This window comes from Bradysia coprophila, unplaced genomic scaffold, assembly GCF_014529535.1.
Source record: "Bradysia coprophila strain Holo2 unplaced genomic scaffold, BU_Bcop_v1 contig_94, whole genome shotgun sequence".
NCBI lineage: Eukaryota > Metazoa > Arthropoda > Insecta > Diptera > Sciaridae > Bradysia > Bradysia coprophila.
The window spans coordinates 4,314,136-4,423,920 of NW_023504022.1; the positions used below are offsets into that span (position 1 = coordinate 4,314,136).

General features: G+C 35.1%; 3 protein-coding genes and 1 long non-coding RNA gene across 8 annotated transcripts; 3 read left to right on the forward strand and 1 right to left on the reverse strand.

Moving 5' to 3' along the window:
* The first annotated feature begins 1,030 nt into the window (after nt 1–1,030).
* Nucleotides 1,031–3,624, forward strand: LOC119085033 (DNA ligase 1-like). 4 transcript variants are annotated; one of them, XM_037195227.1, is made up of 4 exons: nt 1,031–1,395; nt 2,047–2,157; nt 2,231–3,387; nt 3,448–3,624. In XM_037195227.1, exons 1-4 carry the CDS (start codon nt 1,261–1,263, stop codon nt 3,524–3,526), a joined length of 1,482 nt encoding a protein of 493 aa, XP_037051122.1. In that variant the 5' UTR covers nt 1,031–1,260; the 3' UTR covers nt 3,527–3,624. The 4 variants fall into 4 exon arrangements, with proteins under 4 accessions (XP_037051122.1, XP_037051121.1, XP_037051123.1 ...); XM_037195226.1 differs by having other exon boundaries at nt 2,231–2,996; nt 3,033–3,624; XM_037195228.1 differs by having other exon boundaries at nt 2,231–2,983; nt 3,065–3,624.
* Nucleotides 3,625–10,962: 7,338 nt separating this feature from the next.
* LOC119085034 lies at nt 10,963–36,302 on the forward strand. Its single transcript, XR_005089207.1, has 3 exons — nt 10,963–10,973; nt 16,243–16,247; nt 36,187–36,302. It is a non-coding gene; the product is annotated as an uncharacterized LOC119085034 (long non-coding RNA).
* Nucleotides 36,303–45,438: 9,136 nt separating this feature from the next.
* On the forward strand, nt 45,439–109,122 carry LOC119085037 (ephrin-B2). 2 transcript variants are annotated; one of them, XM_037195232.1, is made up of 5 exons: nt 45,439–46,743; nt 47,086–47,266; nt 100,164–100,474; nt 100,568–101,026; nt 105,034–109,122. In XM_037195232.1, exons 2-5 carry the CDS (start codon nt 47,106–47,108, stop codon nt 105,204–105,206), a joined length of 1,104 nt encoding a protein of 367 aa, XP_037051127.1. In that variant the 5' UTR covers nt 45,439–46,743; nt 47,086–47,105; the 3' UTR covers nt 105,207–109,122. The 2 variants fall into 2 exon arrangements, with proteins under 2 accessions (XP_037051127.1, XP_037051126.1); XM_037195231.1 differs by lacking the exon at nt 45,439–46,743 and having other exon boundaries at nt 46,811–47,266.
* Nucleotides 75,867–78,982, reverse strand: LOC119085036 (transient receptor potential cation channel protein painless-like). Its single transcript, XM_037195230.1, has 3 exons — nt 78,713–78,982; nt 76,846–78,644; nt 75,867–76,776 (listed from the first exon to the last, which is right to left on the reverse strand). The coding sequence occupies exons 1-3, from the start codon at nt 78,887–78,889 to the stop codon at nt 76,302–76,304; spliced, it is 2,451 nt and encodes an 816-aa protein (XP_037051125.1). The 5' UTR covers nt 78,890–78,982; the 3' UTR covers nt 75,867–76,301.
* Nucleotides 109,123–109,785: the final 663 nt, after the last annotated feature.

Consider the following 109,785-nt stretch of genomic DNA (forward strand, 5'->3'; position numbering starts at 1 on the left):
GCAAAAGAACAACAACTTGCAGGAAATTGTAATCGTTCGTACCGCTGTCCCGGGCACTTTTTCATCGAAATAAAAATTGGATGTGTGTCAGCGAAAAAATGTGGAGGAAATTACGAACGAAAAATGTAAACAAAAGAGAAATAAACCAAAAGCAAAAAAGATAAATAAATGTTCGACACCCAGATTTCTTTTACATGTTGCCAAGTAAAATGGTTGTTGATGATTCGTGTGTCAAAACAAAATCGGAGAAAATGACAGATTTTTTGCCGTTGTTGTACTAGAACTTTCAACCGCCGTTATGCAACATTATGATTATACGGTTGTTGAATTTGAACAACGAATTCAAGCGATGCTATCGATGAAAAGGATTTTCGTTTTATAGTGTCTTTGTTTCAAATTTCAATTTAATTATGGTTTCCACTCAACAAAAAGTACTCGGTAAGCATTCCGTGAGAGAGCAAACAAATAAACAATGCAAAAATTGAAAAAATTCAATTTTGTCTCTCACACGGAGTACTTCTCTGGTAAGTGGAAATCTAGGCTTAGAGAATTAATTATTCACAAAATTATTGTGAAGACGATAGAATGACTACACTTTCACTAGGTGTGGTGCCATAAGTTATAAGGGGTTCGTTCAAAATAAGGGGTGACGATAAATGAAAAATGAGTGTGCGCTAAAATTGGATAAAACGGCACTGACTAATCGTAGTCGTATAGTTATTTATGACATCCAGTGCAAAGTACTTTATTAGACTCTAGATGTGTAATTGTAAACAATACACATCGTGAGCCTAATAAAGTACTTTGCACCGTGATTCATACAACTTTTTATGCCACAGAGGCATCTAAAGTTTGCCAATTTTGCATATTATGATGTCGAGTGGCATAAATCCTATTTTCAATGCGTTTAAAGTTTAAGCGCTCTAAGTACGTTGAAAGGTGAGCCGCCGTATTTTTTGTACTGGAATCTTGGGATGTGTACTACGAAAATAACACTCTTGCCTTTCGTAAATTTCGACATATTCGAAATTTACCGTGACATGGGATGAGTACAGAGTGTTATCGATGTTATAATGCTGTTTCCACAAAGAACAAAATCGCGATTGTGACTTTAATTTAACATTTAATTTAATCGGTTTTCAAGTTTAAAATACTCGTTCGATAACAGTCAACGCTAAATTGTCAACGGTTCAATCATTATCTTCGCTATTATCACATTGTACTTGCGGCAAAAATTAATTATTTTTTTTTGTTATTGCGATGGACGCACATTCAAAAGTTGAAATAGTTTTGAATGAAGACGAAGAAAACGAAGAGGAAAAACGTTTCAACGAAATTATCTGTTACGATAGTGGTGACAGTGATGGAGAGTTGAATGAATTTGAGTCGAGCGATGTAAGGAATACTTTTAATGGATTTTTTTTAAAGCGTACTAGCGTATTAGAGTTGTGATTGATCGGTCTTTTTTTACCGTTTTTCGTGCTTACTTTCGTTATATCGAAAATGTATATTGTTAGGTTATGTGTTACATGCCAAGGGATGGGAGGTGAAAATAGCTATTTGCCTTCGCTCAATGCACTGCAAGCATGAGCTATTGCAGTGATAGCTGCCAAATAGAGTACTATTTTGTATGAAAAATGTGATTTTTTTACAGTGCAAAAATTTGTTTGATACACTGTCCAGTCTCAGTACTCCATTTAAATTTACCACTCATGCTTGAAGTGCGTTGTTTCGCCAGTTACTTGGCAAGCGAAATAATTTGTTTTAATGAAAAATGCTGACGACATTGAACTTTTGTATTTCGACTACTACAGTAGACACTGTCTCGTAGACACTCTCAGTATTTTCAGTGTAACTGATGGAAGATTCTATGGATGTAATGCGTAACTAGAGTTCATGGCTCACGAGCGTGAAGTCACACATCAGAGCTTGTCACCAGTTTTTGACCGTTACAATTACCCCTTACATCCATGTTATCTCCCTGTGAGCACATATTTCACGAGTCGCTCAATGACGAAGTAACGAATTGAAATTACATTTTTTCAGACAACTGCAACCAATAGTGAGATTTTCTCAGAAAATCATGTGAGAAATGAACATATTGTGATCGATGCGCCCGATCCCGATAATGGAACTGAAACGGAGAGATCGATAAAGGTAACAAAATGTGCGAAAAGCGCGTTCGACGTCAATGTTTTCAGTCTGTAAATTTAAACAAAATTAATTTCAGAGGTCAAATGCCGCCCAAATGAGAAAATACCGAGCCAAACAGCGACGTGATCCGGTACGATATCGACAATATTTGGAACGTGAACGAATGCGAAACTATAAGCGAAAATATGAGAGGCGAGTCCAAGTAGCACAAGAGAAGGCGCAGGCACTAGGTATTCCCTACGTTGTAGTAGAAGCGCCAAATGCTCGTAGAGGAAGGAAGCCAAAGTGCAGTGGTGTCTCATTGGTTTTGCCATCGAATTATGATGCTTTTGACATTGAGGACAAATCACTGTGGATCGATTCGGATGATAAGTCACCCGACGTTGAATTGAAGCAATCAGACGACCGTAGCCAGGAACAGAATCCTCAAATATCCGTCGTGAACATCAACAAATTGATGGCGCATCCACGGTCGGCTCTTCAAACACTATTACCGCAAGAAGTCAACGACAGAGAGCGACTTAGTAATTCTATTAAATTGGAACATGATTATGTCATGCATGAACAATTTTCGGTGCATGGCCGTAAACCTGTGAAACAATACGGTAATAGTAAACACAAACGCGACAGAGACGAGTTGCTGAAGCTACAGCAGCAATGCAGAAATTTCGTTTTGAAATCAATTGAAGGTCTTTCAAACGAACGGAGTCAGCGAAACGAACGGAGTCAGCGAAACGAACGGAGTCAGCGAAACGAACGGAGTCAACGAATCGAAGGGAATCAGCGAAATGAACGGAAAGAGCGATACAAACGGAGTCAGCGAAACGAACGGAGTCAACGAATCGAAGGGAATCAGCGAAATGAACAGAGAGACCGATATAAACGGAGTCAGCGAAACGACCGGAGTCAGCGAAATCATCGAAACGAACGAAGTCTCAAAGAGCGTGTTGAACACGAAGATCTGGATGATTTGTTCAAAGAACTTGCTGAAGTAGCAACTATGAAACCTCCAAAGAAGAGACAAGCATCGTCACATCATAAGACTTCGCCAGGCCAACGCTCAACTCCTAAAAAATCGTTTTTGAAAGAGTTAGAGCCTCAAAGCACTTGTCAATTTTCGTTGACCGTTCCTATGCCTGTAAAACCGATTGCTGCGTCACCGCAAAGAAGTGTTGAAATTAAGGAAGAGCCCAAAAGTCCAGTGAGTCCATGGAACTATGAAAAGCGTGATAAATGTAAAGGCATCAGCATACCAAACGATAATATTTGGCTTGAAAAAAGTGGCCATGGAAAGGATGAGGCCTACATGGATATTAGAAATTCGATCGAAATCAAACAGGAACCAATGTATTCTGATAACGATTTCTTTTGAGCAGTAACTATTCGGGCGTGGTCTCTCATTGTTATTCAAGTCTTCGTTGGTTGATGTAAATATTATGCAGTGTGTGAAATATACGGAAATATTTTAAAGATTTTTCTTTGCTCTCTTTGCTTTCTCTTTGTCTGAACTGAGCGGCTTGAAATAGGTAGAGATATGCTGCGAACTGCGACGGATAAAACACACGATCAGAGTATGAGTGGTCACAAATCGCGGATCCCTACTTTCAGGTGAATATAGTTGTGGTGAAATCAATTTGTATCCATACAAAGTTAAGCAGGTGCCCCAACATTAGTCACAAGATGATGATGACAGCATTACAAAAATGAATTCACCTGAAAGTTAGGATCCGTAATTTCTATGATCCGCTGAGGTCTTGCACTACCTTCAGTGTTTATATACTTTGAACGAGAGTTCGGAACCGAGTGATTCTGTCTGAAATGAAAAACGCATAATTCTAGCATTGCTGTTGATAAGGAAAAGAAATAATATTTTCGGCTCTGATAATTGGAAGCAACGCACTTCAAGCAAAAGTGATCATAGTGGTCAGCTGCAGAAAGTACTCTATTTTACATGAAAATGTTTTTACAGTTGTGTGACAGTTTCAGTTTCAGTAGTGCTTGAAGTGCATTTAATTGCTGGAAGCCGTTTCAACGACCTAAAATGAGCATTGATGTATCAATATTCTGTGTTTCCTTAAATTGGAAGCTAGATGTTCCGGCATTTTTCCATATTTCTGGCCCAATGATATCGCAAAATCAATAGTGGATACTGGTCTTACGTAAATGTAAGTTGGATCCATTTTTAGACCCGTACGAAGTACTGGGGTCTTATAGGGTTACGCATACGTTTGTAACACGTCGAATTGGACTCCCTGAGTAAGGGGAAACCTATTGTGGTTGTCTGGAGATGCCAAATCAGTGAAAAAAAAATGTCCGTCTGTCCGTCTGTCTGCACGATAACTTGAGTAAAACGCATCCGATTTTGAAAATTCTTTTTTTTCCCGTTTGATAATGTCAAAAGACATGCTAAGTTCGAAGATGAGTGATTTTGGATCGACCCCTCCCGAGCTGGGGCTCAATAAGTGCTTTACGGTTTTTCGAAGATATCTCCGGACATTTAAACGTTACACTTGTAAGTGATACGTCAAATAAAAGGTATTTACAATACCGATCGACAAAAAAAAAGTTTATGGAAATAGGATGACCGACTCGTGAGTTAGACCCCTTGGTGTGAAACAGGTACAGGGCGGCAAGCAGTTTTGCTTGTAGGTCAGCCAAATTTAAACATATTTCGTCTGTTTTAGCTTTATTTATTTATTTATATTAGATAGGTATTGACCGTACCAATCAGGGAAAAAAAAAGTTTTTGAAATTATGTTCTCCGGAGCGTGAGCTAGGTCTCTTGGAGTGAGCTCTTATCTGGCTACTCGGCCGTACAGTGAACGTGGAGTATTTTGTCAATATCTCGAGTAAACTTTGACCGAATTTCATGAATTTTTTTTGTTTGAAAGGTATTAACGAATGTAAAGCGTCGGTACTATTTCCGGTCTCCTAACAAAATGGCTGCCGGTGGCCATATTGGATTTTAATAAAAGTGATATATCTTGGGAAAATGGTACTTAGAGAGTTTCTGTTAACATGGAAATAATTTGTCATGTGTGTGGGGTGTTTCAGACATTCCATATACGGACATCTATATATACCTATATACAGCTATATTGAGCTATATACAGGCATATAGAGCTATATAATAGCATATTCCTCTGTGAAATGTTTATTTACAGTGAAATATAGGTAAATATAGCGGTATATAGCTGTTTAAATAGGAATTTATGAAAGTTGACTTCGTACGGGGCTGTCTATATTGCCTCCGGCAATTTATTTGTATATGATAACAAGGCAAAGAGTGGATAATGTAAATGATTTTAAAGGGAGAATAGTTTTTCAGCAGAGAAGAGTATGAAGTAAGAGAAATAAAGAGTTTCACATTAAAGGCTTTTGATACGAATTAGGTGTTTCGTACGGGTCGGCGTTAGCTATGTTTATATTGTTGTCGTTGTTACTGAATGACTTTTACAAGCGAGGCTTACAAACTCTATAATACAGAGTAATAAATCCGAGACGCAAACCATATGAACCGATTCAATCAAATGTTGTTATTGTAGACAACAATCTGATGAATAGAATCACATCGGTTGAATTTCGAACTCACAACTGGCAATTCAAAAACTCACAGTAAAGTATCGACTTACACGCACGCTATCGGTTTTTGAGAGACTTTGTTAGAATCAGCGCTAATTATATGTTACTGATAGCAGAGACTAATCATCCAAGATTAGTAAAAAGCATATCAGCTTGATAGCCCTGGTGATCAAACCATGGACCGATAGGCAATGAGTCAATCACTCGGCCGATTAAGCTACCCGGATACTTGCATTGCAACTTTGAAGTTCTCACAAGAAACCACATTAACTCATTAAATCCCCTGCTGCACTCAGACTCTATGTCTACACACTCGTCTGCACAATTCAAATAATTCCTTTCGGTTTTTATCTAATCTTGGATGCCGCAGATTCTTAAGGCCAGGTGAAGGTGTTTACTATCGCAAAAATTGTAAACAACTTCACCTGACCTTAAATCAAAATTTTCGTGTACAAATATATTCGAATTTTAACTTACGAAGGATGGATGAATGGATAGCGTCATCAGTAGATTTTTTGAATCAATGAGGATCGATGACAACTTAAGACTAGGTCTTAGTTGAATGCGTCAACAGACAGTGTTGACTGGCAAAAGATTGCGAAAATATTTTATTTTGTATTTATGTGGTGTATTGAAGGGCATAATACATAAGGCTACCCTTGTTGTCCTGATGAATAAATAAATGAAATGAAGACCCTTATGCAGACAATTTCAAAATGAGCGAAGTTTCTTCTGTTAACTGAGAGACGTTCTCTGTAAACATTTTATAGTTTTTTCAAACATTTTTTTTAGTACTTTAAAATTTCCTTCTTAGAAATTGATCACTGAACAATATTCAGATTTCTAAAAATAAAATCAGAAAGGCATTGGGCAACCCTTGTTTTATGTAAGTCGCCTATTGAAGTTAGGAAGAAGTTTGGTTTCCGCTTCGATTCGTTATAGCTTAATTTTCAATAATTGAGTTCCAAACAAAACATTTTTATATTTTATTTCGATTTCGAACGTTATTTGAAGTATTTCTGCATTATATCATGCATCGAAATTTTGCATAATTAATTTTTAATTCAGAAAAGTATCGTGAAAAATTAAGAAAATAAGCAAAGTCAGAAACCTTCTTCAACGTGCATGCAGGGCGCCATCTTTTTATTCAGTCGAAATTGCGAAAATTTACATGTAAAAGAATCGGGATATTTAGCAAAGATGTAAACGAAATGTCCTTCTTCATTTGGCAAATGACCCTTCTCCATCGGGTTGTACATGTTATGAACACAAAATCAGCTTTGAGTTCCAAACCACGATTTTATTTTGATTTATAGCATTATTATGAGCACTAAATTATTCTAGAGCATAACAAAAATGTATTTAGTTTTTTTTATAAAGCTGATTTTGTGTTCATAACATGCAGGGATTCCACGCACTCACTTTTCTCACTTTTTCCAACTATTTTCAAGATCTGAAAAAGTGAGGAACTATTTGCTCTATTTCTCACTTTTTTCAACTATTTTCAGACCCTTTCTCACTTTTTTTTTAATCAATTAAAATAGATTAAAAAATGTTAGAATTGTAAAGTTTCGCCTGCGGCGCTAGAATATATCCTTTTTTTTCTTCTATAAAAATTCAATTACCTTGCAAAAGGCATTATATCAGAGTAACCTCTAGAGCACACAAAAACGTCGTGTCGTCGCTCCGCATCTACTTCTTATGTTTTTGTACTTTTCTGAGATGAATCTACGTATCTCCGCTGCGTATTTGCATTTATCTATCAATAGCTATATTTTTTAACAACGGTATTGACCTTTGCACAAAAAAAGATTTTATAAAAATCCTAAGTTCTAAAAATTGTTAATATATTGCAATTCCTTTTGGAATCCTTATCAATAAGGATGGAAATAGTCAATTGAAAGAGTTAACTGATAGTGCACCTTCTTTTTGATTTTTTTTAGAAGGATTGCGCAAAAGATTGAATTGACGAAGGTATACGTTATGACCAAGACGCTTTCAAGTTATAAGTCTGATAAGTAAATTTTCAAAACATTCACAAACTTAGGGACTATATTGTAGTCAGTGTTTTGTGGATGGATGTTAAATTGACATAAAAATTACAGGAACAAAACTTTACCCTAGAAGTATGATCCAAAAAAAAGTAAGTTCCTAACATTCTTCCTGCATTAAATTTCCTTAGCACGATGCTACAGTGACCTAACCTCTCCTGTTGTACATAATTCTTCTACCAATTTCAGATTGAAATTTTTACCTTCTCCGTATTTTTGAGCCAGTTGCTGTTAGGACTGTCACAAAACTGCAAGGAGAATCAGGCATTACCTATCTACTGATTTATCTTTAATGTTTTGCCACTTTCTGCAAGCAAATCTAAAGTCTTGAAGTAATAAACGAAGTAACGCTTCAGGTTTTTGTAAATGCTGATTCGTCGGCATTCGATTCGGACGTATTCCTGTCTCCCATAGAAATGATAAGTTGGTACGCCTGTGGCAAGATAGAATGCGCATGAGGATGACAGCTAGGCGCTATGGGAGAGGCAGGCCCCAAAATTGTATGAAATTCTCTCACATTCTCTCCCATACAATTGAGCTGTCATCCTCATGCGTATTCCATCTCGCCACAGGCGTACCAACTTATCATTTCTCTGTTGTCTTCCTGTCTATGAAATTCATTGGTTACAGTATATTCTTCATTTTTTTTTGTTATATCGCTAAGAACCCTCCGGTTTGGTGAAATTAAAGTTATCTACGATACTGATGACCTGTAGCTTCATGCAGGGGAAACATAGGCGTGGTATCTTGACTTCACGTAGAATAGGGTACAAAAGTTCCTAAAAACTCACTATTTTACCAACTTTTTCATCAGAAAATCAACTATTTCTAGCAACTATTTTCGTTATTTTTACTCACTTTTCGACTTTTTTACTTTAAATTTTCCGTGGAATCCCTGAACATGTACAACTCGATGGAGAAGGGTCATTTGCCAAATGAAGAAGGACATTTCGTTTACATCTTTGCTATATATCCCGATTCTTTTACATGTAAATTTTCGCAATTTCGACTGAATAAAAAGATGGCGCCCTGCATGCACGTTGAAGAAGGTTTCTGACTTTGCTTATTTTCTTAATTTTTCACGTTACTTTTCTGAATTAAAAATTAATTATGCAAAATTTCGATGCATGATATAATGCAGAAATACTTCAAATAACGTTCGAAATCGAAATAAAATATAAAAATGTTTTGTTTGGAACTTAATTACGCTCATTTTTTGTGAGATGTTGATCAGCTGCTATAATGGTCGCGCGTATTGATTGAATTATACGAACATTAATTTTGGATTCACCATACGCTTATCATATTGTAACTATGGTTCGTAGATAGCTGTACCTCGATATAATTATATCGAATTGGATTTAGAGTTTACAACATTTAATTTAACCGACACTCATCGTCTCAAATAAAATATAAAATTCTGCAAAGTTCACATAACTTTACTGCAATGAATTATTTTTTTAATGTTGCATATAGATATAGAATCATGTATACGATTACGATACACTGTACCTTTACAGCACATCGCTTTAAAGACGTTTTTTTTATTTATATATATAAATTATGAATGTTCCACACACACATACCGCATATTGCAAATTGCATATTTTCCTTTTTTAATGATTCAAAAATAACAAGAGGGACGAGGTGCCAAGACTTATTATTAAATTGCAAAAAGATTCATTTTTAGTATATTTTTTTTCATCTTCGTTGTTGACTTCTTTACAATATCTTTTTGCATATATGAACCAAGCAGTGCATAAAATTCATATATCAAAACGAACACCCATTTTCACGTATTAAAAATTATTTTTTTTCTTTCGGAAATTCGAAACCTGACTCGAATTTCGTGTTCGCACTTAGTAAAAATTTTCTAATGAAGAGAAGATATGGATTTCACGGTTCATTTTGAGATGCGTTTTTTAAATACAATGCTCGAGAAATTACAGCAAATATGTATGCAATTGCGGAGAGCTATTCATCCGTTATTGAACAGCGACAGCAAAAATAAGCTATTAACACCGGTCAGTCTGGTCGGTCTGGTCCTATTAAATAGTCAAATGTACGCTGAAAGATTTGAAGTAAAAAATTTTACTTCTTACCACATGCGAAAGTTGACCATTACATAGCAATTTGCCCTATGCGAAAAGCATCCATTACGTGTTAATACAATTGGATGCTGCTACGCACTTCATCACTTCGGAAACAACTTTGTGATACTCGTAAACTCACATTGTGATTTTGTGCAACTTCGGTTACTGTTTTTCGACAAGTCTAGAGTTTCTAGAGTTGTGTCAATAGATTAAGGATGTGCTTAATACGTAGATAGAAGTGAGGGTTTTGAGGGGTATTCTGAATGTGTGCAACGCAGAGCCTAATATTTGGGAATCGTTTTTGAGAATTTTTGGGAATTTTTGGGAATTTAGGGAATTTTTGGGAATTTAGGGAATTTTTGGGAATTTTGGGAATTAATTCCCAAAAATTCCCTAAAATTCCCAAAAAATTTCTTTTCTTTGCATTTTTATAATTAAATGCTCGTAAAAGATCAGGAAAAGTTCAAAAACCTTTAAAAACTATGAACAAGCAAAGAAAAAAATGGGATTTTTTTTGGAATTTTAGTGAACTTTTGAAAATTGGTTCCCAAATATTATGCTCTGAAGGATATAATTCTCGTCGATGTACTCGCACCAGCCAGGGCGTATACTCTACTTGTAGGTCTCTCCAAAGCCGACATTAGTACAACACCACAATAATTTAAGAGCAATCTACACTCCGACCCCCTATGAAATACATTTTTGATGATAACTTTTTATTCGAATTATTTTTGAAAAAAGTGGCCTCATCGTTTGGTGCCAGAGAACATATAAGGTGTCGATAGCCACTCAAAACTCAAAACTCCTAAAATTTGTGTTTTTATGATATTTTTTGGACTTTTGAGTTTTCTCGACGTAGACTGCATCAATCTTGACAATAAACCGCGAGCCTTTGTCCATATTATTTTTATTTCAATGAACGCATCAAAAACACACTGAAAATGTATATTGATATTGGAAAAGTGGAATTTGAAATTTTTAATTTCAGTTTAAAAAGCCGCTCCAATTTACAAAAAATATCTCGCTTGAAAAAAAAACAATTTCGTGACTTAACAAATTGGGTTGTTTTATTTGTTGACAGTTTGTTTTAGTTGTGATCACCGAGATAACCAAAAAAAAACAAAATATTCCTATCAGCTGACAGATACCTAATATCCCATTTCGATTCTTTAGAGTTTCCGTACGTGAGTTCATCATGGCAGTGATTTTAAAATAATTATTTTTGAGTTATAGCCGAAAAAGGGTTTTCGGTACCCTCTGACATGCTTTCACCTTTGAACACTTTAACCGAAAATTTAAAAAAATGTTCGACAAAAAATGAAAGATACGATTCTCTAGAATTGAAGACGAATCTATTACTCATTAAAATCGGAGACCACTTGTTCCCCTATCACCATCACCTCCAGTTTTGGCGATATGCCGCTTAAGCTCAATTTACTGAATATATTATATTCAATATGTTCTGAAATATTTTTTGTTTTTTTTTTGGAATTTTAGGGAATTTAGGGAATTTTTGGGAATTTTTGGGAATTTAGGGAATTTTTGGGAATTTTTGGGAATTTTGGGAGTTTAGAGAATTAATTCCCAAATATTAGGCTCTGGTGCAACGTGTAAAAAAAAAGGAGAAGACCAACTGCCGACCGGTGGGACGCGAGTGTCGACTGAATGAAGTGACAACAAACTATTTATTTAATCTGTAAAAAAAAACTTTTCAAAGACTAGATGACCGAAAATTTACACTTTTTCTTCGTAAGAACGTGCGTCTTTTTTCAGTCATGGTAGTGAACAATTAACTATAACAAGGTTGCCAGTTTCACATACAATTATAGGTCGCCGTAAGAGTTGTGACTTATTCCCTTGACTGAAAGTCAGGGTCTTACGCCAGAAAATACCGAAAAATGTCTGTAACCATACATGTACACTTTGATTGAAAATGTATGAAATGTTATGAAAAACGTTAATGTCTGTAACCGTTTTTTTCTTGTGGGCAGGATAACTCGAGTAATTCTTAACCAATTTCAACAATTTTTTTTTTAATCGATGTGGAATTAAATTCTCGAGGCTAAGTTCGAAGATGAGCCATGTGGGATTAAGAATCTGGAAGTTATTCCAGAAAAACCTGATTTTACACTGTTGATAACTTCTCTATTAAATACGATACGATTACTTTGATGAAATTTGATTTTTTTTGGATGTGTGTGTAAATCATGTGAATTTGTTTTCGCCAACGATTGATATTAGAATTTATGGTAGACTATCAACTTGATAGTTGACTATCAACTTGTGAAATGTTATGAAAAACGTTAAATGTCTGTAACCGTTTTTTCTTGTGGGCAGGATAACTCGAGTAATTCTTAACCAATTTCAACAAATTTTTTTTTTATCGATGTGGAATAAAATTGTCGAGGCTAAGTTCGAAGATGAGCCATGTGGGATTAAGAATCTGGAAGTTATTCCAGGAAAACCTGATTTTACACTGTTGATAATTTCTCTATTAAATACGATACGATTGCTTTGGTGAAATTTGATTTTTTTAGGGTGTGTGTAAATCATTTGAATTTGTTTTCGCCAACGAATTATATTAGAATTGATGGTATACAATCAACTTGATAATTGACTATCAAATTTGACAGTTGACTATCAACTTGCTTGATAGTTGACTATCAAATTCGACAGTTGACTATCAAATTTGATAGTTGGCTATTTGAATATCAATTATGAATTTATGTATAAAAAGAACGCATTAGCTATGTCTTTTGTCACTCCAGAATCATCTTATAAAGAGTACACATCGATCTAATGATCTATGATCTAATACCATAAAATGTGTGTCGCCTAACAATGTACAATTATCAAAAATTAAAAAGTATCACATTTTTGTTTTATGTGTGTTTTACCTATTGAAAACGAAAATGTGATACTTTTTAATTTTTGATAATTGTATGAAATGTGAAGAAAAACGTAATTGTTTGTAACCTATTTTTTTTTGTCACCACGATAACTTGAGTAATTCATAACCGATTTTGATGATTTTTTTTTAATCGACGAGGAATGGGATTCCTGAGGCTAAGTTCGACGATAAGCTATGTGTGATCAACGCTTCGGAAGTTATGCCAAAAAATAGAAATGTAATAAATGAACAATATAGTTGATTTTCGATAATTGGTATTTGATAATTGCTATTTTATATTTTATTAATTAACAAGCAGCATATACCTAAAATTACATATACACTACAATGAGTATATAGTATTACAAAAGTCAAGCAATTCTAACATTAGACAACTTCGACGAGTTACGGTATCGTAATGCAATATTAGACAGCTCGGACGAGCGATAAGTTTGATATTAGATCAAACCTAATATTGGACAACTCTGACGAGTGTGAAGTTTGCGGCCCGAGCGAAGCGAGGGTCGTAATTCACACGAGTTGCAGTATCGTATTGCAATATTAGACAGCTCGGACGAACGTTAAGTTTGCGGCCAAAGCAAACCAAACATTAGACAACTACGACGACTGAAGTTTGCGGAGCGAAGCCTGGGTTGTAATTCACACGAGTTGCGGTATCGTATTGCAATATTAGACAGCTCGGACGAGCGAGAAGTTTGCGATTAGACTAAAACTTATTATTAGACAACTCTGACGAGTGTGAAGTTTGCGGCCCGAGCGAAGCGAGTGTCGTAATTCACAAGAGTTGCAGTGTCGTATTGCAATATTAGACAGCTCGGACGAGCGATAAGTTTGCGGCCAAAGCAAACCAAACATTAGACAACTACGACGACTAAAGTTTGTGGAGCGAAGCGAGGGTTGTAATTCACACGAGCTGCGGTTATTCCCTTGACTGAAAGTCAGGGTCTTACACCAGAAAATACCGAAATATGTGGGTAACAAAAAAGTTTACTGTGCTTGAAAATGTATGAAATGGCATGAAAAACGTTTAATCTGGGTAACAAAAAATCGTTCAAGGCACGATTTTTTTTAAATATGTGGAAGTAAAATACCAACGCTAAGTTCGAAGATGGGCTATGTGGGACGAAGGATCTGGAAGCTATGCCATAAAAACAGGATTTTACACTGTTGATTATAGCCTCAATCGAAAAAGATTACTTTGATGAAATTTGAATTTGTTGCGTAGTGTGTGTAAATCGTATAAGTATGTTTTCGATGATGTGCATGAAACAAATAGGAAGAAAAATTTCGTCAGTACATGCCCAGCCTCTAACCGGTAAACATCTCTTGTTAGTGAACTGCTAACAACTTGATAGTTGACTAACAAATTTGATAGTTGACTAACAAATCTGATAGTTGACTAACAAATCTGATAGTTGACTAACAAATCTGATAGTTGACTAACAAAAATCCGTCTACTAAATACCAAAGAAAGATGTTTTTACTGTCTTACGGCAGAAAAATGCCTGCTTTCAAATGAAATGTGGTACATGTCGCGAGAAGGCGTTTTGTTCGTTCCTAGGGAATTCATCCTTCTACGAAATGTAATGAGAAGGCGTTTTGTTCGTTCCCAGGGAATTCATCCTTCTACGAAATGGGTTTTTTTTAAATTTTTTACCAAAGTGAAAAGGCCTCTCATCGTTCCATATTCGTTAAACTTCGCATCTACTCTGATTCAATTCGACAAAATGGCAATCAAACAGAATAATACATAGCTCATACGAGTTTGATTGGTTGATTGAAAATCTTGCTGCAAATTTATAAGAAACATAAGAACTCAAAGATCATTCGGTCTTACGTTCAAAGATTTTTTGAAGAATTTTGTTGTAATGTATAGAGTAATCGATATATTAATGTTCTAAATTTGACAATTTTTTTAGGAATACAGCATATGTAAAAATAAATTAGGATCAAATGTAGGCATTTGTATCAGTGATGCTTCGGAAGTTCAACAATGAAAATGATCAAAAAGATATTGAAAAAAATTATCAGTCAAGGGACCTGACCCGCCCAAAAGGTGGGACCTAGTAAGAAGGTTATTTACATGTTTCGACACGAGTGATCCGTTCACCATTGTCCTTTAGGGATGACCTTTAATTCTACTGATGAGAATTGTTAAAAATATGGCTTCGTAACAGAGCCCACTGGCTACCAAAAGGCCCTTTAGAAAAATCGAGCAAAGTCCCATAACATTCGAAGGACGCCTTTTTTCATATAAAAACGCAAAAGGCTCTTCGGAGATCGCCTCTTCCGGAAGCTAAAACAAAGGAAAAGACTACCAGTTTTGGGTGAAAATATCTGTGAATAATCGTGAAAACGCATTTTAATAATTGACGACTTCTACGGCTCATAAGAACAACAATTCTTCTGTTCCTCAAAGCTTCCCTTCCTCAAAAATGAAACTTCAAGCCGTAATTTCAATACACAGAGCATGATCGAAAAGTGGCTGTATCTGATGGCAACCCGAAATTTACATACAAACTAATTAACAACTGTAATCAATAGTACAAGCACTTTATGACTGAAATAGCATTAGTGATGCCACTTGAATCAGTCGCACACACAAATGCAACCGTACGTATAAGTAACAATTTACTCATGCAACGAGCACACTGGAAGATGTTCCTTCCGAAGTAGAAAATTGAAAATTTCTAGCCCAAGTTGGATGCTCACCCAGGATGTGCCATCATTAACAAATATGTAAGTACAAACGAAAACAACGTTTGCCTACCGGTGAAGTAGATATATGTGTGTGCAGTGTATGCATATTATTGACATACATTTTCTAGTGCACCTCATGGAACAAAGTGCGTATTATGTACAATATGCGTTGATGCATTTCTTTTCCCTCATCGTATGCCTACTTTCATTACGTATCGTTGTCGCAATGGGATGGGAAGCAGGCATTCTTATTTTTTTCCCTTCCTTTATGATGCGAATAAGCGTTGTATGAATGCAGTGGAGTACAATCTAATTCTCTTTCGAATCATATAACGAACAACATCGATTAATTGCTGTACAAGGTATTATGGAGCTTTATACACGACACATTTAGAAGAAGTAAAAAAAAAATTAACGTTGCAAGCAAATGAGTGGTAAGTAAACTATGTGTAACACAGCAAAAATGTAATCGAACCACACCTCTCATATAAAAAGGTAGCAACGTTAACTGCGTATACACCTTATCTTACACACCACTCTATGCAAAACCTCATCTTTTTTAACGATACCATAACCGGGTGGATGTGTCGTACTGGCTTAACATATTTATTTTTTTATGACGTTTAATTCACGTTTGATTTAACACAAAGAACAATGTTGGGCATACATAGAAGTACATGGCGGAAAAAAATGGTTCTTATGAAAATGCTTATACAATGAACTCACTTAGAAAGTTTAATTTCTGCTCGAGTTCATGTCCATGTTTGGTTAAACAATCTTCAGTTATATGTCAAGCGTGTCAAGATTATTTTTTTTTGCTCCAGCCAGCGCACAAATAAAGGACTAAAAATATTGAATTTTTAAGTGCACATTACGGTTGATATGGTTGTTATTACAATATTTTTTAGCTTAAATTTCACACTTTCCGGTGATTGTTTAATCAGTAATTTATTGAAAATTAAAAGATATTGCTAAGTACGATATTTATTACACGCACAATGTTTCGTCGAAAAAAAAATGCTTTGTATAGTTAGTTGTAACGGAATAAATTCACACCATAATAAACACCCAATGCAACGAACGTCGAGATACGTTTTTTTCTGCTATTCAGGGCCGAAATATAAGCTCTCATCATACTTTCACCTACGGTTTACGATATCTTCGTTTTCAATTTTAGTTTTAGTCCTGATTGATTGATTTTTCTTCAATATTATCATGTCCGGAGCGATAGCGGAGGACTTGACGCAGTCTAACTTCCAAAAAAAGAACGAAGAAATTTTTTTGAGACGCGGCAACTATATATAGGCGAGAATTTAAGTTTCTTTCCTTTGGCCCGTATCACCACAAATCCTATTCTATCTTATTCGCGCTTCAAATACGAGCAAAACGAGCTATCACTCGACTATGTATCTTTAAAATTGCCGGAGATACATCGTTTTGAAGTTGGTCATTTTGATAGAAAATGCACCAAATTAACGTTTTCCAAACAATCAAAATCTTTCAACTTACTCTGTATGTTTCTATCTATCTGTCTATCTATCTATCGACGGTCGATCTCGGAAACTAGTCAGCCAATCTCCATGAAATTTTGCAGGAACCTCAGGGTGGGCATAAAAATGAAAATGTGATACGCCATTACCCCAGGAAAAACCAGAATTTTATTTTATTGGCCTCGAAGTGGTTTCTGAGTGTGGTTTTCGAGGGTCGGGAACGCGTGTTCGGCTGTAGCTTAGCTGTATTGAAACCTACAGAGGCGTGCGACCCATCAAATGAAAGGTATTCGTAACGCGATTCGAACAAAAAAAAATCGGGGCAGATTCGTTTGAGCTAGAGTGATTAGAGTGACCAAATTTTGAGCTACTCGAGCGTAGGATGAAAGGACTAATATTTTTTTGGGTTATGAGAGATATAGAATTACTTTCTTCGACAAAGTCTCAGAGTTTTACGAGTAGAACAGTGGGGTATATTTGAAAAATGTCGAAAGTTGGAAATGGGTGAGTCAATTATGTTTTTAGAGGTATTTCTTGAATGGTGGCAGATAGAGAGTTTTACGAGTAGAAAAGAAGGGCATTTGTGAAAAATGTCGAAAGTTGGAAATGTGTGAGTCAATTGGTGTTTTAGAGATATTTCTTGAATGGTGGCAGATAGAGAATTACTTTCTTCGTCAAATTTTCGATTTTCGTCAAATTTTCGATTTTCGTCAAATTTTCGATTTTCGTCAAATTTTCGAATTTCGTCAAATTTTCAAATTTCGCCAAACTTCCGAATTTCTGTTATAAACTGTTATAAAAAGCAGTGTTCTAAAACTTCTAAAACGACTGATATCCCAACAAAAATCTCTTCGAGAAAAGTGTGACGCAGTCTTTGAAATACAATTTCTAAAATGAATGATATCGCTAGAGTTGACGCTTTCAGCTTCGTTACGCAAAAATTAAATTTTACACCCAATTTTAGTTCAAACAAGCTGGCTTAGTTTTTCTCATCATCTGCCAAATAATTTTTACCAAAAAAAATTTGACTGAAAACAACCAAAATTTTACCAAAAAAATCTGCGTCGCAAAGTGGCAAATGTTCAGGAACAGACCAGCAAGAAAATTTATCTGCCACATGCGACGCAGATTTTTTTGGTAAAATTTTGGTTGTTTCCAGTCAAATTTTTTTTGGTAAAAATTATTTGGCAGATGATGAGAAAAACTAAGCCAGCTTGTTTGAACTAAAATTGGGTGTAAAATTTAATTTTTGCGTAACGAAGCTGAAAGCGTCAACTCTAGCGATATCATTCATTTTAGAAATTGTACTTCAAAGACTGCGTCACACTTTTCTCGAAGAGATTTTTGTTGGGATAAGCCTTTGATCTTGACTTCAAAATTGAGATAAAATCCAAAATTATCTTCTTCTTCGTCCCAAAACATTTAACAAATGTAGGCATCCCACATCCCCTTGACTGCAGATCAACTGTCGAAATAGTAATACTGAGGGAATTCTGACGGAATCTTCTACTTTTATCTCGGCTTTAAGCTCCTTTTGTTTTAATTACACATTTAATGGACTTGCTAAGCTTGAGCCAACGCACTTCAAGCAAAAGTGTTTTTAATGGCAACTGTCATAGATATTATTTTGTATGAAAGAAGTTTCCAAATGTACAGTGCCAAAGTTTGTTCGATGCAATGCCCAGTTTCAGTACTCTATTTAGAGTATTACTCATGCTTGAAGTGCGTTGCTTGAGCTCATTTAACTGATATGATATTATCCCTTATTGTCCCTTAAGAGGCACCGGCACTTTGCTGAAAAGCATACATTTGGGCGATTTTTAAATACTGGATTTTAGTTTAATTTTGATGATCTTTTCCACCAGAATCCTTTTTCAAAAATGTACGATAGCAGTTCCGACCACGAGCTTTCAACAGAAATTAGTTTTGGTTGTATCAGTTTGACCAGCTCTGAGAACAATGAGCAGTTCATTAAAATTTTGATTTATAGCTAACACATTCGTGGTCGGAATTGAGTTCGTACATTTTTCAAAAAGGATTCTGATTAAAATATATAATTAAAAATGAAATATGAAGCACACAAATGTAGGCTACAATTTTAGCTAAGTATCGGTGCCTCTTAAGTGTTTGATGTAGGGATCAAGGTAATCTACATTTGCAGCCTACATCTAGGCAGAAAAATATTCATTTTTTTGATGATTTCTATGAACCAAATTTTTTTTGAAAAAGTAAAATCATTAAAGCACTGGTTTGTGAGTCATAACCCACTTGGAGATTGCTGTGCACATTACACAAATTTAATTTACACAATCTGCAAAGGTTTCTCCAAGTGTGATAAGTTATCACTCACTATCCACAAACCAATTTTTCCTTTAAAAGTAACACATTTTTGCGTGCTTTAATGGTTTTACTTTTTCAACAAAAAAAAATTGATTCAGAGAAATCATCAAAAAAAGAATATTTTTCTGTCTATATGTAGGCTACAAATTTATAAAGAGTCCATAGCTCTTAAGAGAAATCTTTACTTGTCAAATTTGTAGCCTACATTTGGGCTCGAAAATATTACATTTTTAATGATAATCTTGCAATCGCATCCTTTTTGGAAAAAGTACTAACATCGTTAGGTGTTAGGTTTAAATGAAATATAGAAATGTTTTTGGTGAAGTATCCTAAGTCAGAGATACAACACCAAACGATGTTTTTACTGTTTCCAAAAAGGATGCGAGGGCAAAATTACCGTCAAAAATGTAACACGTCCTTTTCAAAGGCTTTTTTGTCCACTAAAAAGCACGGAAAGGATGGGATACTTTTTCAAATTGTAAGAAAACTCCTGTGGATTACGGCCCTTGCTTTGCTCTGAGCACTTGTTAATGCTTAATGAAGTTGTCGAGAAAAGAGAAAGAGCCGGCTTATATATGCACTTAAGTGCTACCAGATGTAGAACTTAGATTTGAACTGTTTGAGGCAAGGACACTGTTTCGGCTTCGGAATGTGAAAGAGACCTCAGAACAGTAATTAACTGCTTATCGTCAGTCCTTACTATCATTATCTCTTTACGAGACAGCATCAACTAGGAAAATGCTCTCATAACAAAGTTAAATTTGTCCTCTGGAAACCGGAAAATTTACACAGCAACGAAAATCACCGTGATTACGTTGTATCATATGTTTATTAGTGAGCGGGTTGACTTTGTAATTGTTTTTAATGTGTAGGCATCCTGTACGTTGTATTTACATTGTCTGCGATGAGAATGTAAATGAAACTTACATGTTAGACTTTTCGATGATTTACATGCTATGCGCGATCATTTACATGCGCTGGTCGGTCATTTTTCGATGATTTTGTTTATGTTTTCACTTCACACAAACCACGATATAAATTGGAATCTACACAGGCAGAACTATTTTTTGGTACACCTGCCATCGATAACATTAAGAAAACACTAAAATCACACTGAATTTATAGTTTAAAACAACAAAATCAAAAATTTTGCACTGAAACTGAGAATGACAACAACAAAGAAGTCAATTAAATACAGCCGAAATGGCGTGCACAACCGATGCCTACTAAATCAAAATGAAATTTTAGTTCAAAATGGATAGAAGTGGAAAGGTTCCGAAATGCTGCTTTATGCAAAATTGTTTCGTATTTTTCATCTTAGACAATGTAAATACAACGCACAGGATGCCTACACATTAAAGAACAGTACAGAAGAGCCTATGTGAATGAGTAATACATGTGTGCGAAATTAGGCGGTTCGCCTTCGGCTCACACGCCGCAAACATCGCACACATGTATTACTCATTTACATAGGCTCTACTGTAATCTACTATTATCTTCCTTGGTGAAATAATAGCAGTCAAAAAGGTGCTATTATTTCGCCGTCGGTAGATAAAATAGCGTATTCACCTCGGTCCAAAAGTTTATTTAGACACTTGGAGTTATACCATTCGCCTTCGGCTCATGCAATAACTCCCCAAGTGTCTAAATAAACATGTGGACAGAGGTGAATAATCTACTAAATTAACGTGTGTACCACTGTACCACTAGGTACGTTGAATTTACATCACTGATTCATTGCTATGCAAATAATCAAGTGGTTGAGTGTTTTTTTTTCGGTTTTTCGGGTTGTTTTCTGTTTTATTTTTAATTTTATTTTGGTTCTGTTTAACTTGATTTCGATTGACTCCGTTCTGCTGCTTGTTCTGCTGCGTCTAAGGGATGTTTTTCGAAACAACCTTCCGATAATTTTTCCGTATTTCCATCGTAAGGTGGCACGAACAAACTTTGAGACACTAATTCAAGCGTAAAGTTTGCGGCTGTATCGTGTATAACGGACCAGTCCCCGGGTAAAAAAAAAGTGGTTGTGAGACGTCTCTTCGAGACAGCTATTTTGTATGGAGGCGAGACGTCTCTTTTTTGACCTTTGAGACTGGATTAGTTCTCATAATTCATCCAAAATTCATCCGAATTCATCTGAAACTGTTGAGAAGTCTTGTTTTAAATGTCTTTCGGAGATGTTTGAGACTGGATGAGTAGTCTCTTTTCAAACTTTTACGAGACTTTATGAGAATGTCAGAGTGGTCTCATTTTGTATATTCTTCGAGAATGTTTGAGACTGAACGAGAATACTTTTTGTTGGACTTCAAGAGACTGGTGAGAAGTCTCATTTCGACCTGATTATACATTGTGAGACTGAAGGAGTGGTCTCATTTCGGCTTTTCGAGACGCTGTGAGACTGAAGGAGTGGTCTCATTTCGGCTTTTCGAGACGCTGTGAGACTGAAGGAGTGGTCTCATTTTGACTTTTTGAGACGATGTGAGACTGAAGGAGTGGTCTCATTAAGGATTTGTTAGACGTTATGAGAATGGATGAGTGGTCTCATTATGGATTTGTTAGACGTTATGAGAATGGATGAGTGGTCTCATTTTGATAAGAAGAAATAGGATAAAAAAGACTGTTTGAGTTTTTCCGATACCCTGTGAGACTTCTCATTTTTGAGTTTTTCCGAGACCCTTTGAGACTTCTCATTTTTGAGTTTTTCCGAGACCCTATGAGACTTCTCATTTTTGAGTTTTTCCGAGACCCTTTGAGACTTCTAATCTTTGAGTTTTTCCGAGACCCTTTGAGACTTTTTATTCTTGAGTTTTTCCGAGACCCTTTGAGACTTCTCATTTTTGAGTTTTTCCGAGACCCTTTGAGACTCCTCATTTTTGAGTTTTTCCGATACCGTTTGAGACTACTCATATTTCATTGCTTTGGCCATGCTGTTAGACTATTTTCTTCTTTCGATATTATTTATCGGACGATTTGTTTATGTGAATATCTGTACTTCTATGTTGAGTTCATAGATGGCCACTGCCCTTTACTTTTCTTATAATTCGCTAGATCAAATTGACTGAAATTATGTAGAATCGTTAGTAATATTTTTTTTTACCTTTTTGTAATGTTTTTTCCGGTCACCCATCCAAGTACTAACCGCGACGAATGATGCTTAACTTTCAATCTGGACGGCCATCGACGTTACTCATGTTGCTAAATCAGATATATGTATTTGTGGATCTAATTTTGAACCGTTGTTACAATTTCCGAGACCAGATGAGTAGTCTCATTTCTAAAGTTTTTTCTACTTTTGAGACCCGTTGAATGGTCTCATTTGAAGAAAATATTTCCTTTGATTTGTGAGACCCGTTGAGTGGTCTCATTTGAAGAAAATATTTTCTTCGCTTTGTGAGACCCGTTGAGTGGTCTCATTTGAAGAAAATATTTTATTCCATTTTTGAGAACGGAAAAGTGGTCTCATTTCGAAAAAAAAAATTTTCTTCCAATTTTGAGAACGGAAAAGTGGTCTCATTTCGAGAAAATATTTTCTTCCAATTTTGAGAACGGAAAAGTGGTCTCATTTCGAGAAAATATTTTATTCCATTTTTGAGAACGGAAAAGTGGTCTCATTTCGAGAAAATATTTTCTTCCAATTTTGAGAACGGAAAAGTGTTCTCATTTCGAGAAAATATTTTATTCCATTTTTGAGAACGGAAAAGTGGTCTCATTTCGAGAAAATATTTTCTTCCAATTTTGAGAACGGAAAAGTGTTCTCATTTCGAGAAAATATTTTATTCCATTTTTGAGAACGGAAAAGTGGTCTCATTTCGAGAAAATATTTTCTTCCAATTTTGAGAACGGAAAAGTGGTCTCATTTCGAGAAAATATTTTATTCCATTTTTGAGAACAGAAAAGTGGTCTCATTTCGAAAAAAAAAAATTCTTCCAATTTTGAGAACGGAAAAGTGTTCTCATTTCGAGAAAATATTTTATTCCATTTTTGAGAACGGAAAAGTGGTCTCATTTCGAGAAAATATTTTCTTCCAATTTTGAGAACGGAAAAGTGGTCTCATTTCGAGAAAATATTTTATTCCATTTTTGAGAACGGAAAAGTGGTCTCATTTCGAGAAAATATTTTCTTCCAATTTTGAGAACGGAAAAGTGGTCTCATTTCGAGAAAATATTTTATTCCATTTTTGAGAACGGAAAAGTGGTCTCATTTCGAGAAAATATTTTACTCCAATTTTGAGAACGGAAAAGAGTTCTCATTTCGAGAAAATATTTTATTGGGATTTTGAGAACGGAAAAGTGTTCTCATTTCGAGAAAATATTTTCTTCCAATTTTGAGAACGGAAAAGTGGTCTCATTTCGAGAAAATATTTTATTCGAATTTTGAGAACAGAAAAGTGTTCTCATTTTGAGAAAATATTTTATTCGAATTTTGAGAACAGAAAAGTGGTCTCATTTCGAGAAAATATTTTATTCGAATTTTGAGAACGGAAAAGTGTTCTCATTCGAGAAAATATTTTCTTTTAATTTTGAGAACGGAAAAGTGGTCTCATTTCGAGAAAATATTTTCTTCCAATTTTGAGAACGGAAAAGTGGTCTCATTTCGAGAAAATATTTTATTCCAATTTTGAGAACGGAAAAGTGGTCTCATTTCTAGAATAAAATATTTTCTCGAAATGAGACCACTTTTCTGTTCTCAAAATTCGAAAAAAATATTTTCTCGAAATGAGACCACTTTTCCGTTCTCAAAATTCGAATAAAATATTTTCTCGAAATGAGACCACTTTTCCGTTCTCAAAATTGGAAGAAAATATTTTCTCGAAATGAGACCACTTTTCCGTTCTCAAAATTCGAATAAAATATTTTCTCGAAATGAGACCACTTTTCCGTTCTCAAAATTCGAATAAAATATTTTCTCGAAATGAGACCACTTTTCCGTTCTCAAAATTCGAATAAAATATTTTCTCGAAATGAGACCACTTTTCCGTTCTCAAAATTCGAATAAAATATTTTCTCGAAATGAGACCACTTTTCCGTTCTCAAAATTCGAATAAAATATTTTCTCGAAATGAGAACACTTTTCCGTTCTCAAAATTCAAATAAAATATTTTCTCAAAATGAGAACACTTTTCTGTTCTCAAAATTCGAATAAAATATTTTCTCGAAATGAGACCACTTTTCTGTTCTCAAAATTGGAAGAAAATATTTTCTCGAAATGAGACCACTTTTCCGTTCTCAAAATTCGAATAAAATATTTTCTCGAAATGAGACCACTTTTCCGTTCTCAAAATTCAAATAAAATATTTTCTCAAAATGAGAACACTTTTCTGTTCTCAAAATTCGAAAAAAATATTTTCTCGAAATGAGACCACTTTTCCGTTCTCAAAATTCGAATAAAATATTTTCTCGAAATGAGACCACTTTTCCGTTCTCAAAATTGGAAGAAAATATTTTCTCGAAATGAGACCACTTTTCCGTTCTCAAAATTCGAATAAAATATTTTCTCAAAATGAGAACACTTTTCTGTTCTCAAAATTCGAATAAAATATTTTCTCGAAATGAGACCACTTTTCTGTTCTCAAAATTGGAAGAAAATATTTTCTCGAAATGAGACCACTTTTCCGTTCTCAAAATTCGAATAAAATATTTTCTCGAAATGAGACCACTTTTCCGTTCTCAAAATTCAAATAAAATATTTTCTCGAAATGAGACCACTTTTCTGTTCTCAAAATTCGAAAAAAATATTTTCTCGAAATGAGACCACTTTTCCGTTCTCAAAATTCGAATAAAATATTTTCTCGAAATGAGACCACTTTTCCGTTCTCAAAATTGGAAGAAAATATTTTCTCGAAATGAGACCACTTTTCCGTTCTCAAAATTCGAATAAAATATTTTCTCGAAATGAGACCACTTTTCCGTTCTCAAAATTGGAAGAAAATATTTTCTCGAAATGAGACCACTTTTCCGTTCTCAAAATTCGAATAAAATATTTTCTCGAAATGAGAACACTTTTCCGTTCTCAAAATTCAAATAAAATATTTTCTCAAAATGAGAACACTTTTCTGTTCTCAAAATTCGAATAAAATATTTTCTCGAAATGAGACCACTTTTCTGTTCTCAAAATTGGAAGAAAATATTTTCTCGAAATGAGACCACTTTTCCGTTCTCAAAATTCGAATAAAATATTTTCTCGAAATGAGACCACTTTTCCGTTCTCAAAATTCAAATAAAATATTTTCTCGAAATGAGAACACTTTTCCGTTCTCAAAATTCAAATAAAATATTTTCTCAAAATGAGAACACTTTTCTGTTCTCAAAATTCGAATAAAATATTTTCTCGAAATGAGACCACTTTTCTGTTCTCAAAATTGGAAGAAAATATTTTCTCGAAATGAGACCACTTTTCCGTTCTCAAAATTCGAATAAAATATTTTCTCGAAATGAGACCACTTTTCCGTTCTCAAAATTCGAATAAAATATTTTCTCGAAATGAGAACACTTTTCCGTTCTCAAAATTCAAATAAAATATTTTCTCAAAATGAGAACACTTTTCTGTTCTCAAAATTCGAATAAAATATTTTCTCGAAATGAGACCACTTTTCTGTTCTCAAAATTGGAAGAAAATATTTTCTCGAAATGAGACCACTTTTCCGTTCTCAAAATTCGAATAAAATATTTTCTCGAAATGAGACCACTTTTCCGTTCTCAAAATTCAAATAAAATATTTTCTCGAAATGAGACCACTTTTCTGTTCTCAAAATTCGAAAAAAATATTTTCTCGAAATGAGACCACTTTTCCGTTCTCAAAATTCGAATAAAATATTTTCTCGAAATGAGACCACTTTTCCGTTCTCAAAATTGGAAGAAAATATTTTCTCGAAATGAGACCACTTTTCCGTTCTCAAAATTCGAATAAAATATTTTCTCGAAATGAGACCACTTTTCCGTTCTCAAAATTCGAATAAAATATTTTCTCGAAATGAGACCACTTTTCCGTTCTCAAAATTCGAATAAAATATTTTCTCGAAATGAGACCACTTTTCCGTTCTCAAAATTCGAATAAAATATTTTCTCGAAATGAGACCACTTTTCCGTTCTCAAAATTCGAATAAAATATTTTCTCGAAATGAGAACACTTTTCCGTTCTCAAAATTCAAATAAAATATTTTCTCAAAATGAGAACACTTTTCTGTTCTCAAAATTCGAATAAAATATTTTCTCGAAATGAGACCACTTTTCTGTTCTCAAAATTGGAAGAAAATATTTTCTCGAAATGAGACCACTTTTCCGTTCTCAAAATTCGAATAAAATATTTTCTCGAAATGAGACCACTTTTCCGTTCTCAAAATTCAAATAAAATATTTTCTCAAAATGAGAACACTTTTCTGTTCTCAAAATTCGAATAAAATATTTTCTCGAAATGTGACCACTTTTCTGTTCTCAAAATTCGAATAAAATATTTTCTCGAAATGAGACCACTTTTCCGTTCTCAAAATTCAAATAAAATATTTTCTCAAAATGAGAACACTTTTCTGTTCTCAAAATTCGAATAAAATATTTTCTCGAAATGAGACCACTTTTCTGTTCTCAAAATTGGAAGAAAATATTTTCTCGAAATGAGACCACTTTTCCGTTCTCAAAATTCGAATAAAATATTTTCTCGAAATGAGACCACTTTTCCGTTCTCAAAATTCGAATAAAATATTTTCTCGAAATGAGACCACTTTTCCGTTCTCAAAATTCGAATAAAATATTTTCTCGAAATGAGACCACTTTTCCGTTCTCAAAATTCAAATAAAATATTTTCTCAAAATGAGAACACTTTTCTGTTCTCAAAATTCGAATAAAATATTTTCTCGAAATGAGACCACTTTTCTGTTCTCAAAATTCGAATAAAATATTTTCTCGAAATGAGACCACTTTTCCGTTCTCAAAATTCAAATAAAATATTTTCTCAAAATGAGAACACTTTTCTGTTCTCAAAATTCGAATAAAATATTTTCTCGAAATGAGACCACTTTTCTGTTCTCAAAATTGGAAGAAAATATTTTCTCGAAATGAGACCACTTTTCCGTTCTCAAAATTCGAATAAAATATTTTCTCGAAATGAGACCACTTTTCCGTTCTCAAAATTGGAAGAAAACATTTTCTCGAAATGAGACCACTTTTCCGTTCTCAAAATTCGAATAAAATATTTTCTCGAAATGAGACTACTTTTCCGTTCTCAAAATTTGAATAATTTTTTTTTTAAATGAGACTACTCGTTCAGTCTCGGAAAGTATTAAATCCGAGACCACTCGGACAGTCTCATCGCGTCTAACAAATGAAAGTCTAAAAAGACTACTCATTCATCCTAAAACATTCTCGAGAAGTAGTCGAAACGAGACCACTCGGTCAGTCTCGGAAAGTGTAAGGAAAAATTATTCGAAAAGAGACCACTTGTCCAGTCTCGGAAAGTATTAAATCCGAGACCACTCGGACAGTCTCATCACGCCTAACAAATAAAAGTCAAAAAAGACTACTCATTCATCCTCAAACATTCTCGAAAAGTAGTCGAAACGAGACCACTCAGCTTCTCTCGTTCATTCTTGTTCATTTACATAAAATAAATTAAAATTGAGACTTCTCGTAAACTGAAAAAGTCAATGAGACCGAAATGAGACCCTTGAGACTACGTATTTTTAGGTCTCACTGAGACTGAAATTTTTACCCGGGTCGAAGCGACTGAAGATGGTTAGACCACGCTAACCTCTGACCGCCACTGGATCCGGTGGTTGAAACGGCAATTTGTCTCCACATTCGCTTCACGCGTACCATGGGAAAGGGAAGAGTGATTCTGCTCTGTTTGTTTAGCTGTGTTCGATTGAACTTTACTTGTTCTGAGCTCAGGCTCTTTTTGTGAGTAAAAATTTTTTGTTGTATGTTAGATAACGCCATCCCTGGAATTAGTGGACTAATTACTGGCTTCCCTGCGCTCCGCCCGCAAACTTTTGCGCTTAATGTAATCGGCCATTTACATGGTCTATGATGTAATCTACTATGAATATCTTAGATTGTCAAAATTAAGTAACCCTCACTCTTACAACCCACAAAAGATTTCGTGCGGAAATTAACTCGGAAACAAATGGTACAAAACTACAAACTACAAAAAATGTAAAATGGTTTGCAGATCTCGTCGCAATTATTTGGTTAATATTATATACAAGTTTCTCATTCCATCGCGCCATGTTCGAGGAAGCCTTATTATATTTCATTTATAAATAGAACTGTGGCCCTCGCATTGATCCTTTTACTCGCACGTATTATTCGTATTGCTTGCCTTACCACATCGAACATTTTAAATTTATAAAAACTTTAGAATTCCCAGTTTGTTCAACAAAAAGCCTTGACATTTAAAAAGGGATCGTGACTATTGTTAGCTTACAGTCCTTTTTGAAGAAGTTCAGCCCAGTTGGTCTACAAACACACGCGTAGTTGTTTTACTGGAAGCAAGCCAAAGAAAGGCTACATACAGTGTCCTTGCAATGTCGACATCACGACACCATCTATGATCGTTCATACATGCTTTTGTGCATCAGAGAGACTGATTGTGTTTCGAATGTTTACTATCAGGTTAGATGTAACCATAGAGGGACTTATCAGTCATTTTCCTAAGGAACATCAGGATTTATGCTAACGAGTTTGTTGCACAGGAAAAGGTCCTTCGATTAGACGTGGGTCGCGTTGAAGCGCATCTTTTACGCTAAAAAACACATGGACGCTTATTGAAGATTCAATTTAACCAAAGGAAGCTCCAACCAAAGCGGTTTTACTCCGTGCATTGAATGCGAAAACGAACAGTGAACTCGATGTTCATTAGGGTCGGTCGATTTTTGAAAAATTTCAAATCGTGCTTCTGGACCCAGCTGATCCCACTCAGCTTAACCCACAGAAGATTTTAAGACCAAAAAAACCTTTTTTTTTAAATGTCGGTTACTTAATGTCGGAACTTAATGTGAAAACAATTATGTAGACAGTGCATGGTGTTTTGATGTGGTAGTGGTAGTCATCTTTTACTTATTGTTTTAGACAAATATTTTTTTCATTAACAATGTTTCACAACAGTGAAAAACTTTTGTGTTCTAGAATCACTATTTATTTCCCTTGATAATGAGCCAATTTATCAAAAATCCGTCTAAATTTACTCCTGATTTAATAGTAACAAAGTTGAAAAAATCTGAAAAAAAACCGACTTCCATGAACTTCGTTTACTTCGGAAAACTTGGTTTTGATCGAATTTTTGTATTTTTTTGTTTTGTTGTATTTCTTTAACCTTACGTTGAATATTTAAAGGAAAAAAGAAAAAATTTACTCAATCTTTTGATTAGGAGTAACAACAAAGTACCAACACTTTCTGATACTCAAAAATTTTCTAAAAAATCGTCTTGGGCAAAGCATAGAACATTAAAAAAAAATGTTTTTTTGGTCTTAAAATCTTCTGTGGGTTAAGCTGAGTGGGATCAGCTGGGTCCAGAAGCACGATTTGAAATTTTTCAAAAATCGACCGACCCTAATGTTCATGCAATTAATTTCCGGATGAATCATTTTGTGATCCCATGTTCTATTGCCATTGTTTACAGTGAAAGACAATTTTTGCAAATTATTAAAATCAATTACAGCCCCCTCTAACAAAGAATGCTTTAATTAATTGAACATATATTATAAGCTAAATGACTCCGACCTTATTACCATACAATGAAATTACATACAATTATGTGAAATTTACGCGAAATTTACCAGCGCTTTACTATAAAATTAATTAAATTGATATGCAATTTTAGGTATGTAATGTGCCGGATAAAGGTACAGGCAGAGCGTTCGAATTGTTCCGTAATGAATTAATTTAAATCGGTTACAATAACACCGATTTCTGTTGATATCATCCCTTAACACGGTACGCCAGTGAACAACATTCAAACTAATCGAATCAAACGAAAATACGCTTGTTGAACGTCTCTCTTCTTTAACACGTCGAATCGCTATTTTTACCAATTTATGATTTCCCGACGACATATTATATTATGTGCACAGATAGAGACACACCGTAACTGAAAAATAAATTACATTTATGGAGCGCGCACTCGTCAATTATGGTTGAAATTAACTTTTTTTTTTGTCACTTACACCTCCTTCAATTTCAGTGTCACCTAATACCCAATTCTGAAATTCTTATTCCTATCGGTGGAGTGACAACAATTTCATTAATAAACAATTTATCTAAAATGTGAGCGCAATTAAATTTTTGATTTTCTAGCGTAGTACATGCCGGTAAAAAGTAAGTGTCGTGATTTTCACAGGTGCGGTACAAAATTTCAGAAGTTACGCCCACTGATAATTGGTTTCCATTGGATGAATGTGCAATGTGTACCTATAACCATATAAATATACGTGCAACATCTGGGAAATGAGGAAAAATAAAAATATAATTTCTCTGTCGATATAAAACGACCGGACCTTTAGAACCATTAAATAGAAAAAGTATAGTTGCGAGCACATGCAAATTTTAAGTGCGGGCAACACATATTAACTTAGGATAGAGAGTGGACTGGTAAAAAGCCCCATATTAACGGCAAATCATTGCATTAGAAAATAAAATTGCACAGACAGGTCATTGTCCTGAAAGGGGGCAGAAGGATGCAAATCTCAAAACTCTTGTCGTCACCAAACTCTCTGTATCAAAAAGAAAGAAAGAAAAAAAAATTGTGTGTGTACGGGTACAAAACAACAAATAATTAAAACTGCATGCGTTAAGAGGTGTAATATACAATGAGGAATGAACTGAACACTCTTAGCGCACATAATGAACGACTGAATTTTTATATTTTCTATATGTGAGTTTCAATATATGATGATGGGATGGTTTATATATATCCATATCCATACATATATTAATAATTATGGTGTTAAAAAGGGGTTTGAAAGACAAAGAAATGCGAAAATACCATACAGCGATTCTCACACATTGGGACACTACAAAAATAAAATGCAAATAAAAATAATATGAAAAAGTGCAAGGAATATTGTATAATGGTAAGTGCGAAATATGAAATTGATTGTTACACGCATTTGTATAGACGATTTTCTATTTGTTTATTGCTGTCATTTTGAATTTAATGTTTAAAATGCATTCTGGAGGGTAGGTAGTGGTTCTCTGATTTTTTGTGTCTGCTTTTAAAAATACGGATTTTTTGCGCTCGTTTCTTTTACATCCATCGCCGACACTTTTCCATAGATTTGGTGACAACAAAATTAGCTCTAGATTTCCGTTTTCAAACGTTCATAATATTACCCCGGTTGCATGGCAAAATCGCGCTACTAGCGAAATATCGAAAAAAAAATTGGTTATAGCCATTGCGTTAGCTTGTTTCAAATAGCGTTATATTCAAATATCAGTGATTTAGCAATATCGACGCTAACGGTGGCGGGACATTTCCACACCGTCAATATCGTCAATAACGATATTATCGTTTTTTGGACGATAGTATCGTCTAAAAAACGATATTATCGTTTTTTAGACGATACTATCGTCCAAAAAAACGATATTATCGTCCAAAAATTTTTCATCCAGGACGATAATATCGTCTAAATTGGAAAATTCTAAAATATTGTCTGGACGATAGTATCGTTTTCTGGACGATATTATCGTTCTAGAAAATCTAATGGATATTTTCGTTTTCTGTACGATAATATCGTCCAAAACGATAATATCGTCCTGGGCGACATTATCGTTTTCTTAAATGATAATATCGTCCAGCACGATACTATCGTTTAAAAAAACGATAATATCGCCCAGGACGATATTATCGTTTAGTTTTGGGTATTATAATTGTCCAGGACTCAATTTTACTCAGAGGTGCAGCAAGAACCGAATTCTCTTCCAAAATATCGAAAAACAATTGTCAGAGGAAATCACCTACCAAAAAATGAAAGAAGGGCAATTTACTCACACAAAGTCGGTAACTTCCTCCATTAAAAATCATATTTTTTATTGCAGCTATTTATCAAGTCAACGTCTTTCCTCAATGTGGAATATCTTAGCTCAACTCAAGACAATCTTGAGATTAAGTTGAGTTGAGATCTCAACTCAACTCAAGATTTTCTTAAGATCTTAATCTCAACTCAAGATTACCACAATCTCAAGTTGAATTGAGATTAAGATCTCAAGATTACCTCAAAATTAGCAGAACCTTCAGGGAAAGCATAATTTCGATACATTAAGTGAAAGGAAGTGTTTACAAAGTATTTATTGATAGAAAGTAAATAATCGTAAAATCGGTTGTGCTCACTACATACATTGGTCCATACACATCAGTATTTAAAAACTGCAGTGTTACATGTTACAGTCGCACGAGTCGAACTCTTTGATCCCAGGGAATTCATCCTTTTACAAAATGTAACGTAAAGACATTTCGTTCGTTCCTTCTTAGGAAATTCACACTTTTACGAAATGAAACGTAAAGGCGTTTAGTTCGTCCCTAAATAATTCATCTTTTTACGAAATGAATACCAACTTAGATTGTACGTAAAAAGCGTTTTAACACGCCGAGCGATCCGGCCCATTGCCCCGGAGCGAAGCGGAGGGCCGCAATGCGAGCCGGGCGCCGGAACGGTGTCGGAACTTAGGAGTTAATTATTTTTTTTTCGCATCGTCTCATAATTAGTCTGTGTAATTTTTCTATATAAAATTTAAATTTACAGAACCAAATGAACCAATTTTTAATATATATTTGCCGTCTATAATTTGGTTCTGTAAATTTAAATTTTATATAAAAAAACTTCACAGACTAATTATGAGACGATGCGATAAAAAAATTAACTCCTAAGTTACCGAGACTGTTCCGGCGCCCGGCTCGCATTGCGGCCCTCCGCTCCTTTCTGGGGCAATGGGCCGGATCGCTCGGCGTTTTAATGTACAATCAAATTTCGTAAAAGGATTACTTCCCTATGGTTGGTATACTCAAAATTACCATAATCACAAGTTGAGTTGAGATTGAATTCTCAACTCAACTCAATCTCAAGAAAATTCTTGAGTTGAGCTAAGATATTCCACATTTTCCCCACACATTTTTGTTCAATTTTGTGTTTCGTCTTCAAAAACCATCCAGAACGATAATATCGCCCAGGACGATATTATCGTCTAGAATTTTTATATAAAAAAAATTAAAAACGATATTATCGTCTCAAATTTAAAAAAAAATTAATTAAAAACGATATTATCGTCCCAAAAATTATCGCCCAGGACGATAATATCGTCAACAATAACGATAAAATTGTTCAGAAATAGAAAATAACGATAATATCGTCCAGCGGATATTTTCATCCAGGACGATATTATCGTCAAAAAAACGATATTATCGTTTTTTGAACGATAATATCGTTTTTTAGACGATACTATCATCTAAAAAAACGATAGTATCGTCCAAAAAAACGATATTATCGTTTAAAAACAATAGTATCGTTTTTTTAAACGATAATATCGTCCAGAAAACGATAATATCGTCCAGAAAACGATAATATCGTCCTGAAAATATTTTAGAATTTATAATTTTAGACGATATTATTGTCCTGGATGAAAATTTTTGGGACGATAATATCGTTTTTTTGGACGATAGTATCGTCTAAAAAACGATATTCTCGTTTTTTAGACGATACTATCGTCTAGAAAACGATAATATCGTTCCTGACGATATTGACCGTGTAGTTATGTCGCCTCTCCGACGCTTCTTATTGTACCTTTGGTTTACTTGTAACTTGTAATGTTTAGTCGATGCTAATTTGGTCTTTACTACTTACACAACGCTATGCTCATAGAAATTCAGTTGATATCGTACTATAGCGGTGAGGGTTCGTTATTATTTCCCCAACTGTTCGTCGCTATTTCCAATCGCAAAATAAATTGCGCCCGCCATAGTACGAATGGAAAATCAGTTTTTTCGCAACCAGTGCGCATTCGTGATCTCTGTATGTCAGGTAGCAATAGCCTCTATTGCGGGCTGGGTGGTCGGGCACGTCCAGCAAATTGCACTGAAAAAAAAACGACGACACGAGAAACCACGACTTTCTGATATCCAATAAAAGTAAATTGAACAATTAAGTTGCCTGTTTGTTCTGATTTAATCAGACTGATTATGATCGTTGCGGCACAAATAACTCTTGATCAAAGCAGAATTTTTCAGGACACGTCGTACGACTAGTCCTGAAAGACTTTTCATTCTGGTTTACTTTACTCTGCCGTTTTTGTAAAAGTTTAAATTATTATAGTGAGACCGACGCAAGAAGGTAGCAAAGTTGCCTTAAATAACTCGTCTTAGCTTTTATTCAAGTTTAGATATTTCGTAAAAGGAAATTCCCTGGAATTGTTACATTAGCCTTTTCGTTCTATTTTGTAAAAGGGAAACTAGCGTCTGCTACGATGAACATTGTGTCAATGAACAATGTTAAATATAGCTATTTTCATAATAAGGTAGTAAATGGGATTGTTTTGCGCACTAGATGTGAGATTGCCGATACGAGCGAAGCGAGTTCGGCAACACATCGTGTGCGCAAAACCCCCATTTGCTACCGTGTTAGGAACAAGGTTTTATCTCCTGTAATGTCATAATCACCATAAAAAACAAATTTCAAAAATCAAACTGAAACATAAACACGCCATGACTCCGCGAAGCGCCGTCACTCATTCATATTCCCCACAAATAAAACACACATCTAGTATACTGTCAAGAATTTGTCAATTTTCAGTGAATAAATGAGAAATTATCGAAGTTTTCCGTGAATAAATGTGAAATTATCGAAGTTAGCCGTGCGCAAATGAGAAATTATCGAAATTTTCAGTTAATAAACGTACGTTCTGTGAATGACGTGTTTAAATCTAGCCCATTTTGATTCTAAAAGTGACACTCATATTGTGAATATTATGACATTACAGGAGATAAAATAGTTTTCAGTAGTTTTATACAAATATTTCGTTTGTTTTCATTCATCATTTACGCATTAGTGCGTAAATATGTACAATCAAATCGTATGAAGGTATTGCCTTGGGGCAAAAATCGTTACGTTCGCTTGCTGTCACAGACGGCAAGCATATTAACAGTTTTACTATCAGATCTATTACTTCATTTGATCGAAGATTTTCAGATATTTCAGATAACGACAGCAATAATAATGGACAAGGTCTGACTAATGAGGGTTTATATAGCAAAAAGCATGTTCAAATCAAATGAAGTAAAAGATTTCTGAAATCAATATCTGAAAATCTTCGATCAAATGAGGTAATAGATCATATAGTAAAACTGTTATTATGTTTGCCGTCTGTGACAGGTTAAATTGCAAAATTTTATTCACGACTTCTCTTCTTTCACAGCCCATAATATCGCAACGAAATCATCACTTCTTTTATGATCTAGAGGTGAAACTTTTACTTCAAATTGTAAATCATTTTTCCTAAGTAAGAACTAGAAAGTAACTGACGTTACTACTTCATTCTTTTGTTCTAAAAAAGATTATTTAAAGAGTCATACTATGTGTCATCATGACCTTTGAGATGGCAAAACTTGCTCATCCAAACCCATATCTTCGAATCTGTCGAAATTTCTGAATAAATAAAATTTGTGAATTTATGCGCGCAAGATAACAATTCTGAGAAAAACTAAGGACTCTTGATTTGTGATTACATCACAAAAATAATTTTTCACATCAAAAGAAACGCGACTTGCATAATGTCCTCAGAAAGAACCACAAACAAACATTAAATATATTATTACTCAAAGGCCACACATTTTAACACAAAACAATAGTCCCACTTTTTCTTGGAAATGCTTGCAAATTCCGTGACTAAAGGCCTTCTTAGGCATAAATTTAAGATTTGTTCTCGAAATTTAGGCTCGGCATGAAAAGTTGGATACTCATCTGTTGTGGACGGTTTATTTTAGGCACTTTCACTTGTCGCTCACACCTCGTTCTTGCCTAAGATATACCATCCACAACAGATACGTTAATAACTATTGAAATTTCTGAAGTGTTTTATGGTCCCGTTGCTTGACTTACGCACCAAAACTTGTTTTTTTCTTTTCGAGAGAACCATTCACCAAAAATTTCGATCGATCCTAACCTCGACAAAAGATAGGGAGAGTGGGTGTCATGAACTATACACAAACAAAATGTTTTATTTAAATTGAACACTATAACTCCAACCAGGTCTCAATTGCATGGAATCGAATTTACATTTTCCACTGCAGAAACTAGAACCAACAAAATTCCAAAATTCCACTTTTATTCACGATTTAACTGGTCAATAAGAAATGTGTAAGCCAGTGCGTGTAATCGTGTGTTGCCTGACAGATTATTTCTTGTCTTTGCTCGTTGCTTGGTCGCGTGAATTCCCAGAGCCACTTCCATTCATTGCTGATTTGTTTGGTGATGAAATTGATGAATTGTTTGACGAGCCACTCGTTGAATAGCGCAAAGACCAATCGTCTGATCCACGCGTTGAATTGTTTAAGCTTTTCGAAGACCCGTTGACCGACGAATTGTTTGACGAGTCACTCGTTGAATAGCGCAAAGTCCAATCGTTTGAGCTACGCGATGAATTGTTTGAGCTTCTCGAAGAATCGTTTGTTAAATCAACAAAACCAGGCTTCGCCGAGACTTTCGTCGCGGTTGAACGAAGATTGTATTTTCTATCCATTTCTGTTTTTTTTTCACCGTTTGAATCACAAAGGCAGAACAATAACTGATCATCGGTCCGGGTGGAACGTACTAGTTTTATAATTAATTTAATGATGAATTAACATTTTCATCGGATTATTTTTACCAATGAATATTTTCGAGTAAACATGACCAAGCAGACATCATATTGAAATAATAAACAATTACTTCACAACATCAGTTATTAAAGTGCGATACAATGTAATGTGTACATTGTACGATGTATTCCTTATTAAGACTAACATCCGTGTGATCTGAAGACACATTATAGCACTAAAGCCGACCTACGACGAAGCTGGAAAAACTTAAATTTATGGTCAGCAATAAAATTGCGTTAAATTGATTAGGAGCAACGCACTTCAAGCGTGAGTGGTACTCTAAATAGAGTAGTGTAACTGGTCAAACAAATTTTTGACACTTTAAAAAAATTGTGGGAAAATTTTTAGGCCCTCTGCATGAAAAGTTGTGTGATGGATTCTTTTGAAAAACAGCCTACCGAAATCGGACGCATTTTCCAGTGGACTTTTTTTATATGTGCCTAGAAAGGTATTCGACCCTAGAAGCCAAAACCACTTTCAAAAAATTTCTTCGAAGCTTGTGTGGCTAGTGAAAGGTGATCAAAAACCGAAAACTTGCACTTTTCTTACAAACATTTCTCCAGTTACGCTAGCCGTACAGGGTCGTGTGGGGTGTCATTAGAAAGGTAATCACACGTGCTATTGAGCCGAATAGGGACTTATTGTGTTTAAAATTCATCGACACTGAAATATGTGCAGGTAAAGTTTTCAACCGAAGACTTACACTGTTCTTACTGAAATTTCTCGAGGTACATAAAACGTACATGGTCGTGTGGGGTATCATTTGAAAGGTAATTTAATGTGCCTTTGGGCCAAATAGGGTCTTATGTGGTTTGGATGCATCTACGATGAAATAGAAGTTAAAATGTTTAGGTGTACATATTTCATCATAGATGCATCCAAACTTCATAAGACCCTATTGGGCCCAAAAGCACATTAAATTACCTTTCAAATGATACCCCACACGACTGTGTACATTTTGTGTACCTCGAGAAATTTCAGTAAGAACAGTGAAAGTCTTCGGAAGCTCGACGCAAAAAAGATTTATTAAAGATTGCCGGTGAATTCATAGCTGAGAGAGTGCGTGTCTCTGTACCAGAAAGGTAGACTACACCTCGCACATCTCGAATATTATTTATTCACCTGACGAAATTTGAACCTAGGACCTCCGACACTCCAGTCGACGACTGCTACAGATTGTTCTTAGTCCCAACGTACCTTATTTTGAACCGTTGTTATGAATAAACTATTTCCTCGTGGGATTAAAAATGGGGATTAAAATACAAATTGCCAGATGGTCCAGTTTAAACCTCACTTTTCATTATTTTCATCATGCCCGCACGTTAGTAAGCGGGCGTGACGCTGGTCCACTACCAAAATAGTTTTAAAAAAAAAATTGTGGACGGCGGAGCATATTTACAGCAACCTTTTGACTTCTCCCCCTTGTCTCCAATTCGGTGTTTTCCTTTTAAATTTTTTCAGTACATTTTTTAAACATTTTCCTGACAATAGGTTCCTCAACATCTGCAACTTGTGACGCAAATTTCTTTTTGTTAAATTTTCTCAGAGATATCAGTTAATTTGTAAGTAGAAACTAGGACTTGCGTCACACTTTCACCCTTCAGGGTTTTTTAGCGGATTTTTATTTTCTTCTGTTGTGTTCTTACCATTTGACCAATTAAAATCAAAAAATGTCTGTTTTCCTAAAATAATGTGTATTTGATGATGGTTAAAATTAGTTTTCTTTGAAATTTCAATCTTTCTAATAGAAATTCACACCATAAGTCCGCTGCAATTTCAAAATGAAACGCACAGAAACCAAATCAAAGGCAGGGTTTATTTGGTCAACTCGTTTTATTTTCATAAAAGAATGCTTTGAAATTAATTTGTTAATTCATTGGTTCATCCAGCAATTCATCAAAAAATCAAATTCTGAAGCGCACTGATGACGTGAATTGTCTCGATATCTTGACTAGTTTTGTTATGCTTACATTGATTAAAACCTGCTTAGCAGGTATCGCAAGGCAGAATAAAGCATCGTTTCACAAGACAAACGTTTGATTTCAAGTCATCCAAATTATTTCAATTTCAATTTGATTTATTTTCAATTGACGGAAAATTCCAAACAACAGTATCATCGTTCAATCCCCAATATTATGGTTTAGTCCTATTTTTGATTCATGAAGGAATCAAATTTTTTCAATTTTTAGCGGAGATTAAAAATCTAATCCCAAAAGAATTACTTTTTGAAAGTAATTTTAATCCCATATTTTTCTCTGAAATTAGCTGAAACAAACTTTTTAAAAGGAAGATACAGATTTAATGGTTGATTTATTAAAAAGAAACGCGCGAAAATTATAGCGAAAGCGTCGTCGCTACTTCTTTATATCGAATTTTGAAAGCGACACAACGCGGCAGTGTTTCCCATTATTATCAATCTGTACTTTTATACACATTTTGATTTGTTTGTTGATTATACTGAAGGATACCTCATTGTTCCGAAATTCCGAAAATGAAAATATTGAGCGGATTAGAAAGAACTAAAAAACGGGACTCCGGTATGAATATAATATAACGATAGAACGATAGGAAACTCGTAATTAAAAAAAGATGAAGAAAAATCCAAAACTTGAAACAACTTGAAGAGTAATTCGTATAATTCTTTCAAATGAAGCGCATATAATACATTGCATTGGCCTGGTAGCCTCAATTAAAAAATATTTTCGAATTTTTTTACCTGAAAATCGTATAATTATTAGCGTAAAAATGGAAGAAAGCAAAGTAGAAAAAAAAATAATGAAGAGGAAACCAAGAATAGAAAAGGCAATACAACAGTAAAAGTTCGTAATACCATCCATCCATCGAGATAGAATTATTTAAGAAACTGAAATCGAAAATTTCTTTCATCAAGGGAACGTTTAATGAATTGTAATAATTATCTTTTTATTGATCTTTTTCCATTCGCAGAATGATTACCTACCAGAGAACACTCGAAACGATACACATATACAAACGTATACATACGAAAATTCGGTTGAAAAATTATTATAAAGTATCCGTATAATTGAAATGAATTAAATTATATGAGCAACTTGATAAATTGGTTTTGTTTTGTTACGGCTGATATATGGCAGCAAATGTAATTAAGAATATATCTTGTTAAGAGCACCAAAATTGTAGACGCGAAAGGAGAATGTTCGTTAGAACGACTGTTCCTTCAATTCTTTGCAATCGAGTGAAGGCCGATGAGATAAGATTCTTGAATGTGGACTAGAAGAACAAACGGCCAAGTATTTCAATCTTTATTGGAAGAGACCTCTGTTTGTATCTATAAACAAATACGTTAAGGGCGCTCACCCCTTGGAAAATTTCTAGCCCATATTTCTGCGCAAAAATATTCGTTTTTTGATGATTCAAAATCCTTTTTTGAAAAAGTAAAACCATTAAAGCATGTAAAAACGTGACACTTTTAAAGGAAAAATTGGTTTGTGAGTCATAACTTTGCCCACTTGGAGAAATCTTTGCAAAATGTGTAATTTACACGTTTTGCAAGGGTTTCTCGAAGAGGGATAAGTTATCAACCGCAAACCAATTTTTCCTTTAAAAGTAAGACATTTTTACATGCTTTAATGGTTTTACTTTTTCAAAAAAAGATTTTGGTTGAGAGAAATCATCAAAAAAACGAATATTTTTGCGCAGAAATGTAGGCTAGAAATTTACCAAGGGGTGAGCGCTCTTAATATCGAAGCTTGAGATGATATCCATAGTGTAACCTCTGATCGTTTCATAGAAGATTTTTTGCTTGAAACAAAAAGGAAACCCAAAGAAAGTTACGAAAATGTGTAAGGTCATCGAAAAGTCGATCAATCGATTTCGCTGTAACCACTTTAAAAATATTTGGAATAATTTTTCGGTGTGAGTTGCGAAATAGTTTAGTTATTCGAGCAACTCAGCATCATAATGTACAAAATTTACAAACTTTAGATGTCTATGTTGTATTTAAGGGTAATTCCAGGGTCAGTTGCGTTACAAATTTCGTTATCTGTGAGTCATAAAGTTAATTGTGTTGGCTATCTTTTGCAGTAACAAATCAGTCTATAAATTTTCTAATACTCAGGAGACACAGAGCTTTCATACCAACAAGAATTGGAATTTTTAGCCTGCGAAGTGTGACTTGTGTGATCATCAAATATAAACTGATTTCGGTAAACTTTTTTTTTTCCCTGAAAGCTATGGTCAAGACGCGCAGTTTAAGCTCAATATCAGGCTGGCATTAATAGCCAGAAATTTTGTTTTTCACAATTGGTGGTTGTTACTCCACAGAAAATGTTTCTTTGGCTTAAAAACGGTTAAAAAAATGGTTACAAAATTTTTCGAGATAACCTCGACGAGGATGACTTTTATCACCACTGGGAAGCTGTTTTCACCTACTTTACTCACCCGCTTTCGAATGGCACCGATCTTCGTTTTTATTTGAAAAAGTGTAATTTCGGCAACGCATTTGTCAATAGCTATCAGCAAAAAAAAAAAGTTTGGTGAAATCGCTTCAGGTTTCGTGAAATAACTAGAATTTTCAAAAATTTGCTGAAAACAAGCATACATTTTTATGGTGGTATCTCCCCGAGATTTTTTGGGGCTTAAACGACGCGTCTGGACAGCTTTCAAGGAAAAAAAAAGTTTGCCGAAATCGCATTTCAATTGGTGAAAATATTTCGAACAGTCACAAATTAGCTGGAATTACCCAAACAGTTTAGTTAATCGCGGTGCAAAGTACTTTAGTAGCCTAACAAACAGTGCCGCTTTTAGCTTTTGGGCGTCATAGGACAATTGGAAAAATAGGCGCCAATTTAGTAAAGCTAATTTTTTTAAGGACCTCGGGCGCCATTTTCTTCTGCTCCACTTCGGGCGCCACGGGCATTTGCCCATTTGGGCCATATGGAAAAGGCAGCACTGCTAACAAAGTACTTCGCGCTCGATGCCATATAAATAGCCATTTCCCAAGTCAACGAAATTCTCTTAAGGCTAGGTTTGCCCGCTTACATATTAGCGATATATGCGACCATAATTTCTGCAAAAAATGCATAAATGTCCTCAAAACCAGAAAAAAGTTCGCTTCTCTTTGTCGTTTAGGTGGACGGAAGGCTCATTAAAGCTCAAATATGGGATACAGCTGGGCAACTGCTAGCCTACTATCACGCGTCGTAGTGCACCGACGTTGGGTTTTATATGTATAGATATGCTTACCGTCTCCGAAAGGTTAAGGCCAGGTAGAAAGGCACACAAAACCAGCAGTACTATCAACGTCAGTATCCAACAACTGAGTTGTAATAGGGCTAATCTATACAAATGTTTGTGGCTTGTTTAATAATATTTGAATATTTGAATGTTTAATTATTGGGACCATTTGAAGGCTGCATTTTTTACGTTGCAATTTGGCAACGGGCTACCCACATATATGTGTTGCTCGGACTGGCACAACTACGAATAAAATACATCTGTTTCAACAAATTTATTCAAGAACCAAAACAGCAGCTCCTTTCTTGTAATTTATTAGGGAAAGCACAGACGAGACAGTAAAACACAACGCTCCTTTGCCTTACATTATTATTTACTGAAGATCCAGTGTAGATCAAATCGTTGCATCCTTATCCAGGACAAGGTAGGTTTAGTCCCAAACACATCGAGAAGACAAAAAAAATAATGAAAATTGCGGCCGTAGCGCAATCTTTCTCACTTTTTTCAAATGTTCCTGTCGCGGAAATTTAGAGTGTAACGACAGTAACAAGCTCTGCGTATTATGATCCTTTATATAGTAAAATGCATGTTCAACAAATTGAAGTACAAGAGTTGAAATCAACCGATTAAAAATACTTTGATCGATGGAAGTAATAGACCAGATAGTAGCACTGGTTATGACCGTCTGTAACAGGTTAATGAATTGCATTGTGTACGACCACAGCCAAATCCTCCTAACCTGATTTGAAGGTGAAAACACATCATTCAAAAATGTAATTAAAGGAATTTCAATTTTTATTCTTCTATGGAAGTAAGTGGCAGTCACCCCACAACGAAAATCTTATTTTTTTTATTAAATAATTTGATCGAATGGTTCTTTGTCCTCTGACAATAGAATGAGTCACATGCTATTTAGAAATTCATTTAAAATTCGGATAAAATTCAAAGTTAATCCTCCCGTACAAAAAGCGCATTATAATAAGACAGTTACATTTGCAGATTTATTATTGCTTTTGGTATAGCTGGATCGTCGTTATGGCCAAAAATCCAAAAATGATTGTTAAGAGAGACCTTTCATACACGTTGATCGTAAATAAAATTAAAAAGAAAACAGAAAGAAAAAATAAATTTTTAAATTTCATTCTGGAAGACTTATACCACAATCTCAGCCTTTTATTTCTTGCAATATAATGTAAGACATAATCTTCTCGAAACAGAATAATAATCCATCATTCACCTTCGACTGACTGGAGATAATATACTCCTCTTCTTCTAACATCGGCCAAAAAAATACCAGTCCTGAACATATAGGAATTAATTGTGCTGGTTGTTTATTATGAGACTCGGCTTTTCTCCGTCATACAGAGTATTATATCGGAGAGAATAAGAAAAGACGTATACGCAATAGCACAGAGCATATTTTTCGATAGTCCGTTGCATTTGGTAATAAAAACAAATGATTTGTCGCTGGAAACACTGGAGGGCGTACGAGAATTGTATTTCATTCACTCACGTTAACTTTTGTCGCTCAGTTAATACTGTCAAAGTTAACTGTGAGGTTAGATTCTCCACGGCCAATTTTGTCCGTGAAGAATTAACTTGTCAGTAAAACGTGACATTTCTGATGTAAGGAAGTTTTCGATTTCCGTATTGATGAAAAATAATTATTTTTGAGTGATGACATTGTGTTTAAATAGTGAAAAATAATGAAATAAATTTTGTTTATATTCCATCGGCAGTTGTCAAAATTCACTTTCATCAACTCGGCGTCGAAAAAATATAATTTCTGTACGCGCCCCTGCACGTAAAGCAGTATAATTTCTCGAAGTTCTACTTCGTCTAAAGTATAGTTTCCACTTAAAAATAGCACTCCGTTTAGCCTCCGTCTACATGACAGTTGTAAAATAGAACAAAGGAACTGTCACGTAAACGGAGTAACAAATTTAAATAAATTCAATTTCCACTCCGTTTGCGTGACAGTTCTTTTGTTCTATTTTACAACTGTCATGTTGACGGAGGCTAAACAGAGTGCTATTTTTAAGTGGAAACTATACTTAAGTCTCGGTCCAAGTTATTTGAATTGATTGAATTTTGAAAAATAACTTGTCATAAAAAGTTAAGAACAAGATTTTATGTACAGGAGTTAGAACCCCATTTTTACAAACGTCACTTTTACGCACTTGTGCGTAAATATGTACAATCAAATTACGTACTACTTTGGTCGAACTACTGTACATAATAGTAATTTATGAAACAAGAATCGTATGAAGGTATTTTATCGCACTAGATGTCGACTGTCAACCTGAGGCGAATCCGAATTTCTCTTGGTATTCATGCCTGTACTGTACTGCGATGTCAAAATATTCATATTTAAATGGAGAAAATTTGCATACTGACAGATCCGTTGTAGCAGATGTTGCATGTTTGCATGAAAATAATGAATCTTTCGACTAAAATTGTGTTAATAATTGTGGTGCTTTTGACATTCAGTAGATAAAATCTTGTTATTAACACGTTAGTAATTGGGGGCACACATTGTGTTGACAAGCTCGCTTCGCTCGTATCGTATTTAGTGCGAAAAACAATCCCATTAACTAACTAATCGTTAAGAACGACTTACGTCTTTGATATTTTCAACCTAGTCTACCTAGTCTAAATGGCTAAAATGTCTTGAATAGTTGTGAATCATTGGACAGTAGCAACGATTACACCCATACTAAGAAATTCGAAAGTCAATGTCAAAAAAGTGGTTCAAAGAGTGAGTCAAAGTCCTGTAAATAAACATCGGTAAATACTGGTGGATTTGAAAACCAATTAATCGATGCGCAAACGTTACAAACTTCGTTATCCATTTTAAATGGCAAAATTTCGTTCACAACAAACTTCGAATCCATTCTCTTCTTTCACTATTTCACAACACATAACACGATAAAACGAACGGACTAACAACGGCACGATATATACCATCCACCATATGAAGAACATAAAGAATGAGAGCCCGAAGTCGCGTTCGGTATGTTCGGTTCGCCATCAACTATAGTTGCCATCAACGAACCAAAAATCAACTCGCCATAGGTTTTTTTTTCCTTTTCGTTTCGTGAACGTTCAGCAGATATTCGTGAGACACCATTGACACCGGTCTGCGTCCGGGTATCGCGGCACATACACTAACAAGGAATATACAAAGAATTTCTAATTCAAAAATGTCGCTTTGCTGTTTCTGTAAATAATTTATTTCGGTAAACTATTTCGAATTGATCGGGTTCGAATGCTGGTGATCGAAAGTGTTTTAATTGATCGAACTGTAATTGTGTGAACACGCGTATTTGTGAATGAACTAATTGAACGTTTCGAGAGGATTTGCAGCTGATAATATTTAGTTCAAAAAACAATTGAATTTCAAAAGGAAAATTTTGTTTCTTTTTTTTGTTCACGGTACCTTTTATGCAGTGGATACATGTTTGTGTATGTATAGACAGACGTAAAATATTTGTACTGCGTTCGGTGTGTGTTGGTGTGTTGTTCCCTATACGGGAGAGTGTATAATAGTCGATCTGGAGTCTTTTTCATCTTCGCCAAACGGGATATATAATTTGATTGGAAAAGTAAATAAGACTCCATGTTTGGGATCATCGACAAACAATATTCATCGTTTCGTTTAATCTACGCTGAAAAACATGAAATGAATCGTTTGGTGAATTGAATTTTGAACAAAAGAAATGTTAAATTTTTGGTAACTTTGAAAGTTCCAGTCGAATATAAAATTACGAAAAGAAACAACAATATCGAAGACGGTCAACAAAAGAAGTATAATAAAAATGGGAAACATGTTCATGTAGTTGTGTTGAATCGCCATTACCGAATGGGATACTATCGTACACGGTGTTACAGTATTTAAAAATGTGCTATTTCGAATCGGTGCTAATAAACAAGAAAATTATGATTGCTGTGCGATCGGATTATTTGCGATACTCCCTAGCCATGAGCAAGGATATTTAAAGCGATTGTCATCGGAAAAAAAAAACGAACGCTACTCAGTGATAATTAGCATAACAACGTTCGCGGCATTAAATCTATCGTTTAAAAAGGAAGAAAGAAAAAAACGGTGAACGGAATATCGAAAACTTTGTTTATTGTTTCGGATTCAGTTGCAATTAGAAGTTTAAAAATCTAAATTCGGTGAAGATCAACAATAAAAATCATCTGGATTATCCATTAGCATTGGAAAAAAAAGCAAACACACTGCACACTGCAAAGAGAGTAGAATCCACCATCGAGAGCTCTTTTTTTTCGTGTTTCTTGACTATGCCGTGTGTGTTACGAGATTTAATTTTTTTGATTTGAAAATTTTTTTTTTTTTTAATTTGTCGAAACGAATGTAAGTTTCTGTTTCGATTTTTATTTTCGTTTTTTTTTATTATTTTTATTTTTCATCCAAAAGTTATTTTTGTTTTTCATCAAAAAGAAGAAAGAAACAAATTTAATGAAGCAAAACAAAACAAATCAAAACAAAAATGTTTATGACATATGAATGTCGCTTTGATTGACTCTTTTGGATATTAAAATTACAAAACAAAAATTGATATAACCACGGATAAAGAATAAAAGATAACAAAAAAAAAAATCCACACCGTGAAATATAAACAGAAAAAAATTAATTTTTTTCGTATATCATCGGTTGACCAAAAAAAAAAAAAATTCTTAAAAATGTTTGGTATAGGTGGAGTGATAACCAGCATAATGACAAACCCTAGACGGCCACGATTTGTTGTTTTGCCGGGATTTAAAGCAACATCATGTCTGACAGTGGTTTTGTTGATCTGCCTCGAAACGGTGCTTCTATCAACGGTATCTAATTGTGCCAAAACATTTTACATGCATTGGAATACCACAAACAGCATGTAAGTACAACCAGAAACACATTCGGTCATTTTCCCCATTTTTTCGACATTCCCGATTTAACCACAGATTTGCATCAAAAAATTTATTTTTTTGATTTTTCATTAATTTCAAATTAACATTTCATATATCGATACAACAATGTTATTACGGGGGTACTACACATCATCATATCTATATACAATGCATGTAATTATTAATTGGTGTGTATCTCTCTGCTGTATATTGATTTGTTGATAATTATAATGTAAATGAGACGGAGTGTGATGACACTATGCGATGAAACTACTACTCTACGACTTGATTATTTCAATTAGCTTTTAAAATAATTATTATTGAGGGTGTGCTCATGCATACGGTATCGTATAGGTTTGGTTATTATTATTATTATCACTGTATACCGTCGTCGTGTCGACTGATTATAGTCGAAATATAGTCTATAACTACTAGATTATAAATTGCTTTTAATTAATTTCTTGTTGACAATTCCATTTCATTATCGTTACCCAACCATCGATTTCGACTTTTTTTTTAAATTCCTTTTCTTTATTATTTATGTGTCGGATCATCGTTGCTACGAAGTTTAATTGGAAATTTTACGAAATAACAACTCACTCTATGATAATTCGAAAAGCTGAACTTTATCTTTTACCACACCACTGTGTAGTTATACCATGAGATGAATATAATGTACTTGAAGTAGTTAATTGGATCTTATATATCGGGAAAATATTGTTCGTGTAAAAGCATCAGAAATTGGTGGCGCGCTAAATTTATGGACAAGAACGAAATTTTGAATTTATTCTATTGTTCGGGTTTCGATATAATTTCTGAAAAGTTTATTGAAAATGCCATAAATTGACCACGTTCCAATCCGGCCAAGAAGTGTAATTATCGCTGGAGTGTTGACTTTCTAAAACTAACTTGTCCTATAGCAGTTCTAGTTTTCATTTATATAGCGAGGCACTAGGTGTGCAGCAGTAGCAATCGACCAGATGGATATTTTCTGAAGCTTAAAGTCACAGTTTATAAGTTTCATCGATCATTGCGATCGAAATTTTAAAAATCAAAGCTTTTAAAGCATGATCAACGAAAGGAAAGTTCATTTTAATATAGGTGGTCAAATAGATGGATAATCCTACCAATGATAGTTGGCTACATTACTTCATGAAATCAGGATCTCGTACCGTCAGGTTATAGCCCGAGATCTTCCCTCAAAACGATCTACAAGCTCTGAGATTGACTTCCCAAAAATCAAATTTCTCTTAGCCATTAGTTAACCGTTACAGACGGCTGTCATCTGTTATCGACAACGACAGTAATAATAAACGACAAGCTCTGACTAAAGAGGTCTTATATAGCAAAAAGCATGTTCAAAACAAATAAAGTAAAAGAATTCTGAAATCAATCTATAAAAATCTTCGATCAAATGAAGTAATAGATCAGATAGTAAAACTGTTACTATGCTTGCCGTTTGTGACAGGTTAAATCGATTTGAAACCAAAATGTCAGTCGTAGGTGAAGACAATCATCCATTTTAAAATAGACGAACAGACCTTACACGTTCCGGAAATTTTCTTTCGTGCTGCGTCAATATTTACTGGGAAAATAATAGAATCTCTCCTGTTTAAGACCCCGTCAAGTGTCGCAGTCCGATCCGGAGGCACAATATTACGCAATTTTTTTTTGTTTGCTTGCGACCAGACGGCGACTCATTACCGTCTGGCCCGAAACCCGTTTCTCGTACTTTCTGTCCACAAGCGATTCGCAACGATCCGCAGAAATGAAATTTACCATAAATGTCATCAGGTAATGAATCATTTCCGCCGGTTGTTGCTAATATAAGGTTTTTCCATTGCCGTTAAACAATTTTTTCTTTCGAAAAAGTTTCGAGTAAAAAAATCTCACAAAACAAAATTCGCCAAAGGTTTTTTTTTCCTTCTACGTTCTGAACGCAACTGCTCACCAATTCAGTGATACTCATAGTTCGTTCACAAAGAGAAGCATAAATAATATTCTTGTAAATTCCGTACCGTGGATGGATATGGGAATAAAGAATTTGTTCAAGTACGCATATCCATGTCATATTTGATATGAAATTGTTGAAGAGTCGTAAACTCCATGATAATAATGCTGTTCCATAATTATTCGAAGTACATAAAAGTTTAAGATGAATCAATGTCTTGTGCGGTTGGTATACGGTAAAATACATAAAAGACATTTCGACATCTGCCTGGTTACCCACGGTAACTGCTAAATTTATCTACGAATATGATATGAATTTTAGGGGTGCACAATGTGATAGATGATATTGTCATGGTAGCACGGTGGATGAAAATGTTGGTAATTTCATCCAAAATTTTTTTTTTTTATTATTTTTGCCTTCTTTCGTGAGGCTGGCTGGCAAAATGGCATTCACATTAAAAGTTTGCGATTGTTTATTAAAGTCGAGCAACTGAAATTTTGACTTTCCAAAATGGATGCATTGTTTCAGAAAGTTTGAGTAACAGGAACAATGGAAAAGTTAGTTGTGTGTGCGAGCTAACTTATTATATCATCAACATCAACGATAATTTCAAAAATCGCAGCTTTTACTGCTGCAGTTCACTTTAAGCGATTTTTTTTTACATAATTTTACAAACTGTGGTGGGTTTCTTCTTGTGAAACTCTTCCGTTGAGTTCATTCACAATTTTGTGGAATCAAGTTTTCAAATCATTGCAATTCCGAGAACAGAGTTTTGTTTTGATTATTTCCATTTTTTTGTAAGTTTTCTTCTCTCTTATAAAATGAGGTAGCAATCAACATTACCATTCCTGTTGTTTTGTTTGACGTTCGCATGGTCTTATTAGTATTCCATTTTTTTTTGTAGTTACCATATAACTGCGATTTCAGCGAGTCAGTCTATTCGGGAGAAAAGTTTGTCGTTTCGTAAAATGAATCAAATGTCCAACCACATTTTTTTTTCGATTTAACTTTCGTCCCGCTGGGTGAACCATTTTCTCTCTCTCCGACTCGCAGCCTTAAAAACTTTTTCTTGTACCCGTTTAGCTTCGAGTTAAAATTGGGCCACTGGAAAACAAAAAACGAAAATTCGAACTCGATCGAATGTAAATCAACACAACGAAAACTGGAGAGTAAGACCATTATTAATTGTTGTTTCCCTTTTTATTTGTTCGAATATAAAAGTTTCCAACAACTTTCCATTCAAACTGAAAATTATTTATTGTTTCTATTGTGTTCGAAATTGGAATTTTTTTTTGTTTTGTTTTTGTTTTTAACAAAAAATTATTAGCCGGGAGTGACCGATGAATAATTTATCCATTCTTCCAAGCATTAATATGCGTTTTACACGTATTAGCTAAAGAATAAACAAACATATTAAGGAGGGTAAAACGGCGGACAAAATACAAAATGTTTATAATTACCAATAACCAGTTTTAATTGAGCTGTACATTTTATTGTAAAATTTAATACTGATGGCTGGGATAATAGAATGTAAAATCGGTCTCGTCCGATACATGCATTGCATACACATTACACAAAATTTTATATTAGTAAATAATCGGTTCGGTTTGCGGTAGAAAATATATTTTTAATTGTTTTTACTCTAACTCATTCGGTTAAATAATGCAAAATGTGTAATTACCGTCTATGGGGGATTTTTTTTTTTTTTTTGTTTTCGGTTAAATTTTTATTAATTTTGTTTGTATGAACTTCTGAACTTTGTTGTACGCAAATACTGTGTGCTTTCCACATATAATACAAATTGAAAATCACTCGACAATATAATGACTGAGTAGATTCTATTTATTTCAATTTTTATTTCAATTTCAATTCGAAATGAAACTATTTTTTCGTTTACACATAAAATGCATACTAAACTATACTCTGGGTGCTCGTCTCGATCAATATACAATATGTATATAGACGCCCGTCATCTATGGAAGTGTATATATATACATTTTCAACATCGTTCTCCTTTTCTTTCACGACTGACTGTCTCACCATAATTGTGTAATTTATTATTTTTATGACACAAGATCATTCGAACCACAACCAATCATGCATAGGATAGACGTGGAACTTCATATATATATCACGAAAATAGTCAAATAGAGAAAATGTTTAAAAGGAAAATCCACTGCAATTTTCTACCACATTCGTATATGAGCGTTAACGTTATACGGTATCCGTATAATTATATCAGAACAATTGTGTGCTACTACGACAATACTTAGTGACTGTCTGACTTTGATAAATTATACTTTTAATGTAAGGAATTGTCCAACAGAAATAGTAATCTATTTTGATTACCATCCATCAGACTGGAACCTTTTCTATTCGTTTTATTACAAAACTATGAAGGAGAACACACACAAAAAAACACGACCAAGAAAAACAAACAACAGCAATGATATGAAATGATGTTGGAACAGCGCTCTTCATCTAAAGAGACTCTCTGTCGAAATTGCAAGCTATTTTTGTTACTTCAAAAACGTATTGTAAAACCTTTTGGAATAATCCAGAGTAAAAGCATAAATATTTGAACAATGAAAAGTCTTAAACTGATGATATGATAACTCGATAATAATAACCATTTTAGAGTTTAAATTCCACATGAACTGGAGAGGAGGAAGTAACGAACGAACAAAAAAAAATCGCATACGAATGTTAAAATCAACATTTCCGCACCAAAGTGGCGCATAGTTATAGTTTTGAGATGCAATACGTATCTATTAGAAAACCGGAATGTATAATATTTCGGGGGGCCCATTATTCACTGTATGGAGAGGTTATTTAATTTGGCCTTTTTGTTATGTAGACACAGCAAACGAAATTTTTACAGACACAGGAAATCAATCTTTACATAAAATGGAAAATGGCTCGTCGTCTCTTCTATTCTGAGACCAAACCATTTTTGTTTTATGATTTTTTAAAATGCTACACGATGTGGAATGACAATGTTAAATGAATGTTTTCGATGTTTAAACGATATATTTTGTTGTTGTTGTTGTTGTTGTTGCCCTGTTCGAAAGCAACACACAAAACGGTCGAAATCTTTTTGATCTATTTTGAGTACATTTTTAATAATCAAATATAAGTAGAGTCGTTCGTTACATTTTGAATTAATATTTTTTCTTTCGTTTTTCTTTTGTGTGTTGTGCCATAGACACCATATAAATCTTAATAGTTAATTTATAGTCTGTGTGCCACATCAGTCGATCGTAACTTATATTCATAAGATGACACAATCGACAATATAATTATTGTTCGTAATAACTACTCGAATGCAAATCAGTCTTACATCGAATTTGTTTACGTGCTCGTCATCCATAAAAGTGTTAAAAATAATGTCAAAAATTTGTCGAGCTAAAAAGCCTCAAGAAAGTCATAAAAAAAGCCACTAAGAACACTCTGTGTGGCAACAACACAGGGTAAAAGAAATAATAATAAATATTGTAATACTTTCCGTCAATTTGTGCGCTCTCTCTCCCAGTCACTCTGTCTTAATTTATTCACTACAAATTACGATATTGATTTTCTTTCACATTTACCTATGTTAAAACTAGTCTCGGGAAATAAGGTTCATCTATCCGTTGGGTGCTTTTTTTAAAAAAAAAAGTATAATGGAGAGAGGAGGAAAAAAGAAACACACAAACAATTCGCGTGACTTGGAAAATTTGATGTTCTACTTCCTACGAGCATTACGTCGGAATAAAGAAAGAAAGAACGAACGAACGAACGGAAAAAAAAACACACATTAAGCGAGATCATTTAACATTTATAAACAATTTTCATATTTTATAAGGGGGTTGAGGCGAATTATGGTGTTGGTTATTGTTTTGATTTTTATTTACCATACACACACACATCCAACAACGAAAAAATACGAAATTCCATTTTATCTATTTTTACGTGATAACTCAACGCTTCCCGGATAAATTTGTTTTTTCCTTTATTCTGATGTCTTGCACGTTGGTATACTGACCAAGGTAATTTACCAAGTGATTATGAGAATGAATGAATAAATGAAATTTATTTCACCGCCAAATACTGGCTGAATAATTGATAACTGATTACAATGCAAACATAAAACCATAAAATTAGTCGAAACATTCCACAAACATTAGTCCTTGAATCACAATAAATAAAATTAACAGAAATTAAGTCTTCACTCCAAGTTCCTTAACAATCTTAGTTTTAAATTCACTTCGATTATCACAGTCACGGACAATATGTTCGTATTCATTAATCAATTTTTCGCAATTCCAGTCCATAATCATCACCTTTCCATGCATCCATTTAATGTCGTTTTGAAGGTATTTATTTCACTGTATTCCCGGACACAGCGCAATATGAACTTTTTTTCGCACGCAGTGCGTTATCAACTTTTTTTTCGCACGCAGTGCGATATCAACTTTTTTTCGCACGCTAAAGAACCTATTACCTTCAACGAAGGCTAAATTTTTATAAATAAAAATCTTGCATTGACCAGAAATCGAACCCCCGACACCAAAAGGTTTTTGAGCACAAAGCAGCGACTTTAGCCATTCGGCTATAGAGTCACACAATTATACCGAACGTATTGTTGAAGCGTATATACTAAGCATTGACGACTCGATTTCATTCAACGAGTCTCTTTACATCACATTGCAATGTGTATTATAATGCAGCCTTCTTGATCGTTCAAATGAATTTCTGTATACACAAGAATTTTAGAACAAAATGTAGGACATGTTTTGCATTGGAAAGGTGATTATGGCCTGAAATTGCGAAAAACGTTGTATCTACCACGGTAGGTATGCCGGTATTTTTTCGCACTAGATGTCGATTGTCGACCCGAGGCGAAGCCGATGAATACCTTCATACCTACCTTGGTAGATAAATAACTATTATGAAACGTGCATCTGGTTGATTTGACAGATAGTTCGTACCGTACCTCGGTTCCTTTAACAACTTCAAGGTCGAACGTCTCAGATCATATTCACTCTCACTGTACAAAAACTTTGACGAGATCAAACTGTCCTTAACGTTGCCTTTAAATATGTCGTATGACATCATTATGTCCGCCGATTTCCTCCTCAACTCAAGATTTTGAGGCCCAACCTGTTTGCTTCGATCCTCGTATGGTGCCAATCGGAACGTAGTGGCTTTTCTCGACTATCTAGCAGATAGATGACAAACTGCTTTTGAATCGATTCGATGTCGTCCTTGTAGACTTCCGATGACAGGTTCCAGATTACCGATGCATATTCCAATCTCGATCTAACCCTAATCGTATGCCAAATACAATGTTCGTTGTGTGTCGTGTCGATTGTGAAGTTGCCATAAGAGTAGTTAACCCAAATGAAACCATCTAACGATCAACATTCCAAGATCTTGACTTTCGTCTCTTCTCTCCAAGACATGTTCGCCCGTTGTATACTTTGTGTCAATGAAAGATGTATCGTCTCGATAAAGGCTGAAAACGTAGCACTTTCCGGGGTTGAAGTACAGACGGTTTTCATCACACCATTTCGATTTGCATCCGAACTGCATTACTTTCACGTCGGATAACTTCAGCTAATTTGACATCGTCCGCAAACATCAACAGCCTTACATGTATGTCCACAATGAATACAGTAAACGCCAACGGACCAAGCGAACTTCCGGGTGACACTCCCGATGGAGACTCATAAATTCTAGATTTGTCCTCTCCAATCTGTACGTATTTTGAACGTCCCTTACACAACCATTTCGCTAATTTTTTGCCGATGTCCAACTTTGCAAACTTCAACATCAACCTTCGAATCCAAACTGAATCGAATGCCACCTTGAAATCTCCGTGTACTAAATCCAACTGAAAACGGTCTTCAAACGCATCATATGCCAATATCGATAGATTCAATAAATTCGTGACGACCGATCGTTTACTCCTGAATCCATGTTGCGCTTCGGATAAACGAGGTTGAACGACTTCACTGAGTTTATTTTTCACTGCCATTTCATGGATTTTCATCGTGATTGGTTGAATTGCGACGACTCTGTAATTCTTAATATCGGTTTACAAACCTTTCCTTTTGTAGACTGGTACCACACGTGATATCTTCATTGCTTCGGCTATCTTTCCTTCGTCGAACGATTTTTGGTACAACAACCAGATTGGCCAAACAATTGCAGACGAACACTTCTTAATCACGTGAGGTTTAATTTCATCTGGTCCAGCTCCACTCTTCCACATTAGTTTCTGAATCACACTTTCAATGTCAAATCACGAGATTTGCACGTCCACTGATTCACTAGACTCAACATAAATGTCTTCGAATTCCCACGGTTTCTCATCTCTAACATAAGTCGACTCAAAATATGTCGCGAACAAGTTCACTATTTCACTCATTGATTTTCCGACACTTTCACCAAATTGCATTTCATTTGGGTACTGTTCGATTCCACCGTTGATTTTGGCAAATTTCCAGAATTCCGCTGGATCCTCCTTGATGTTGTTTTGGATCGTGTTGATATGTTCATTGTAGAGTCGATCGAAATACGAAATTCCATTTTATCTATTTTTACGTGATAACTCAACGCTTCCCGGATAAAATAATATTTTTTTTCCGTTCATTCTGATGTCTTGCACGTTGGTAGTGTATATCATACTGACCAAGGTAATTTACCAAGTGATTATGAGAAAATAATAACATTATTGTAAAGCATGGAACACTCAGCTGAAAAAAAAGAACTAGGAAAAAACACCATATTCCGAACATCAGAGTATCTATACCAATTTCACGATCATATTGTTCCTATTTCAACGATACCACTTATTCATTATTTCCACTCTACGACCGTAAAATGGCATAACTTTTGGATCATAATTTTTTTTTGTGCTGTTGAAATGAAATACTGGTATATACATGTTGAAATGCTTCCAATCGCTCTTCCAGCTCACCATATACAGAACCATATATATATATATATATATACCGACTATAATATACAACACGTTCTTTTATACCATACAATAACGGATCCACAATCATTTTTGAACATTTTGTACGGTTGTTAGTTAAAAGATGATTGTAGGTACAAAGTGTATAGTATATAAATACCATTTAAGTTGATTTCCTTTGTTCGAACGACTTGAAAAGTGTCTGCATTCAACACAACCAATACCATCTCGAAAGACCAATATCACCGTCAAACAACAACAACAACTACACACCAGAGAGTATCAAAAGAAATAAAATAAAAAAAAAAATCCAAAACCAAAAGGCACTGACAAACCAAACAATTTTTTTTTTATTTCGTTTTCTTTTTGTGTTAACCATCTTCAAAACATGCTTAAATGGAGATCTGTGATGTTGTTGTTGTTGTTGTTGATATTGTGGAATGCCGAATGCATAAAATGTTTCTGATTCCCGTTCAACCACAGTCAACCGATTTTAGAATTGCATCTGGTGGCAAGAATTGTGCGGATTCTTTCAATGTACACAAATGAAATTGTTGTCTAGTCAATGATTGGATTTTCAACATAGTAAATGTTCCATGTACATTCGCCACTAGTCAGACCGTCAGTGTCTTCATTGATTGTGTAAATAGTTTGGAAATTAGTGGCTTTTGTCACTATGCATAGAAATAATTGTTGTGCATCAAACGACATTCTTGAATTAATTGTATACAGGTAGAAGTAGTAGAGTCTGTTTCTACCCATCACATGATTTCGTTTCTGAGTCATTTTTTGCATATAAAACCCATAATCGTAATCGTTTTTTTAGCGTAATTGTGGCGTAATATCTACTAAGCTCCCTAATTTACATGCGTCAAAAACCGTAGTTTTCACATTTTTACCACTACTTTCGACACTCTCAATGGTTAACTCGCTTTCTTTTCATTATTCGATTGAGTTGTCAGGTCCGGGGTTCGAAACTCAACCGCAGCAGAAAAAAATCGGTTGTCAGACGTGTACTAAGGTCCCTAATACTAGGTCATACAATACCATGTATGCCTTCATTAGCTATAGCAGCACTGGTATCCGAACCACTTATTCGACACTCTCAACATGTAAAATCCATCAAAGCTCGAAAAAATGAGAAGTCTCGACTCTGTGCGTTTATAGCGTTTACGACGGTGTTTATTGACCTCGGCTTCGCCTCGGATCAAAAAAAATCTGGAATCGAATTCGCTAAACAATTACAAAAAATTCGTAATAAATTAGGTCATGGCAGCTCTCTAGCACCGACACTACACAAAAATGATGTCAAATAGAGGTCTGCGCCCTCTCCTTTTTCTCTCTCTCAGAAAGACTAACCTCTATTTGACATAATTTGTGTGTTATGGTCGATGTAAGAAACGACCGATAACGATCTGAATTATAGGATGAATTCCAAAAATGATCGCATGCAGCATTAATTGCTGAACGGGGAACATTCTGAAATATCACGATCTGTAAGATTATATGAATGAACAAATGTGTGGCATAACTTTTTTTTTTCTCTTCATTCGTTCGGTCGTTCGTTCGCTTATATACTACACATATGAACATCTCGAAATTGGAGAACTTTTGCGATTACTACCCGTAAATATGATTTTGTTTAAACTGTAATGTAAATCCGACATGCCTAACGAAAACTAATTTAGATAATGAAATATGTGTAATAAATTCATTTAGGCTTATTCGTTCTGTTGACGTCATTGCATATTGCATTAACTTTGATATTTGTTGGTTCGACTCTCTCGACACCAATACCACGGAGAATAAATACTTTTCGGTGGAATGTCCGTTTGGATTTTTATTTTTTTTTTTCGTTAGACAGACAAAATAAAATGAAACGAAAACGAAAATAAAAATTATTAAATGAAATCATCCCATTAAATTTATTGATCAAATAACAGCTAAATTGAATTACACAATTTAAGTTTCGATTTAATTGTAATGGATGGTTAAGTGAACTAGCGCAGGGATACGTATACGTATAAAATTTACACCTCAACAAAAGCTGAATATGTTTTTCGATCATTTACAGTCGAGGAAATTTAGATTTCGGGTTTTCCAAAGGTATTAATCTTATTTAACCCACACTTTATCCCACAACAATGGAATCCACAAATTTAAATTTAGTTAACACAACGGTCACAATAGAGAACTTTAGCAAATCACACAATAATGACAAAACCAATAATTTCCAACAATAACGAAAACGATATTGACACGGTAAAATTTTATCATTGTGAATGAGGTGGGATGGGTAAATATGTTCACAAATCATGGTGTTATGTGGTGGCAGAATTCAAACTTCTTTCATTTTGTGTTTAAAATTTTTGAATCCGATTGATTTGACATTTTCAAATGAAAGTCACACAGAGGATATAAGCGTTTCATGTGAAAATGATAAATTTATATGAATCTCTCGATAGACCAGCGTTTGCGTTGACAATAAGTGAATTTCGAATTTTGATAAATAAATTTTGGGAATTTTTGAAAACAAAAGAAAGACAAACGAGAGGAAATCGGGAGATAAGTGAAATATAAGCGTGACGCATTGCCACAGTATAATATAGAAAATACAAACCCTAAAATAGTTTTTTTTTGTACCAAGGCCAAGGCAGGCAGAGTCGATTTTATCAGCACCAGTCTTCAGTTTTAGGACGTGTGCTGAGAAAATCACTTTCCTGTTGAGGTAGAAACAACGATTTATGCACATGACAACTGAAATAAGCAAACGCCCAAATGAATCAAGACTCGAATTTATGCTCCAGTAGATCCAGTAATCCAGTATATTTGAGTATATTCGAGTATATCCACTATATCGTGTATAAATGTGTTGACAGAATCGTCAGATCGTTGATTGTTTATTTAATTTAGAATTGTTGTCTACAACGTGTGTCTCTGAACATACATAGATTTATTGAAATCTGTAGACTAGAACATTCTGAAGCTAGTGGAAATGAGATGGAAAAATTAGCTTGCCTTTTGACGACACAATTTAGAGAACAAGTTGTGCTGTGGTGAGCATAACCTCACAAACAGCACGTGGAGCACATGCTCACCCGAAACACATTTTGAAATTCATTCGCTGCTTTTCAGTTTTTTTTTTCGGATAACTCCCTGTACCATCCAAATAGACACGTTGTAGACAAAAATTCTAAATTTTGTAAGTTGACTCACAATTTCTAGTTGTAAGACAATTATTATTGAGAGTCAAAAATTGCGCAACCAATCAGAGGATGCGATTTTATATTTGTCTCGAGTGGTTTATGAAACAGCAGCATGAGACAAATATAAAATCGCATCCTCTGATTGGTTGCGCAATTTTTGACTCTCAATAATAATTGTCTTACAACTGGAAATTTTTAGCCATAAACAAGAAATTAAATAGGATTGTCCACATAACAGATTTTTATGTTAGTACACCCGCTACTCGTAAAATTCACCAGCAGTCAAAATGAGCTATCAATGGAAAGCTTAGATAATGACGGGATGGCTCAGTGGTTACGTACTAGCCTTCCACCAAAATGATCCGGGTTCGATTCCCGTGACAGACAAATTCCGTATGGAATTTTTCTAGCGATTATATCGCATTGGTAACGTCCTTAGTTCACTCAAGCTTCATAATTTGGGTAGTTGCGGTGTGTTTGGTGGCTGCAACGATGTACACACTGAATGAATCGTATGACGTAACCCAAATACGATGAATTTGTGTACATATGTCTAGCCTACATTAAGGCGAGATATCAATTTCGCACCTAACTTTCCTCAGAGAGTAATTACATACTTCGAGGCGTGGTTCGGAAGTCACGTAAAGCCGGTGGTCCAGACTGAACTTGTTATTGGCTGTAAAAGGCTGTTAGAACGGTCTCAAAAACCAACAAATAAATAATGTAAGTTACAACTAGCATATTAGGTTCACATTAAGCGTCATCAGTACCAGCCCAGACCTGTCAAAAGTTCACACAGATTTTGAAAATTTTTCCAACATCTATCAATCTAATCTAATCTAATCAAACTAGGCATGTCCCGAAAGTATTTGAACTCAGCTTTCCAATGAGCCCACTCTCACCCGGAACGATCGTTTATAGCGGCAAAAAATTAGGTTAAAAAACACCCTTTTTCCATCTTCGGATATCTTCAACCAGGAACCAAGTGTAGCTCGAGACTGTGTGATGCCTGTTTTGTGGTCGACTGGCAAAGACCTTTCAAACCATGTGTATATTCATCCCAGACGAAATAATAGCACTTTTTCACTGCTATTATTTCACCTAGGTTTAGATAAATATTTTAAAGATGAATATCTGCTGTTAAGAAAGTTGTGCGGTGCACAAATTATATTTTTCTACTTCAAATTAATTTCTTTTAAAGTACTTCAGAAGAATTTTGAATTCTGACACCATGATTTGTGAACATATTTACCCATCTCGCTCCATTCACAATAATAAAATTTTTCCGTGTCAATATCGTTTTCGTTATTGTTGGAAATTATTGGTTTTGTCATTATTGTGTGATTTGCTAAAGTTCTCTAATGACGGCGCTGCAGTCACGATTTCAAAATGTGATATAGGGTGGATAAACTAAATTTTGGTTTTGGTTACATTTTCTCTTGGTTTTTAATTATTACATCAGGCTTCTAAATTAAGAGTAAATTTATGCAATATAAACCGTTTGAGTTTGAAAAAAGATGTTTTGTATCAGTGAACGATATAGGAAAGCGTTCAGTACGTCTCAACATACAAAAGAACGTAAAATATAATTGAACATTTAGCCACCCTACGTCCGTCATCGCTTCTATTGCCTTCAAAAACATATTGTGTGCTTGTCATGATATGTATCAGACGTTTGTTTATTTATGTGTCTCATCTAAAATGCTGGCCAGCAAAATTTTGATCATTAAATTCAACGGCCAAATTGATCTAAATGTTAAAATAATTGTGAATAATAGTGAAGTTAATGTGGTTTTGTTTTCTCTTCATAAAGGAATTTGCATCAGTTCGATGTAAAGTGCGGAACACCATTAGAAAAAAAAACTTGTCGCTGAAGAATGATCAAAAAGTTGCTGGACGCAGTAGCTACAATTAATGCTTTGCAGGATATAGAATAAAAATTAGAGAAACACCAAGAGCCATCCATTTGAAATCTTCACAATCATCATTTCAACTAAAGGCTTTTTTTTAAACGAAACGCAGATTCGGAACATTATTTTCGCCAAATTACAATTTGGCATAGGAAATAAATTCAACTCTTTGTATAAGTGAAGCTCATGATTGAGCTCAATCATGAAAACAGAATCTGGCCAGGAATAAGATAAGAATATGAATATATGACGAACTTCAAAGTTCCTGATTTATAATCCTGAGATGCCTGCTCATGCAATTATGCGATTTACGATTTCCAAAGAATTTTAATATCAACTTTTAGACAAAATAACAATTTCCAAGTCTGTTTTCTATTTGATTTATTTGATTTCCGACCTCGTTCTAGGGTAATAAAATTTTCTGTGGATTATTTGTAACTTCATGAAAATATTAAGATGGAAAACCTCAGAAACATTCACATAAAAATTATGCTTTCCTAACTAATGTTGAAATAGCCTTTTTGCACTCATTAGGAACTTAGGAAAATAACTACTGGGCAGTCGAGACGGTTTACTTGTAGTCCGAAATTATATTTTGGCTTCGTAGAACACAGATAAACACAAGAGAGAGGAATTATATGATATGCAGTACATACTGTCCCGTACAATCTTTTTCTAAATAAAAGTTATAGTCAAATCGACAATATTGTATTATTTGGCGATTTGTCATATTTTGGAGTTTCTTCACACTTTGGCGATTTTTCTTGACAATTCATCATATTTAGTTGATTTGTTAAATCATCAAGAAAAGTCTCAGAAGTGTGAAGAAACGCCATAAAGACAAATTTTCAATTCTCTATGATCCTTGGAGTTTCTTTACTCTTTGGCGATATTTCTTGGTTTTTCTTCACATTATGGCGATTTTTCTTGTTGATTTAACAAATCAACCATAATGATGAATTGCCAAGAAAAATCGATAGAGTGTGAAGAGAAAAATCGCCAGAGTGTGAGGAAACGCCAAAGTGTAAAAATACGTTTTTGAAATGTCTCTACATTATCTTTCGTAAAATGATAGTGTCCTCGGGATCTTTCGTTAAAGTATGAATTCCCTAGGATCGAACAAGATGCCGTTACCTGACGTAAAATAAGAGTTTCCTTAGGATCGAACCAGGCAGCTTTTCGTAACTTTTATAAAAGGATAGATTCACTAGCTTCGAACAAATAACGCCTTTTAGATAAATTTCGTAAAAGGATACATTTCCAAGGATTTGTTTAATCACCACGAAGAATCGCCAAAGTGTGAAGAAACGCAACAAAGACAAATTTATCAATCTTTGTTTTTGCCGGCGTTTCTTCATCCCTTGCCAATTTTTTATTTTTGGCGATTCTTCATGGGAATCATGATTAATAACGGCTACGAGCTTTAGCGAAAACGAATGAGATGTTCCGATCCGAATCTGCGAGCGAACTTCCGTTTCGTTAAAAAAAACCTTTAGTTGAAATGATGATGACGAAGATTTCAAATGGACGGCTCTTGGTGTTTCTCTAATTTTGATTCTATATCCTGCAAAGCATTAGTTGAAGCTATTGCGTCCAGCAACTTTTTGATCATTCTTCAGCGACAAGTTTTTTTTCTAATGGTGCTCCGCACTTTACATCGAACTGATGCAAATTCCTTTATGAAGAGAAAACAAAACCACATTAACTTCACTATTATTCACAATTACTTTAACATTTAGATCAATTTTGCCGTTGAATTTAATGATCAAAATTTTGCTGGCCAGCATTTTAGATGAGACACATAAATAAACAAACGTCTGATACATATCATGACAAGCACACAATATGTTTTTGAAGACAATAGAAGCGATGACGGACGTAGGGTGGCTAAATGTACAATTATATTTTACGTTCTTTTGTATGTTGAGACGTACTGAACGCTTTCCTATATCGTTCACTGATACAAAACATCTTTTTTCAAACTCAAACGGTTTATATTGCATAAATTTACTCTTAATTTAGAAGCCTGATGTAATAATTAAAAACCAAGAGAAAATGTAACCAAAACCAAAATTTAGTTTATCCACCCTATATCACATTTTGAAATCGTGACTGCAGCGCCGTCATTGCGACCGCTGAGTTAACTAAATTTAAATTTGTGGATTCCATTGTTGTGGGATAAAGTGTGGGTTAAATAAGATTAATACCTTTGGAAAACCCGAAAACTAAATTTCTTCGACTGTAAATAATCGGAATGAACGAAGAAAAAGCGTAGTTTACCTTCACAAAACCCGCTGTAATGGTGGGCCCATCATAAAAACTGTGTTAGTTTTTCGCCAGACTATAATTTCGTAAATTGACTACGGGGCTAATTTGCTGAAAATTTTGCGGAAACTTTCCCGAACAAGTACACAACCGTATAGGAACTAACGAAATATTCCACATTTACAGTCTCGTAACCCGTTTCCCATTAAATCGTGTAACGAGAATATTTATCCAGCAAAATCGATGCACACTTTTTGCATGGAAATTTTGCAATCCTTAATTTAACTTTCAAATCAAATAGTTGCGTTAACATTAGAATCGATATTACTGCGATGTGAATGGGTCGGGGTCGGGATTTTACTGAGACAATCTGGAATTTTATGGAATCCTCATAACTTTCCATAGTTTTACGGTACTCATTGACGATAATGGTTTCATAGCCGAAAAATCTGGGTCTGTTGACGCGCTCTAAATATAGCTCAAAGTAGTCAAACAGTTTCGGCATATCATATCACATATCGAACGGTGCCATTAGCATATTTCAACAAAATCCAAAATCAAAATCCCTTTAAACGCTTCACTACGGAGCTGGTGGTAAACATTGACTCTCTCTCTGTGTGTGTATATAAATATAGCCGGATGAATAATTAAATCAATCAGATCCGACTAAAATGATGATGCGACCGAGCCCTATATACACCAATGTCTCAAAGATTAATCGACTTCTTATACCAGCTCCGTTTTTCTTTTTGTACAATTTAAAATTGGACGCAACCCCAAAACAATTAATGGGAAATAATATGGCAATCTGTTTGGCGTTGCTGCTTTTATAATTTTGGGCTCCGAAATGCGAAACAATTTAATCAAATTCATTCCCCGTTGGCGTTAGTTGAAAAGTTATTGGCGAAAAAGAGAAAGCTCCCTGGAATACTATAAAACTAATCAGTTCAATTAAATGGATCAAAAACATGTTATTTTTTGTGTGAGAGTTGTGTATTATACTGTGTGCATGGCATTAAAGCAAAAGTGTCGTGTGTTGTTGCTGTTTTTTTTTTCTTTCTTCATTTCTTTCTGTTGTTGTTTTGTGTTGTACAACATTATTCCTTTCGAAATTAAGATTATTTTTGGAACAACATGGTGCGGCTTTTTCAATTCAACTTATAGCATACATTTTCACTGAACGTGTAAAGTACGCGAACCGACTGTATTTCATTTTAATTACATGTAAATGTGCACACACAGAAAATATACCATGTAAGCTGGTAAAAAAAAAACTACTTTGCTTGGGCAACATTAAAAACACAAGAAAATCTGGAAATAAAAAAAGCAAAAATCAAATTATTTTTTATGGTTAATTTACACGAAACTATTCATGTTGATGTGAATTATGAAATTGTTTTCATATTTAACACGGACCTTTAATATTACATTGAATTTCCATGGAAAACCTATTAGTGGGAGGGTGCAAAGAGCGGTGTAGTATTTAAAGATTCAACTTCCTTTTACGAGTTTTATGTTATGTTCCTTTCGGGTTAAGTTTATACTCGCTGTAGCTAATAGTTTTTCGTGAGAGCCTGTGATCTTTCATTACAATTTTCGTTCGGCTGGAACATATACCTACATTCACAGTTCACTGGTATATATCAAATATAAAATGGCTAGCTATTAGTATGAATGATTTTCGTGTATATACATAGTGATATTGCTCGTATGTTAGTTGACCCGAAAGTTTCGTGTGTGTCATGCACACTAAGAAAACATTTTTCGTTTGTATAGTCATCACGATGGTATAATATTATCAACGTAAGTAATTGATTTAGCCTGGCAATAATGGAATATAATGTTCATGGGAACGTTTGTCTTAAGAATAATATGCCAACACTCTGGTTGGTGCGTTTGGACTCAAACCCGAATTTTGACAAAAGAATGCAGTGAAAAATGGCTCACTAATCGATGTAGACGTAGCGTAAAATTGCTGCAACTTAAATGGGTTGAGTGGATTTTAATGATCGGTTGAGGTGTTTTCTAATCAAGGAATTTTGCATGAACCTTTTAAATGACTCTGCTAGAACATAATTGATCGTTAATCAGGTCGGTAATGGTGAAATTAACGACATTCTGCGGCTAAACAACAATTACTTTTCTTAATGGTTTTCCGACGAAATTAAATGAAGTGTTGATCAGCTGTCGTTTCACACAGACACGTTTGCTCCCGAAGAAGACTCAGTGGTTATCTTATCCGTACGATTCGGGTTCGATTCCCGTGTCAGACAATTCCACATGGGATTTTTCTAGCGATTATTGATAACGCCCTAAACACCACTCAAGCTTCATAATTTGTGTAGTGTGTTTGGTGGCTAATGATGTACAGACTGAATGACTCGAATGATGTGACGATATGTGCTTATGTCTAGCCTACACTTAGGCGAGATATCAATTAGCACCTAACTTTGTTCAGAGAATGTTTGCATACTTTGAGGCGTGGTTCGGAACTCACGTTAGGCCAGTGATCCAGATTGCTCTTGTGGGGTCTCTAAAAAAACAAATTTTGCATTCAGCAACCAGCCCCCAGACTTTTTCGTGAAAAATTTCTGGAATTCCAAAATAACGAGGAAATGTGAGTAACTAGTAAAACTACCGCAACTGTTCGGGATTAATTTCGTGAAATTAGATTCCTTCCACCACAAGTCCATGCGGAATGCGATAATTTGATTCCATTCTGTTAACCCACATTTCACCTCTATTCGTAATGATGTAAATTTGCATCTGTTTATTGACCTGTAAGTACGTAACAATGAAATACAATGGCTAACATGTCTAAACAGAATTCCACTACTAATTTTGAAATATCTAAACCGAATCCAAATTTATCCAGTCACTTCGTTTTCCGTTTTATTTTATTTTTTTTCTCGAAACGTAAACATCAAACATCATCCCACCACGTATGTATAATTCAGGTAAATTTGAATAGAATAATTTCAAAATTTATTTACAAATCTAAATTAATATTCATCCACCTACAAATCCAATTGCATCGATCGAGACACCATTGGTACACACATAGGTGCATGCACACATTCGGTATAAATAATATCGAGATGGAGAGAACATTTTAGTGCATTTGATTGATATTGAATGAACCATATGCGAAGCGTGTCTGATTGTGATATAAACTTCACCCGTCATATTAATTAAATTTTTAATTAGATTTCAAATTGTAATAATTCTCTCGTTTATTCAACAATGTTCAATTCATTTTTTTTTTGTTATATTCTCCAATTTTGCTGGCGCTGGCTGGTTCGGTTTAAATTTAGAATTGTAACAAAAACTTTTTTTTTCTCGTTTTACTCCAAACATTATTCCAGAGGTAAAACCGAATCCAGTTCTCTCTGTGTTTGATATGCTTCATGACGAATTATAATTTTTTTTTTGTTAAATAATTTATTTAACAATATAATGTTGACTGGCAATTCGTACTTCGTACACACACATAAATCTCGCATTTTCAAATATTGATTCGACATTTTATGTATATTTGTTCGGTCTTAATAAATGTTCTCGCTTTCGCTGGGAAATTTCATCAAATCCCCTCCGATAACTTTAAACTTTTTTTTTTAAAATAATTTATTTTGATGGTCCATTGTTTGGCCTTACACATAATAATAATAAAATATTTCTCGATCCAATTAGAGGGATTCTTTTGAAAAACAGCCTACCGAAATCGGACGCATTTTCTATTGGAATTTTTTATATGTGCCTAGAAAGGACTTCGACCCTAGTAGCCAAAACCACTTTCAAAAAAATTCTTCGAAGTTTGTGTGGCTGGTCAAAGGTGAGCAAAAACCGAAAAGTTGCAATTTTCTTACAAAAATTGCTCCAGTTACACGAGCCGTACAGGGTCGTGTGGGGTGTCATTAGAAAGGTAATCACATGTACTATTGAGCCGAATAGGGTCTTATTGGGTTTAGAATTCATCCACACTGAAATATGTGCAGATAAAGTTTTTAACCGAAGACGTACACTGTTCTTACTGAAATTTCTCGAGGTACACAAAATGTACATGGTCGTGTGGGGTATCATTTGAAAGGTAATTTTATGTGCTTTTGAGCCAAATAGAGACTAATGTGGTTTGGATACATATGCGATGAAAAAGAAGTTGAAATGTTTAAGTGTCCATATTTCATCATAGATGCATCCAAACCACATTAGTCTCTATTTGGCTCAAAAGCACATAAAATTACCTTTCAAATGATACCCCACACAACCATGTACATTTTGTGTACCTCGAGAAATTTCAGTAAGAACAGTGTACGTATTCGGTTAAAAACTTTATCTGCACATATTTCAGTGTGGATGAATTCTAAACCCAATAAGACCCTATTCGGCTCAATAGTACATGTGATTACCTTTCTAATGACACCCCACACGACCCTGTACGGCTCGTGTAACTGGAGCAATTTTTGTAAGAAAAGTGCAAATTTTCGGTTTTTGATCACCTTTGACCAGCCACACAATCTTCGAAGAATTTTTTTGAAAGTGGTTTTGGCTTCTAGGGTCGAAGTCCTTTCTAGGCACATATAAAAAATTCCAATAGAAAATGCGTCCGATTTCGGTAGGCTGTTTTTCAAAAGAATCCCTCTTACGAATTAAATGCTTCATACACATTTCCGATATAGAAATTTTAACTGCAAAATAATATCCTTCCACACACTACGTACTACATTCACCATTCCATTTCGAGAAAGAACTCAAAATTATTCAAATGTCAATCCGAATGCCATTGGATGAAAAATCGATTTCTGTGTTATAACCGATGAATTTCCAAACAACCCGAAACCTATTTACGATATTCGCATTAAATTTGAAGCTCATTGAAAGGAATGGAGTAACGTTAACACACAAACCGACGAATTAATGTTCAATATGAAATCATGCTATGTCACTTCATATAATGCTTCCTACTTCATCTTCTTTGTTAAAAGAATTTTTTTTTTTTCGAACTCGTTCGTAGAGCTATTTTTTGATTATGTATTGAGTGTATTGATGGTCCATACACAATAAACATACCATATTGCCGAGTATATGGCTTTTGTGTACGTATAATTTAAGGATAGGAATCAATCACAATGATTAAAGGTAAAGCTTCTTTTTGTCTAGTTTTTCCAGTTGGTTATTGACCGATATGTCTTTAGTATTCAAGAATTCATTGAAAAAAAATCAATTTTTTTTGTGAAAAGAACTGAAGAGAACAGTATTTTTAATAGGTCCCTTTATAGTCTTCAATTCAATTCGTTTTCGTATTCTTTACAAATCAATTGGTGAGAAATTAAAGTTTCTCGATTTTTTCAAAGCTTTTTCGTTTCTCTAATTATCGAGAGATTAAAAAAAAATGAATTCTACAAAGCATCGCGCACTGTCAGACGAGGCAAAAAAAAAATACATTGAAAAAGCAACAGCACAACATTCAACACAACGCTAATAAAATGTAAAATCGATTTGTAAACGAATACAAAACTAATGAGTGCAATCAATTTTCTAATTTTATAAAATAAACAATTTCATCTGGCCATTCTATCCGATATATCGCTACAGCCATTGAAAATTTTGTATTCAAATCTCGATTGAAAGTCGTTTTGTTGTGCATGGTGTACTGGTGTATATATAATACTCAAACACAACGTGTTTCTGTTAAGCTGGAATGGTATATGTAACGAAATAAACTTTACAATTTAAAATTTGCCACTTATCATGGCTCATAATCAACTCAACATGGCATTAAGTTACATTCTTGCGTCTACCACCACCACCAAAAAGAAGAATGAACAAGAATTAAGCCTAAGTATACCTATATACGACTCTGATGTTTCGCGTTCAATTTTTTTTTTCTTCTTCTTCTTTCGGGCAAAGAATCAGACTCGAAAAAAGAAATATCTTCAGATCCTCTGATTAATTTAATTTTATTCCGACGACTGAGCGTCAACATCTTCACGTCTCGTAAATTAAATTGTTACTTTTATTTTGATTCACAGCAATAATAATCACTGACGCATAAATCGTTGTCGTAGGGATGCATGATGCGATACAGAAGGATATCTTCTGTGTTACTACATTGTGTGATTATAACTCCCATTACTTTTATTAGAATCGTAAGTCTTAAATATAGTTTTGACATTCAAATTTTTCAAAATCAATGTACCGAAAGGAATCGCGTCTTTATTGCACGGAGAGCTATAACAGTGTGTGGCTATGGTGTGAGTGTACACGGTAATAAATAAAAATCGTCCATGGAAAGAGTGCACAGCTTTTTCGGATGGATATTGTAACAAACACCGATTGAATTTTATTTTTTTCCAATGCTCGGATAAACGGACATAGGAATTGTGATTCCAGCATTCCACCGTCGTCAGTGTTACATGGTGTAACAGACACATTAAAAATGTTTGATTCCCGTTGGACATGTCCATATACATTCTTCATTATACATAACATATCACCACTAATAGTGAACATAACTCGGTCTACGTACCATATTCGGGATATATGTCCATTCCACATTCAATATAGAAATGTAAGCATCATTCTCGTGTTGCACTGTTAATACATAAATGTCTGTCAAATTTAATTTTCTCATCGTTTACATATATATGGGTCGGAGTGTTGATATTTGCGTTCCGTTTAGGGGTCAATTTTTCCCAGATGGTCACGAAAGCTGCACTCTCTCGTAAATTTATCTTTTAAAATGATGACAGAAACAATGGGATATATTTCGACAAGCGTTTGGACAATAAATAATTTATTTTTTTTTCAAGTCATGTAAATCCATGGTATACCAATTCTACACCATTTCATCATGCGGAGATAGTGTGCTTGGGAAAAGCTTTTTTGAATTGAGGAGAACTGAAATAAAGTCGACGAATAAAAAACCAAACCGACAACAGACAAGCCATAAAAACAACCATGACTAAAACAAGCAGAAAAATGTGTACGCAAAAGAGAAATGAGAATGAGGGCTGTCAGGGTACCCTTACGACTATATATCTAGTCGTTTTATATATATGGAGACAAAAAAAATGGGAACTAAGAAGGTTAGTGGAATGATGATGATAATAAACAATCTCTCTCTGTCTGTCTCTCAGCCAACCGTTTCGAGCATTTCATTTTGTAGTCACAGCCATTGATAGTTGTTTTCAATGTAAATAAGAAACCATTAAGCAATTGCGAAAAATAACAAAATTCGACAAAGAAATTCTAAAATCATAACAAAAGATTGTTTTGATATAATAGTTCGATCTCGATGTAGTCGGTTGACGCCTTTCACTTTAAGTATCTAGCGACCGTTCCGATAACAATTTTTTTTCCTCCTTATTTTCTGTCTGTACGAATGGAGAAGTGCATAATCGATAATACCCTCCTTATAATGAGACCAACAATGGAAAACCTTTCAATAATATTCGAGCGAACACAAAAAAAAACGGGGAATTGTTATTCGTCTTTGGAATAATAGGTCTTAAAAGTTGAATAGGTAGGTCGTATACTTGTACTGTAGACTCTGTACATACCATATTGTACTCCGGCATATTGACTAAACTCATATAACAGCAATATAATAATTATCAAGCGTACGTATCTGCCACGCGTTAAATTAATAATTATTTTCTGCAACAAAAACATATTTTTGACTTGGAAACATTTTTCGGTCTATTAATTATTCATATCGCGTGAGAACCTTAATGCTAAATAACATGGAACTCAACGTGGGACACAATGCACAAGCATATACACATCGCAAATGTATAGCAAGGATTTTCGGGAATTGAAAATTGTTTTTCTTGAATTTATTACATTAACTGTGTAGCATAAGGGGGGAGAAGATTTTAAAGTCCTTTTTAAGAGATGGCATTTTCGATCATTATTCATTAAATGCCTCGGAACACGAATATTTTCCAACCCTTCCTTAATGGAAGTCACATCAGATAATTAAATTTAATTTTTGAAGAATCCTACGGCATCTTCACGTTTATTAACATCCATCGGTGTTCCCAACGTTTTAAATGCTTGATCTAATCAAAAAACAGTAGTGAAGAGATTCCAACAGAAAAATGTCGCGTCCTCACATAAAACGCTTAAGAAGCTCCGAATCATTTTCGTCCTTGATTCCCTAATTGTTTTCGCAACGGGTCACAACTTCAGCTGAACGTATAGTTTCACTTTAAGTCGTCAGAACGACCGAAAGGCATTCAATTATGTTGCGAACACACACAATGGAAAAAAGAAAATTTCTTCTATTCTCTGGAGTGCTCTTGCTATATAATAAAATGTATCGAGGTTGGTAATCAAGTCAGTTTAAACTGTCGACAAGTATTATCCTGTCGTTATGATGATGTTTGCTTCATTCAATTAACTATAATGTTGCTGTTGTTTTGCTCGGACGACATTGGAAGACACACACTGCTTTTAAAATCTAATCAAAGGTTACCCTCTTACAAATTGTTTTGTTGTTAAGTGAGATGACATTGTTTGCATCTCGTTTGCTGCAACACACTTTGATGTAAGTAACTCGAATTTTCGTGCCGAAATGTTGTCGTACTTAAAGTAAACAACAACCAAGTCAATTACATGCGGTATGTTCGGTTCGCATTTAATTAATTAATCAACGTTTGTGACCAAAGCTAATACAAATATCCATTGATGCGCAGTGCACTGTACGTAAATGTTTATATAAAAATGGGAATCTATTTTATAGCCAGCCGTGTCCCTTATGTGTGTAATATAGTTGAGTACATTCTATTACTAGCAGAAAAAAAACCGTTTTTTTTTTTGCTCACAAATCCCTAATGTACAATTAAAGCGTTCTCCCAAAAAAAAACCTCCCGAACAAAAAAAAAACTGTTTGAAAGCGATAATCTATATACGAATTCATGCCTGTAAATTTTATGGGGAAAAAAGGCATTTATTTGAATTAACCAGCATTCATATCATGTTAACGGTTCCGTTCATCCACAGTTTCGGGCGAAAATTCCCCTATACCAACCCTGACGCAACAGTGACAGTGGAAATTTGTCAAATGTTACGACTCTGTGTGTCATTATTATGGGTCAAACCTATGTCCAAAATGATTGATGTACAAGAGTTATAATGTTGAGTGGGTATAACCTAATCGTTCGCTGTGTTTTTTTCGGTCTGCTTTCCTTTTCGGATTTAGGCGAGATATTCGCTTGCGTTTGAGAAGCACAACATATTATATTATAGTTAATGTAACTCTCGGAACACAAGGCTTATAATGGTGAATCAGAGTCAAATCAATAAAAAATAAATAAATAAATAAATAAAACACAACAAACAACCCATCATCTATCCGAAAAATAAAGCACACGAAAATCGCATCGAAATCAACTTTTAAAATTGACTTGTGAAATTTTAATGGGTCTGGCCCGTGAGTTTTTAAACTCTTTTTTTATTGAACAAAAGTGCTTTTCGGATGGGTTTTTGACACACCTTCGCTAAGTAACCGGTATATATGTATATTGATAATAATAAAAGCTATTAATGACACATTTGAATAGACACATTAAAAGGTTCGTTTTGTTTGAATGTTAATTTTGTGTGGATGTGTGTTCTGTGCTTATTCGCAAATAATGTGAGACGCACGAATACGACGATTAATTGTTTGTTTTAGCGATCTGATTCATCCCTACATCAGACGGTAGAGAATAATACGTCAACGGAATGACTTACATCATGTTCTTAGAAATTGGACAGCCTTTGTTCAAACAGTTCTCATTCTTACGTTTTTACTTCTTATACTCGTTGAGCCGAATAAATTCAAATCAATTCGCTGTGAGAATGTGTATAGATGGACGAAGAAGAAAAACGACATCTCTGATAGCATTTCACGGACTGATGCTCGCATTTCCTCAACATCGGAAATGGTTTACAGAAACATTTTGAGTTTTCTAAAATCTCTTCAACATTTCATTCAGGTGCACACATAAAACGTTTCGGAAAAACTTTCGTAAAACTTAAAATGTTTATCGTTGTCCCTGTCAAGCGGCTTATACAGTATTTATACACACAACACACCCGTATTTATATTTATATAGAATATGGTACAAACCAGTGTTGAGGACGATTCGACGATACCACAGAAAACTAACAATTTATATTGGAATGTATTCTGTCACGTAATTAAGAGGTGAAGACTCTAAAGTATAATTTAATGCGAGATTTCGTAAATATTATAATTTAACTCAACGCCGTTTATTCGGTAGTCTTTCGTTCGATTAAACTGAACTTAACGAGGTTATTAAAAAGAGATCTCAAATGAACAACAAAGTATTTAAGAAAATGTTTTTTCTTGTGCAATTTAACAAGCAGAGAAACGTCTACCGAAAGGATAATAATCACAAGAAGCAAACGAAAAAAAAAATCGTTTGGCTTACGGCCTACGAAATTACAATGGTCCGCGAACCACTTTATCAAAGGCAATAAACCGAAATGTATAACGAGAGAAGGAAAGGTTTAATTAAAAATCGACGGCTGTAAATTTGTGGAAACGGGATACGGCTCGTCTGCATATATGAGCTAACCCTTTCACATTCTGTATTCCCAGAGCATAAGGCCGAGAAGACCACATGGTTTTTATCTTTGCACTGATTTAGTCTAGTGTAATAACGTCACATTCGCAGATGAGCTCAAAAATATTTGTTTTACCTCGACAGAACGAATATATACGATTGCATCATATCCGTTGGGTACTTCTTGGTATAAATATACTGAATCAGATTAAATGGGTGTCAGTTGGACAAAATGCGTCTGAATCGTGTGGAATTAAATGAACTAAAATCTAAATTGAACTTTGGTATCCCCTAGAAGGGCTCATTCCACTTAGTCCCATACGATTTAGTCCCATATGATTTAGTCCCATACGATTTAGTCCCATAAGATTTAGTCCCATAAGATTTAGTCCCATACGATTTAGTCCCATACGATTTAGTCCCATACGATTTAGTCCCATACGATTTAGTCCCATACGATTTAGTCCCATACGATTTAGTCCCATACGATTTAGTCCCATACGATTTAGTCCCATTAAGTTCATTTAGTTCAATTAAGTTCATTTAGTCCCAGAAGTGCGGCACCCTTCGATTATATCTCAGCTGTTGGGGAACAGAATCTAACCGAGCCTAACAATATTGAATAATGTTAATCTTATCCCAGTTTAACACGTTGCCGGTTATTGCGAGTTGTAAACTTTAGGCACACCGGAAAGTGCTAAGGGAGTCGAGAACCTCCGAATAAATTTCTAAAAATCAAAAATCAAATTAGCATTTTCCGGCGTACCTAAAGTGCCTGCTTGAGCATTATCCCCTACGTGTCAAGAATTCGAATTTCTTTCGACATGAGATGGCTGAGACATACAATAGGTCCCTCATGTAATAAAAATCATGAAAAGAAATTATTTTTCTACTTGGAAAATATTCAACAATATTCTGCACAAGTTTCAATTTGTGGACGGATGAGATACTGCAAGGCACATCGTCATCGCCGGCCCTTGTTGTATAATTGTGTGCAAAAATTTCAAAAGGTAACTTTGCATACTAGATTCGGCGTTATAAACAAGTAAATGGCCATGTCGTCATACAACCGAATATAGTTTAACGTTGCACTTGCTGTGCAAATGATGGTTGCACCGTAAAAGTTTTGTCCGGACGTTTAAATATTGCAAATTAAACTATATATAAAACAGTTGGATGAATTATTATAAAAGTGTGCAGTGTGTGTGTATGTGTGTATGTTACTGACTGTAAACAGTTTTTATAATGTTGCGGTAGAGAAAAAACTCCAAAGTTTTTTTTTTTAATTTAATTTTATTTTTTTAAAACCAACTCCCACTTTCAGTTCGTATGCGAAACATAATTTGTGTGCAGTTAGTAGATTGTAAACGTTTCAATTTTAATTTGGGATACATCCAATTATTTTGATTGTGTACTCTCTGTTTCTAGTTTGACGTAATTTTAATTGAAAAAAAAAGTTTAAATTTCACGAAAATTTAATTTCTCCACCACGTTGCTAATGGTAAAAATTCATAATTCATAAAGGTGTGTCGACAATGATTGTCGACAAAAAAGTCTCTCCCATTTTATTTTCACATGATTTTACAAATTAGTCAGCCATTCATCAATGTTTGCGAATATGAATACGAACCTGTTCCGTGGTGCTATTTATAAACCACCGCAAAATAACAACAGCGACAAGTAGAACGTTTTAACAATCAAAGAATTTTTTTCGGCGTTTTTGTTTATTTATTGGATAACACAATCTCATTACATCAAATTCGAATTAAAACCCTAAAAATTTCTATAAACAAAACTCAAATTAAGTTTTTACGAGTTTTTAACGGTCTGCCGTTTTTATTTAGTTCCACATCGTTCCAAATGTTGCCAACAATAGAAAAGTAAGGAGATTCGTTTTACTCCCACGTATACGTGTGGGATGGAAAAAATGTAGAGAGAGAGAGAGAGAGAGAGCTTATGTCCTGAAATGCATGTGGAACGAATAGAACGAATGAAACCCACAAAATGTAAAAACTTATCTTGAGTTCCGTTTATTTCGTAGAACTTCACTCAACAAACAGTCAAACCTTTTTGCGGCCAGGTCTTAAAATTAACGAAAAGTCCTTTCAATCGTACCCCCTTCACTGGACATCAAAAAAATTGTGAAGCGACTCTATTTGACAATCAAATCCACTTTTTTCGATAGCGCAAGAATGGTAGACTCGAGTCGTTCAATGTGATGTATGCAAGTTGTGTGACTGTTCTCGTCGTTCTTTTCGTTCAGATCGTCTTTTCTTCGGTCGATGACATTGCGTGCATTCTCAACAATTATCGGATTCATTCGATCGGTTTTATTGAAGAAAATGCCAATAAATTTCTTCCAAAGTTGTGAACAGCAGCCGGTTGATTCTTCATTTTCGTCAGCGTACGGACCCCCATCGCCTTTTTTCGGACTGAACAAAAGCTTTGACACGATTCCGACGTCACCACTTTTTGCCGATTGCGTTTGTGACTGAATGTGGTAGATGATCTCGTTGTCCGGTCCAATGTAAATTTTGCGTTGGTTATTCTGTCGCACAGTTTCCAATACATCAAATTGAATGAAGAAGTCGAACAAACGCATAATGATTGTGTTCTGGAACGTTTGCCTGTTGCCGGTCAAACATGAGAAAATAATTAGTTTTGAGCTCAGAGACGAGAAATGTGATTGAACCTACCAGAACCAATGCTTCCGATTCGTGAGTGAATCTTCGTATTGGACCAATAGATGGACACGTTGTGTGAGGCAAGTCAGTTCCGATTTGGATTGAATAGCCTGTGTACCGGTGACAGCAAGACTGCTCACCAAATTCATGTTGATGATGGACACCAATGATATCATAACAATAAGCAATCCCAAAAAGGTCCAGTCGACGATGGCAATTTTGTCGTCGACACTCCGATGCCACCCGATAATAGCATTCATAATCGAAACCACTGTGCCCGCCGTATCTTCATGCTGCCTGTCCTCAATGTATTGTGGCACCATTTCGAAAAAATTCTTTTTAAAGTATTCCAATTGACTATTGTTGACCTGTGCGTCGGAGCTGTTGGCCATGAGTGCTTTGTGCATGTAATCGAAAAACTCATGTCGGTACGTATTGTCAATTGGCCGTTTATTGTTCATCATCAACCAGTACGATATTATGAACGATGGCAATAACACAACGTAAACCATTAAACTCTTCAGTGAGCTCCAGGCTATGCTCAGAAACATCACGTAATACAAAGAAAATGTCCAAAATATCGATCCAGCCAAGACGAACAGTTCGCAAGTAATTAGTAAAACGCACATGGCTGGAACGACCGGATCGATATCTTCCAGATATTTGACCAGTGTGACCGAAACAATTACCTGAATCGTTTGATAAGTGTGGAAGATGTTGATCATAGTTTTACGATACTCGTCACTGCAAAACAGCAAATGAACAATTCGTCGTATTCCGACGTAGAATGTCAAATTCGTGTTCAAAAAGAAGAAGACAGTCGTTATTTCGGCCGGCGCTTTTCCGTACAGAGATATTACGTAGCCCAAATTCGACAGCGCAAACAGGAGATACAGAGCACAATCGATATTACGGATCAGAGTCATTTGACGCCACTTCATTGAAATGAAACTCCAGATCAATGGATGAATTAGTAGGTGTTGGTAATCGACCGACTGTGATATGAACTCGATCGCTGTCATTTCATTCGGCATCATAACCGGTTCGGTTTCACTGTCGTCATCTTCAAGTTTCCGTGGTGCAATCAAATTTCGATAATCGAATTCAAGGTACGTCACCTTCTTATTGTCCTCGCTCTGCACGAAATTCACACAATTGTTGAAATGAGCTTCAAGCGCTGCTGGTGCAATTAGTAATACGTTCGGAGTCGGGGTTCCGTTTTGCATACCAACATATGTGCCCATTTCGAGGAATTGATCAATCTTCTTTGGCAAGTGGGACACATAAAACATGGCTGACCGACCGTGCGAATCCATTGAGTTTACATCGAATTCGCTGCCGTTGAGCAGCAGGTCGTAGCATTTTTCGAAATTTTCACTATCTTTTTCGTCGGCATTGCGTGCTGCGATGGACAGTTCCCGGAGCAACGGCATTTTATTCTCTTCCAAATCCAAATGTGGCATCAGTGTCTCCAATGATTGCCACGATCCGGTTTTACAAGCCGCTAAGAATGCCGGATATTCCACTTTTCCACCATATGATATCAACGTTTCGATGGTCAATGTTAAATGACCGGAAGCTGCGATGTTCAATAGGTCGCTACTGTTCGCTATAATTTGTTCCTGCAGCTTGATCGGATTCTTTCGAGCGATCATTGTGATTCCCCTGATGAATAACGGCTCGTTGCCGTACAATAGACACATTCGCAGGCGACTCAAATCCCAAAATTTATCATCGTTGCGCTGGATTGACGGTAGCATGTCACCTTTGTGCAGCAATTTCTTCACCATAACTTTCGCCTCATTGCTGAGCTGTAATTGAAAATGACAATCGAAATCACGTCACTTTTCCGAACAGGTCAACTTCATTTTCTACGTACCGTATTCGTATCACAACGAGCAATCAAACATTCTTCAATGAACAGTTCCGAGATTTGTTTGGAACAAGCCTCCTCGAATAAATTCGTTCGTTCCTCGGCACCTTCATCTTTCGCAATATAAAGTCGCCATCGAAACACTTCCAGTTCCTCTAACACAGAATCTTGACATTTTTCCATTTTCACTGCACAACCGAAAATAAAACGTTCAGTTTCCTCCAAGCTGTTCTCTCTCGTCTCGACCCATATTTACTGAACAGCGCACAGTTCGCTGTATTTTTAAAAATGTCAACCATAATACATGCGAGCTGAAAGAGGCAAGGAAATGGAAAATGTGAATGCGCATGAGACTTACAGTTAAAACTACTGAGAGGGAGAGATAGCTGTGACGAAAGATACATAAATAGACAGACACCCAAAACTTGGCGAAAAGAATTAAGCGAACAGAACATTAAGTGAATCATTAGGTATACTGTCCAGGCCCGGACTGACCCTATAGGCAGTCTTGGGATGCCGGAACGGCTTTTCGAATATTATTTTTTTGTTCAAACGAAAGACCACCACGGTTCAAAATTTTGTCATTCAACGGTCAGAGGGATTTTTAATAGCCAGTTCGGCCCTGACAGCTACAACAGATGAGAATCGTAATATTAAGTAAAATTCGTGTGCCTTGGCATCTGTGTTTTTCTCCGTCCGAGGAAAATTCTACGCACATTATTTATAAAAGCAGAGCGGTTTACACATTTCAACATCATGCAACATCAACAGAACACATCTGTAACATACACATATGTACATCCACTCGCTATTATATGTTAAACAAAAAGCGAACATCGACAAGCCGAAAAGAAAATGTTTCGTTTTGAGTAAAAGTCGCTGTCGCAGTCAAGAAAACTCTTCCATTTGGAAAAATGTTCATTCTTGACTGTTCTGATGCATTTTAGAATTTGTACTGTTACCCGGATTGTACTCGAGCTGCTGATTGTTATTTTAAGCACTACTGATCGCACTGACAGCCATGGTTATATTGACACCCTCGGTTGAACCTGGTATCAATGATGCTTGTGATTCCGTAAATATGAAAGGTTTTCTTTGATAACTTGTCGACTTGAAGTGGAAATCGAAACATAATTTTTACGGCCTTGGAAATGGTTTTTCCGGATTTCATTTTGTGAATCTGTTTTCGCAATTCCCTTAATCCTCATTCCCCCGTTCTCATTATATATTGTGAAGTGACTCATTACTGATATTGCCAGAAAAAAAGAAATGCAAAATTTGAGGTTGATGTTTTTTTGTAAAAATGGCAAAGTTAGTTGCCAACGTTCCCTTTTGAATTAAAAGAAAATAACAGCACGTCCCCTAATTCATCCACGTTCAAAGCGTTCAACTATGACAGTACTCTGCACTTGATCTGATAAAGGCAGGAAAACTGAGTACTATCACCATTCCAATCTGCGCAGCTATGGTATACTTGTTCATGAAATGGAAAAAAAATCAAAAGAAAAAAAATCATTCAAAGGAACACATTTCCTTTACACACAATGACTGGATAACTCTTCCGACCGCCTATTTAAAAACGCAGAAAATTTTCACTTTCCTATATGTACCTTGATGTTTATCACATTATGCATTGTTTTGATATCCATTATCTCCGGTGTGTGTTTTTGTTAGTTTTCTATAACACAAACATGCAGAAAATATAATAAAAGTGAGAAAATAGAAAAATCTTTTTCCAACAGTCAGTGGAAAGAAGAAAAAAATTATGTTCTAACGTGTGTGTACCACCGTGTACTTTCTATTCACCGTTCATATGTACAAGTAGTACAAATAATGTGAAAGAAGAAAAAAAAAATGGTTTATAACTTCGTACGTACTTTCAGCAAATTCTTTTTTTTTCTACTTCTCTCGTATGTGTGTTTTCCTTTTTTATGGTGTCATTTTCCACACTCTGAAATATCGCTAATGGGCTTCAAGAAATAATTAATAAAAGGGGTGGAATGATAGACATATATATGCGCCATCATGTGTCTTCCACACCACATGAATATAATATTCATCCATATCCATATGGTATAGGTAGTACACCGATGTTGTAATAGACATACCTTGTGTTGGGATATTATGTTTTCACGGATATTTCATGCTGTAAGTTCAGTTCCGTTCCGTTTTATAGAGAGGAGAAAAGAAAGAAAGGAAGGCAACAACAACAACAACAACAAAAAAAAGAAGAAGTTATATGTACCGAAGACCAACCTAAGTAAAACATTACGTGCTACTATGGTGATTGGTGATGAATAATAAATAAAATATCACTACCTTTTAAGTCGGATGATACAAGTTCGTGCGACTTATACTAAAGAAAACTGTGCGATAGAATACGTATATAGATGATAGAACATATATCCATATCCAACCAACCTCTCTAGATATATAACCAAGAGTTCTCAAAATCGATTTAATGATATTGTCGCAAGTAAATTTATATCCAACATCCATAATGCTGCACGAGCACGAGAGAGTACCTATATGTATGTATAACACACATTATATATCACATAACCGCATTTTTAATTTATTGTCAATACGATTCAATTTACATAAGCTTTTAAATCCCATTAGCCATTCAATAAATATAATTTTTATTCTTCGATTGCAACTTTTCTGGAAAAAGGTTTTTGGTTTCTGTCGTGTCCGACAATATTTTCCACAATATTATAATAATTTGCTACACTAAATATAACAAAAAATGATACAATGTGTATGGAGGACGAGCCTTTTGCATTTTCTTTTTTTTTTTTACTTTTTTTGTTACCAATACAATGAAAATTAGGTTTCAGTTGCGGCGTATTGATTTTCTCTGGGTTTTTTTTTTCTCGTATTTTAAGCATTTTTATTTGCTATGATAATTTTGTCCGATTGGAAAGATTTCAACCGTAAGATATATCGATTAGGGTGGGTCGTATTTTAACTGTGATTTTCTTTCCGGAACGCCTAATTGGGCATATCGAATTTTGCAAATTTTAAGGACCGCGATAGCCTGTGTGCGGAAAACGTATATCATCGAAAACTGTGTCCGGGCATGTGGTTGATGGATCCAATGGAGCCATGGAAGAAGTCCCCCGGGCGACTTTAAGTTTCCGAAGGTCGGAAAGTTGATAGTATTTTTGAAAACAATGTTCTAGCGGAATGTAGAGCTTTGAAAACTCTACAAAACTACCGAAGAAACCGATGGTCCAAAAGGTGTCACTGCCAAGATTGCCTAACATCGAAAATGTGACCTTTTGGTTTTTGACTTATATTTCCTGAGAGACAAATGATTTTGTTTAGCCTGTGATATGAGGTGGTAGAGGAGGTCGAGCACTACCAGTACACTAGGCATGTCCCGATCGGATATACTCTTGAAATCTCTTTTATAACATTTGTGAATGGAATTTTTAAGAGTGGCCACGTCGCCCACGAAGCAAGTGCAGACACTGCAACCGGTACTGGTGAGTCGAGGACACCTTGGCCAGTAAGTATGCATAATATTCCATGACAGTAGCTGAACTCTTTCACAAAATATTTGTTATTTCGATGTGGCACATGAATTGAAAAACTATACTACGAACTTCAATTTTTCGTAAATATATCGAAAAATATGTATAATCTGTGTATTTGCAACGAAATCGACTTCTTACTACTATTCGTGGGTGAAATAACTAATGAAATCGATTATTTCTCGTTTTTCTCATAAATTCAATTTATTCAGATTTTGTAGTACAAAGTGTGCCACATCGAAATCACAAATATTTTGTGAAAAAGTTCAGCTACTGTCGTGGAGTATTATGCATACTTACTGGCCAAGGTGTCCTCGACTCAACAGCACCGGTTGCAGTGTCTGCACTTGCTTCGTGGGCGACGTGGCCACTCTTAAAAATTCCATTCACAAATGTTATAAAAGTGATTTCAAGAATATATCCGATCGGGACATGCCTAGTGTACTGGAAGTGCTCGACCTCCTCTACCACCTCATACCACAGGCTAAAAAAAATCATTTGTCTCTCAGGAAATATAAGTCAAAAACCAAAAGGTCACATTTTCGATGTTAGGCAATCTTGGCAGTGACACCTTTTGGACCATCGGTTTCTTCGGTAGTTTTGTAGAGTTTTCAAAGCTCTACATTCCGCTAGAACATTGTTTTCAAAAATACTATCAACTTTCCGACCTTCGGAAACTTAAAGTCGCCCGGGGGACTTCTTCCATGGCTCTTCGTGGGCGACGTGGCCACTCTTAAAAATTCCATTCACAAATGTTATAAAAGTGATTTCAAGAATATATCCGATCGGGACATGCCTAGTGTACTGGAAGTGCTCGACCTCCTCTACCACCTCATACCACAGGCTAAAAAAAATCATTTGTCTCTCAAGAAATATAAGTCAAAAACCAAAAGGTCACATTTTCGATGTTAATCAATCTTGGCAATGGCACCTTTTGGACCATCGGTTTCTTCGGTAGATTTGTAGAGTTTTCAAGGCTCTACATCCCGCTAGAACATTGTTTTCAAAAATACTCTCAACTTTCCGAATTATGACCATCGGAAACTTAAAGCCGCCCGGGGGGACTTCTTCCATGGCTCCATCGGATTCATCAACCACATGCCCGGACACAGTTTTCGATGATCTACGTTTTCCGCACACAGGTTATCGCGGTCCTTAAAATTTGCAAAATTCGATACGCCCTAACGCCTAACCCCGAGTTTTATGTAGAATGGTCCAGAGAGGAGTATAAGTCTTTTACTAAAAATTCGTTTTTCCCTTGCCTTTTACCAGAGCGATTTTTGATTTTCGTACTAGTAGAGTGAGATTGCATTCGCCTAGTCGGTAGGCCTGTAGAAGCGTCACAGTTTTTCATAGTACTTCAATCTCACTGGACTATTTTTTTGTGTAACAACTTCACATTGATTCATTCCCATGAAATGTCACAGCAGTGAAGTTTGCTCATGAAAAAATAATTCAGTGACAGCAGTCTTTTTATGAAGGAAAAGACTAAATTGTAATAGATTTTACCCTTAGTTTCTAAACTCCATTCTCCTATAGATTGGTGAATGGTTTCTCTGGTGAGGTTAAACTATTAATGTTGACTGGAGGTAAGAGCTCAATAATGTGGCTTTAAAATCGCGCTAGCATGTTAAAGATCGCGATATTAATTCCTATTGGGTAGAGCTGTCACTTTTCCCAACAATAACTTTTACACAAAAATTGTAACTTTCCGTGGGAAAAAAAATCTTCAAATCATGACATAAAATGTTGTGTGAAGCATGCCTGAATAGGTAATTCAATAGAGAATCCAGGACATGTTCACTTTTTGATATCGCATGAGAATTACTTAGGTGAGAGCGTTTCTGCAGCCCTAACATTGTGATTTTTTTAGAGTCGAGAGGTCAAGTCAATCTAACTCTACTCCCACGAAAATCAAAAATCTTTCTGGAAGCAAGGTAAAAACGAATTTTTAAGAAAAGACTTCTACTGCAATTGATTCTCTGGAGTCCAGAGTCTGGAGTCAGGCGTTCCGAAAAAAAATCAAAGTTAAAATACGACCCACCCTAATATCGATACAATTTGTGTATTGCTACATCACACAGTGACCTTAATTTATTTGTGGACATTTTTCGGTAATGTTTTACTCGTTACAGCTAATTCTATTAGTAAAATTCCAGAATGTCTGCAAACTGATACATATTTAGAGCAATAAATTATATTGCATTTGTGAATTGCATTTTATTTAATGTAGAACATTCAGATCGTCTGTTGTCGAATATTAATAATTTTCGTTAGAAAACCCATAAAAACGGTCATAAACGGCAAATGGTTTATTGCCATAAATAAATGGGCGGTAAAATGGTAAAAATGTTAAATGCCACTCATACCACATTACCAGACATTACGTCAAGGAATTTTTTTTTCCACAGATTTTCAGACCTTGTCTCAGAGCATTTTTCCTTTCTTATTTTACTCTACATTCTACAGTGCCATAAAAAAGAACATAGACAGTCATACTCTTAAAACATTTCATTTCCTAGTGCAGCTATAGGAGAAAAATATAACATGACGATGATGACTAACACTCAATAAATATTTACGTTTTAAATTTCGTACAGCACACCATTTTGTCATCTTAACGACAATGGGACACTAAAGTTAACTTCATTAATTTCTTGTTGTCTCTGTAGGTCGTCGGTTGTCGTAATGTCGTATACATTTATGTATGTACGAGTTGTTGTACACACTGGCTTTCTAAGTACGCTCTCTATTATATTATACGATGTCGTATTTTCGAATGTCTGCGCACTTTATGGACGTCCCCTTGTTATGTAAGACTCGAGAAACATAGCAAAAAAAAAACCTTTTTCTATGAGAGGACATCTATAAATACATATTTCGTTTCTGCGAAAACCGTTGCTGATGGTAACAGCATTACCCTTTTTTTTGAAATTTACGGTTTTTTATCGATGGGACTATAAGAAACCTACGGTGGGCATGTGTATAATAATTCCGAAATTGAAATTACATAAGAACAAATTCATGGTACGGAATAAGAACTAATGCTAATGCACACACAAAAAAAACTGTTCATTTTATCACCCAGCCTTTTTATGTCTTGAAATTGCTTTTACGCATTACCAGAGTGTCCTGTAGGTTAACAATTTTTTGTTTGCCTCAAAAACGTTGAAGAACATTGAATGATTGGTTTGTGTATTTTGCACTAATGTATACATGTCTGTACGACTGAGTAACGAAACGATTTTTAGGTGTGTTTTATGTGTGCCGCGCGGACTATATATGAAAATCATATTTCAATTACCCTGTCCAAGATCATGTCGTTAATGGGAAAAAATAATTTAATTGACTTTCAGATTGTCGTGCCGGTTTCTGTGCGGAACTAATTTCTTCCTTGCCGTATCAATTTCAATAAAAGTTTCATTGTGTTTGCCAACGTAGTGGCTATAATTATTCACGGTATGGTTTGGTCATTTAAAAATAATTACGCTCCCCCCGCCCCATATACACGTCTGCATTTGCTTAACAAAAAAAAAGTATTTGGACGAAGCTTTCCACTCTTCTGAGCATATATGCGCCAAATGTAGTAATATTTACAGCCAAACCTTATGGCTATATCTCTGGTAAATCGAGACGATATAATTGTGCTAATTGGATTCTCCCGTTCTTTTTTTTGATGAAACACAAAATACACAAAACCAGAACTATATTCGCAAACGGTTTTTGAATGTTGTACCGTTTTACCGTAGTCTTGATTGGGATAAAGCCTCCGGAGTGTTCATGAAATCCGTGACCTTCTATTCGCCCGATGCCTGACTTTATGAATGAATAGAACACAGAAGCATGTTTTATGTATAGCCAATATATACGTACGTATACGATACATACCGCAAAAGCCTCTTTTATGCGCACATACTTATTGCTTAGACCTAAATGTAATTTGAGCGGATGTGATTAAATTCGGATCGATCAAATGCCTGTACCGCATAGCATATTATCTTCTAACGAGAATTTCGGATTTAATTTAATTTGAAGTGAATTTGAAAGCTGAATTCGTAATTGATATTCGCAAGATTTTTACCTCCGTACATTGTATGGTAAAATATGGATGGGATGGATTCATATGAAAAAAAAATGAAATAAAACTTTTCTTGTCAAAGGGTGTGGGTAACTCAGGCTTGAGCTTACGCCTGAATTATAATTTTAATTTTTCTTTTATATTCCGACGAATGTGTGCTTATCCTCTAATTCTGGTTATGTCACTGAATAGAATTTGCTGAGGCATAAACACAGATTTTACCTTGATTCCACTGAGATCTATAACCATATCATGTTGCCATGTTAGACTTCCCACATATCATCGTGCACAAAAACCCATATTAAACCCCACATATTCACCACTTTGTATGTTCTACACATTCACGCACAGAAAAACCCTTAGCCCTAGTTTTCCTTTAACAATATACTCCCATCACGTTCGTACATTTTCTTCTTAACATCCTAACATCCATACTTGATTGCTGTATTACATACGCATAAAACACACACCACACACGAACCAAAACCATCATCATCATCTCTCATGTTACTTTCAGTCACCCACCTATCACTCACCATCTCCTGCATCAAACATTATATACACTGAACAGTGAAAATGTCTAAACTTAACGTACACTACCCGTCCATTCTCCATAGCTGGTTAAACATATATCTGTATGGATATACCGACCGTGTGTACTCGTATATACGCATATGTACGTATAGTACACATGATTCTCCATCAATTCATCAGCCTATCTCAATACTATTCGTACGGGTACACATATACCGTACATACAGCACAAAGTTTTATACTATAACTCACTGTGTGCATATTACACTCTATTTTTCTCCATACATTACGTGTGTACACGTTGACTTTGTGTTTCATATATATTACGTCTCCCACAATACGACCGAGCTTTATTTTCCATCATCATCGAAACGCCATCGTCATCATCGTCATTATCATTAACAAACGTGTACCAATTTATATGCAGATATCACTCTTGTCGTATACGTCGTATAATTATGAATATTTTGAACAAAAATATTTGGAAGTGCTAGGGAAAGTTGTAAATGAAATGTTGGTACTCTTGTCAGTCAATGCAACTGTAATTGACCATTGTATGGGTAAAATGTTTCACGTCTGGTTTAGTTACGAGAGCTTCGAAAATGTTGTCTAGTTAATATACTGTAACACATCGAGAGTTTCGTGCGATTGAACAAGAATTTGCGAATAATTTCAGCATTTCACTGTGTGATTGAAGGAGATAGATTATTTTGTCGCAACGCAGGGGAGAAATTAGGCATTTTCTCACCTCAGCTGATACTTCGGGAGTCCTGGTTGTGAAAAAACGGTCTGTTAGGATCGGATAAAAAGTGGGAAATTTAATTTTCTCTGGTGACTTGTTGCCCTCGCTACGCTCTGACCACAAGATTTTTAGATTTATCAGTTTGGGACGATCATTTAAGATCTTGAAACACAGATCTGTTGATCCTTTGTTTCCATTCCCGGTCATCATGTAAATCATGGTAGCCTTCCTGTTGCCGATAGGAACCTGTCTAAGATGTCAGGTCCTATTGCAGCAATTTCCGAAGGAACCACCTCGTAGTCTCTGAGCATCCTGCGTCTTAGTTGAAGAAATTTGGGGCAGTCACATATCAAGTGTGCACCCGTTTCTTCTTCTAGGTCGCAGGAACATCTCGGAGTGTCCGAAAGCCTCAACTTATTCATGTGCCGATTCAGCCCGCAATGTCCCGTAATCGCTCCTACTACTCTTCTAATGCGATTTCGGTCCATTTTGAGCAAATCTTTGGCCCATTTTTTGTTAGGCTTAGGGAAGAAGCATTTCGTGTGAACGCCTCCGTTATACGCTTCCCAGCGTTCTGCGTGTTTACGCTTAACCCAGTCTTCCAGTGCTCTTTTACACTCTGACTGGGGAATCGGAAGGTACGGTTCTGGCCCGTTTGCCTGAGTCGCCGAGCCTTCTTTGGCCAGCTTATCTGCTTCCTCATTTCCCTCCACGCCGGAATGTCCTGGTACCCAGACCAAATTGATCCGATTGCTGAGACCAAGAAGGTTCAGGTATTCCTTACATTCCTTCACCAGCTTAAAGGTGACTACAGGCGATACGAGTGCCTTGATCATTCCTATATTGTCAAGACATATAAGGACCTCTTCGCCTTGCGTCCCTATAGGCAGAGTTTCATGTGCTCCCATGAGTGCCGCATAAAGCTCCGCCTGAGGTACGCTGGCGATCTCTCCCAGGTGGAAGGAATTGCCTAGCCCCGTTTCGGGGGCATACACTCCAGCTCCTGTTCCATTTGGAGTTTTCGAACCGTCAGTGAATCTGACTTTACTTCCCCTTGATAGGCCAGTAGGCCAGCCGTTAAGCCAGTCTGCTCTGCCTAAGAAGGTAGCGTCGAATCGCTTCGTGAAGTCAATCACCGGTGTCATCCTGTCTCTGGGCTTACCGAAAACTGGGCTTTCTACCACGCCACATATTTTCCCATGCCCTGCCCGGAAGTTAGAAGTCCACAAGCCATTTTGCACCAACCGATCCGCCGTGGCGAAGGCTCTAGCCTGAATTATCAGGGCTCTGACCACAAACAACACACTCGGAATTTCTAACTTTTCTCCCCTCGGTGAACACATAACTATTGCAGCAAAAAAAAAATGAACAGAAAATGCCTGAATCGGTATCGTTGCCATTTTCATGTTGTTGCCAATGGTTTCGTTCGATTCTTTATCGACACTTGTTAATCAACATGGATAATCACGGAAGCGAATGGAACATTAAGATTGATTCAATACCCAGAAGGTATTGTCAAGTTTTGTTGTTTTCTTCTTCTTCTCTAAATGGCGGGGTTATTTACAAATTCCAATTTAATATTTTGCGAAAGTAAATTTTTGGAATTCACAGATAGCATATGTAGCTAGCAGGGAGCGTGTAGAGAGGTGAAAATGTAGCATTTCCGACAAAGGATTTTATTAAATGGAAAAATATTTGGAAAATTTCTATGACGAATAGATAGCGTGTTCAGTTGGTACGGTTTTTGTTTCCTGAATCTACTGCAACTGCATGTTTTTCTGGTGTGTTCCACTTTCTAAGAAATATTTTCACACTCCCAACCCAATGACATTCCATTCTTAGGTCTCACAATGCTCCGAAGTGTAAAGTGAGTAACGACTCGATGGAACGGATAGCCATGGATATACATGTAGTGATTGTTTGTGCTAAGAAACTTTTTACGTGCAAAGTTTTATAGATTTTTTTTTTTGAACAAATTTGGATGGTCAATTCGGCTATAAAATTCTCTTTCAACCTTCGTTTCTTCGGATGAACTTTTTCACATCTCGTTTTGTTCTTATACCGGACAAAAACAGGTTGGACAGAGTAATTTTATTACTATTGCCCAAATTGGTACAGTTACTTTTGAGTTAGTTTTGGCTGCATTTACGACCGAACACACTATCGCACGCCTTAGATGTTCGTTTTATTTTTATTGTTTTATGACTGTGACAATTACATGAAATTACATATGTTTACAGAGGATGGACGAAAGATAAAGACGGTTACTGGTCGAGAACCAAACGGTTGAAAATATTCGAAAAGATAAATTTTGTTACGTTGCCATATATACACACGACAATAAACATGTTAAATATCTGGTATACAAAACGTCCACTTGCCTCCAAGGCACGTCTAAGATTTCAATTTCGTTTTGTTGTAACTTCGTCTTATTTAAATTATTTTCGAATTAAACATAAATCCAGCTAAAATGAACGGACAACCGATCATTATTTAACGATGAAATCGATCTTGGAATAAAATATTCTTTTTTGGTGTTTCTCTATTAAGCACACAATAGAATGCTGATTACCTTTTGTCACCGATTCTCTTCATTTCCATCCATTCCACAAGTATTTTCGATCCGACAATTCGAGAAAAAAAAACCTAACTGCAATTCCCCTTGCATCTGTTTGTCTTTCTGTTCTCTCTCTCATACATTTTGTAAAGCTTTTTTCTTCAATTTTTTTTAAACCAATAAAAGTAATTGTCGTCGCACGATCGGTTTGCTAGTGAGTGTACCGAGAACCAAGCTGTGAACGATGGTATATACCTCTAGTATAAGATGGGAATAAATGATGTAGAAACGAAATTGAAGATTTGTTATTTTCTGAGAGGGAAAAAAGGCTCTTTGGATGATTGTTTGATAAATCGAAAAATTAAAATGTATTCTGTCTGGATAATAGTTTGTATACGAACAACCCTCAGCCATCCACCGTACCATACACCATTACGCATTTCATATGATGTATGATACACACATTCCGAATCAAAAATGAATCAAAGAAAATTAGTTGCTTTGTCTTGATTGGCGAATTGTGTTACGGAGTTTGAATTCGTATTATAATGTGCCTATCCCCCAGTAATAGTGTTAAAATCAAGATGCACACTGCCACTATCTATGTAAATACGGACTGTCTCTATTTAGTCGATACACTATGCACAGTAACACAGTGTTCTCGTTTCAAAATCGAATCAAGTAAATGTGAAATGTAGCTGCTCTTCTCCCCGATATAATTAAGGTGTAACAACAAATCCTGTTGATAATCTCAAATCGAATTTTATGCTTCCCGTTTCCTGCATTATTACGGTAACCACATCTACAATATCCGTTATATTCCCAATATCCGACAATGGCTACCATAGTTTCAACGTGACAACGATAAGCTCGGTGTCAAAAACTCGGTGTGTGTGGATGTGCTTCACCTTTTGCCTATTATTTTATGAGATAGCAATTTTACTTTACACATCGGAAGTTCAAACGTAATATCGTTGCGATTAATTTGGCTTTGATCCACCGAACATGTGTGTGTGGCGTTACACAATACACAACGTCACGAACTACTTGCTTCACCAACAATCAATTTATTTATCCAAACGCGTGGAAATCATAAAATAAATGGGAATGGGAATGTGTAGGGAAAATTGTTTTTCCTTTTTGGTGAATTTTTTTTTATTTTTGGTTGTTGTCGAATAAACACACAATGACTGTCTGTGGCCCGTGGAGTGCAATAATGTTTGAGCTTTCCTTATCGCTTGTTTTCATCTACTCGTTTCTAATAAAAAAAGAAAACTGAAACAGCGGGAAGAAAGTTGAATTCTTTTCATATGGTAAATTGGTTTTTCGCTTCAATTTTTTTTTGCCTGATGTCGCTTTGTTTTGCATCCCACTATGAATGTGGCGAGTGCTCAAAATATTGTTTCCGATGGCACCCCTGTTCATAACACATCCACTACGCTGGCATTATGAAGGCTAAGCTTACACTTTTCCTTTGTCGGAATAACATGGATAAGTGTGGAGGAAATTCCAGTTTCCAATCTTTTAACAAAAGTGAAATAGAACTGAAGAAAAAAAGCAAGAATTTTTATTTCGAGGCTATTTCCAGAGCGTACAATGAGTCACCCGAGAAAATGGAATTTTCTACTTTTCTCCCTAGGTCAACACGAATTTTTTCACAACAAAAGCTCCCAAAGTTAAGGCCAGTTCATGGTCGCATATATCGCAAAAATGTATGCGAGTATGAACTGGCCTTAAAGTGTCATCTGAGGTGAGAAAATGCAAATGAATGAAAAAGGAATTTTCACAACGCAACCGAGAAATAGTCATATTCTCACCTCAGCTGAAACTTCGGAAGTCTTTGTTGTGAAAAACGTTGTGTTGACCTCAGGAAAAGAGTAGAAAATTCCATGACAAGTCCTCTGGTGACTTGTGACCCTCGGTACGTTGTCGAAGTGCAATTTCCAACATTTTTCCGGTTGGTAACCAATAGTCTTGTACAGGGCCTACTTTTTAGAAACTTTTAGAGAAAATCGAGAAATTCAAGAAACTTTGAGAAATTCAAGAAACTTCGAGAAATTCAAGAAATTTCGAGAAATATTTCTTGAATTTCTCAAAGTTTCTTGAATTTCTCGAATTCGAGGAATTTCAAGAAATTCCAGAAAATTCAAGAAATTCGGGAAACTTCGAGTAATTCAAGAAATTTCAAGAAACTAATTTCTCGAGTTTCTTGAAGTTTCTCGAATTTCTCGAATTCGAGAAATTTTAAGAAAATCGAGAAAATTCGAGAAATTTCAAGAAATTCAAGAAATTAGTTTCCAAAAAGTAGGCCCTGGTCTTGTATGTACATGACTAGGGATAATAAACGAAAAGTAAAGTTTTGTCGTGTGAATTTTGTTGATACGAAGCGTTGCCGAGATCAATAAACACGCGAAAGCGAGACTTTTCATTTTTATCCAGAGTTATGTATTGAATGACATTTCTAGTGAGAAAAGTGCAGCACTTTCTCTCCCGCTGGAGAAAAACGGTAAATCACATCTAGCACGTATGAAAAACGTTGTGTTCGCCTCTGAGAGAAATTGGAAATTCCAACTCGAGCGAAATCACCGGTCCAGTTGGAGTTTCTGATTTTCTACCCTCGGTAAACAACAGTTGTTCAACGAGAAAAGAAAAGTTGGAAATTCCAATTTTGTCCAAAGAAAATGCGATTTCACAACAAAGGCTTCTGAAGTTTCAGCGGAGGGGAGAAAATTACCAATTTCTCGTCTGCGTTGAGAAAATAACTATTTCGTGCATTTATCGTTTCCCATTATCCACACCGTGCATAATCACTTTACCAGTTACGACAATTTCCAACAACTTTGCTTAATCTTCAATTTAATTCGAGTACAGCATTTCTTGCATACACAACACACATATCGTATCACCGATAATATGAGATGCGTGCCTTGAAGGGTGCTAATACGAATCGCGTTAAAACATAATATATCCACACACACCACACTAAGATAAAGGCCTGGTATGCTACACAACTTAACCGAGTTATGTCGATTATCACCATATCAAAAACCGAAAATTGATTGATATTCCAGTCACATGCTCCTATTTAGAGACATAAGTCTTATGTGATTTCCGCACTCACTCCGCGGCGACTGCAGTAACGCTATTTCATGTTAGTAAACAATTTTCCAACCGAAAATATTAAGTAGTTCAATTGAAACACACCGCACATTTTGCTAAAGGGGATGAAGTATGAAACGACGGAAAAATGCAGTCACGTAATTTCAGAAAAGAAAATATGAAAAATGAGCAGAATTACTTTTTGTTATGCGGCATTGATACACACACATAGCACACACACAGCACACACACACTGTATAATAAGTATGTCAGTGAGATGGTTGATGATTTACTCCGTATAATCCTATTAACTAGATATTTATAAAGCCGTTTACTTAACTGTGCAACATTTTCGGTGACACCAGGAGGAACATATTGCCAGAGGATTATTATGATGCATTTATTGCCTGCATTCTCTTTGATCTGACCCAACTTCCGGGTGAATATTGTCTCTTTAGGGGTGAATCCAATTCATATCGCATCATATTTATCAGCGACCGTTTATTGAATTATAGCACTTGCAGCGTGAATTTAGAAAACAACATTATGGCAAATGTCCAATGAAGTTTCGGAAAGCAAAGAAAACATGAAAATATGAGATTCAGGAAAGTTTAAACTCGAAGAATGTGTCACTCCACACGCTACAATCGGCTCAATTGGAACCACTTTTAATGTACTTTAATTATACGATTTTTGCATTCCAATTCATTCGTTCCAATTGCAGTTCGTGATCGATTTCAAAATTAGCTATCCCATGAGCGTAATTGAATTTTGATTATATTAAAATAGTTTGCAATAAAGGCTCAAAGAATTCTGATAAAATTGACTGTCGTGAACTTTAGAGCAGTTCCTATTATTTGGGAATTAATTCCCAAATATTCACAAAAATTTAAGACCAGGTAGGCGTAGACTTAAATAAAATTTGAACGATTCAGTGGATATCATGCTTATAAAATTTGTGATATAATAAAGTGTTTTAAGCCAGCGGCGTTGGAGGTACCCCAAAAAATGTATGTGTTACGGCACAGCCCTGCTACTAGCATGAACACTGAATTGACAAGTGTCAAATTTGGAGGCTTTAGTGATACGAGCTACCGCTTAGGATTATGTTTTAACTCATACAACAAAAACAAGTCATCTATCTGTATAACAGAAACGCAGTGCCTACTGTGATTTCATCAGAGGGATTCTTTTGAAAAACAGCCTACCGAAATCGGGCGTGTTTTCTAGTGGAACTTTTTAACCACTCTCAAAAAAAAATCTTCGAAGCTTTTGTGACTGGTGAAAGGTGATCAAAAACCGAAAACTTGCACTTTTCTTACCAATATTGCTCCAGTTACACGAGCCGTACATGGTGGTGTGGGGTATCATTTGAAAGGTAATTTTATGTGCTTTTGGGCCAAATAGGGTCTTATGGGGTTTGGATGCATATGCGATGAAATATGGGCACTTAAACCTTTCAACTTCTACCTTTTACCTTTCTAATGACACCCCACACGACCATGTACGGCTCGTGTACCCGGAGAAATTTTGGTAAGAAAAGTGCAAATTTTCGGCTTTCGATCACCTTTCACCAGCCACAAAAGCTTCGAAAATTTTTTTTGAGAGTGGTTTTGGCTTCTAAGGTCGAAGTCCTTTCTAGGTACCTATAAAAAGTTCCACTAGAAAACACGCCCGATTTCGGTAGGCTGTTTTTCAAAAGAATTCCTCTCAGCCTCATGGTTTGGGAATCAATATTGTTAATATTTGTGAATATTTGGGGATATTTGTGAATATTGGTGAATTTTGGGAATATTTGGGAATATTTTTGAATTTTGGGAATATTTGGGAATATTTGGGAAGTAGACGAGGTGTAAAAGTTTTAACGATAGAAAATACCTGCTGTAATGCCACTGGTTATTTCTAAGTCATTTGTGAACATCGAAAATAAACTTCTGATGGATGAGATTAAATGTCAATGGTATTTAAACACGATTTATAAAGCTTTATTGATAACAATACAAAATAGAAACCAAACATTTTGGGATAATATATTCAAAAGGAGTAATTATTTGGGAGTAAATCCCCAAATATTCCCAAAATTCCCAAATATTCCCAAATATTCACAAATATTCCCAAATATTCCCAAAATTCACAAATATTCCCAAATATTCCCAAAATCGATTCCCAAATAATAGGCCCTGCTTTAGAGCCACCAAAAAGTGACTAGTCGAACTTTTTGTTCGATCTGGTGCATCGAGACTGAGAACATTTAAATGGTCTTCACCTGTGTGTCCGGTGGCACTAAATTTAACTATATTTGACTAAAAAATATTGCGGATTTTAAAATCTCGTGGAATAAGTGAACCTGGGTACCCGCACAGCACTGCTCCTAGCATGAACACTGAATTGGAAGTTGTAAAATTTGGAGGTTTTGTAATACCGCTTAGTATCCCATGTATTGACCAAATTCTTTAACCAATACTCTCTCTAGCAAACAAACTACTTTTATTAAGGTGGTGAAAGAGTCAAGTAGCCTTAGGATTTACATGTAAATTACAGTGTACGCCGTAGTGAGTCAAAATGTAGAACTGTGTTTGCAGAATATAAAGAAATAAGGTGTGAATTTGACACAGAGAGCTGAGAGTTTGTTAGCTAGATAGAGTATTGTTTGAACTCATACAATGAAACAAGTTATCTGTCTTTACAAAAGGAACGCAGTGCATACCAGGGCCTACTTTTTAGAAACTTTTAGAGAAAATCGAGAAATTCAAGAAACTTTGAGAAATTCAAGAAACTTCGAGAAATTCAAGAAATTTCGAGAAATATTTCTTGAATTTCTCGAATTCAAGAAATTTCAAGAAATTCCAGAAAATTCAAGAAATTCGAGAAACTTTGAGAAATTCAAGAAATCTCGAGAAACTAATTTCTCAAATTTCTTGAAGTTTCTCAAATTTCTCGAATTCGAGAAAATTCAAGAAAATCGAGAAATTTCGAGAAATTCAGGAAATTAGTTTCCAAAAAGTAGGCCCTGGTGCATACTGTGATTTTATCAGCCTCCGCATGTTTGCTATGTTCATGCTAGAAGCTGTGCTGTGATAGGTACCCGAAAACGAAATAGTGGAAAATTGTTGTACCCTTAAGTGCATACAAGAAAAACTAACTTGACAAAACGAAACTCTTTATAATTTGGAAAACATTTGAGCGTTTGAGCGTGTCATCGCCGTTCTTTAAACTCGAAGAATATCAAATCGTCGTTGGTTTTTCTCACATTCATTATTTTGTCGATTGATTTTTTTTGTTTGGGATAATTCAACGATGTGTACTACACATTTTCATAAATATAAACAACTTGATTTAATATTTAATGGCATTCATGGACATTCTCCCCAAATTTTGTTGTTGTTTTCTTTTTCGATTCCGAATATTTTCGGCATCGTCGGGGTAGTCTCTGGATATATATTGAAATTCCGAAGAGACATACAGTCGAAGTTTAATGAAATTATTTGTCGTTGGTCGGTATCTAAGACATAATTTCCCCTAGACATGAGACCAATAATAACCGCAGAGTTCACATAAATTCAATCGAAACATGGTTCGAAGTCTTTCAAAATAAAATAAAATGAACTTTATGTGCATGTTGTTACATACATTCAGGGTTTATACATATATATATATATATACCATATAACCATAAATATATACTATACTTCTACATACACTTTATCTAAGCTCTGCCAGCGTATAATATGAAAAAAACGCAAACGAAGAGATGGTACAATAAATGAATAACAACTGGTCAAACTGGTTATTGGTTCATTTAAAGTTTGCTTTGGAAAATAATACACAAGTATGTTTCAGGTACTTTCGTCAATCGAAAATTCGTATATTGATTTTGAGTTTGGTACCAATACATAATGCATATTATAATGCCAATACTGAGCTGTGATACTTGATTTGAGAACAATGGACTTCAGCGTTTTTTTTTCTCCTTCTTTTTTATTATTTTAGTTTTTATAATAAAATTCAAAAACACGATGACACGAAGCAGTTAGTTTCATGCCATAATCAGAATGTATGAGAGAATTTTTCTGGAAATTTTTATTTAAATGAAAAATAATTTTGATTTTTTATACAACATTTTTCTCCTGTCTCTCTCTTTCTGTCTCTCGATTTTATTTTTATTTTCTTTCTATCAATTTCCAAACAGATAGCTACAACATTTTCTATCCACCAGAATAAATTTTGAAATTTAAGACCGATTCAATATGAAACCATAGCAACACCTCATACGCTAAATCACGTTTTATATCGTGAATGGAATAGAGCCATATCACACATCATTATTAAAAGGTTTTCTCAACATCACAATTGTATGCGCACTCAGTTCCTACATGCATCTATCTATATATATATTCGATATATTATGTATACGTGTGTATCCTATCCACACAGGTACACAACCTCTCCGTAGTAAATATACACAATTCAAGAAAATAACATAAAAGAGGAATGTACTACTCCATTTATACATATAGGATGTGTTGTACATGTATAGAATTGGATGGATAATACATTTGGTGTGCAAGACGTTCACACAGATACACATGCACGCATTTAAATGTGATGTGACTGTCGTTGTGTTAAACGGCGCATACCAAATGTACTCAATTTATGTTATTTTTTCGCAAGACTGCAAGGATTTATCAAAAAAATTCATACATCACACATGGCTAGAGCACAAATACTCGAACCGTCAATATCTTCAGGTAGGGTGAGAATGTCTAACAGATTTTCTTCGGGGTTTTTTGTTGTTTTGTTTTGTTTTGCACAAGTATCGGGTATCTTCGAAAATTGTGATCTGATCACCACATTCTTCAACGCTACTGTACGGCCTGTATGATGGATAATCCGAATAGGATCAACATTGTTATCCTGTCACATACGGCTATTCATCTGTTATCGATAAAGACGACAGAAATAATGACAAGCTCTGGGTAATATTGTCCTTTATAATAGTAGAATGCATGTTAAAAAAAATTGAAGTACAAGATTTGAAATCAACCGATTACAAATACTTCCATCGATGGAAGTAATAGACCCGATATAAAATACTGGTCACATGCTTGCCGTCTGTAACATTATTATATTTAGCACAAAACTGGACAATGAAAGCCCCGTAATTTTGAAAGATTCAAACTCATTTACATTTTTATGAAGAGAGAGGGATATGGTTAAAATGGTCTGCCACTGCCTGATCTATTATAAATTACACTGGAAAAAATCTGTGCCCCAAAAATCATGCATTGCAGTCTTTCGTCACAATTTGCAAAAGGAAAGAAAATCAAACTAATCGAACTAATTGAATGATAAAGGAATTTTGTTTCCGACAGCTGACACAGAGACACCTGAAAAGGTATATTTATAAGCTGAAAACGTGATCCTTGAGAGGCTCACATTAAAAATTAACACCAAATTTATTATGCATATGGCATTCATTGTATGTATCACAGACTCATATTAAAATGTGTTGTGTGTTAGGAATGGATGATTATAAATGGGCAAGTCCAAAGTTAGTTGCGTTACAAATTTGTGACATTTAGAGATAGTCTCACTAAAACTCAACCGATTTCAGTGAAAAAAAAATCCTGAACAATAGCTACAAAGACACGTAGTTTGAGTCCCATATGAGGTTTGTAGACCAAAATTGTGGGAGATATGACTATAAAAGTGATATTGGTTGAAGGTCCTTGAATAGCTAGAAATAACTGTTTTTTCTAAATTGACGGCAGATGCCCCACAAAAAATATTGTTTTGAAACAGAACGATTAAAAAAATTGTTGCAAAATTTTTCGAGATTAACTCGACGAGTTAAAATTCGAGAACCTCACTTTTCGCAATTGTTAAGACGTTTTTAGCTACTTTACTCATCCAGGGCTCGTACAGTAAATCTTCGTTAAGTTTAATGTGAATTTTGACAAGTCTACCCTTACAAATTACATGGGTAGACCGGTAGACAGTTAAAAATTTTCACAGTGAACTTCACGCGCTCCCAACTATCTGATTGATCTGAAAATATTTCTCCATGTATAACCGAGCGTTATACTTGCAAATTTACACCAAATGAAACGGGATTAAAATTGTAGAAGATTTTTGGTTCATACGGCGAATTAGCGTAAAATCACTTCACCTCAAAATTTAGTGACAATATGTGGACTTGGCCATATGCTCCAACATTTTCTTCGTATACCTAAAACCGAAGAATTGCCAGTAAAGAAAATATCTGCGGTTCACAATGCTTATACATAAAGCCCATTTCCAGACGACGTTCGTGTATCATATCATTGAAAAACTTTTCGAAAATCCTTCTTTATCTGAGACAGTTTTCGTTTTTTTTTTTAATATTTTAAACGGATGAACCGCTCTAGGTATAGCATGAATTATATTGGCAAACTCCAAGGCCATTAAATGGAGATGTATGTCGGTTATAAAAGGACGGTTGTCTCTGGTTAGAATGGGAAATGGTGTTGGCAGTTTTTAATTGACTGAATTGGGACCACTTTTTGCGAGACAGACGTGAAAATATCCAAAACAAAAAAATTCCTTCTATGAACAATCAACGAAAAACTAATCGAACTTTGCTTCAAACCGAGTTAGCAAAGTTTGTTTATCGAAACTGTTTCGGTTCGACATAATATCGGATTTATCTCCACTTCGATTTTGTACGTTCCTTGACTGTTATAATAACATTTCATTTAATAGAACATTGTTGATGCGAATAGTTTTCGACTAAAACTTTGAATTTATCAACGAAACTAATGGGAACAATTTTCCGATTTTCTTGCACCAAATTTACATTCATTTCACACACGACCCACCGTTATAATTATCCGAAAAAACTAATTTTGTTTTCTTCATTTCTTTTCCAGATTTCGCATAGACAACACAGACCACATCATCGATGTTAACAAGGGAAATTTAGCTTTCGAATACGATCAAGTGCACATTATCTGTCCAGTATACGAACCGGGCACATTCGACAATGAGACCGAAAAGTACATCATTTACAATGTGTCCAAAGTGGAATACGAAACATGTCGTATTACAAACGCTAATCCCCGCATCATAGCCATATGTGATAAGCCACAGAAGTTGATGTTTTTTACGATAACATTCCGGCCATTCACACCTCAACCAGGTGGTTTGGAGTTCCTACCAGGAAATGACTACTATTTCATTTGTACGTATTTCAGTGCAGTCAAATTCCTTTACAGCACCAATGTCGAGCCGACCGAACTAAACCGATATCTGATTTCGAATTTTGTCTTTTTAGCTACATCGTCGAAAGATGATCTGCATCGTCGTATAGGTGGACGTTGTTCGACAAATAACATGAAAGTCGTCTTCAAAGTGTGCTGTGCACCGGAAGAACAAAATACTACAACGTCCAGTAACCATGGATCGTCGGGAGTATCGATTAACACAAATATCGACACAAACAATCGAGTGCCATCATCGTCGTCGTCGTCGTCGTCATCATCATCGGCGTCGGCGACAGTCCATTCATCCTCGAACGGTGGCCATTTGGTGCCACCCGTAATTAACACAAATATTAGCAATGTTGTCCAGAGCACAATGAGTTGGCCCGGTTGGAGCCATCCACAACGTACACCAATCACAACTACGCTGTCAGTTCAAAAGTTTTATCCACACGTGACGTCACCGCGTCCAAATATCAATACACATAATAATAGTAGCTATTCGCCGTCCCATAAACCAACTAAGAAAACCAGTAAGTATCCGCAAGTTGTACTCGTAGTCTTAGCGATTGTTATAAATGTGAATATGGGGTGACTGGGAGAGGGATTCGTTGGCCGTTTGTACAGCTTTCATGAGATTTTGTCGGCGAGAACATTCAAGACATACGAGATTATCGGACGTCCTGCGCATCACTAACGTAATTAAGGAGCCTTCTGCTTCCGTTAATTACAAATTTTGTGACTCAAAATTCATCCTTTTTCGAACCTGGCGAACCCTTTGAAAATTTTTACGAGCTCGAAGACCTTTGAAGACGCTTTAACTTACGTACAACGAAGGGGATCTGTGACATTTTGTGTGCTCGTCTTGACTGGAAACTATCTACGGTTGATGGAATTTTTGAAGAAAACTGTCGGTAAAATCACTCTTACGCTGTCAAAAAGGTTCTGCTAGATCCTTCTGCCATGCGGCCAAAACGTCTATTGAGACATCAAAAGTCAAGGGAGTTAGTTTTACTACCAGACATTTTACGAAAATCTTCAAAACGACTTCCGAAACTCGTGTGTCCTGTAAATTGAAAGAAAAACAGAATTACAGTCGAAGGAACTGCTTCTTCTTCCAAGACAAGCTTTAAACAGTATATTTGGCGATTGGAATGAAATAACTGAAGAAGAAACAGACAATCGACCAACACTCCTTTCCTAATGAGATGATGGAGAGGCGAGACTAATACAAATTTCTTTAGTTTGTGATAAATAAACCCTCTAATCGATGGCCAGTCGTTGGCATACACTGCGAGAATACACTGAATTCCATACATCAGTTTTGTTTTGTTTGTCCGGCGCATGCGAAAATGTTTGCATTGAAAATCGCTTCTGCTTTCTGATACCTTCCATACCCTTTTTATGCGAATATGTTTGAATATAGTAAACCATATAACGATTATCATGTCTTGCTGCGAATCGTTGAGGAAGGAAATAGACATTTATAGGAAGTCGGGCGGTTTTTTTCTTTCTTTCTTGTTATTTTGAGAATTTCGTAAAATTTTTGTTATTTATTGCAATAACTTTTCGATTCAAATCGTTCGCATAGCTCTAGGTATGAATTTAAAATGGATATCGTCGGAGATCTATAATAGAAGAGAGCGGCTGGTTGGTTTCATCCGGTTTTTCTATTAGTTTTCTTTACCAATCACTGATTTCATTGACGTCCAGTCAATGTATGGATACTATTTATTGTACGGTTAAAGGATAGACCGCAGTCTTTGTCTTCCATTTATTATTTTGTTGTCTTGCCGCCAAAAAACGATTCATCATCGTCCCGCTCAAAACTTGTTTTTTCGACGTGTTTGATGCATTCCTCACCTTTGGCTCGAAATACAATCTTCCCACAAACCTCAACAAAAAATGTCCCAGCGAGACAGTTATGTACCATTGTTGTCGTGCGGCCAGGAATAGCGAAAAAGTGATTGTGAACGAGATGGTCGTTTTCTGGCCTCAAGACAACAAAATACCGTACTGCCTCGCTGGGACATTTTTTGTTGAGACGTGTGAAGAGTTTTCATGTCGAGCCGAAGGCGAGGAGTGCATCCCACACGTCGAATGTACTATTACATGGATTCAAACAGTTCGACTGTTTATTTGATTGCAATTGACATCTTGTCTCTTAGTATCTCAAGTCCCCGAAGTCTTCCAACCTACAATATTATAACTTGTCCCAGCTAGTTAAAGAGCTTTCTTTTGCTGCGAATGCTATCCAATGAATCTTCCAATTCGGTAAGAAGATTTCGATTAAAACAGTTATTCCAGCTGGTATGCGACATCGCTTTGTAAATATCAATTTATATTCTTGTGATGAATGTAAGGACCGTCTTCGTTATGTACGGTAAATCCCCCTTTTTTTTAAGTCACTGGAATAAATACGAAAACCGAACGCTTGTCCATACATACCTTTTAAGACATATCTAAAGTTAATCTTAAACATCCACAGTATTACAACTGACTTATATCCTTTGAAGTTATTCCAAAATCATCTTCCAACAGTAAAAATGATAGCGAGACGATTCTATCGGCCGCACAGAGCGTACGAATGTTTCAATGGGGAATTACAGAAAGAAGACAAAAAAATGACGAAGAGATGAGAAAAATTTTAATCTTAAATCGGAAATACTTTTATTTATATGGAGAGAAAAGAGGGTTGGTTCCTTTGTATCAAATACTTTTCTTGTCTTGAATAAAACATGATGACATCTTCAACGTTGAACTTCCAATAGGATTTATTTATGAAAGCTAAATGCAATTAATTTCGATATACAGCGTTTCTGACACCTTTTCCAGGCGTTCCACTAACTCGTTTACCTTTTTGCAACTATTTTTATCGTCATAGGATAAATGGGTGTGCGTTAAAGCGTAATTGAGTCAAAGATGTTGCATCATCCATCCGTAAATGCTCAGAAGCAAATGAAACAGACTCGGATAATTGTATTGGCGGGTGTGTGTTTTCTCGTCAGTGCGAGGTTAAATCCTCGCTAAGGGCAACTGAAGTTCACTCATGTGAATGTGAATGAGATTTTCTAGATAGAACCCAATAGTCAACTTCATTCATAAATTGTTGGAATTGGAAAGCTTTATACAAATGATTGAAGATTACAGAAAACTTACCGATTTCTTTGTATTGAACAGTCCGTTATGATTCACAAAGTATAAACTGGACATTTGGCATTGGAGAAGATAATACAGATGGGCACAACAAACCCTACTTTTGAGTTAGTTCAGGCACAGTGCTATGTTCGTTTCAGTATTCCTTCTATGATGTCATAAGGTTTCCTCTGTGTCGCAACAATTATTCAGCTTGTAATAATATGATCTGAATCACGTGACTTATCGGGTTGTATCGGATTGTGGGGAACCGATTTTTTCAGATTCACATCAAGTACCGTGCAGTCAAAAAGTCGCCGAATAGACAAAACAGAGTAGTTAATTGGCAAATGACGACTGAATAAAAGAAGAAAAACGGAAATTTCTACGCTCTAAATCAGCCGTATGGCTTAGTGAGATTGATTCTTTTCAAAAACAGCCTTCCGAAATCGAACACATTTTCCAGTCGCATTTTCGATGTGTGCCTAGAAATTTTGGTATTCGCCGCTTAGAAGTTAAACCCACTTTCAAAAAAAATTCTTTGAAGCTTGTGTGGCCAGTGAGAGGTGATCAAAAACCGAAAAATGTAAATTTCTCGAAGTACACGAAACATACATGGCAAATAGGCAAATAGGGTCTTATGGTGGTTTGGACGCATCTAAGATGGAAAAATATGAGCACCTAAACACTTCAACTGCTCATACTTCCTCGTACATGCTTGCAATCCCCGATACGAGCCCTGAAAGAACATGGAATTACCTTTCTAACGACACTCCACACGACCATGTACGTTTCATATGAAAAAAACTTGTTTTGATCACCTTCCATTAACCGCACAAGCTTTCGAAGAATTTTTTTTGAAAGTGGTTTTGGCTTCTTGGGACTGGTTTTGAAAAGAATCTCTCTGACACATTTTTTGCCGCGACATTTTTCAAGCCTTTTTTGTCATGAAGCCATAATGGCTTATTTTTGTGCAGATATTCAAAGATGTAGATGAAGGATGTCTTCTACATTTCATTACATTTGCACAAAAATGAGCCATTATGGCTTCATGACAAAAAAGGCTTGAAGAATGTCGCGGCAAAAAATATGTCACTAAGTGCTATAGGGGTTTTTCGTTAAAAGTTTGTGGGAAACAGTTTCGGGTTTGAGCGTTTCTAGCATTCAAAATAATGGTAGCTACCGACTTCAATAGGATTTTTTTTTTTCGGACCTAGTCTTGTGCTGAAAATAGATATGCCCTTTCATTTCGAGTAAACCTTTGCGTTGCTCTTACTCAAATCTCCCTCAAAGTTGGGTCCTCCATTTTACACGATCCACTAAGTGTTTCCATTACTCCCAGTTTTCACTCATCTTAATTTTCAGATTTTTTAATTTTTTTAATACTTTTCTGTCCTCGTTTCAGACGAATACGATAAGCATCCCAACGAAGTGGTAAAAAACGAAGAGCTTACATTCAGCAACAACAGCCGCACACTGCGACCACCGAACTGTGCTTCATTAATAATATTAGTTACTTTAGTTATATTCAATAAATTTCTATATTTTAATATGTGTCCCAGTTGGTGTCAACGGTGAGCAATTTGTATAATTTTACGCTAACAGAACCTCAACTCTTTTCTTTTTGCTGTTGAACAAAAAATTATTTTCTTTTTCTTTTTAAGTTTTGAGCCGAAAAGATTTTGATTATTTTTTATTTAAATAAAAGTTTCCGGATGATTTCAAAATTCTTGTTGGAATTTTTTTCGGTTTTGGAATCATAATTCGATGGACTTTTGTTTTAAAATTGAAGACGGAAAAGGAAAGAAGAAATTAGGGTCCTAGTATAGCGAAGTTTGAGGTGGCAACGTATTAAACTAAAAACAAACAAAAAAGACAACCGAAAAAGTATGAAATCGAACTAAAAATGAACGAAAAAAAAAATACTTTTTCAAGTGAATGCGGATAAACATGTAAAAATAAATTATAAAAGAGAAATAAATTAATTTACAACAAAATGGGAAAGAATGTACTTGAGAGTGGACACGTACATTAAAAAAAACAACAAAAATAAGTGAAAAACTAACACTGAAACTCAGAACAAGAAAAACTTATAACTTTTTAGGTTAATTTTAGGGTGTAACTGAATTATTATTATGATTATGATGATAAATAATGTTATACGATAAAAACAAACAAACAAAAGAAGAAGAAGAAAATGAAGATGATAAAACACAGTTGAAAAACGATTGTATTTGTAGTAACGAAACAAAAATAGTAAAAATGAAAAAAAATGGTATTAGTGACTTAAAATTATGATGATGATCTAACTAATTTAGGATTTCATGCGATTTCTCGTACTGGCAATCCTCGTAGTGATCGAGATTATCCGTACGTTTATTTAGTATTTCTATTTTTGAAAGAAAAAACATCCACAAAAACCATTCAATCACCACACCACATACACAAAACGGGGCTAAATGCTAAAACTAAAAACAAAAAACAAAACAAAAGAAAATGAGAAAGATTTTTATGAACATAAAGTCACTACCTTCAGTAGATCAAATGGAAGAAACGTAAATTTAATTATATTTATTAATTGAACATTAAGACTTAATTTTAATGACTAAAAAAAACAAAACAATGAAATGAACTGAGTTACATCTATAGAATCACATTGCATGCAACCGACAAAAATTTACACAAATCGACGAACAAACAAACCTTTTTTTATAAGATTTTTTTACCCTCAAACATTATTTTCAAAATTTTTTACTTATTTTTTGGATCAACCAAAATAATTTTTTTAATTTTATACGACGCAATTTTAGACATTAACTGGAATAAAGACAAAATTTGATTGTTCGAAAATTTACCCGGAATTATTATTATTCAATGGAGGGAGGCACAGCGAAGAAATTGTGAACGCCTGGAAGACTCGTTTCTTTTTTAAAAGAAATTCTAACTTGACGAAAGTTTGGTACTTTTGCCAAGTTAATTTTTCCGTTTAAAAAAATACCAAGTGTCGCAGAAGCTCTCACCTCGTCACAGGTAAAATATTATCTCCTTCACCTACAATAACTCCTTCACCTAAAATTGTCCCTCTCCGAATTAAAATTGTCTAAAATTTTAGATCAGCCCCCTGGATATCCGAAATTATGTTTTAAAGAAATTGTCATTTTCGACTGAGATAATTATCTCGACGTCAATTGGCCTTCTTACCTTTCTTCTCTTTTGCCATTTACTTAAATTAAAAAAGATCTGAGAGGAAATTTACTCGTATGGTCAATAGATCTTATCGGTTAGTTAAGAGGAATTTAATTGTAAACATACGCTCGATCGAATTTTCCGGCCAAAATCTATGAAAGCTATGAAAGATTTGGAAGCTATCAAAATATTTGAACATTTCCCATCAACATATGGTTAAAATATCCCAGTTTCTAAGAAGGAAATTTATGTCTCCCATCACTCGTATGTTACGGCCATACCAGTGTTTCTATTTTCTCCGACTGAATGTTCGGTCAAATTACCTCAACTATCCGTAATATCCAATACAACAAAATGGGCCGTCGCCATACTTCATGCGGCCTGGTAACACAGCTTCAAAACAGAGCTTGTTGGCTCAATATTGAAATTTTTAACGAAACTGCGCCAAACGCCACGACAAATACATAAGTGTGATAATTGCACAGGTATTAACTGTAATTCGTCTCGTTCTTTGGCAATAAATTGGAAATAAATTTTAGATCTCAAGGCTAACTTCAAGCTTCACAATTTGACTCTTGAGAAAGATTTTGGCGAAGGATTTGGCCGGAAAAATGGTTAAACTAAGCCAAATGTTGTTATTGATTTGGAACCATCCTTTCAAGTCCTTCGATAAGATCGAACCGTTAGCAAATCTGATTAAATTTAGTATTTGAGATTGAGGCTGACAAAACTTTATTTTTCAACTGCAGGTAAAATACAAGAGGATGAATTTGGGATAAAAATTATTAAAAAATTCTTTAGACAAAATTTTGTTTGAAAAAAAAAATGTCAAAAACTCCCAGTCCATTTGACTGCCTATTGTGACTGGTCTTTTTCGACGGCTCTTATTATGCCATTATTTATGTACATTCCGTTCTTCGATTTGAAACGTACACTTATTACCGACGTCGTATTATTAATTGGTAAATACCTAACTTTGTCAATTCTAATTTGTTTTTTTCCCCTGTGATTTCTCTGTCTTTCTCTCTTTGGCTCTAATGCAAAGTAACATTTTCGTTTTTTACACCATCGACTGTACGTTTTTAATGAGTCTTTGTTCGGTGTTACTTTTAAGTTAAAATTATTTTGTGATTAAATTAGACGACGAATATAGCAAGTGACAGATACTGACAAGAAACGTAAAATTTAATGAAAACGACCTAAATTCTCAGTTATTTTTAATATTTTTATAACTCAAAGTGTAAAGAAAGGAAAAACTTTATTATTTAGAGATTTAACAGAAGCAGAAGAAGCAAACGATAACCTTGTGTACATAACAATGTAATTTATATAAAAAAAAAACCAAAATGATGGACAACCAACAACAAAAATTTAAATTTGTGACATTATATGGGGCTCATAAATCCCACTCATTGTAAAACACGTAGATAATTTAAAAAAAAAGAAAAGAAAAAAGTGAAAATTTAACGCGAACATAAATGTACTTAATGAATCCTTCCTGTGAAGAACCGGGTGATGAATATTTTTTAACTCAACTCATTTTAAATAGCTGTAAATGGCGTTCAATACCACTGCAAATCGGTGACGAGTTTCAACTTTTAAGCTCAAAATTAGTAGTCTCGTCGATGCTTAAAAGAGTCGGTTGGCTAAATTCGTTTTCGTCATCTGTGAGTAGGCTTTTTCAAAGCTTTTGAGTTCTTTGAACTAATTTTCCTTCGAATTCAAACGAAGCTCTAAAAGAGCTTTCAAGCTCACAGATAAATGGCGCTCACGTTCTTTTTAGTTTTTGTTTCACCAACCGTATACGACATTTTCTATTGGTTTGGTTCGTATCAATCAAAGAATTCTAATTTAAGACGTTTTTGAATTATTTATTGAAAATCTAATGGAATGTTAAAATAGAAATTTAATTGAAATCCCAAAATAGCCACGAAAGTAACTCCAACTCGAATACGCTATTGATTTTCCTTCAAAGACAACGGAGAAAAAAGTTTCGAGAGCTATAATTCGACCGACTGTTTTGATATGTTCGATTTAATGATGAAACTCGTCAAAAAAAAATCGCTTGCAATTGATGTTGAATTCCAAGTAATAATACCATCCATATCCATTAGGGATTTGAATCAATATTGTTCATTAAGCAATTTTTCAGTCCGATCAGATTTTATTTTTTCGTTTTCTCATCCATTTACCGTTCCGAATCGTGTGAATTGTATTAATGGAATGAAATTGGAGTGTTTTTTTCGTGAGGGCAATACACATAATAATCTTGGGGTTGCAATGGCTCAAAGGCGTTAACGTTAAAAAAACCAACAAAAATAAATTAAAAAAGAGAAAAATTTTAAAGAGAAATTCGGGAATTTAAATGTCACACAATTAAAATACTAAATGAACAAAGAAAGAAAGAATGAAAAAAAACCTAAAAAAATTATAATTATAAATAAATAATTAACTTTAATAATAAAATAATATTAGCAAATATATTCAAAGGGAAAAATTAAAAGAAAACAAAAATATTTGACTGAGCAACACGAAGATACATTTAATTGTACAATATTTACGGATATAAATTGTCTTTTTACAGAAAATTCTTTAATTTAAAAAAACAAAAAAAAAACAAAAAAAATAATTCATGTTGTCGAAGAAATACAAAACACTCTTGCATTTAACGAAATGAGAATAAACACTAATGATATAAAAACAGAAAACAAAAAATAGAAAACAGAAAAAAAATATGATAAACTACCCCTTAATCATAACATGATAATTGAAATTTAAGCAAAAAAAAAAAATATAAATGAGATAAAAAAATGAAGTTAAAGAAGAAGAAGAAGAAGAAGAAACATTCATGTTTTATGTATATAATAAACATATAAAAAAGTGGTTTAAACGAAAAATGAAGAAACACGTTTCATGTATTATTTATAAAAAATAAAATTTAAATAAACAAAACTGTCCGACATTTCATTTT

Coding starts and splice junctions, on each gene's coding strand:
- LOC119085037 (XM_037195231.1), top strand. CDS start 47,073: ATGTTTGGTATAGGTGGAGTGATAACCAGCATAATGACAAACCCTAGA. Junction 47,267..100,163: donor TGGAATACCACAAACAGCAT/GTAAGTACAACC, acceptor TTTCTTTTCCAG/ATTTCGCATAGACAACACAG. Junction 101,027..105,033: donor TAAACCAACTAAGAAAACCA/GTAAGTATCCGC, acceptor TCCTCGTTTCAG/ACGAATACGATAAGCATCCC.
- LOC119085036 (XM_037195230.1), bottom strand. CDS start 78,889: ATGGAAAAATGTCAAGATTCTGTGTTAGAGGAACTGGAAGTGTTTCGA. Junction 78,645..78,712: donor CTCGTTGTGATACGAATACG/GTACGTAGAAAA, acceptor TTTCAATTACAG/CTCAGCAATGAGGCGAAAGT. Junction 76,777..76,845: donor AATCGGAAGCATTGGTTCTG/GTAGGTTCAATC, acceptor GACCGGCAACAG/GCAAACGTTCCAGAACACAA.
- LOC119085033 (XM_037195225.1), top strand. CDS start 1,261: ATGGACGCACATTCAAAAGTTGAAATAGTTTTGAATGAAGACGAAGAA. Junction 1,396..2,046: donor ATGAATTTGAGTCGAGCGAT/GTAAGGAATACT, acceptor ACATTTTTTCAG/ACAACTGCAACCAATAGTGA. Junction 2,158..2,230: donor AAACGGAGAGATCGATAAAG/GTAACAAAATGT, acceptor AATTAATTTCAG/AGGTCAAATGCCGCCCAAAT.